Source organism: Gopherus evgoodei, chromosome 4, assembly GCF_007399415.2.
Source record: "Gopherus evgoodei ecotype Sinaloan lineage chromosome 4, rGopEvg1_v1.p, whole genome shotgun sequence".
Classification (NCBI taxonomy): Eukaryota; Metazoa; Chordata; order Testudines; family Testudinidae; genus Gopherus; species Gopherus evgoodei.
Window position 1 is genome coordinate 136362117 of NC_044325.1, and position 124764 is coordinate 136486880.

General features: G+C 42.8%; 4 protein-coding genes across 6 annotated transcripts; 3 read left to right on the forward strand and 1 right to left on the reverse strand.

Annotated features, from left to right (window-relative positions):
- Positions 1-15520: 15520 nt before the first annotated feature.
- Positions 15521-37674, forward strand: KCTD20 (potassium channel tetramerization domain containing 20). The gene is given in 10 exon segments (XM_030561224.1): positions 15521-15585; positions 26681-26883; positions 28272-28297; positions 28299-28503; positions 28506-28539; positions 29324-29426; positions 29885-30005; positions 32336-32533; positions 34361-34471; positions 34788-37674. Coding segments are annotated over 9 exon segments (1248 nt in total). The 5' UTR covers positions 15521-15585; positions 26681-26726; the 3' UTR covers positions 35081-37674.
- A 4778-nt stretch (positions 37675-42452) lies between these two features.
- Positions 42453-66426, reverse strand: STK38 (serine/threonine kinase 38). 2 transcript variants are annotated; one of them, XM_030561223.1, is made up of 14 exons: positions 66174-66426; positions 63180-63312; positions 61242-61293; positions 60963-61085; positions 60113-60196; positions 57643-57766; positions 53456-53610; positions 52076-52178; positions 50161-50222; positions 49094-49211; positions 48660-48783; positions 47264-47359; positions 46824-46918; positions 42453-45958 (listed from the first exon to the last, which is right to left on the reverse strand). In XM_030561223.1, the coding sequence occupies exons 2-14, from the start codon at positions 63308-63310 to the stop codon at positions 45828-45830; spliced, it is 1398 nt and encodes a 465-aa protein (XP_030417083.1). In that variant the 5' UTR covers positions 63311-63312; positions 66174-66426; the 3' UTR covers positions 42453-45827. The 2 variants fall into 2 exon arrangements, with proteins under 2 accessions (XP_030417083.1, XP_030417080.1); XM_030561220.1 differs by having other exon boundaries at positions 63180-63315.
- A 16370-nt stretch (positions 66427-82796) lies between these two features.
- On the forward strand, positions 82797-91486 carry SRSF3 (serine and arginine rich splicing factor 3). The gene is made up of 6 exons (XM_030561225.1): positions 82797-82915; positions 83983-84190; positions 85836-85970; positions 88114-88152; positions 89535-89621; positions 89933-91486. The coding sequence occupies exons 2-6, from the start codon at positions 83985-83987 to the stop codon at positions 89958-89960; spliced, it is 495 nt and encodes a 164-aa protein (XP_030417085.1). The 5' UTR covers positions 82797-82915; positions 83983-83984; the 3' UTR covers positions 89961-91486.
- Positions 91487-111155: 19669 nt separating this feature from the next.
- Positions 111156-119580, forward strand: CDKN1A (cyclin dependent kinase inhibitor 1A). Of its 2 annotated transcripts, XM_030561228.1 has the most exons (3): positions 111156-111260; positions 116554-116979; positions 117640-119580. In XM_030561228.1, the coding sequence occupies exons 2-3, from the start codon at positions 116562-116564 to the stop codon at positions 117687-117689; spliced, it is 468 nt and encodes a 155-aa protein (XP_030417088.1). In that variant the 5' UTR covers positions 111156-111260; positions 116554-116561; the 3' UTR covers positions 117690-119580. The 2 variants fall into 2 exon arrangements, with proteins under 2 accessions (XP_030417088.1, XP_030417087.1); XM_030561227.1 differs by lacking the exon at positions 111156-111260 and having other exon boundaries at positions 116517-116979.
- Positions 119581-124764: the final 5184 nt, after the last annotated feature.

Genomic DNA, 124764 nt, shown 5'->3' on the forward strand with positions numbered 1-124764 from the left:
AAAGAGGCCTGACTAAAACTTGATCCAACGAGACAAGTCTCTCTCTGAAATGCAGTCTCGGAGATAGGTAGTTAAGCATTTTTAAGACCACTATTAATCACTGTTAACATGTTTTTGTACCTGGGTGTGCAACACAAGGAGAGAAGCTGTAGGACCAACCAGGAGACAAGACTTGGACAAGAAACAAGGGGTCCAGGTCCACACCTCCCATAATGAAAAATGTTGCAAGGGAACTTTGTAGATATGTGAAATAGAATAAAGAGTCAACTTTGGACTGATTTAGACTCATTGAAATTAATGGTTTTACAGGGGTGTAAATCAGCACAGAGGGAATAAGTGGATTGAATGGGACCAAATTAATCTCTGGTACAAAGTGCCTGGGGCATCTCTGCAGTTTACCCCATGTGAATATCACTTTTCAGTGTACATCTTTAAGTACCAGAGTGTTGTTTAGTTCTTGGCTGTGGGAATTAAGAGAGCTAAATTTGTCCAAGATAAATCCAACTAACACTTTATACTACCCAGATTAATTTGACAGTGGAATAACCTGCCAAGGGACTATGTGGAAGTAATAGAAACAAGTTGTAGACATGTTTCAATGGAATCCTTGTTAGTTCTCTGTGAATACTTTTCTACAGTGGCACATAAGGGGTTGGAATAAATGATCCAACAGCAGCTTTTTACTCTAGCTGGGAGTGCCAGCGTCATTCTCTTCATATCTTGATGGGGAGTAGCATTATAAGGTCCCATTTTAACAGAACTTTCTCAAAATAGACTTCTGTGATTTTTTTTTAAAGTAAATAGCTTACACATTGGACATGTTCTGGAACTTCCTCTTTCTGCATAATGCTTTATTTCGCAATTGCAAAACAGTTTATTACAAAGCCAAACCTAATAAATAAAGCTGAACTGTTCCTTTAATGAACACAAGGTGGCAGATAAAACCAACTCCTGAACAGGCTGACTTGGATCTTGGTATTCCTCTGCTGCCAATTATTTATTTCATTTGGAAATCTGTTCCCAATTTGTTGCTCTCTTCCAAATAAAACCTGTAAAAATATGCTCGTAAAATCGGCTGCCATCTGTCTAATCTGATCAAATTTGTAATGTGTTGCTTACTGTGGTCTCTAAGCTATTTTTTGCCCGATTGGAGTGACATGCTTCAGTTTAAATGGGCTATGCCATTTTGACATTTAATGTCCAATTATACCTTCATGCCTCTCTCTGTTTGTTTTGTTTTAGGATGGTTTGTGACTGGGATGATTTAGTCGGGGTTGGTCCTGTTGTGAGCATGGGGTTGGACTAAATGACCTTCTAAGATCTCTTTCAACCCTGATCTTCTATGACTTGGGAATGAATTGGGGCAAAACCAAGATCTGTAACTTGGGTCAAAGTGAGCTACCTTTTGTGTTGGTTTGAAAGAGATTGGGCAAAGGAGAGGTAAAAAGGGAAAGATTGGTAGAAGAAGAGGCAAGATTAAAAAAAAAGAGAAGAGTATACAACAGGAGATTAATTATTATTTATAAGTAGGCTTGGCAGAATTCCATTTTTTTATCATTTTGACATTTTAAAGCTTTCTAACTGTTAAAACACAAAGTGTTAACAACACATGTCAAAATGTTGTCCTTGCATCAAAATCTAATATGTTCTCAAGTAACAGGGTTTTTTTTACTTTGCTTATCAGTAAATTTAGATTACTATTGGTGAAAATATTTTTTCATTGGTTTGTGGGTACAGTGAAATTGTTGTTTATCAACATTTACAATAAATCAAATACTTCCAAGCCTATTTATGTGTGTTAATTTTTCAGGAAAGCAAAGATATAGTGAAACATCAGAAGAGAAGGAAACAAAATAGTGGAAAACAAATAAAGGTGTGACAGACACAGCAATTAGGTTAATGAAATTTTGTTTTATTTATACATCTTGCTTTTAACATTATTGTTGTGTTTTTCTGGAAAGTGTCCCACAGTTCTCTTCTTTAGGGGAGGGAAGTGAAGGCTAAATGTTTTTGGATGAGTCTGCAGTCGTAGGTCTAAGTAACATTTCCACACTTAATACTACACAGACTTAATAATTTGATATGTACATATCCCACTCTAACAGAGGGTGCTTTGTAAAGGTTTTTTTGGCTGTTGCAAGAGTGTAACGTTGAATTGAACAAGGTACAAAGTCAAATACACTGATAAAGGAGACTATCACAGAGCTAGTTGAGCGCCCCCTGCTGAATGCTCACCAAGCTGCTGCATTTGAGTCCCACCATACAGGATCCATGTGCCTGTGAGCTTTCCTCGGACTGGGTAGGCTCCAGCATTGTCTCTTTCTTTGGCTTCTCTGGCATGCTCGCTCTGCGCACACTGTTATCCCTTCACAGCACTGGGACCTCATGGACCAGCTGCTCTGGTCCCCAGAACCAGTGTGATAACCACCACTCCCAGACACCCGTGTTGCTTAAATACATCCTTTTCTGAGCTTCTAACCTTGTGGACATTCTGGATTACAGTGTACCACTTGAGGAACACACAATAGTTGAAACACACAACACAGAAACTTTGCAGAAGGTTCCAAAATGAATCACTCTTTAGTTTAGATGGCACAAGCAATATAGCTATCTAGATGAAATGATAAAACACCTCTGTTTCTCCCCTTGAGTTTTCTCACCGCTCTTGGGTGTTCTTTGGCATTTGGTCAGAGTTCTTGTGAATCTCTGTCCTGTACATGGTTTCTCTGAATCATGCAGCCAGCTTCCTTCTTGCTTGGCTGGTTTAGCCGTTAAAAAAGGTTGCCTCTGCTATGAAAGCATGCCCCTTTGTTCCTCTCTTGCCCCAAGTTTCCTTATAGTCTTTTAAAATCAATGCTCTTTCACCTCTGTCTCTTTGTTCTGTTGTTTGGGGATTTTTCCACTCTCCATTTCCCTGTTCCTGCCAATAAAGTTAATCAGAATTGTTTTCCAGCTCAGGCATGCTCCCTACAATTTCTTTTGTTTGTTCAGTAGCTCCTTCCAGACAGAGTACATAATACTGTGTCAGGGACCTCATCAACCTATGGCTGAGTCATTAGACATTAAGGCATTCAATGACACAGCAATTACATAAAATTAACTAAAATTCCTAAGTCATATGTAGATTCCCCAAATCGTCACAAAGACAAACAAAGACTGGGAAGAGAAGCACCGTTTAAGGACAGGGAGAAGTGGGAAAACAATTATGTATCTTGCACCTGGATTGTAACTGTTCTGTTACTAAACAATGGTATGGAGTCAGATTTATTCATCATAACATATGAATTTGCCATTAATAGTTTAACGGAACAATAATGCTGTTTCTAATTGTCTTTCAGAAAATGAGAGACTACAATTTCAAGGCCAGATTCTGCCATTTTAATGTTGAGTGTGGTATCTTACTCCATGAATAGCCTCACTGAAATCAATGGGGCTACTTGCAGTGTCAAGTACTGCTCTGCATGTGTAAAAGTAGCAGAATGGGCCCTTATGCTTAATTCCCATGATCGATTTAGGAAAGGGCATGAAATGGTACAGGTGGAAATCTGTTCTTGTGGCCACTGTCATGGGAAAATGGTATATGGAGCAGTACATTCTCACTGCAAGTTCTTGTCATCTTCTTGTATGCAGTGATCTGCAACATTATTGCGACTGACCAGATTGGATGGATGATTTGCATTTCTCATTCATGGAACTCAAAGCCCTTTAGAAAAATAGGTAAGCAATATTAACCCCATTTTACAAACAAGATAACTGAGGCGTAAGAGTTAAATGATTTGCCCCAGCGCACGCAGCAAATAAAACAGTGACGTTAGAAGGAGAATCCAGATCTCTCAACTCCTGGCCCAGTCCATCAGCTGCCATCATCAATTGCCCATCACGTTTCCTAAACTTCAGCTACAGAAGAGCTGTGAGACCAGGACGAATTTCAAAATGGCCTATCAGCACTGCCCATATTTGAAAACCTTGGTCTTCCTTGTGTTTGGTGAAAGGCTCCCCTTTAACTACTGCAAAATTTTTTATAGTAAAAATCATTGGCTGTAGTCATCTGGGATGGTTTAGACACAACGAACTCCTGCATCTTGGCAAAGGTTAGACTAGATGACCCTTGTGATTACTTCTTACCCTGTGATTTCTATGAATGTATTCTTAAAAGTGGTATTGTACAAAAATGTTTATTCCGTATACAACATGTTTGACTGTGACTGCTATTCTTGTGCTGTATATTTAGATACCATTGTGCAACTGGAGTAAGAGATCAAATAAAAGGGGAGGAGATAGTGACAGGAAGAGAGAGAACCTTGTTTCAGCTGTGAATATAAAGGCTGCAGCTTTTTGGTAGAAGTGACTAGTAGAAGAGGAAGATACAGTTTATCTGAGCAAATTTTACAACCGTCTCCCAGGTTACGCAAAGTAATTCCATCCACGGGAACAGCTCAGCTTATGTAGGATAAATGGGGGAAGGAAAATAGAGAATGAAGAACCTTAAACCTTTATAAAAGCAGGAGGATTTGTTCTTCCCCGCTGTTCTGCCTGAGAGTGGATTAAAAGCATGTTGTTATATAACACCCTGTCACAGGAAAGGTTACTACAGTCTAGTGTTATCGACAGTAGTCGTTAATAATTATGAATGAGTGCCCCTAATCCACTGATATTAACAGTTTGGCACACATTTGAAAACTTTCTGTAGTCTAACGCTCACTGGGATGATTGGTCTTCATCAGGCGAGTGACTGTGATTGCAATACAGACTCAGGAGACAGAAGCTCACAGTATCAAAGGCATTTTAGACAGACAAGGTAAAAACGCGTCATATTTTGTTACATATGTTTTGAACCACACTTTACTTTTGAAAGGGCTTGTGTCATTGATTTAATTCAGTGTATGCCTAGATCTTGTAATCCCCTGTGGTAGCTTTGTTTGTTTTATAGTGGAAACTGGATAAACTGATCATGAGTTAAATTATAGTACATGTTCGTCTAATATGCTGTTGTAGATACAGAATGTTAATGTCTCAGTTCATCTGTAGTTTCAATGTTATCAGTATATGTTTACAGTATTTGTCCCCCGAAGGGCATTTTCTAATTGCTATTCATTGCATTTTTTTTTTTTTGTCACTGCACTCGTCCCCTTCCCTTCAGCAGGATCCGTGCAAGAAAGTTTTGCGCCCTAGGCTTCCACCTTGCACCCCCCACCCAGCTATCCCCGTCTCCCCCCATGGCAGCTAACTCAACCCCCCACCCGGGGAGCCCCTCCACAGCAGATACCCCCCACCACAACAGCTAACCCCTCTCCCTCCGTCCCCCCATTGCAACTAACCCCGCCCAGGGAAACTCCCCCTGTCCCCCCACGGCAGCTAACCCTGCCTGGGGAGATCTCCCCCCCGTGGAAGCTAATCCTGCCTGGGGAGCCTGCCCCAGCTCACCTCAGCTCTGCCTCCTCCACTGAGCACCCCGACACTGCTCTAATTCTCCTCCCTGCCCAGGCTTGCTGCACTGATTGGAGGAGACTTAGAGCGGGGGCTGTGTGTTCAGCGGAGGAGGCAGAGTGGAGGTAAGCTGAGGCGGGGAGCTGTTCCCCTATGCGCCCCTCCCCCATTACTGCGGGCAGCCCTCCCCACACACCCCCCCCCAGCTCACCTCCACTCCACCTCCTCACCTGAGGGGACTTTTAGGAGCCCCCAACCACTAGGCGCCCTAGGCGGCTGCCTAGTTTGCTTAAATGGTTGCACCGGCCCTGCCCTTCAGACAGACCTACTGACCAGTGTTGAGAATCATTAGCTGATTCAATGGTCTTCAGATCACAAATGGTTCAATATAAATTTGTTGAAAGTTTTTAGTTTTATAGTAGACGAACTGTTCAAAATTTCTCTGACAGTCAAGTGGAACAGTTTCCTTACACAAGGTCAGTTTCACTAATCCTCCAAATTTCTAATAGATCCATTCGTACGGTCTGTTAATTAGTGCAATGTTTTGGTGGATTTGAGCTAGACAGGTTTTAGGTTTTTTCCTCCTGGTACTGCATATCTGTGGTATAAGCAGATAGTACAAAAGTGCCAAAAATCTTCGTATATTGTCAGTGTGATTCAAGACCATTCATTCTCACACTTTACCAGTGGAGCAAAATATTGACCATCTATGTATTTATGTAGGCTACCAGACACTATATTGGGCAGATAGGGAACATATTTAAATGGTATCCCAAACTGTCTATTGCTGCTATTATGAAATGTTGTTTGGAGAGATCAGACATGTTAAAAACCATTTTAAAAAGCTGTGTTTTGAGCCTATCGCTACCCAATCTTGACCATGGTTTCTAAAACTGATTTTAATATGGTTTAGCATTTGTATAGTCTTTTAAACCATTTTATCCCAGAATTGTTTTAAACCACTTCAGGAAGCACTGTATTAATTTATATACATAAAGGGTCATCAAGTCCAGTCCCCTGCCTTCACTAGCAGTGACCAAGTACTGATTTTTGTCCCAAATCCCTAAGTGGCCCCCTCAAGGATTGAACTCATCACCCTTGGTTTAGCAGGCCAGTGCTCAAACCACTGAGTTAACCCTCCCTCAAGGCATAGGGTGTGTTGTTTTTTTATTCTACTGAGGTTAAACAATTGTTAATGCAGGATATATATTATTCCCCAGTCTTACAATGAGCTCCCATGCCACTTGATGTTACTTTTCATTAGGATGTCTGCCACCTCTAGTAGGATGAGAAATAACTTAAAAAAAATGTTCTTGTGAATTTACTGCTGCTGCAAAACACCAGATTGACAGCGCTTGGATTGAAATCCTCCATTTATCCACAGAACAAGTGGAGCTTTGACAATTACCATGCCAACTCCATCATGCTTCTCTACCAATGCACCTCAACTCCAAATGGGAGGGACCATCCACCACTAACAGTGAGAGGGTGTTTAGGCATCTTGCCCATTTAGGCCTCAGTCTCTCTGTCGAGGCTGCCAACAAAAAGGCCAGTTAGTGATGGTGACAAATGTGGACGTTTGTCTAGTTAATAACTGGCCTGAGAACATCAAACTGATTTCACACAAGCCACAAAACAGCCATTAGATGGCAACAATTTTTGGCATTACTAGCCTGGCCTGGATTAAAATCTGTAATTAAGGAGTAAAGAGAGATTATATACATTACTAATCTCCTGAGCTATCCAGGCCCCTCAATAAAACCTATTTTAAATTAAATCTTTTACATAGGTGTCCCGGCTTATATACCAGATGTGCTTCTCAACATGTGAGCCCATCAGACTGCTGAGCAGAATGGTGCAGCTTTCCTTATAAAACAAGAGGTTTTAAAGATCAGATTTTCCTTTCATCCTTCCTCAGTGAGGTAAGAACTCACAAAACAGGCCTTAATTTGGACCCAAAAATTGGCATAAAATGAACGTTGTTAGATCAGATATTTAAACTTAGCTTAAATGGATTGTGGTGTGTTCCGGAGTACACTAGAGTTTAGCAACTTTTAGTTTCAAGAGCAACAGTATTGAGAAACCACTGTGGGCATCCACTTTGTTGTCACTTTATATAGGCACCTATTTATACGTATTGGAGTAGGTCTCATCTTGGATTTCTCAGGTTTGGTTTTTGCACAATTCTCAGTCTTTGTGCATTTCCAGCAACAGATTTCTCAACAGATTTTGCTAAAAACAGTTATGCTAACTAAATATTTTTACGTGAGAGGATATTTATTAGTCCTATAAATAAGGATGTTATGGAAATATTCCTGGAAAGTATATATTATTTATAAGTGCGCTATGTCAAATGTTCATTCAGTCACGTAAACAAAGCAAGAGGTCTGTTGCCAGTGCACTGTAGTAAAGCTTAGCTATTATGAAACAGGGAGCAAAAGACTTCCAGCTATTAAAAACAAAGGGTCAAATCCTCGGCTGTTGCAAATTGGCTTAACACCATTGGTTGGAGCTCTGCAGATTTATCCCAGCTGAGGCTGTGGCCCCAGAAAAATAAATCAGCAAAACATGTGATGTTTCCCTGTGACAGCTGAAATTGTGCTAAATAAAACGGTTGTGGTCATCTCGTAACTCAGAATAAACACATATACTTACCACTGTTTGTCACATTACCCATACTTTTTAAGTAGACTCTACTCTTCTTTTTGCTTTTTATAACTGTGTCACTTTGCCATTCACTTGATTCAGCTGGTTATTCCTAGAGTGCCCACTCTAGTGAGGCTTTATCTTTTTACACTCAGAACTTTTCCTCTACTCATTCAGAAGCCCTTGTTTTTCAAGTTATGAAGCTTGATTTCAGAGACATTTCAGTTACAACAGTGTGGTATTTCCCTGGCTTGCTTTCAAGAAATCTAACTATGCTCCAGAGTCACAAGGGGTTTCTGCAATTAATGGCCACATTAACTTTGACATAGCTTTCTAGAATCTGCCTTTTTATTTTTGTTTTTCTCACATAGTTGGTTAAAAAACAGTGGCAGTTAGAGAGTAGCTGATGAGACAAGAATGAGTTAGCAGTTACTTATTGGGATTCCTTCCAAGGAGAGAAGGTGGAGTTTTAAACCAATCACAATCGTTTTAAAATAAGAGTCTAGGCAAGTAACTGTTGTATGCTGAATCTGTGGGGGAACCATCGAAAGACATTTCATAGGAAACCAAAAATCTCAGTGAGTGATGAGAAGAAATTAGGATTTTTTTAAGGTTGTCTTTAGAGATTTTCCTCATATGACAGATACATAAACATAATGTGGATATTAAAAATATGTTAATACATTGGTTCTGATCTGCCTTTATTTACACTGTTTCATACAGGGGTAACTCATTGACTTCAATGGAATTACTTCTGCTTATCCCTGGTGTGAGAGGAAGAGTCCTGTTTTAGTTGTACTGTGCAAATATGTGTGCATGTTACAGTTTGCACTAAATATAGATATGTAAAAACTCTGAGAGCAGCTGTACATTAATAGTACTGTAATAGCAATGACCTGATATCAAATAGTCATAATTATAGTCCTTGCTTCTTCAAGGTGAATGTGATAATAGACATCATAAAACTTGAATTACCTAAAATAAAGTTGTACCTTTCACATTTTAAAAACTTCTCCCAATTGATTAGTCCTTTATAGGGACTGCGCAATTTGTCCCCAGAACAAAAATACTACTTAATATTTACAATGCAATTCAAAGCACATTACAAAAATGCGGTTAGTAAGTTAATGACAAGCAGCTAGATTTTACATGGCAGATGTTTTGATTCTTTAGATAAGATTTTTTTAATTAAATTGAATAATATATCTAGTGTGTGTTTAATAGTGCATCAGATTTAAAATTTACCTGACGAATAGCCATGTGCTTTACCACTGATATGAGTCAGAGCAAAAATTTTAACTTCTTCAAATTTTATAATATTGTATTGAAATGCAAATATTTTACCATTAGTTTTAGCAGTAAAAGACCAGTCCTGTAGTTCTTGTCAATGATGCTTGCATTTGATTCTTTCTGAGAAATCCCGTAATGTGTCTTATATGAAAGTATCTAGGAACAACAGATGTTTTTTATTTAGGGCCTGATCTTCTAAAGGGTAGAATTTCAGAACCACGTGCAGGAATGCCTATGCAATTCTGTGTGCAGGTACCACTGGGGTGTGTGTGTGTGTGTGTGAGAGAGAGAGAGAGAGAGAGAATCGGATATTTGTAGCTCTCTTGCTGGGTGTCTAAATTGTCATTTGCACATACAACTGTCTGATTTATCCACAGTAATTGTGCATGCATATTGGAACCAGATCCAATCCAGTGGAGTCAATGAAAAGGCCCAGGGTGCATCATTGCATATGTATTTATGTGTGCAACTGCATAATTCTGCCCTCTTCAAATGTGACCCTTAATTCCTTAATATCTGGATTTAGCATTTGTAGTGGGAGTGGACTGGGGTATGCTGTAAAGTGAAATTGAAAACCTAACCCTAGGGGATCAGGAGCTGTATCTTTCCTACCCAGCTATTAGTGGAAAACCAGCACAAAACAGGTGTCCAAAAGAATGTTTTAAAACATCAGGTTTGGAAGAATGTTATTTCTTAGCTATTGGCCCATATTTAAACTAATGTACATATTCTTGAATATGCAAACGTTTTTCTCTCTCTCTTCTGGGGAGTGAGTGTGTGTGTGTGTCTCTCCCTCTCATATATATGCTGGGCAAGGACTTTTAATTTGAAATAGTAGCATGAATCAGACATCTGGCCTTTTATGGGAGGAGCATTTGTCGCTGCAGCATAAACAGTTCAAACTCTGGAGCTTTTTTATGACTTAGCTTTCATTTTTATTAAGGTGGATTTCAGACTGCATAGCGCTACAGGAACATATGAACTGACAGTAAGTAATTGGGTATATTTCATTTGTCTGTCATAATGAGTGTTTGATGAGAGCTTTACTTCAAGGTTAGAATTAGATCATGCATATTTCTTTCTGTGTTTTACAATTTTAAATGTTGCAGTTAGAGGCTAGAGTACACGACTTTCAAAATAGGCTGCTGCTGTTCTGGAGTTTTTCATAGAGATCATATAAAGAAGGGGTTCCTGGAATGTTAATTAAAAATCTCAGTCTGAATACTTAAGATCTTTTATGAACCTGAAACAAAGTAGGTGCCAGAGGTTACTAACGAAGAGGATGTAAAAGAGGAAATACCATTTTAAAATATAAAGGGATTTTAAAAAATCCTGCTTTATGCTATGTTGAAGTATAACTTGAGTTTTTCTGTAGCCTTGTAACATAGTTCTGTTATAAAATAGGTGGATCACGGAACTCAGGATAAAACACCATGTTATTGATCCTCTCAAGATCCTTTAGTAAAAAGCTTTTTATGTTAGGGTTTTTAGGTTTATCCAGTAATATAGAGGTATAGGATGTTAATTAAAGTCTCTGGTTGTAATTCTGACCTCACTTAGGTCTATGACTATATCTGAAAGCAAAAATTGTTTCTTGTAGCAAAATGTGGACAAAACTCTTATATTTGGAGCAGCTCCATTTCGCTGGTCCTTTCTCTAATGTAGTAATAACCCAGGTACCTTTTCTGTCTGGTGGGAAAGAGGCATCACTTTCTGAAGTGATGAGGCTAACTTAAGTGCTAATTTATTTCAAAGATAATTTTCACCTAGTGATGTTACAAGGATTTATGAAACTCCCATTCCTGTGGTATGTAGATGCTCTTTACAAGGATTAGGTTTAAGAGCAAATATTTCTCAAAGGATTAATCCCCAAGTAATTTGAACAATGGAAACAGCGTTCATATGGTGGTGCCCCTGCACCTGTCCATGCATCATTGGTAACACTGTCAGTTCTTGGGCAGAGATAAATGTTGTGTAGCAGTATATTGACAAGGTATGTTACCGAGGCATTTTGGCTTTTTGTGGGGCATCCGGTATAGATCACTATCAATGTCTAGGTGGATATTAGTCTGTTCTAGTTTGGCAATATCTGTGATCCTGTGATCTGCTTGTTTTGGAGAAGTTTAGTAATCACAGAAATGCAGGGCTGGAAGGGACCTTGAGAGGTCATCTAGTCCATCCCCAGCACTGAGGCAGGACCAAAAAAACCTAGACCAGCCCTGACTAGTTTGTCCGTCCAACCTGTTCTTAAAAACCTCCAGAGATGGAGATTCTACAACCTCTGGTGGAAGCCTGTTCCCGGGCTTTAACTATGCTCATAGTTAGAAAGTTTTTCCTAATATCTAAACTAACTCTCCCTTGCTGTCGATTAAGACACTACTCCTTGTCCCGCCTTCAGTGAACATGGAGAACAATTGATCAGTGACCTCTTCCTAACAGCCCTTAACGTATTTGAAGACTGTGATCACCCCCACCTTCAGTCTTCTTTTCTCAAGACTAAACATGCCAATTTCTTTCATCCTTTCCTCATAGGTCATGTTTGAGGCTAATGAGGTAGCTTTGTGGTGTTTACTGCTTCAGCAGCATTCTGAATAGATAGCGAGCAGGGCACTGCCATTTGCAAGGCCAGAGGAAAACAAGGTTGCAGTAATTGAGACAGGAGAGTTTAGCTGCATGGATGGCTAGGAAAGGCTGTTCTTTAGCCACATTATACAGAAAGAAAATGCAAGATGTAATCATAGCCTGGATGTGAGGACCTAGAGAGAAGTTGATGTTCAGGATGATGCTCAGCTTATGGGCCTGAGAAACAGGCAGGATTATGGTGCTGTCCACAATGATGGAAAAAGGAGGTAGAGTGGAAGGCTTGGGGGAAATATCTACGAGGAAATGGCAGAGACACAGGCTGACATTTTAGTCTGGACATTAGGAAACAAGTCTGGAGAGGCGTGGTAGAGCTGTGACTCATCAGCATAGGGAGGTAGTCAAATTGGTTTGTGGATGACATTGTCCAGAGATAAGGGCCAAGGAAACAGTCCAATGGAATCCCCATAGAAAGTTGGAGTGAAGTTTGAGGAGGATCCTCCCAGGGACATGCTGAAGGAGTGATTAGAGAGCTAGGAGGAGAACCAAGAGAGGACAATGGAAGACGAGATTTCAAGAACAACACAGTCAGTGGTGTCAAGGAGGAAGAGGATGGAGTACTGGTTCTGAACTTTGGCTAGGGAGAGATCACTGGAGACTTTTTGGCAAAAGCAATCTCAGTGGTGTGTCCCAAATCTCTGCCTTCCTGAAACCTTCCTTTCCCATTATTATTGGATCCTTCCTGCACTCTCCAGCCTTTACCCTCCCAATATCCCCACTCCCAGGTAACCTGGATCGCCTCCCCAACCTACAGCACCGATGCTGGGCCCTCCTGCCCACTTTTTCCCCATTCCCAGTCTCCCACTCCCCCAGCCCACCCCACTACCAGTTCCCAGGCTCCCTCCCTCCTCTTCCTTCCACTGTTACCGACCTTCCCAGATTCCCTCTGAGTACTAATCTTCCATGCACCCTCCCCTTCCTCCCACTGCTTTCAGCCCTCTCTGCTTTGTGACATGCCAAGAGTACCAGCTCCCCATCATTTTCTCCCTTCACACTGCTCTCTGCTCATTCTTTTCCCAAGCACTTCTGAAAGCATAATTAGTTATATACAATTAGATATGTCCCAGTTAATTTTCATTGTGTGTTAAGTCCTCCTGCTGATCATGTGTTGCCAAGAAAATGCTGAAGAATCTGTTCCCTCTGTTTCTGTAGAGAATTGATGTAACTGCCATTAATAATAATAATAATAGTTTTGTGTTTAAATTATCCAACCATCCGTGGGAGAACAGGGTGTTTCAGTATTAAAGGTAAAACTCGCAAAGCATGGCCCTTAAATCATGGTGTGGCTGTCCTGTGTTGAACCACTAAAGCCATATTCCAGACCATAGTTTCAGATTACATTTGTAGAAACAGCGAATTTCTATTAAGACTCAAATAAATGAGAAATGCAATAAACCTTGCTAACAGTAAAGTACTATATGCAGAATAGAGGGAAACAATCGGGCATTTCATCAGACTTTAAAATGTAAAGTCTGTTGCCGGAATTTTGGGGATTTACTGAATTGCATCAATCCTGGTGGACATTCTTTCCTTCTATAATTCTAACACTGTTGGCAAAATGAATCCACTGTGTATTAATAGAGCTCTTTCATAAATAAGGAAAGTCAATTTTTATTATGTGTGCGTGCTGCTTCATACTGTAGAAGTGCCCTTTTATTACCTGGTTGTGATTGTGACTGTAGTAAAAGAGAAATTTCAATGTGCCATCTAGTGTGTATCCAAAAAAATCTGTAAAAAGAGCCATTGTAATATCAAGATATATTTGAGATGTATCTTTTTTGGTTGCTTTGGATCTGATTGCATGAATTATGAGAGAAGAGGAGGATGTGCAATGTTTTGTATGTAAAAATGTGCTCCAGATAATTTTTGGCTGTCATGATCAGGGTCATAACTAATAATTTGCAGTTTGTACATATGTTGGATCTACTGTATATATGTCTTTAGTTCAAAAGAGAAGGAATTAAGAAGCAAGGGCTATGTCACTGCTATTCTGCTTGTGTGTAGAGATCTGCACATGATGGAGAGATTCACTTAATGTGAAGTACTGTACCATTACAGTGTTCCACAAAAATGTGAAAAATCCTCTATTTAAAGAAAAAAATCCACCAACCCCAACAATCCTGGCAGTATGCCTGAATCTGAATCCTTCTCATGCTGTCAGATATTGCTTATGGCACAAACAGGGCTCTGCCATCACTGTCTATCCTGGCTGCTCATTGCATGTTCTCTATTAAGTCACATAAGTTTTCCCTCTCTGTGTAGCATTTGACAGAGGGATTCTTTTCATAGAATCATAGAATATCAGAATTGGAAGGGACATCAGGAGGTCATCTAGCCCAGCCCCCTGCTCAAAGCAGGACTAATCCCCAGACAGATTTTTACCCCAGATCCCTAAATGGCCTCCTCAAGGATTGAACTCACAAGCCTGGGTTTAGAAGGCCAATGCTCAGACTTTTGACTGGCCCCTTTTGGGTGTTCCTCCAACTGCCCAATGGCACACCTGCAGATGCTTTGGCCTTATTCTTAACACATGTCCCAAATATTTCCATCATCTTTTTTGGTTAATTTTAATTTTGAATCCCCATACTGTTAAAGTATGTAGTATTAACAAAGCTTTTTGTCTGAGAATTTCCTAAACGTGTATGAACATTTTAACAATTGTTTAGTGACAGGAGACCCTGTGGATCTGAGAAACTGTTCAGACTGTGGAACTTAGCTGAAAATAAGGAATATGGTTTGAAAGCAGAAGTCAAAGGTGTTATAGGTCACAAAGCAAAATAAAATTCCTTCACATAGCTCATGTGTAAGAATTTGTTGTCCAGTATTACGAAGCATCCTAGAGAGGGTATTGTGCAATTTATGATTGTGTAATGTCATAACAAGGCCTAAAAATGGAAAAGCGCAGCATTACAGGGCGGACATATTGAAGGCAAAAGTTATGTAGTGGCTGTGCAATTTTTTGTAATTTATTGAAAGAAGTTACTTTTAAATAATGAATATTTGAAGTAATTACATATTAATATTGGGAATAACAGTTGGCAATAAAATATGGGATTGAAAATATAAAAAATCAAATATCAATGTTATTGTGTGCATGAATTATGTAGAAATTTCAGTAACAGTAGCTTCAGATTTGTAACAAGTCACTTTTTTGCTGTATGTATTTGAGAGGCAATTAGTTTTTTCTGTTTAATGATAGCTCCACTTACTGACTGTAGGCAGAGAATCAGTGTGATTTACACACTGCATAATATGGTATTACTGCAAGACAAAAACCTCCCTCCTCTATTTAAAAACCATATATTATTGGCACTGAACATGAAACCATGGACTCACTTTTACACTTGAGTGGATAAAGAATGCTAGGTTCATGTTTATTCTGATTAGCCTTTATGTATAACAAATAGAAAGCAGCCATTTCTCCTCTTTATTAGTTTGATACAATTTACTGTGAAGATTTGTTTTGCTGATGTAGTTTTAATATGTATGACGTATTATTATTATTATTTATTATTAGAAAGGCCCTCCATCATGGAACACAGAAAGGAGCAAAGCAGACCAAAAGAGGGAAGTTCAGAAAAGGCAAGGAGCAGAAACAATATAGCAGGTTTCGATTTCTCCCAAGCCCACTGAAACCCCTCTGCACCAGCTCTGTTTTGTTGTTATGACCCCAGGGGCACCCAAAGTGCAGCCAGAGAACCAGTGCAGTCTGGTGGTACCTCCAGTTTCCTATATTTTAGCTACTAGATATGATATGAGAGATTATATGATTTGGGGAGCCTAATAACTTTAACCGGCCAAAATGCCAGAAGTTTGATTCTGATCTAATTTATATCAGTTGAACTCCATTGGTTTCAGTGGAGTTCTGGGTTTGGAGTTCCATCTTATCCTCTCCTTCTGAGCCAGGTCTTTCTCGGGCCTGCAGGCTCAGAAGACAAAGTTAATGAACTCAGTTGACAAGCAATTTTTATCTCCCTCTTAAGGAAGATATGAGCATATATTATGGTTGTGATGTGCTCATTTTTTGACTAACAATTTTGTGAAAATGAGTGCAGAGATTGGGCTGCTGACAGGTTGCCAAGATGGCCTTTTTAAATAGCAAATTTTAGGTCCCCCTGTTTTAGTTCCACGTTCCTGGTTTTTCATCACACTTTTCTGAATCCCATCATTCTCCAAGAAAAATCTGTTTCTGCAGTACAGCCAAATAATCCGTATCAAAAAGGCGTTGTCGGGCTAGCAGTTTATTGAAACACAGATCAGCACAACTGGGGGCAGGGCTGATGTGGGTGATGACCTATTCACCACTGTCAAATGGGGGAGGAACGTGTAACCTCAGGCCACACCGCACCACACTTCTCTGTAACCCACTGAAATCAGAGATAGGGCACTTACAATCAGCCAGCAGGGCTTGTTACCCCATTCTTGGCCCTCTCTGGAGTGGTCCATAAATTTCACCATTCCTCACTGAGACTCCTCGCCATTCATGAGGTTCTGCTATACACAGTGGAATTGTCTACTTTGTCCTGCTGTCAGACCCTGGGTTTGGAGTTCCATCTTATCCTCTCCTTCCGAGTCAGGTCTTTCTCAGGCCTGTTGTTTTGTCACTTGAGGATATATTCCTTCTTGTTCTCTTGCCTTTCTCTCCTATGAGTTACAGAAATAATTTATCTGCCACATCCCCTCACTCTTAAGTGATGCTAAGTGTTATCACCCTCTTCCCTTTGGTCCCAATTGTGCTATATATAGGCATAGCCTTGTGCTGAAGCCACACTGACCTCTGGAGACCTCAGGGAAGAATTTCTTGCCATAGTTCTCCAACACACAGAGGGAGCATTGCTACACCCCTTCAGAGGGTGCACTATACACCAAATCTCCACCCACCTCTCACTGTGTAGTCAGCCAGCTGTGCTCACCACTGCTTCAGGGACTGCAGTTGTGCCTGGCTGCTGAGCAGAGGCCCAAGGTGCACGGGCTTCCCCCCAGTGTCACATCAGAAACCAATTCCGTCGTGTTTACTGCTTCCTCCCTAGGTATAGATACAAAATACACAAAAGTGGCCCCAGTACCAATTATTGCAACATGCTATTCCTTCTATATTTTTTTTCCTCATTCATCTAAACCTCTTGTGCAATCTCCCTTTTACTCTCCAAACTAGGAATTGTAAAGGCATAGCCAAATGTGCAGCTTCCTTTCATTTTGGCATGTTCTCAGGATGTGTCTTAGGAAATTACAGCAAGGATAAACCTTTAGAAAGACGTGCAATTAGAGTACACATATATTCCTGTTCTAAATTGTTATGTAGCATAGAATTAGGTCAGGCACACCCATTCTAAGTGTGTATTTCCTGCTTAACTCATGTTTCTCAGCCTACTTCCATATGGAAATTTCTTTGCGAATTTAAAGGGACATTGTCACCTTAAAACTAAGATTTTGTTTTATTCTTCTTGGTTACACTTTAAATTATTAAGGTTGGAAGAATTTTAAATATGAGATTGTTTGTTTATTTTTTGCCTTTAGCATCTTGAATGGCAAATTAAACTAGTCACTTTTGCTGTTTTTATTCAGTTTTACTTTTCCTGCTGTCATGCAAAAAGCACAGTGCTGGGGCGGGATTGCCAACATCCACAAACATGATGCAAATATCCATGGATATAAGCAGATATCTTCAGATTTGCCGGGCTCTAAATACAGAGAACTTTTGTTGCTGGATATTTATTTTTGTGAACATACTTTAACTATTTTCCATTGCCACATTCTCTGTTTACAATTATTTTTTATTTTGCTCTGTAATAGGTGGCCCAGTCAACCCCTCTAATATCTGTGTAAGGGGACTGTGTGCTGTGGGGAGTGATCCCTAATATCACAGAGAGTAGAGAAGAATAGTGTAGAGGCAGCATAGCCACCCTTCCCCCCACTTCAATGCACAAAGGGAAGATCCAAATGGAGGGTATGACAGGTTTGGTCACAGAGACCCCCTTGGGACTGTCAGCTGACGTGCTGGAATTACCTCTGAGCCCATTTTCCCTGCCAGCTTGGGACTCCAGAATCCTGTCTTGTTGAGCCAGACACGCTAGCCTGCTGCAACACAGACCCAGATCTGGTCCACGCCCCCAAAGCTGCAGACTTTAACCAAAAAATGCTCCGCAGGTCACCTATCTCCAGCGCCCAGACACCCAGCTTCCAATGGGATCCAAACCCCAAATAAATCCGTTTTACTCTGTATAAAGCTTATACAGGGTAAACTCATAAATTGTTTGTTCTCTATATCAGTGATAGAGAGATTTGCACAGCTGTTTGCTCCCCCAGGTATTAATCACTTACTCTGGGTTCAAAAATGATTTTAAATAAAAATAAAAAGTAGGATTTAAGTGGTTTCAAGTAATAACAGACAGAACAAAGTAAGTCATCAAGCAAAATAAAGCAAAAAAATGACTAATACATTAAGGAACTATTTACAGATAAAATCTCACCCTCAGAGATGTTCCAATAAGCTTCTTTCACAGACTAGACTTCTTCATAGTCTGGGCCCAATCCTTTCCCCTGGCACAGTCCTTGTTAGTTCCAGCAGACATCTTAAGTGGAAATTAGGGCTGTTCTCATGACTGGCAGCCCCCTTTGTTCTGTTCCACCCCCTTTTATAGCTTTGGCACAAGGTGGGAATCTTTTGTCCCCACCCCTCCTTCTGAATGGAAAAGTACCAAATTTAAGATGGATTCCAGTATCATGTGACATGGTCACATGTCACTGTAAGACCTTATTCTTTATTACTCAAGGGCTGGCCCACACCTCCACAGGAAGGCTTGCAGGTAAATAAATTATCTACAACCAATTGTCCTAGTCAATGGGAGCCATCAAGATTCTAAACCACCATTAATGGCCCACACTTTACGTAGTTACACTAGGAGCTCAGAGTTGTACCTCATATTTCTAGCTTCAGATACAAGAATGATACATGCATACAAATAGGATGAACACACTCAGTAGATTATAAGCTTTATAATGATACGAGAGACCTTTTACATAAAGTATATTCCAGTTACATCATATTCACACTCATAAGCATATTTCCATAAAACATTATGGAGTGCACCATCACAGAGGGTTCTATCTTATTGAGAATCATGTGGAACAAGCATCAGTCTGATTGTTATTTAATTCTGCAGAGTGTTTTGCAGGCTGTCTGAAAGATGCTGTACCAAATGAAGCTGCGTCAGTTTTCACTTTAAAATGTAAAAACTGTACTTCCTTATTCCCTGCCAGACTGCCTTTGTAGCTTCTTACAACCACTTTCCTCAATGAATCACTACAGATAACCCTGCACCTTCCAGTTTTGTAACCAACACAATTTTTCTCTCAATCTCTTGACTATTGAGAAATGTTTTAATTTTCTAAGTTATTTTAAAATGGAGATTTCCTTTTCCAGGAAATGGGCAAATGTCCCAAGCCAAGTATACCAGCCCTGTAAATCTCCCCTTGCAGGATACTCAGTAGGCTGCTGTGGGGGGGCCTCACTACACAGGACCCATGTGCTCTTAAACTTCCCTTGAAGTGAGTAGGCTCCAGCACTTTCTTTGACCGCTGACACACTTCCTGGGCACTGACTCTGTTACCCCTTCCTGGAAGTAGAACCTCATGGTTCAGCAGCCCGAGGCCCCCAGGAGCAGTGGCTGACCTGTTTTCAGCCTTTCCATGAGAAACCCCAGTCGTTTAAGCACACTCTTTCCAGAGCTCCAGCCTGCGGGCCCCTCTGGTTTACAGTTTATCTCTTCAGTAACGCATGATAGTTGAGCACATAACGCACAGGCTTTGTAAAGGTTTCTAACAGAATTACTGTTTACTTTGGATGGCATGAGATACACAAATCTAGACAAAATCACAAACCACTTATATGCCCTTCCCTGCCTCAGTTTCCTCACCACTCTTGAGCATTCTTTGGGATTTGGACAGAGTCCAGGACCCCACTCCTGTATATAGCTTCTAGAAATAATAGAGTGAGTTGTCTCCTGCAGCCAACTCTTTATTTCTCAGCAGATATCTCAATCAAAAACGGTCCCCTCTGCTCTGAAAACATGCCCCTCTGTACCTCTCTCTTGCCCCACATTTTCTTTAGTCTTTTTTAGCCCCTGCTCTATCACCTCTGTCCCTTTGTTCTCCTGTTTGGGGATTTTCCATTCTGCACTCCCTGCAGATAAACCTGATCAAAGTGGTTTTCCAGCTCTGACACCCTTCTTTGCATATTGTTTGGCCAGAGCCTAATGGTTAAGTTTAACAAGTTTTCTTTTTTCTGAAGCTTCTTCCAAACAGGATGGCTGACACCAGGGACCTCACCAGCCCATGACTAACTCTCTGTGCATTGAGACATGCACTGATACAACAAGTCCATATAACTAAACAGATTTCATAACATGCTCATAGGCAGGTTCCCCAAATTGTCACACCAAATAAAAACAAATGCTAGGTACCAGACCTGAGTTTTAATTTTGGCTCTGGCACTAACTCCCTTGCAAGGTCAAAGCCTTGATGCCCAAAAACTTGTTTTGGGTGCTGAACTTGAGACATGATGGGCCTGATTTTTAGAGGTGCTCAGTACCCAAAAGTCCAGTTAAAGGCTGAGGGCCCTCAACACCTCTGAAAATCAGGCCCAAGCTGTTTCAGGTTGGGCACTCAGAATCCATGGCCACTTTTGGAAAAGTCCTTGTCTTCCCTGTGCCCCTGTTTTCTATAATTAAAACACATTCTGACAGTGCCTTACATGCGTGTTCAAAGGATTAATTAGTTAATGTTTGTAAAGAGCTTTGAAGATGAAAAGTGCTAATTATTATGTACAGTATATATGCTTGTTCCTGTCATGGCAAGGATTAAGGTAATGTACCTTTACCCCAGTCAGGACATTTAATGAACTGAGAGGACTTCCATATAGGCTTGTTATATGGCCTTAAGAGCCATCCATGTGTGGTCATGGTTTAAAATGCTGGCTCAATAACACCCATTTTGTTAATCCACCAAAACTGGAGTTCAGTCACGTCTATAAGACACAGACTCTTGTTGGGGGAAGAGTGGAGCCATGCTGCCGCAGTGGAAACACAACTGGCATTATTCGCATTTTCAGAAGGGCCAAGTACTCACAATTTCAGTTGAAATCAATGGGGAACACCAGCCACATTTCCTCTAAGAACTCACGGGATTGATAGTGGTGTGCACCTGCTGCTACATCTTGAGGGCCATTGGTCTGGTACCTTTCACCAGCACTAAATTCACTTACTTGTGTGGGAGGAAGAGGATGAGAAATAAGGTGTCTGAAAACCAACTTCTTATAAAAAGCACATTCATCATGATAACTAGAAAGTAAAAAGCTATCTAGTCATCTTAAATTCATTGCAACTTATAAGTGTCGGGTACATCTAGCTTTCTCTTTCATAACACTGGTTTATAAGAAATTATCAGAAAGGATTGAGTCATTTCAATGCAGGCTCCTACAGAGTGATGGAGATCATGGAATCTCTGACGTATATGTGTATTTAATCTGGAGCAAAACTGACGGCAAGATTTATTGGTTGACTGATGACAAAAATTCAGTTGAGATTTGATCACAGCAGCTATTTGATAGTTAAATGATTATGATCAATAGGTACCAGTATTTCCTTGTCTCCTGTCATTGCTTAAATGTAGCGTATTTGGAAGGTTTGATGTAGATTTATAGAGTGTGAGGTCTTGTCTACGCTAGAAACGTTTTGCTGTGGTATAGCTATACCGGCAAAACCTCCTAGTGTAGACACATCTTATATCAGCAAAAATGTGGTTCTGCTGTCACAGCTCACACCAGTTCCCCAAGAGACATTACGCAATGCTGGCAAAGTCATTTTTATGCCAGTCTAAGTTTGTCTACAGTCGAGCTTATACTGCCATAGGAAGGAACAATCAGTTTCACACATACAGAATGGGAAGAGACTGTCTAGGAAGGAGTATGGCAGAAAGAGATCGAGGGGTCATAGTAGACCACAAGCTTAATATGAGTCAACAGTGTGATACTGTTGCAAAAAAAGCAAACATGATTCTTTGATGCATTAACAGGTATGTTGTAAACAAGACATGAGAAGTCATTCTTCCGCTTTACTCTGTGCTGGTTAGGCCTCAGCTGGAGTATTGTGTCCAGTTCTGGGCACCGCATTTCAAGAAAGATGTGGAGAAATTGGAGAGGGTCCAGAGAAGAGCAACAAGAATGATTAAAGGTCTTGAGAACATGACCTATGAAAGAAGGCTGAAGGAATTGGGTTTGTTTAGTTTGGAGAAGAGAAGACTGAGAGGGGACATGATAGCAGTTTTCAGGTATCTAAAAGGGTGTCATCAGGAGGAGGGAGAAAACTTGTTCACCTAGCCTCCAATGATAGAACAAGAAGCAATGGGCTTAAACTGCAGCAAGGGAGATTTAGGTTGGACATTAGGAAAAAGTTCCTAACTGTCAGGGTAGTTAAACACTGGAATAGATTGCCTAGGGAAGTTCTGGAATCTCCATCTCTGGAGATATTTAAGAGTAGGTTAGATAAATGTCTATTAGGGATGGTCTAGACAATATTTGGTCCTGCCATGAGGGCAGGGGACTGGACTCGATGACCTCTTGAGGTCCCTTCCAGTCCTTGAGTCTGAGTCTATGCTGGTGTAAAAAACCAAACTGCACTCCTAACCAGCTGCTATGCCAGTACAGGTTTTACATGTGGAACAGGCCTAAAAAATATCTGATAAAGCTTTTGTAATCTTCATTGATTTATTTTTAAACATATGCTATAGATTTGTATCAAAACAAGTTACAAGACTTGCTGTGAATTTTTATGTAGTTTGAAATTAAATGAAAGTCAGTTTTGCAATGGCTTTGGCAGGTTTATAGTGTGCTTTGCTGCACTTTGTGGAGATACATATTCCGTTTTACTCCAGACAGTAAGTTGCTAGAAACAGAATTGTGTTCATTTTAAATGTGCTCATTACTTGGAGATTAATTTTGTCATGCAGCAGTATGAGTGTAGACAAATTCTAATAATTGGTGATAGGAGTTCTGTACTGTAATCTGTTAAATTTCCTCAAACTAAAATGTCCTTGTGATGGGTTGGATCACAGAAACCCCTCTGGGAGCTGCCAACTGATGTGCCAAGACTACCTCTGCTTCTGTTTTCCCTGCCAGCTCAGGACTCCAGCACCCTGTCTTTCTGAGCCAGACACTCCCGTCTGCTCCAACAAAGACCCAGGGTCTGAATTACTTGCCCCTAAGCTGCAGGCTTACCTGAAAACAGCTCACAGAAGTGTGCTTGCCTTTAGCATTCAGATGCCCAATTCCCAATGGAGTCTAAACCCAAATAAATCCGTTTTACCCTTTATAAAGCTTATGCTGGGTAAACTCAAATTGTTTGCCCTCTATAATACTGATAGAGAGAGATGCACTGTTGTTTGCTCCCCCAGGTATTAATACATACTCTGGGTTAATTAATAAGTAAAAGGTGATTTTATTAAATACAGAAAGTAGGATTTAAGTGGTTCCAAGTAGTAGCAGACAGAACAAAGTAAATCACCAAGCAAAATAAAATAAATAAAATGCGCAGATCTGTCTAATCAAACTTAATACAGATAAGATCCTCACCAGTTCCAGAATGCTCCCTTTTACAGACTAATCTCCTTTTAGCCTGAGTCCAGAAATCACTCACACCCCTTTGTTCCAGTTTCTTTCTAGTATCCTGGGGGGGTGGAAGCTGAAGACCACATGAAGGGGTCTTCCAAGGGTTTAAATAGATTTTATCTTCTGCCTAGACACCCTTCCCTCCCCCTGTGTAGAATCCAGTCACAAAATGGAGATTCGGAATCACGTGGGCAAGTCACATGCCCATGCATGACTCAGGACTTGCAGATAGCAGCCGTTACCCACATGCTACCTTCAACATCCTCAGGTAGACTTCTTAAGTGGATTGGAGTCTTCCGAGCTCTTTTGTCTGTAAGTGCTTCCTGACTGAGCACTTAACTTGCACATTCCTTTCCCAAGAAGTGACCAAATGTTCTAACTAAGGCTACTTAGAAATCAAGCAAGTATATAGCCAATGTTCATAACATTCATAACTGAATTCAAAATGATACATGCATCCAAATAGGATAATACGTTCAGTAGATCATAACCTTTACGGTGATATGTATGGTATGTAGCATAAATGCATTCTAAGCATATTTCCATAAAGTCTTATGGGAGATACCGTCACAGTCCTTACTAGGTCTCTCATGTTGCTGTGTATCCATTGTAGCCAGTTGTACCTATCTAAATAGAATTGCTATTCAGAAGAAGGTGCTTGTGGTTGCCAAAGAGTTATTTTTTCCTCATGAATACTACATGAAGCACAAGCAGAGTCTTTTCTAAAAATATGCAGAAATAAATATGTTGCTAAATTAGTGTTTACATTTAGAAAAAATAATTAGTTCCTGCTTTTGTTAATTCCTAATTAGGAATAAAACACTTCCATTGAGCTGCGCTAATGACAGCCCTGAAACCCTTATTTCAGTTCCGCTGTACTGCTCATTAAGACCATCCCTCTTGGTGCATTAAGACTGAAAATCTCCCTTGCTATTATTTATTAGTAGCTCGTTGTTTCATTATCTAATATATTTTATTCACTAATTCTGTAGCGTGGTACACATTATATCCTGTTTTACAGAACAGTCTTGAAAACATTAGACTCTAACTGAGACAAAGGCAATACAACTAAATCATAGTTGAAGCTAGGAAGTGGTACAGGTCATTAGTGAAATCAGCGTAGGAAACTAAGAGGGATTTGAAGGATCAAAGGGAGGGGAAGTTGTCTTGTATCAGGCATAGCATGAAAGAAAGTGTCAAATTGAGAATGGGAGAAAGAGGCAAAGGGGAGCAGTTGGGAGAGAATACAGTGGGATTGGGTGAAATGCTCTCAGATATATGGGTAGAGCTTTAAAGTTCATGACAAACAAAGTGAACCTAATATGGAATAAGAAGAAACCAATGACTAGATACAAGGAGTAGGGGTGATGGGCTCAGAATGGTAAAAGTGGGAGAGTGTACACGGGAGGGGGGTTGCATTAATTAAACCAAGAGCTGATGAAGGCCCGGATGAGGGTTTGGCAAACACTGTATGCGATACGATTATTGGGATAGTTACTGTCCAATTGCATTGGGTTAAATATTGGGAGGTTTAATATGTGGCAGCATTGGGTTAAATGAACAGGGTTGGGAAACCAATAGGAAGGCAACACAGTGGTTTGAGATAAGACATCTCCTGGCAAACATTTCCAAGGGGTTAGGAGACAATGCCTGAGCTATTAACTGTGAAGATTGTACCTTCTGGGCTCCAGCCAGGTTACAAAGCTTGTTTTGCCATTGCTGGGAACCAACAGATGAAAAAGACTATAAACAGTTAAAAGGACTCTGTCCAGTAGTCAGTCAGTTGTTTGATGGCTCTTTGGGAGACAGACTGATACACTGGGGGGGCTATCTGAGGAAGTTAGGCCTTTTAGGTTCCCTTCAGGGGGGATGATAACCCTATAGATAAGATAGACATGTATAGACCATTTATTGTTTTAAAAACCTATTTTTCCTCCTGTGTTATGCTTTGTTTGTATAATTAAGATTAAACAATATGTTGGTTTAAGAAGACACTCTGATTACTATTTATAACTGGTCACAGACTCCCAAAGGGAAGAACTGCAGGTGTCAAACCCAGCTGGACCTGCTGGCTTAGCATGGTTGATAGCCTGGGCCACAGTACCCTGTGTAAGAGTGAGAATTGCATGACTCCACCCGAGGAGAGGAATGGCATGAGGCTCGTACCCGACGGGTGCACTCAGACCAGAGAGAGCACCAAGACACACTTAGCCCTGTGACTATGAGACAGGGTTTTAGTAGGAAGGATGGAGAGGAAAGGCTGGATTATTAAGATGTTTTAGATGAAGAAGCGACAGGTTTAGGTATTGCATATGAGGGTTGGGAAGACCTCGTGTGCAAGAAGGTTCAAGGGGAAAGCAGGGATAAGATGGCGCTACACAAATATTGAGAGGAAATTGTGTGACAAGGGGGAGAACTTATTCAACACTGAACAAAAATGTAATGGCACTAACTCTTCAGAGAGTCAAGCTACTGAAGGAACCTCTAGGGGACACTGTGCTCAGAGGAGGGAGGGTTTGTTTGAGAGTTGCCATTAGTGAATCCCCAATGGTCCTCCCTTTTCTCTCCTTGGAACCCCATTGTTGTCCCTGGTGGCTGCAGTCAGGTGTGCAGGAAGCAGAAAGGTCTCCACCTTTCGGTGCTTGGCATGGATGGGATATGAAAAGACTGCGGAGGAGAGAGGGAGCAGGCGTGAGGTGGAAGCTGGGACCCTTGCTGAGGGTCAAAAAGGTTCATCTAAAAATGGCAAGTTTAGTTTAAATGTAGGACAAGCTTCCTGATGGTAAGTGTAGTTCTGCAACAGAACATCTGCCAAGGAAAGTCACTGAGACGTTGGTGAGCCGTTCAAAATGAGATTAGAGAAAACTCTCCACGGACTAGAGTAGGTCTGAAGTCAGTGGAAAGACACCCATTGACTTGAATGGTCTTTGGATCCAGCTTTAGGTAGAGGGAGTTGAACTCAATGACCTATGAGGTCTTCTTCCAACCCTACTAGCCTGTGATCCTCTTTTATAGGACCTCTCTAAGGACCGGCAGTCAGTTTGCATTACAGAGGCCCAGCATGAATATTAACTGTGCCAGTGGGACTGACCAGTCAAGAAATCAAGAGTCTAATCACCCTGCAGAAAATATAACTCCTCCAATCCATGATCCAGAAGAAGATAGCCTGGCCCTAGACAGCCAAACCCCTAGCATTTCTGCAGTGCCCAGGGATGATGGTAAGGATGGTGGACACATTTATTTTGTAAGAACATGTAACTAAGGGAGACATGGTTTCAAAGGTCCTTTGATTCCTGGGGAAGTGTTTCCCAGGATCCAGAAGGCAATTCAGGATACTGAAGGACACATTTTCATCTGGGCCTTGAAATGGCCTGTACTTGTGAGTGTACAGAATTGAACGTGCACATACATGTGCCCTTACTTAGTTATTTGCACTTGCAAAATCTGTGTTAATCATGTCAGTATGAAGGTTCGCAATGGGGTCTGGGATAGTGTTGTCTTGGAAAGATGATCACTACATATATAATTCATATTAAAAGCTGTTTCTCAGTTAATATTTATCAAGTAATGGACATGATCCAGTGAGATGTTCTGTCCTCATCACCAAACTTGACTTGAGTGGGAATGGAGGGCACTTGGCATCTCACAAAATCAGGCCCATTCTTTACGTTCGTACCCCAAATATTTGTTACTAATGGTACATGACAGTTAGGCCCTATATATTTATACCCAAATGTCCGAGCTCTAATGATTTATTGCTTCAGTAAAACCCTTATTAAATGACGCCTGTGTCTCAGAAAGGAAATAACATATGTGTATTTAATATCTCAGCTTAGAAGCAACTCTCAGTTAAAACCAGACCTATTCTATACCGTTCTTAAAAGAAGCCACCCTTGTTTCAAACCTGCCCTTGCAGAGCTGGGTCATGGAGGATTACTTGGAAGCAGTGGTACGACGGCCTTTTTACACACCACAAAATTATAACATTATATCCAGTTTAAACCGCACATCCATGAGAGGGCCCCTGGAATTGCAGAGTTCACTAGTGCCAACAGCTGGCCTTGTTAGTTCACTGGACCTTACCACACATACCACAGGGGAAGGTAATTAAATGGAACCAGCACAAGAGGCTGCCTTTATTATTGTGCATCCTATCTCAAGTGACATCTCCAAAGTATCCTCAAACATCCAGAAATAAGAGTGTGATTTTGCTCCATCTTCAGTCCTTTGAGCGGTTGCTTAAGACAGGTATCAGTGTATTTTCTCTGTCTCATTTTAATCTTCATGCTCCCATTTTATCCACTTAAACATCAACGTTAAGCAGAGCTCCCTAGAACTGTAGGGAAGTTTGCATCCGAAGCTAGATCAGATGTCAGGCCCATCTGTAGCATGAAGATGTAGTATGGTGTTACATAATATAATGTCCTGTAAAATGCTATTCCATATATTGACATCCCTTTTCAGCTCTGAGTGTTGATGTCGGTCAGCAGCTCTTCCTTCTTGCATGACCCAAAGCTTTTCTATTTAATTGTTGCGTTTTAATATTAATTGTGCTTATCCAGCAATAGCGTTTCAGTCTCACAATATTTGTTTGTGTTGGGTTTAGATACCGAATTCAGATACGCTTCTCGCCCCAGCAACCCCCCAGTTCAGTAACATGCCTGAAGATACAACTGGCACTAATCCCAAAGCTGGGAGTAAAAGACATCTAGACCATTTTACTGCTCAAGAACGAAATGGAAGCAGCGCCATGGGCTCCACCAGTAGTTCACAATCCTCCCAGGCCCCAGAGAAAGTGACTCTTGTTGTAGATGGCACTCGATTTGTGGTAAATCCACAGATTTCACTGCTCATCCTGACACCATGCTGGGAAGGTAGGTGATTTCAATAACTTTAAAGATGTTTAAAATGGGACAAACGCTTTCCAAAAGCGACTAGAACGTGAGATCTCAGCCTTCATAAGCTAAGCGGAATCAGACTAGTTCAGCACTTGGCTGGGAGACCTTGTAGATTAGAGCCAGCAAGAGGGAAATTGATGATTTGGTAGGTAGTGCTTCCCCCTCTGAGTCAGTACTGAATCAGCAGCAAGTATGGCAGTAGGAGACACTCTGCTGGCTCACTTCAACTCCTGCCTTTCTGCTATTTATCATGTCTTTCACTCCTCCCCAGTCCTGCTGGGAGTAATTCAGAGGCTTAGTCCCCCAACTGTCCCAGGAGCCCCCTTCCAAACCCGTATAATGTATTTTATTATGCAGATAAGTGACCTGATCGTAAACTCACTAGCTTGATTACTGCTAGCCAAAGTATATATACTCTTTGCTACTTCACCATCCTTTTCCCCCCTCAAGCTGGACCTCAGCGGGAGGGCGTTGGTAGCCAAGAAGCATTTATCTGACCCAAGGTTGAATGCCAGCCTTCACAGAACAGTGACTGCTACTTTTTCCATACAGTGGAATGGTTCAGTTATGGACACGCAACTCTGCTACAACAGGGCCTGTTTGAGATCAAATCTCTTAAAGTCACAATAAATAAGCATTGAATTTGGGCCTCCAACTGTAAAGAACTGTTTTTTTTTAAATTGTTTTTAATGTCAGTGCACCATCTGGTCTACATTATGAATGTATTAAATATATTTGTATATGTGTTTTTATCTTTCAGAATGTTTGGAGCAGGTAGAGAATATAATTTCACTCGGCCAAATGAAAAGGGAGAATATGAAATTGCAGAAGGAATTAGCTCCACTGTATTTCACACAGTGCTGGTGAGGTCACATTTTTAGCTATGAAAACCGTTGTTCATCATGTCTGCAAAGCTGCGCTTCCTTCAAAGCAGCTGCATGCCCTTTCGAATTTTACGTTCCAGAACTATTTTACATTCGGATTATAAATCTTAATCTCTTCTTTCTTATGTGGATCAATCTGCCATCTTGTAACTCGTGTTGCCACTTCTTTTCCCTCCCTTTGTACCATTTCAGTTTCTGAGCGCTGCCCTCAGTCAACCTATTTCTGCATACATTAATTGCATGAATAATTCTTCTGTTGCACGGCAAAGCTGCTTTGTCTTTTTTTTTTTTTTTTTTTTTTTTTTTTTTGCAAGCTAACAAAGTTGTTTGTGACTGTCTGCCAACAGAACGATAAACTAATTAACAATATTTCCAGGTTAGCCTGAAATTTTTTTTAAAAAGAAACATCATCTTCCTCCTTAACAATTTATTTACAGGATTATTACAAAACTGGAATCATTAACTGCCCCAATGGAATTTCTATCCCTGATCTCAGAGATACGTGCGATTACCTCTGTATCAACTTTGATTTCAACACAATCAAATGTCAAGACCTAAGTAAGTACGGGGGAGAGGACATTAGCTAGAAGTTAGGGCTTGATCCTACAAGGTGCCGAGCACTTTGGCCCCAATCCAGCAAAGCATTTAATCATGCGATTTACTTTAAGCAGTTTTGTTCCATTTTCTCCAGTGGCATTACTCATGTGCTTAAAACTAAGCATGTGCTTAAGTGCTTTGCTGGAACAGGGCCAGAGTGCTCCGCATCTTGCAAGATCCAAAGTCTTGCTCTTCTCTTTTTGTGTGTGATTGCAAATAATTGCAAGAATTTAAATACTGGAGGGCTATTGCTGGAAGTGATGCTGTGATGAGATAATATGTTTGTGACCCCGGTGTGGGCCTCAGTTTCCCTTATGCATTGCATCGTTAGTGGGAGGAAGACTATTTGCTCTCAGAGCAGGCCGAGATATCGGTATAAGTGACGCCTAGCTGTCTGAGCCTGAATGAGTCATTCAAAAGGACTGGCTGACACTGACCCCATATCTATGGTGAATTTGAGAAGACAATAGCAAATCCAGGACATTGACCCCTACGCCACCTCTACACGAGCGAGTTTACAGCGGCACAGCTGTGCTGCTGTAAGGTCGCTCGCGTAGCTGCTCTAAACTGACAGGAGAGAGCTCTATAAACCTTGAGCAACGTAAGTTTTGCTGGCATACGTAGTCATGACTCTAGCAACCAAAGGCTCAGAGGCAGATGGGTTTCCCTACCTCCCAGCAGGGAAGCTGGGCAAACTTTCTCAGCTTGGGAACAAAGGACTGGGAAGATGTGAGGTGGCGGGTAAGAGTGGGCTGCTGGAAGGAGTCTGGGTTCTCGCCTGAGATGTCACAAAGGAGGTCAAACTAAGCGCTTGTCTACAGCAGCGCTTTAGTGTAGACGCTACCTACGCCGAGGGGTGGGGTTTTCCTGTGGGCATTGGTAAGCCACCTTCCCAGGAGGTGGTAGTTAGGTCAATGGAAGAATCCTTCTGTCGACCTAGCATTGTCTACACTGGGCGTTAGGTCCGCTTGTGCTGCTTTGGGAGGCATGGATTTTTCACACCTCTCACTGATGTAGCTGGGTCAATCTAATGTTTAGTGGAGACCAGGCCTCAGAGCTAGAATAATGGGGTTCACTACAGCTTGGCTGAGCTCTGGGCTAACCAGAATGGGCGATGCTTTAACCTTCAGCTCTCTGAGGTAACCTGAAGACTTCCTGTGCTGTGTTCCAATTAACTAACTAAGTTGAGTGTCACTGCAAATGCTTGGTGAGGTGCATTAATCCCTGAAGAGTGTACAAGTCTCTGCCAGGCATCTGTCTCTGCTGGACTTGCTGTGAAACAGGAGTGCTGGTGCCCCATAGGTTCGGGCTAAGGAGGCAGTTGAGATAGCATGATCTACCCTGTGCACAAAGAGTGAGACCCCATGGGGTCTGGCAGGCACACCAAAGGGCTTCCTCCTACAGACTGTTCGAAACCTGGGGTGCCTACCACTGATCCTGTGGATCTGCGACAGATGCATACATTTAAATTCACTGTAAGAATTCATGATAATCTATTATTAATTCTCTGTTATGATTTTATTATATTGATTGGGTCTGGGCTTTTTTTTTTTTTAATCATTCCTTGTAATGGCCCTAAAATTTAAATCAACTTTGTATTTTATTTTTGCTGTTGCCAGCATTGTGATCTGGGAGTGGACTAGAGATACTGTTCGTATGAATGTATGTTTTTAAGGTGGTTGTCAAAGGTGTCCAGGGCCTTGGGATGGGTACTCGTTTATTGTAGATATAACTATCAATAAAGCATAGGGTTGGGATGTATGTTACATAAAATGGTGAGATGGTGCCATGGTTAAAGGAATTGGGATTTATGGGCTCTGCCAGTGACTGTGTGTGAACAAGCCATTGACTCCACGCTTGGGTGCCTAAATCTATCTACAGGTACATAAATACATGGCCTGAGTAAACACAGCTGCCATTGACCCAAGAGATCTGTGCATGCTCAGCACCTCTGAAGATCAGGCCACCTTCATTTAAGGGGCTAATTATAAATTTACAGTAGGAGCCTTGTTCTTGAAACATTTGGCCTTGATTTTTTTTTCTACCCTCAGTTTCCCATCTGTAAAATGGGAACACCACTTTCCTTACTTGGAGGTTGAGGCTTTATTCACTGTTTATAAAGTGCTTTGAGATCATCAGATTGAGTGCTACAGAGAGGCAAGTGGTGTTGGTTTTAAAACCATCTTACGGAGTCATACCCTGCAGAAATGTGTGTCCTAGTTCAGTTTGGTATAAAACACAGTGGCAAATCAGTAATGCTTACTTATTTGTATTTGATTTGTCTCCTTTAGGTGCTTTGTTGCATGAACTCTCTAACGATGGAGCTCACAAGCAGTTTGATAACTACCTGGAAGAGCTTATTCTGCCCATAATGGTGGGCAGTGCCAGGAAAGGAGAACGCGAATGCCACATTGTAGTATTAACAGATGAAGACACAGTGGACTGGGATGAAGACCATCCACCTCCAATGGGAGAGGAATACTCACAAAGTAAGAACTGGGAATTTTTTTTTAAATTTTTTTTTAAACCATTTGTTGAATGAGGTGATAGCCAATCACTGGAAGCTTTCTCAGGAGCTCTATTTGATCCTAGGCAAGGACATTTCCTTCTATTGAAAAGATAATGGCTTGATTTTCAGAGGTCCTGAGCTCCTGTATCTTCCACTGGAGTTGTGTGTCTGATCAACATTTGGGAAGATCAGACCCTGTTTACTTCAGAATGCTTGATTCACATCAAATATCAGATTTAACACAAAATAACTGATTAAATTGTTTAATTTGTTAAATCTGATGTTATTTTCTGTTGAATTATTAGTGGGGGAACAGTTTACCATGGAGTGAGAGATTTCATCAAAAACTTGTAAAATATTTATTTTAAAGGACAATTGTCTCATTAATATTGACCTGGCTAAGTGTTTAGGCACGAGCCGTATGGCAGATCTTGATTCCAACCTTTGCTGTCAGCGTCTGTAGGAGTTCTATGAACATATAGAAAGCAGAATACTCCAATGAAGATTGGTTGTTTGGCTTTGCCATTAGATTTCTGGCTTCCAACAGAGACTTTCATAATTGGAGCAAACCTTAAAAAAAAAAAGAGAGAACATTTATAGAAAATAATATGGGTCCACTGACAAAGCAGAGGGAAATATCCCTCCTTCACTTAAGATTCGTATTGATATTAATGAGCTTTGATGGCAGGATTGCTCTCAAATATTGGTGTTGGATTAAGTGTCCCCTTTCTTACTAGCTTGTCTTCTCCTTGTAGGTGTTAAGGGCCCTCCCACCTCCTAGGATCAGGCCTCTTCTGCTTAATCCTACAGAAAACAATCTTGTTTCTGTGACATTATAGCCTGATAGAAGAGAGCAGGCTGTGTGGTCTCAGGTTTAGAAGCAGATGAACTGTAATGTAGAAAAGGGAAATCTGCTTGATAACAGCAATACTAAGGAAGGGTAATTATAAGGTAAATGGATCTAAGTTTAAAGGAAGCTATTGTGTATCCGACCATTTCACCTTGTGTGGGGACAAAATCCCTTTTTAGTAATGGAAGTTGCATCACCCTTGCTTGAGATAACATTTTAATCAAACAAAGGCACAAAACATTCATATTTCCCATTTGCAGTTTCTTGGATAGAGCAGACAGACAAGATTACCAATACTAAAAACTGGCAAACGATCAGTGATATCCAACAGCCTGTAGTTACAGGAAGAGAGCAGCCGCCAACCACCCATATTTGAAGATGTGATGGGTGTTGTTATTGCTTGAGATGCACTCTGCACCCTGATGCAATTAGATGCTACTTACATAAGTCTTGGGGACAGATTTATTAGAGAAGATGCAATATTCACTGGGTTTTCAAAATGAATGTAACTAACAAACAATAAGAGGGTAGAACTAGTGAAAAGATAACACAACCCCCCACACACTCTAACTTGCATCCTTTTCTTAATTTGCATTTCCTGTAAAAACTCCTGTACCTTCCCCCAACCCCCAAAGAGTTGTATTCGTTTCACCTAGCCACTGAATGGTAACTTGCACCAATCTACCTGAATTTACCACCTAACTGTTTCCAGACCCATTTTTACCCACCCTGTATCTTGTATCACCAACATCACCAAGGAATTTGGGCCCTTCTGTTGCCTGATGATAGGTATTAAAAGTAGTTCTGAAACCCCAAGGCTGACTTTTCCAGCAGGCAGACTGCAAAGAGCTGCCCACAGGCATCACAAGAGAAATATCCCAGCCCCTACCATTTACACCAAAAGCTAGATGGAGATGCATGTCTTGTAGTGACTAATGAATCACTATGTTTCTCAAGTTCTTTACAGTTCCAAGCTGTACAGATTCTTCAAGTACATCGAGAACCGTGATGTTGCAAAAACTGTCTTAAAGGAGCGTGGGCTGAAAAATATTCGAATTGGCATTGAAGGTACATTTTATTTCCTAAACAACAGAAGCCTTAAATAAAGAGAACAATTGGTCTGGACACCAGCACCACTACTGCCAGTTTCAATACACGGTCTCTGGGGGAGCTGGTAGAATCAGAAGCTCTGTACTATAGTCCTAGTTCATTTTTACAGAGTCTAAATGAGAGCACTTTTCCACCTAGTGCTAGGAGGTGTTGTCCCAGCTCTACCCAGTATTCGTGCCGGGCCATAACTTGTTGTTTAGGGTTCCTTTTGTTTCAGCAGTGCTGTGATGCATGCAAGGGGTGGATTGGGACTGACAGGCTGATTGTGCTTCAGGTTATCCGACATGTAAAGAGAAGGTCAAGAGGAGACCCGGAGGCCGATCAGAAGTTATATACAACTATGTGCAGCGGCCGTTCATCCAGATGTCTTGGGAAAAGGAAGAAGGAAAGAGCCGTCACGTCGACTTCCAGTGTGTTAGAAGCAAATCTCTAACAAACCTGGTGGCAGTAGGTGAGGATGTTTCAGAAGACCAGGAACTTCTGATGCATCATCCACCCCAGGTAGATGAACTTGATAGGTTAAATGCACCATTCTCACAAATGGCTCCTAACGATCTGCCGGATTAGTACAGACTAAGGGGTCTGCAGCTTCCCAGTAGCTCTGTGTTGGGAAATTTCTCAGCATCGTTTCATCCCAGGACATGGGACACGCTCTCTTGCAAGGTGTTTTATCCTTGTAGTCGCTCTTTTTATAGTGGAATATTTCAAGCATGTTAATAATGAGCTCTGGTCCCTACATCTAACAGTGCAATTGCAAGGACAATTGAGAAGGAAGGGATGGAAGGAAGCTCCTTGCAGCCGGAGGCTTTGAGATTTCCCCAGGTGCCTGTGCCCACGTGGATTGGTGGTGGTTGAGCTTTACCTAAACCTGTGAAAGAACAGAAGTGTTTAAAAAAAATAAATTCATTGTGAGAAGGGAAATGCTATGAATATTAGCATCAATTATATTGTAGATGCTTGCCTTTGTTTTAACGATAATCACTCAGTTACAAAGGGACCAACCAGCACCGCAAGACAGATTCCACTTTTCCATCCAAGCGCAGATGGGACACCATTGTGTCAGTAAAACGCCAGGGGTGAAGGAATCTGTTTGCACCACCAGTAGGCTTGGCATCCAGCATGTATACTACTGTAGTCTAGAAAGGTGGAGATGGTTTAACAAGTAGCATTCGGCTGTTCACAGGCCAATGCCCATTTACAGTTCTGTGCAAGTCAGAATCACCTCTCTTTATTAAGGACACAGTTGTGCTGTTGAGCTTAACCAGAGTAGAAGGTGGTATGGAATGACAACAAATCTAGATAATTTTTTGCCAAATAAAGCAGTCTGACTTAGTCTGTGAAATGTGTGAAGCTCCTTTAGGGATGGCTCTGTAGCCACGCAAACTGAATTTACCTTGGCAGAACCTGTAGGTAGTTTTGTCTTCCTCTTTTACAATTGCTGCAGCTATTTGTTGAAAATTCCCATTGGCTTCAATGGGGGCACCCCACACACATCCAGCTGCAGAATTTGGGCTGCTGTGCAGATTTCAAGGCAAACTCCTTCCTTCCAACTGATTTGCCTGTTTGACAGAATAGAATTACCCAAAAGACTGGGGGGGGATTTTAGCAGCATTTTGTATATACACAGTAAGAACAGCTTTGTAAGGAAGTAAATCTACAGCTGAGAGAAAATGTTTCCTGCTTTTCCTGACTTGTTTTGGGAGGTGGCATGTCTGCTAAGGGCCCAGTTCAGACTGGATACAAGAACATACGAGCCATGACTGTGTTCAAACATGGTTGCAGCCAGTCCAGTCTGAAGTCCTAATTTTTTTTAAAGGGGTGCAAATGTTCAGTTCTCCCCCTCCAAATAACTACACCTGCAGATACTTGTGGTTGAAACTCATACCTCTTACACATCTGCCTGCCTACAAAAACAGAGCCCAGTTTCTTGAAAGCAGCCCCTAAAATAATAAACTAAGCAGCCACTTTCAGCATTGCTTCTTTCCTCTTCTCCCCCCATCCCCAACCCACTGTTTGGTGAAAGCAAAGCATTTTTCCAAGCATATTTTCCCTCCATCTGTTTGCAGATTGTAAACTAGACTCTCTTGCTGCTAAAGCTATAGTTGAGTATTTTTTTCTCACCATACTTAACTTGATAATAAGCACAAATTGTCTTACGCATTTACAAATGCTGCTTTAGTTTAAAAAGAGAAATACTTGCTGATGTATATCTAGTTCCCATTTGTATCTGTGCTTGACTATCTCTGAGGCCAGGTTCCCATATTTGCAGTGGCGCTTTCTTGGCCTTGAACAGCAAACAGATTTCCTCTCCTTACAAGTGCTTAAGGAAGGAGATTTTCAGAACTGCCTACTGAAAGTCACTAGGCTGGGTGTTCCGAAATCCCTTTAGGTGCTTTTGAAAAGCTCCTCCTAACTCTTTAGGGCAGGACAGAAAAAAGTGTCTTTAACCATTTGCTGGCAGGACAATAGACATTTCATGCAATCGCTTTCTACTGTTACTTTTAATTTCTTTCTGTTAAATGCTGGAAGACTTTTACATGGCATGTGAAAACAATCTGCCTGCTGGACAGCCTGATTGAGCCCTTTCCTCAGTTTGGAGGGAGGTGCTCACATGAGACGACCCGTTGACTTCATTTGGAGTATCACCACTTTGGCCTTACGGGTTGTCTATTTCTGCACCACCTGCAGTTTTAAGTAAATTAGATATACTGGATAGTTGGTCTGGAATTTGAGTTCACATATTTCTGTACACACACAGTGCCCTCAACTCCCTTTGTCCACATTGGAGTATCGGGCTGAGCACTGGGCACCTGAACACCTTACACAGGGTCAGACCCTTTTAGATTCAGTGGGTGTTGAGGGCACTCAGCACTTCGTGTGTTAGGGGTATGGAATACAGCTATTTAAGAAAGGGTTTACATAAACTCTTCTGTTCACCCACAATTGTGTCGTTTCCCAGATACAGTTTTGGAACATTCTAAAGCAAATTCCACTGGAACATAGTTTTAAACTAAGTAAATGGTGACACTGAATGTCACCGAGCGTTCAGGTACAAGATCAACTTGTTTTTTATGTTTTATATTTGGTTCATTGTTACTCATGGTGTTTACAGGATCCTGCAGTTGTAAAGTTTCTTTTCTGTAATAAAGTGTTATAATTTACATGCAGTCTCTATTTTCTCTAGTAAGCAGAAAGGGAATTTTGAATGACCGAGCTGTCCATCAAGCCTGCAGCTTTCCTGAGTCCCTTGAGCTGCTTTCTACTGACAGTTTATTCCTTTCACTACTCAAGATCCCACTCACCCTTTATACAGCCCTGAAGAGACCCCCCATTTTCCTCTGCTTTACCCTCAGAGCCCACTGTTGTCCTAGCCAAGAAAGATTGAATGCACTTCTGGAGCCTGTCAGAGGAAGGCCTTAGCCCAGGGATAGGCAACCTATGGCACATGTGCCAAAGGTGGCATGTGAGCTGATTTTCAGTGGCACTCACCCTGCCTAGGTCCTGGCCATAGGTCCAGGGGGCTCTGCATTTTAATTTAATTTTAAATGAAGCTTTTTAAACATTAACATTTTTAGAAGGTCTCTTTACATACAGTAGTTGTAAATAGAAAGTAAATAAGGTTTTTAATGTATTACTGGCACATGAAACCTTAAATTAGAGTGAAGGCTCGGCACAGCACTTCTGAAAGGTTACTGACTCATACTTTAGCCTGAGTGGGTAACAAGAGGGGACCTTCCTTTGCTCCAGGGGCTAAGCTGCCCTTGCCCTTCTCAAGAGCTGGGACCCAGGTTCTGAACTTTGTCTGCCATGCAGCACTTACCCTTAGCAGCCAACCATTACTGTTAGGTCACATCTGTTTAAAGAGAGTTTCCCAGGCTAAGCTCTCAAGGGGCAGGGTTTGAGAGTCTTTTCAAAGAAAGGCCAGGCCTGTCACTGACCAGTGATGAAATTTCATCCTTCCCTGGCAAATTGAAGGGCTTGGACTGCTATTGAAATTCAAACTTCCGATTTTGGGATTAATGCCGTTGGTTCATCTAGCACAAACGGTCATAGGCTCAGGTTGGCTATAACAAGTTACACAGTAAGATTTAACGTGCCAGCTTTAAACATCAGCTCATTTAATGCTGGTGTAAGTGATGGCTAAGATTTTCAGACAGGGCTAGTGATACTGGGGCTCTCAGTTCTTGGGGACCCAAGATGACAATTTCCAGAGTGTAGGTCTTTAGGTCAGAATACCCCAAGCCTTGTCTAAATTTGAATGCCCACTCAAATTTCACAGCAGGCATGCTCATTCCATAAAGAACTGTACCTAACACTCCACAATCCAAGTAGGCCCCCGCACTGCAGCTCAGTTCCCACTCTATATACAACAGGGAGTGAAATAAAGAGGTGGCGCTCAGATAATCTGACCCACTAAAGGAAAAAACTAAACTCTTGCATGTTTTCCCTCTTCCATTTGAGCGCTGTACACCCTTTTTTCTAGCCCTAGGTGCCCTCCTGGGATGTGGCAAAGTCTAACAAACAAGAGCTGCAGTCCTGATTGCCCTTGACCCTCCAGCTCTGTAGGAATAGAACCGAAGACCCAGCCCTCACATCCTATAACAGGGGCAACTCCTTCCCTATGCATACAGCAAAGGTTAAATTCACATGCAAAAGGTCATCCCTGCACACATTTCAGGGGTTACCACTGAGCCCTGGGATAATTTACTTAGGACAGACCCTATAGGCTCCATACTGGGATCAACACACCATTGTGCTGGACACTGTACACAAAGCACTTGGAGAGTACGAGAGCAGGGAGTTGTTTAACCATTGTCAAGTGTTTTGGAGGTGCCGTGCCAGCCTGTGGTTACCACTAAAAAGTTTTAAAATACTACTAGATCTAGACAGGAAGCAACACTCGATATGGCTACAGCTGTTCTTTTGCTGTAAATGTAGCCTGGGGGGGAAAACTAAGGTTACTGCAGAATCTAGAAAGGGAGTTATTACAATGGATTGACAGATTTTACTCACCCTTCAGCAGTGTCATTCCTGGTTTTGGTCAGTGCTGTTGGCTGTCTCTTGTGTACAAGACTATAACCATTTGGCATAATCATCAGCCATTGCCCAAGATCCCTCTGGCTGGGTAAGGTGGAGGCTAGCGCTAAAGGCTGTTGGCTGTGTGGGGAAGCTTAAACAATGCTTGAGGTTCTTCATCTTCGTGAGCAGTAATTTCTGTCAGTGTAAAACAAAAGCCCCATGAGTTTCATAAATACAGCCTGCCTGAATCAGATTCATTGAATTTTCTTTTTAATTCGGGATGGGCAGGGGGAGGGAATGTATGTTCATTCATTCCTAAGAGTGCCTTAGAACTTAAGATGAAACCAGGACCACCTTCTGACTCAAACCTTGAGCTACAAAAGGCTTTCTGAACAGTCCTTGTTTCTATAGCATCTTCTAGCTGAGGATCTCAAAGTACATTGAGTCAGCTCTCAGCCCTGGATAGGGGCACGTATCAGCCCATTGGAAGAGACACTGGATTGGGAGGCAGATGACCTGAATTCCGTCCATGCTCTGACATGGTGGGTGATCTTACAGAGTCAAAGACAGGCCCATTTATAGCTTCCTAGGCTAAAGAACTAGCAGCTGCTTATCAAGTTGATAGCAATTATAGAAGCTTCCACAACGAAGCAAGAGTCACAGCAAGTCTGCCTCAAGGGAACTTTTTGTTTTGTTTTGTTTTTTTAAAGTGTTAGAGTTTAATTTTACCACTCAGTAATTTTAGTAAGTGGCAAAGTGGCCTGGATAAGAGACCAACATTACTGCTACCCCTTGATAAATGCGATCAGGTTTCTGGGACTAGGAGTGATTTGTACAATTAAACAGGCAAATGAAGCCATCTTTAATTAGATCCAGTAAGAGCAGAGAATATTTGTCATCATTTAGTAACCACTCTGCATGGCCCTCATGGTCTAAGAAGGTATTTTAAGTCCTAGATAATTTGTAAAAAAATTAAAAACGTAAAGCACAATTCTAAGTTAAATCCAGTAACCATTCACCCATCTACTGCATTCTAGCTTATTGCAACTTGAGCTGGGGTTACAGCATTTGTAAACAAACAGAGCTTTAGGAATCCCAAACCCTATTAAGTGGAATTATAGATGTAAGTGATGATCAGATATTGGCCCAGGGCTGTGTGCTTTGGCAAGTCTGAGCCTGTGCTCAAAAGCAGACTGGGCAAACATTGTGTGTTGGGGTCTGAATTACCAGCTGGCTGTGGCATGCCACAGTGTCATAGGAAATGAGTGTAATCTTCACTCACACTCCTAAAGCCTCCATCATGTCATCCCTCACCCCTTGTAAAATAGTAAGCCGTTTATTTGCCTGTTCCTGTCTCCACTCTGCATTTCCGCCTCCCCAAACATAACCCTTTTTTTTACACCTAACCACTTCTCTCCTTCTTCAGCCCCAGCCTCACCCTACAGCAACTATAAACCCTATACTTTCCCCTTACAGAAATAACGGGCCACATCCTCAGCTGGTGTGAACTGACCTAGCTCCATTGAAATCAGCAGAAGTATTCTGATTTACACCAGCTGGAGATCTGGCCCAGAACCTTAACAAATCAAGAACATCATGTTCTTCACCAAAGCAGCTTGTAACAATTCTCACTCAGGGTCTGGTTGGGAAGCATGGCCTAGTGCTCACAGTCAAAACTCTTGACTGCCAAGGGGCTTGTGGGGAGAGCCCAAGCCTTCCCACTCCTGGGCTTCAACCCAGGGCCCTTCGGGCTAGCAGTGGTCTGGCAACCAAGGCTGCTTAAGGGGGTCCTCCCTGGGCTTCTTCCTCTCTTTCCCTCCTCACCCCTGCATCATCTTAGTCCAAGACTTTCCCCTCGGGGAGAACCCCAAATCACAGTAAGAGAGGGTTACCAATGTCCAAGGTCCACAGGATACTTCCCTCGCTGGTTATCTCTGGGGTGTGTCCTCTCTTCCCTCAGGGAGGGCTCCTTGGGCAGTTGTGTCAGAGCCTTAGGCTTCCTCTGCTCTGCACTGTTGGAGCTGTGGGGTGCAGCTCTTCTCACCTCCGGCTCTACCATCAAACAAGCTAATTCCCTGTCTCAATTCCTCCAGCAGATGGAGCATTTGCTGCAGGGGTGAGGGAGTGGCTAAAACCCAAATAATCTCTTAATCTCGTGTTGGGTTTGCACCCCCCCATCATACAGCTACATAGAATATCAGGGTTGGAAGGGACCTCAGGAGGTCATCTAATCCAACCCCCTGCTCAGAGCAGGACCCATCCCCAGACAGATTTTTGTCCCAGTTGCCTAAATGGCCCCCTCAAGGATTGAATTTACAACCCTGGGTTTAGAAGGCCAATGCTTAAACCACTGAGCTATCCCTCCCCATGATCGCATAGTCATGACCTTTGTCTTCCCATCAGCCTAGTACCGGGGTTTTATTATAATCCCTTGCGCTGTTATGCCTCATACATACAGCCAGCTGTTGCAAACAGCCAAGATGAAGTTAGTAAGCTGAGTTCAGTGATGTATCACACGATTGCAGCCTTTAGCGACAGAGCAGATGCTGCTGTCTGTCCATCCAGGGCAATTCACATTTATGGCACTCTAAAGACACAGGTATGTTCTTTTTCAGAACATTTGACTATGAGAAGAGACCATATTTCTTTCACCTGCAACATCTTATTCATTTGGGCAAAAGTAGAATGCACATAAGGAACAATCCTCAGTCTATTTTTAAAAAAAAACCACGACACTTCCATCATCAAATCCATAACTGTTGTAGTCCAAGGGGCTAAAATTGCCAAAGTCAATATCTAAGCCAATGTGCCTAGCTGAAGGACCCTACTCTCAAAAGTAATTGCTATTTTACATATAAAAAAGTGTAAATATCAGCAAGAGACATTCCCCTTTGTAAAAAACAAAACACAGAAGCAAAACTACATTGATGGAAGAGGATTTATTTACACAGCTCAGCAGAACAAAGATCATTCCATAAAAATAAGTTGGGTTTCCCTGTGCTGAGACCCCAACATCAGACAGAACAAGCCTGCCAAATGTGACAATGTGATTTAGTAATAGCATCATGTATTTACAGAACGCTTTTTCAACTGACAGTTTAAGGCAGAGTCAGGGCACAGTGATAGTAAGTGACACCCAAGTGCAGCTTTGTGCTAGGCATAATAATATGAAGAGAGGAACTGGCAGCATAACTTACAGTCACATCCATTCGGAAGTTTAAGATTGGAATTAGTTTCTCCTGCAGGTCTAGCTAGAAAGAACCAGCTCCACTCCTTGCTACCTTCATCTGTTTGCAGCTTTAAACAGCAAACCACAAGCCATTCCTAATTACCTCCATTTATCAGCTAATGAGAACACACACACACAAGGCTGGTAACTTGTTAACTTACTAAAAATGTTTGGCTAGCATATCTAGAAAAAAAGTATAAAAATCTTATTCTGACAGTGTGGATCCTGGAAATATTACACAGTACTGTTTTTCTAGTGTTGATAAAAAATACCTGTAGGAAAAGGCAGACTTATGACGCATCTGTTGTAAAGGAAAAATTGTCACTTAGAAGGAAGGACTGCTAGGTTTCACATTCAGGGGGAGATTTTCAAAGGCACTTAATTCCCATTCAAAGTTGACAGAAGTTAGGTTCTTAAGAGCCACTTGTGCCTTTGAAGATCTTCACTTTTTAACTCAAGGACGATAATATACAACACCCAACTGGACAATCTGAGTGTGGGGTCAGAAGGCATTCAGAAATCACATGTGCACTAGAAATTTCCATTAACAAGGTATTGCTCATAGACTTTCACAGCCAACCCCTACAAGCTATAATTGTATAGTTCTCTCCCTTGTTCTTTGGTATTTGTAAAAACACCAGTCCCTTTTATTAAAGGGTTAACAATGCAGCTGCTGTCTCAAAACCTTTTACTCCGAAACTATAACAGCTTCAAAAGGGTTTTGATCTTCACATTTTAATAAAGCAAGAATTGTAAAACAATTTAATAGTTAAAAATGACCAAGAGCTTTTAACTTTCCAATGACTTATAATGCAACATTTTCAGATGTGGTAAAATTGCTGTCACCCACATCTAAAATGTAATAATCAGTCCTTGATTTAAAAAAAACTATAAGTAGTATAAAAGGATGCTTTGCTGGCTAGCAAATAAAGACCCTGATCTTTATTTTACTTTGCGTAAGTAGTCCTATGAATAATCCCATGGGCCAAAAGATCATTGTCGTCAGAGTAAAAACTGCTCTTGAATTTAGGATTGGCAGAATTTGGCATTTAAACTGTTACCACAATGCACTGAACCAATTCCTACTCCACAGAAATACAACAGCACAGATTCAGGGTTTCTGGACAGTCTCATAGCTATGGCATTTAGGGAGAGGACGTTAACAAGTTGTCACCCACAATCTTAATCAGCCTGTTATGTACAGTATTTGCATGCAAATTAATCCTTCATTCAACATTTCCTCTGTGACACTTTAATCCAAAAGACATTTAATGGAATATTCCCTAATGCAGCCGTTAAAAAAAATTACTACATTACAATCTCAGATTCTTCCCCTTCTTAGTCTAGAAAGCTAGGGCTAAATCCAAACCATTGCCACGAGGTCATCTTGACACACTGATCTAGCTTTTAAAAAACAAACAGTCGTTTTTAGATGTTAGGTATTTTTAGTGTTCAGCACCAAAAATATAATGTAGCAGGAATTTAAACTGCTCAAACTGATATGCACTTGTTAAAAATCTTGTTAATTTAAAATCTAGTGACACACTAAAGACTAGCACCACAAGGGGGAGTGTATCTGTTTGTTTCACGTGCCACTAGGAATGCACAGATTGTGCCTATTTTGTAGCTAAGTGGTGTTCTTGCACATGGAAAGGAATTATCAAGAGCTCAGCTGAGAAACAATCCTCCAAATTAGTTTGATCCAGCTCCTAGAGGTGCTCAGGCAAGGGAAGGCACTTTGGGGCTCTCATGGAGAGCATCCTGATTTATAAAGGAATACACTTTCATAATCTACATTAGGCAATAATTAGTCAAAGAGAGACATGGCAGGACCCATGTACCAGAATTTTCAGACCCCCTTGGAAGACTCTGGGTACAGATGTCTTAGCCATGGGACTGAGAGGAACTTTGAAATACTAAGTAGAGGATGAGAAGGCCACTGTGAATAAGGATTTGTAGAGGAGCCCTAGGCAGAATTTCACATCTTTTTGCCATATCTTCCAGCTTGACACTACCCCGTGCCACTAGCAAGTTAGCACTATCATCTCTGAAACGGATCAAGGCTGGCAGATTTTATAAGCGGCCAAGAGATGGCAGCAACAAGAACAGAAAACCCCATGTCCTGTCCTATTATACATAGGAGGTCCATCAGCAATCAGGATAAATGGATTTCCCTCCCTCCCCTTCCTATTCCCCCACCCCCACCCACTCCTTTTCTCGGTCAACTCCTGTTCTTGGCTAGTTTACTAATAATCTACAATAGCCATTTGTTTACGTGGAGATTCTTCGATACAACAGTTGGAAACTGTTAGCTTCCATGGAGTAAGTTCTACCAGGATGCGTGGCCTGTTTTCTCCTGTCACTGCTCAGAAAAAGCAAAGTGTTACACAATTTTTTAATTTAGAAAAATATTTAAATGGCTTGAGGGTCATTGTCTTAGTACCAAAAGTAAAGTGCACCACAACTTGACGTTACTGATTGAGCTGAAAAACGCTATTAAAGAGGCTTCTCAGTTATAAAAAAATAGCACTACAAACTACGGTTAAGGCAATACAAGTTTTGTTCATCTACTAGATAATTTACTGGACAGTTTTGTCTATCTCAAGCTTTAATTATTGCTTTATTTCCTGTGCGCTACAGTTCTTAGCCATTAGGAAAACAGTGCTGGCAGAACTGGCAGACTGAGCAGATCACTCATTGCAGGACTGGTGAAATATTTTGTAAATACCATATGCTTTGTGATGTTAGAAAGTAAAGATGCTCTTCTCTCTCTCCTCCTCTACTGGACTGAACAGTCTAGCAAGGAATTTAATGTGGAAATAGAGACAGGCTTGCTCCCGAAGCAGCAAAAAAATATCTGCCTGCATCAGAGGTGATAGAGTTTCGTGGAAGTTTTCAATGGAGCGGAAGAAACAAATCCAAGTAAATAACAATGGTGTGTAATATATTGTGTCCTGAAAAACTTTTCCAAGAGTTCATAGCCCTCAGGTAAGTTGTTTTAAGGGCATAAACCCAGTATAGAGAAACAAGATCCAAGGTTCAGAAATAGTCTTAGGTCACAGTTCACTACTTTCCTGCTTTCATATAGGATGGGATTGCCCCTCGGGCTGTCAGCCCCTCAAATCGTTTGTAGGTGTAATTGATGAAGACCCAGTCTTTGTTCTTGTAGTCAGTCTCTGGATGGTTACTTGTGGCTACTGGAAAATAAAGTGACACAAGTGTTAGCTTCTTCAGATATTAAACTGTACTCATTATACAGGACACTGGACACAGTCTTTTAGTTTTAAAGACATTATATAACTTCTGGTTGGGAAAATTGTTTCCCAGTTTTATTCTTCAGTTCTAGAAAAAAGGGAGTCGTTACAGTCTATGGTGTGTTAAAAAATCCACATGCTATCGAATGCTCGAACAGCCTTTGACATAAAAGCTGTCACTATAAAACACATGGTGGAATAGCCATTCATTGATTAAAGCAGAGCCATTTTTGCCATGACACTGGAGAATGTTATAAAATTACACATATTAGGTCTCACAAATGTGCCTTGAGAAGCACTGTCACATCCAACTATACATTTCCATGGCGGTCATGCGTAACACCGGAGGAACCATCATGGTCTTATTTTCTTTATAAACACATTTATATGAAACACTCAGGTAAGGCTATCAATGGCACTTCCATGAGGGATTTTTGGCTTTAATGCTACCACCGAACGTATTACACTAGTCGAGTGAGGAAGACAAGGAGGGAGAAAGTTTGAGTTTCATTTTAGTTTGTGGGTTTACATCTGAAACTGCCCTCAAATCTCCTTACATCTAGATATTGCATCAAAATACAGAGTCCCTTGCTGCCCTGCAATGTCAACAGAAGTTCCGTGCGTGAAGGACTTGCAGAATTGGAACCACAGTTTGTAAAAGTTACCATTCAGAATTCCCCCTAAGTATTAGATGATTAAGGATTCTTATCCCGAACTTGCTATCAAGACAGACTTGTAGGATTCCTGTTAAAGTAAACTCTGCATTATCATTATATGTAAAATAGTGACAAGAAGGGGAGATATTTACCTGTTGGTTTAAGGATATCCGATTCTGGAAATTCATCGAAGTTTGAGGTGTCATCAATGCTTTTAATTTCTATTGATATTGCAGCAGGTCTCTCTCTGCCAAGAGGAACACTCTCAATATTAGGTTTTAAGGCAAGCAACGAATACATTCCATTTCTATATGGACTCCAAACAAAAGCCTTGACCTGGATATGCTTGAACCTCAGAGAAGTTTGAATCAGGATCTGCACTTCATCACAGCCATGCAGGCCCGGTTATAGCATAGGCCTGGTTCCCTGCATATTCAAGTCAGAGCTGCTCATTTTACCATCACAGGCAAGTTTTTAGTGTAGCAGCACTTCTGACAAACCTAACCGTCTAATGTAATTAGACCACTGAACTGGAAAATTAAGCAAGGACTAGCTTTCTGGAAGGATGCTGAAGTGTCTGGCAATGTCCTACCTGATATGCTCCCAGTCAACCCCTTCAAAGAAGGGGTTACCCTTGATTTCTTCGACACCAGGTGCACCAATTCTGTGCTCCCATTCACAGCAAAATCTGTGAAAGGAAGCATGAAAATAGTGAAGCATTACATTTAGAGACAGTCATTTTAAACTGAAGCTAGTATGTACATGTAAAAAACTGTAACTGAAGGATAATGATAAGAACTCTTACTTTAAAAGTAAGACACACACACACACACACACACACACACACACACACACACAATGCTAAGGAATGCTAAGGCTGTGATAGAATATAGGGAATTTACATTCAAGAATAATATGCCCTTTCATCCAGGACCAGCAGAGGGCAACAGTACACACAAAGCATGTATATTTCACTAGGAAATACGTACTGTATTGAGACCAGATTAAAAACCTATCAGAAACATTATGTACATAGTTAAGGCTGAAGAGCAAAATGATTGCATATTCTCTTTCCCAAGCCCAGCTCAGTGTGCACGGAATGTTTATAAATCAAACTCTACACACAAACGGTGTCAGACACACTTACTTGCCTGTGTGTTACAATAGTGGGTCTGGAAAACATTTTGAGCCACTTCCAAGGTGGTTTGTAGGGAATTTATTCCCTGAACTGAGTCTGAGTTTTAACGTGTATGTTTGCCTTGGTTTAGACAGATGAAATGTTTCTGGGTTGGTGATTCCTTCTTGTGGAAAACATAAAGGCTGATGGGGAGTTAATACATATCTGCCTTAAGGCTGTTATGCGGAAGCAAAGTGGGTAAACTTATTTCAGATAGGAGTTTGTTTGGATAAACTATTCAATTCCAAAAGGAATTTAGAGCACTCCTGAGAAGCGTTTCAAATCCATTGGATGGAAAGACAGCAGTTCTAACCTGCTCTCCTAACAAGTGTAAGCCTATTTCAAGGACATCCTTTGCCAATATAAACAAAAAGAGTCCATACAGCCAGTTAACACAACTCAACATTCTCATTCTGTGTTTCCTTCAAGTGGAGATTCAATTTCTGAAGAATTCAGAGGCACAGGAAATGGGGGACAAAGACATGTAGGAGGCAAAAAAGCTATGAGATGAGGTGTTCCCAAACATAAGATTTTACAAGAACCCCCATTAATGCAGCTCTTTAAGGGCTCCCAATTTAAATGACAGTGAACCACCATGAATTTGATGAGAAGACATTTGATTAGTGATCTTCCTAGTCAATACGTAAGTGTGACAAATGTATTCCCTTAAACTTTGAAGCACCAGCTATCTCATTAGGCAAGTTGTAAGAGAGGTGTTTCATACAGTTTGTAGGATGAGAAAATTCATGACATGTAACAAGTGGCACCACATGACAAGCTTGATCAGCTGCAGTAATTGACTGACTGGTACCTCAGAATAAGATCCTTTGCTTTCTCAGAGATTGGAACTTCTGGGGGGAAGGTCAGAGTCTCTTTCCAGTTCATTACTTTCTTATAGGTTTCTTGAGGGGTCTCAGAACAGAAAGGGGGATAACCTGAAAGAGAAAATACACTCTGGTAGTCACAAATTACTCTCTACTTCATTGCAGAAGCTTAAATTGAACTAATTTGAAGCCACTGGGGAACAAAACAGCAATAACTCCATTTGGGTTACAAGACAGAAGTTTTAAAAAAAATGCAGGTGAACAGCAAACTGGAGAAAATTCCTTAACATGAAAATGGGCACTAAGTGTGAAGGTGTGCCAACAAAGGTAAACAAAGCCATGAAAAAGTGAACTTTAACTCTGCTATTATGTAAATACGAATTTAACATATATTTTAGTTTGTGCAATGTTTGTTTCTTACCAATTAACATCTCATACATGATGACCCCAAGTGACCACCAATCACAAAGCTTGTTGTAACCTGTCTGCATGAAGACTTCAGGAGCGATGTAATCTGGAGTTCCCACCGTGGAAAAGGCCTGAAATTGAATGGCTTCAGTTACACATTTTGAGAGAGATCCCGTCTGACTGACAAGTGACTGAGAAATCTTCGCAGGACCACAGGGCTTGAACAGAACCCTCACAGACAGCTTATTCAAACTAAAAGATAGCATGTGGGATCTTATTTTAAAGAAAACAAAGTTATCAAGATACCATTAAAGTGACAGCAATGAAAATATGCCATTGTAGGGGAAGGGAATAAAACCTATTTAAATGCTGCAGCTCTATTTTTAGAGAAGATAGACTTTTAGAAACATTTTAAGTGAGATTAAGAAAGATAAATAATACCGTTTAAAAGTCTTTGTAGGAAGCTGTTCCTCCATCCCCTAAGGATACAACAAGGCTAGAAAGTGATCAATAACTGCAATACAATTTGTAGCATGGCCCTAGTTCACACTAGAGACTTGGCTCATGTTCATCTCTAGCATTAACACTGCCAGGTAACATGCGATAGATGCAAATCTAATCACAGTTTCTCTGCCAGATCCAGCTAGACTTTGGCAGATGTTATTGTTTATGAAATCTGCACGGTAAAGTCACCACTATGCACCTCCATCTGCTTTGTCCATTTCTCTTGAGGCATCACAGTCTGGGTATGGGCTACAAGTCTCCCCAGAGGCAATATTACATTGGAAGTAGCTAAGAACTTGGCTAGTTTTAGCCATTATTACACCAGAAAAAGGATCACACCATGCTGGTTCTCTATCTTAAGCGTAAAAGTCACCAGAATTTTATAGATGGACAAATGGGTTATTTCTTTTTTAAAGCTCAACTGCACAGATCTTTCACAGCACTTCAGAGAAGTGTTCTGAGAGTTTTGAAAGGTGCCTCAGTGTAAATGCTGGTAATTTTAAATATCAAACAGCCAACCCACTTGCATCTCAGAGCTCACCCATGAGCATCTGTAGACAGAGGGACTGCACTCACCAACTGACGTCTGTTTCTCTTCCACGTTTCTGCTTTCCTTTTGGAATTCATGTTCTGGAAAGCTAAAGAGGACCAGAACACACAGGCATCAGGACTGCTCATTTCTCTTTTCTTTTCCACTTTCTAGCCAAGATAAATTACCCCTCTATGTATAACTTCAAGTAGGGCTAAGTTACTCCTAGCTCATCAGCATCTTCCAGACCCTGCCACCTGACAGTCTGCCAGGACTAGACACCGCAGCATTCTGAGCACTACTTCCATTAGACATCCATGTTTTCAGAAGTTTATAACTCAAGGAACAAAATACTCACTTCAAGATGGCTACATTTAAAGGATTAGATTCTGATCTCAGTTACATCCATCTAAATCTGGAATAAATCCAATGAAGTTAGCTCAGCTTTAAAATGATGTAAAAGAGATCATAGTCCAACCTCTACGCTCTGTAAAGTTCCAAACAAATCTATTCACATATGGTATATGCTTTTTTTTTTTTTTTTTTTGCTGAAGGTAAAATAAAAACATTGATGTTTGAGGGTCTTTTAGTCAGTCACATAGCATAAGCACAACTAGTAAAAAGCCTAGATTGGGCCTTAAATGCTTAGTAAAACCTTATCTCCGATGACAGACATGTCAGGTATGGTCACGTTTATGGTATTTTACAGTGCAAGCACTCAAGCTACAGTGCAATACAGGAACAGGAGGGATAATATAAATCAGCATTTCCTTTGTATCCATCTCTTCTCTGCAAATTCAGTTCAGTGGAGAAGTTCTCAGATTCAGAGCCCTGGAAACTGATGTCCTCTCTATCCACAGAGCAGGTAAAGCAGAAGCAGCAGCAGTGCCAGCTTCCCAACACTGCCCTCTTATCATGCCTCAAACTTGATTTGAAGGGACCATCTGTAAAGGCTAGAGGGGTGTTCCCTCTGAGCTGTAGACTGACTGCCAGTACTAACTGACCCTTTACTAACTGTGTTGGTGGTTTTTGTAATGTGTACTCCTGTTCACCAGGAACTGGACTCACGGTGGTATCAATCATTTGAATAAAACTATTTTGAGATAGCCAAGACACTGACTACTAATCATAAATGTTAGTTAATTGGGATCTCAAAGCCTCTGATCAGGAGGAACTGTTTCTTTTAAAAGCACTGGGGTGAATATATCAAAAGCTTCTTTACCAATCACACATCCTCACCACAGAGAAACAGCCAAGAGAAAGTGACTGGCCTCCTCTTTTTCAAGTAATATATGAATGAAGAGCACAGAGTCATACCAAGATCTAGCACAGAAGCATTTACACTGGTGTTGCTGCAGAGGGAAACTGACTAGAAACTGAAGAGTACAAAGTTTTCTGTTTCCTGTTAAGAACCTAGCTTCAGGAGAGTCTGCAATCTCCTATCGTTCTGGTGCCATGCTCCCGCTCGTCCTGTGAAAATTTTAAACATTTAGATTCTGGGGAAGTGCATTCCCAAGAGTTAAACTATCTCCATGCCTCCACATGTGCTATAGCAGGGTTTGCCATGTTAGTCTTGTGCGCTGCTAGCATGCGATCTGCAAGCAGTCCTTTAGTACATGCAATGAGCCTATAATGTAGTACAGCAAGGAAAGGATAATATGAGACTCGAAGGAAGGAGCAAGCTTATTGGATTTATTTACATAAAGATCTTGGTAAGCAGCAAAAATAAGAAAGGAAGTACACAGTGCAGAAAGTGCAAGAGGGAACCTGCGGTTTAATAGGGACTAGTGTGCCACATATACCATCCACCGTTTCATCCCCAAACCCTCCACATATGCAGGGTTCATTAGATCCCTAACAGCAGCTTTCCACCATTGTGTTGAAATCAGTCACCTTTGGAATTTTTAACACAGTTCCCATAAGAGAGAATATACGTGCTGATACTGACGACAGAGAACTTACTGAAATCACTCGGAAGACTGTGGTTCAAGTTTCTGTAGAACTCCGTTCGGTGAGCCTTCTTCAGCCCAGTGCAGAGACCAAAATCAGAGAGTTTCACATGGCCCTAGAGATGCAGAGACCCAAAACGCAGAAGAAATTCAAGACATCCACCCAAACAGTTATTTACTCTTATTTAATATGACAAAACACTAAGCATATTATTATCTTGCTCTAGCCTACAACTGGAATGAGATATTGAAAAAACCTAGGGATAATTTTCTGCACTGCCACACAGTGGATGTGATTCAATTTCCAGTAATGTTCCCAATACCTGTTTACTTCAACGGGGACTGAAGACACTTCTCCTTGCAGGATCTACCCCATAGTCCCTTGATGGAGAATACTGAATGGGATGAGGCAATGACCACCCCAGGTAAGAACAAATAGCTTCCAGAAGGAGTGCTGTCTAATCCTCTGTCAGAAAGTGGATGAGTTGTGGGTGGACACGATAAGATACAGGATATTCCACAAATTAAAAAAAGTGTTACTCTGCCCAGTGCTTGAAATTTGTCTTATCCACAGTGCAAGGCAGCAACGACTTTCAATGTGAAGTTCTTTTTTGAGCCTAAAAATGGAATATTATATCTTAAACTTGCATGACTCTGTAAAGGCCTGCTCCAGTCAGAGCACTTAATTATATTTTGGAATTAACAGAAGTAGGTAAATACTTCTTGTCAGCAAATTTCTCCCAGACAAGGCAAGTAGAAAAAACACATACAATTTTGCTTAGCAATAGTAAGGTATTGAAACACACCAACTTTCTGGATACTACCTACTATAAATACATACAAGTAAACCTGACCAGTCTGGAGAAAGATTTTGAGAAGAGATAAGAGCTAATGAGACTGGAAGCCTAATGACTCAGCTACATCCCCACATTTGGTGTAAACACACTACTCAGTATTTGGTGAGCACACGCAAAGCAGATGTCAGGCCCAAAGGAAACGTCTTAGACTAAGGAGGAAGAAATGAAACCAAAAGATGGTTTTAAACAGCACTGAAAACCACCAAAAACAGCTCAAACAACTGCCACAAGACAGCACTCTGTAAATAAGGTACCGTCAGCTGAAGGTTAGATTGATGTAGCTTTACTTCTATCAGGCCCACGGAAAATAACCTTAAATTTCTTACCCTTACAGAGGATAACTAAATGATAGATGGCACTACTATAGCATTCTGAATTCTAAGTTACCCAATGAATTTGCTGCTAACCCAAATGTCACCCAGTTCTTATGGGAATATATTTTGTTGGACCAATTTCTGTTGGTGAGATGTCTCTCTCATATCCTGGGACCGCCATGGCTACAACAACACTGCATACAGTGGTTAATATATTTGTACCTTACTATCCAAGAGGAGGTTATCTGGCTTGATATCCCGATGGATAAAACCAAGCTGATGAATGGAGTCAATGGCTAACACAGTCTCCGCAATATAAAACTGAGTCTCTTCTTCTGTTAGGGTGTCTTTTTTCATCAACAGTGTCATCATATCACCTAGAAAAAAAGTCAGCCACCACAAACAGCAGAAGTAAATATAAACTGATAATTAAGCCCTAGCCTCTTAGTAACATGTCACCAAAGTTATTAAATAAGACATCCATTTTACATATCAGTGAATTTAGACACCGTTTTTATGAAACAATTACATTATACATTGTGGATTCACAAACACCGAAGAAAATGCATACAGAAGTGTAATTAGTTCTTCACTCAGCTACAGTCAAGCCTGCTGGTGCTCATTAGTTTGTTCAGTTGAAAGAATTTAGCAATTAGATTATGAAAATAAAGCTTCAATAGAATGCCAGTTCTTGGGGCAGGGACCATAGCTACCGGTTTGTTTGAGGCCTCAGGTTACTTGCACAATACAGATATGTAAATTCAAGATATATGCTATCTTAGATTTTTAAATTAACCTAGATTCCAGACAATGTCTTCTCTCTGTGAGATCACAAATAGAATGATCACAGGCTGTCAGCTTGACGTTGTTTAGTGATGTAAAGCCACATACAGGAATTTGCTGGTGGCAGGTACTGAGACATCCAATTGTATAGAAATCCAGTAGACCCAAACTAGTTTGTACTAATCACCAAGAGACCCACTGAAATACCATAGTTTGTGAATTAGTGAGTAGATGAAATTTAAAAGGATATGCCAAATGCGCTTTGGTTCATTATAATTTTAGTTTAATTTTCATTAAAGACTTGATAACATACCAAATAATGTTATAAAGTAATAGATATAAAAAAGCCTCACTACAACAGTCAGTTATATAGTTGTCACTGAGAAGTGAAGAGAGATTGTCTTGTGAGCATGCAAACTATTGTGTGCTATTTAGCAAACCTCTACTGCATTTGATTTTATGCCAGTCTATCTGAGCGTTTCTGTCTCAGTTATAAAACATCTAATTAGCAAAAAAAAGGTGAATTGTCTGCTAGAAGTGTCTCTCAAACCAAAGGTAGTTGTGGACAACCACACAAGATCTGGACCTTAGATAACAATTCTGCAGCCAGAAACACATTTAACAAAAACAGACTGCATTATTGCACGTCAGGTCTGAAGTCAATCACTTGGTTTCAATAGTCACATCATGTTTTCAGTATAACTCAGCAAGATTTCAGTATAATATTTTTCTTGTTAGTATACTATAGTAGTTTCAGCACTGAAGAGTTAATCTTTAAAGCTCTTCTTTTCAGACAATAAAGAGGTTATTTCTGATGCAAACCAACTACAAGAAAAGAGTTAGAAAACTGAAAGCTGGTTATGGTTCTAAGAGGATAGGTGTCAGACTGTGAAGATAAGGCTTGACAGAATATCTAGGGCCTGGTCTACACTACGCGTTTGAACCGAATTTAGCAGCGTTAAACCGATTTAACCCTGCACCCGTCCACACAACGAGGCCCTTTATATCGCTATAAAGGGCTCTTTAAACCGGTTTCTGTACTCCTCCCCAACGAGAGGAGTAGCGCTGAAATTGTTATTGCCATGTCTGATTAGGGGCCTGGTCCACACTACGCAGTTAAATTGATTTAAACAGCATTAAATCGATTTAACGCTGTACCCATCCACACTACAACACACTTTAAATCGATTTTAAGGGCTCTTAAAATCGATTTCTGTACTCCTCCCCAACGAGAGGAGTAACGCTAAAATCGATATTACTATATCGATTTAGGGTTAGTGTGGACGGAAATCAAAGTTATTGGCCTCATCATTTTACAGTAGCTACCCACAGTGCATCGCTCCAGAAATCGACACTAGCCTCGGACCATGGACGCACACCACCGAATTAATGTGCCCTAGTGTGGACGCATAAAATCGATTTTATAATATCAGTTTTATAAAACCGGTTTTAGTTATTTCGATTTTCTGCTGTAGTGTAGACGTAGCCAGGGTTAGTGTGACAGCAAATCGACGGTATTGGCCTCTGGGCGGTATCCCACAGTGCACCATTGTGACCGCTCTGAAAAGCAATCTGAACTTGGATGCACTGGCCAGGTAGACAGGAAAAGCCCTGCGAACTTTTGAATTTCATTTCCTGTTTGCCCAGTCTGGAGCTCTGATCAGCACGGGTAGCGATGCAGTCCCAAATCCAAAAAGAGCTCCAACATGGACCGTACGGGAAATACTGGATCTGATCGCTGTATGGAGAGACAAATCTGTTCTATCACAGCTCCGTTACAGAAGACAAAATGCCAAAGCATTTGAAAAAATTCTCCAGGCTATGATACAGAGTCCACAGCATAGTGCTGTGTGACAAGCGTAACGGAAAGCCAAAGAATCAAATGGACGCTCATGGAGGTAGGGAGGGGGTACTGAGGACTCCAGCTATCCCACAGTCCCCGCAGTCTCCGAAAAGCATTTGCATTCTTGGCTGAGCTCCCAATGCTTGTAGGGTCAAACACATTGTCCAGGGTGGTTCAGGGTATATCTGGTCAATATACTGCCCCTTCCCCGCCCCTCCACCCTGTGGAAGAAAAGGGGAAAAAATCATTTGACTTTTTTCAATGTCACCATATGTTTACTGCATGCTGCTGGTAGACGCGGTGCTGCGGCACTGAACAGCAGCATCCTCTCCCCTCCCCTCCCCGGTGGCAGACGGTACAGTGCAGAACGACTGATAGCCGTCCTCATCATCCTGTGAATGCTTCTGGCTGGCCTCAGTGAGGTCGGCCGGGGGCACCTGGGTAAAAATAGGAATGAATCTCTGTCATTCCCGGCAGATAGTACATCAGAGCTCCATCACCCTCCTGCCTTTCATGTCTAAAGAAAAGATTCTGTACTGCCTGGACTATCAAAGCAGCAGGAGGCTGCCTCCCCCTCATTTTATCTCACTAAAAAGTCAGTGTTTCTTATTCCTGCATTCTTTATTACTTCATCACACAAATGGGGGGACACTGCAACGGTAGCCCAGGACAGTTGGGGGAGGAGGGAAGCAACGGGTGGGGTTGTTGCAGGGGCACCCCCAAGAATGGCATGCAGCTAATCATTTCTGTGGAATCTGACACAGAGCGGCTGTGCTCTCTGGTTCTCTAGTACACTTGCCCCATATTCTAGGCAGGACTGACTATTTTTAGATAAAACATAAAGGAGGGAATGACCCGGGGAGTCATTCCCATTTTTGTCTTTGTGTCCCCGGCCGACCTCAGCGAAGGCCAGCCAGGAGCACCCATGACAGCAGCAGACGGTACAGAACGACTGATAACCATCATCTCATCGCCAATTTACAATGGCACGGCAGACAGTACAATAGGGATGGTAACATCTCTGCTACCTTGCAAAGGCAAATGAATGCTGCTGTGTAGCACTGCAGTACCGCCTCTGTCAGTAGCATCCAGTACACATACGGTGACAGTGACAAAAGGCAAAACGGGCTCCATGGTTGCCATGCTATGGCATCTGCCAGGGCAATCCAGGGAAAAAGGGCGTAAAATGATCGTCTGCCGTTGCTTTCAAGGAGGAAGGAATGAGTGACGACATTTACCCAGAATCACCCACAACACTGTTTGTGCACCATCATGCATTGGGATCTCAACTCAGAATTCCAATGGGCGGGGGAGACTGCGGGAACTATGGGATAGCTACGGGACAGCTACCCACAGCGCAACGCTCCAGAAATCGACACTAGCCTCAGTACATGGACGCACGCCGCCGAATTATTGTGCTTTGTGCGGCCGTGTGCACTCGACTTTATATAATCTGTTTTACAAAACCGGTTTATGTAAAATCGGAATAATCCTTAGTGTAGACATACCCTAGGTCAAGTTTGCAAACATTTGTACCTAAGCATGATGGCACAGACAGGTAACTATGGGCCTGACCCTGCAAGGTGCCAAGCACCCTCATTCCCCAATGAAGTCACTAGGCTTTGGGGATTGCTCAGTTCCCTGCAGGATCAGACCCAACACGACACTGTAAAGCAATTACACATGTACAAATACCGGTAACAAAGACAGACAAGATTTGTTATAAAGCCAGAAGAAGGCCACAGAACAAAATGAAAGTGACCTTTTTCTCTCAGGTAATTACCTCCAGGCAGAAACTCCATGATAAGGTACAGATTTAACTTATCTTGAAAGCTATAGAACATTTTCACAACCCACAAACTGTCTGCTTCCACTAGAATGTCCCGCTCCGCACGAATATGGCCAACCTAGAGTGTGTATATATATATGCATAGGATTAATTATTAAGCTTATGATGTTTTATTAGATGCATTTATCTTCACACACAACTCAAACACTGTTTTGAGGGGATTCAAAGACTGAATATGCAACTGTCAAGTCTCTACATTAAGAATGGAAATGCCATCACGTTTCAATACTTTCATCACTGGATATTTTCACATATTAAAATAGTGTGACAGGTTTTTAGGCAATTATAACCTTTGAAGACTGCAACAGCTTTATAAAATATGCTTCTGAGAATGATCAGGCAGAAAACTTTACTAAAGATCACTGCCATTCTTGCATATGCTTTGTTTGGAATGTACCCATTGAATAAATTCCTTGGGATTCTGACTCCATCTGACCCTTCAGTGCATAGCTCTGAAGATCCTTCACGTTCAAAGGTTTCAACTGTAAACCGTATAACACGTTTTTGTTTTGAGGATCTTCGAAAAAATTACAGTTATATCAGCAGACCTAACTGCAAAGGGAATGTTTGCATAAGTAACTGTTCACCAATGTAAGCAAAGGGTTCACAATATGACCCTAGTTTTAATGGCAATTGAAGGGCTTGGACCTAGAAACACCACCATAAGTAGTGTCTGCTACAACAATTAGTCCAATTAAATGCACTCAGCAGGACTATTGACAGTAGTGAGCACTATGTCTGGTAGTGAATGGTTACAAGATCAGGTCCTAGAGATGTCTCTGTCCTCATCCATTTGAGCAAAAGACCAGTCAAACACCATAGCATGTAACTCAACCCACTGCATACAACTATTCTGCAAGTTTTCATGGAGAAAAATAATCCCATTTTAGCCTAGATGACCGTTTATATATACACCTACTATACCTATAAAAAATGGATCCCCTCCAAGTCATAAGTGCAGCTGTGGCTAGGGTAGTATGGAGAAGCTTGTCTTACAGCTACCTGCTTTATATCTGGACTGTAGACAGAGCACTTGAACATCTAATATTGTTACTTCCTTAACCTTCACATGGAAAAGAGAATATTGATTTAATTATAGATATGATGAAAATACACATTTGATCTGAGGCACTTATAATGCAAACAGTAAGTAGTTTATCTTGTATAATAATATCTGCTATATTATGAGCACTAGCTAAAACATGCAAAGGGTACTAACTACAGTTCAGAACAGTTAACATCTAGCAGATGAGACATGGATATTTCATGAACGAGATTGGGACTCAAACCCAGGTCTCAAAACACATCAATGCAGGCCCACACACCAAGCACTGACTTTCAAAATTGCTATGTAAAGATAGAGAGGTCAAGAGTGCAATGCTATTTTTTAAACTAACACCTTTAAAAGACAAAAGTTAATTCAGGAATTACTGCCTACAAAAACATTGCTTCCCAGATGAACTCCTGTGCCAAAGAAGGATTGGTTGGTTCAGACTGTAATATTCCCAGGAGGGCTATCAAAGATATAATACAGTGATTCAGAGATTGGCATTAATATGAAAAGTGCCACTACTTTGGAGGTCCTGCAAATGTGTCTGAAGGATTCATGCAGGTCAAGCAACTGATATTTACAATTAAATCCATTAGACTAGCTAAATCAGGATGAAATCAGACTTGCAAGAAGCCAGCACTCTGAAGATTGTATTGAGAGTTTACATACATATCTTTGGTATCAAGTGGTAACATAATATCACAAAATGCAGAAAGAGGAACATAATCAGTTGCAATACAAGTGTTCCTCTATTGCTGTTTAGAGGAAAACTGTCATTTTCCTACACCTTGCTTCTTCATGTTTTCAGATGGAAACAGAATGTTCAGTCACACGCTATATCTGACCACATTGCAAAAAGCCAGGACAACTGAAACCTTCATCAAGAAATTAACGAAAGTTGCAGAGACAATTACATTTTTTAAAATGTGGTTTTGAACATGTGACTTAATACATTATTACATATTTACAACTAGTCACTAATAAAAATAGATAAAGAAATATAGCAAGTGAAAGCTATATTTTTCCTCATGACCACAAAAGTTAGACTCAAGAGAAACCACATTTCTTCCAGAAAGAGTTACAATAAGGCGGAAATGTTCAAAGTGGTTTAGGGGAAACTGAGTATCTAAATCCAAGGCAGGTTGGAAAGTCTCAATAAATAAATCCCTCTATCCACCCACCTCTAGCAATTTTTAGCTAGCAAAATCTAAACCATATGTTGCAGTGTTCTGTTTTTTTAAATATAGGCCCACTTTTGTCCCCCAGGAATCTGAGTTTGCAATGGAGCAGAAAAAAAGATTTTAAAAAGAGGCAGAGCTACTAGAATTGCTATTTGAAATTACTATTAATCACCTGCTCTTTTTCAAGCATGTCAGCTTTGCGTAGTATTTTCATCGCATATACATGCCCTGTGTCCTTCTTCTGGACAAGCCGCACCTTCAAGTTTTGCAAAAATATGGAGTCAGAAATACATCCTTATCACCCCAACTTTTCCAGGTTTCTTTTACAGTATTCTGGGTATCATACCCTAAAAGCAAATATTTCACTTCTGGTCTGCAAAGCAGAATCAGATTATAAGGACAAACAGCACTAGCTGGCTTATGATATGGTAACAGGATACAGAGCCTGCCTCCTCTAGGACACCAGATCACTCTACCAGAGCCTACTACCTCTAGGACACCAAACACCAGAACAAAGATGATACCATTTGACAGCATTTGGCAATCCGTGACATGAAACGAGTTGGATGGTCAAAACCTAATTTAGTGGACAAGTTTCTATGTCATGAAAACCCATTATAAGAGGCCCTTTGGTGTGCAGTTTCTGCTATCACTGCATCCCAAAAAACATTATTACAGGGTCAGGATGGAGGCCCACTAGCATAGCACCATCACACCTACACTGCTGCTGTTTTATCTGTTCTACAGATAGAGGGGCTTTCCAAGGTTGCCAACCAAGCCCATTTCACCAGCATTTTGGTCCTTTCAAAGATGTGGGGTTTTGTTTGTTTAATACAAACTAGCACTGACTACACAAAGTCAGATGCATTTGAATGTCAAACTTTAAACAAACATTCAGCAGTGATTATTGTGTCATTTGGCTTCAAATTGTACTGTTCTGATCTTATAAAGTCTTTTCAAAGCATTCCAGTCCATATAATGCTACTACAGTTTTATTCAGTAATCAGTTATTCTGTTCTTACCTCTCCAAATGCTCCTCTGCCTATTACTTTTAAGGACTCAAAATCTTCCAAACCAAGTCTTGTTCTCTTTAACCGAAGAAACTCTGTTTCCTTTCGGGCATGTGCGGACCTCCTGAGTCTCTTCTAGTGTTTGTTTTAAAAAGAAAGCCATATAGTTTATGAGATTCCATAATGAAGTTCCCATATGGATCATACTGAACCAATTAGAGAGATCACTAAAGGTATGACTATGGGGTTACTTATATTATCTAACCAAAAGACTTGTTCTGTGTTCATTACCTCTTCATCTTTTAAACCTTCCTCTTCCATCACTTTTTCTAGCTTCTTCTGTCTGGGGGGCAGAAAAAAGCAATGAAAAAACATTCATGTTTAGTTCCTCAGAAAATCCTATAAAAAGCATACATACTTTCAACACCTGGGGAGTGTCGTCTAGAACTAGGAGTCAGAGGACTAGGAATTTGGATTCAATATGGAAGTGCGAAGAATTAGAGTTACGGAAAGATGCTGGTCTCTCTAGCCTACCTTTCCAATAGAAGTCCAACTTCACTACTTTGCCTCTATAACTTTGCTCATCTAAACCAGTCTGCCTGAAATTTCACATGCCTTATTTTATGCAAGGATAGTCTGGTGGCTACACCTGGACTGGGATTCAGGAAATCTGAGTTCAATTAGTGGCTCTGCCACTAGCTTCCTGTGTGACACCAGACAAGTCACTTAGTTTCACTGTACCTCAGTTCCCCTTCTGTAAAATGGGTAATACAATTCTCCACCTACCTAGAGGTGTTGAAAGGATAAATTAATTAATGTCCGAGATGCTCAGCTACCTAGGAGATTGGGGGGGGGGGGCATATTTGTACCTACACTGATATTAATGGTTTTCTCCCTTAAAATATTGATACATTTACAACCTTAATTCCACTTTTTCCCTTTTTGGTCAAGGAATGTAATCTATTTGTTGTTGTTGTTGTTGTTGTTAAGATTTAGCTTTGGCCACTGCAGGAAAAATTCCTACATTAATGATGTTCTGAGCTTCCCGATGACCTTTTCAGCATCATATTATATAAATGCACTGAAGAATTGCTGTTCAATATGCAAGTCATTCTTTGCAAGATCCTTTTCCAGCCTCCAGTTGTCACTAACTGCTGGGGTATGATAACATTTTAGCCCAACATCTCTGTTTCATTTATACTGAAATTGCTCTCCCCTTGTTTAGGCACCTAGGAAGTACAATTTGCTCACCATCTCTCCCTAACACCCCACTCAAATACCAAATGTGAATTGCCACAGCAGTAGCGCAGCAGGACCAAGCAATGTTGAACTTTTTTCCAACATTAAGTGTTTACAGATAAGGGAAGGAAGCCTTTCTGAAAATTCTAGTTATAAGGCCTATTCTTGTGACATGCTCACCACACTGAATTCAATGGGAGTTTAGGGTGCTCAGCACCTCAGAGAATCTGGTCCAAAAAGAGAAAATAAAGGTTTCCAAGGATATTTAAGGAATTTATTATATCATCCCTCTAAGCCTATTAGACCTCCTCCTACGAGTTAGTCAAGTAAATTATAAATTACAGTCTTTAGAGCAGTTGCTTGGCACCTTTGAACAAGTGAATTTCCCCTTATCAGATGGCTGCATCATAAACTGTAACACAAAATGAAGCTGAAACCACATGACTTCATAAAACTACAAGAAATGTTAAAAGGGAATAAAAATCAAAAGAAGCAACAGCTGAAAGAGTAAATATTTGTACAGACTGGCCTCTTGCTTTACTCCTTAAATGAATCTAAGCTAACTATACAATTGGTTTCCACTTAGATATACCAAATCTTGCCAATGTGTCTATTGGGCTCTATTTTTAAGTTTGAAAAGAAAATGTTTCAACTGACTTCATCAAAGCAGGCTCAACAACACGTTTTTTTTTTTCTGCTCAGCAAGGAATAATGGATTTAAGAACAGTTATTCTGAATCAGAAAAAAATTTTTTTTTAATTTATAATAATGTCCTCTAGCTAAACATTTTTACTCATCAGCATATTTGAGCAGCTCAGATAAGTAAGGTTGTTACTAGCAAGGCCTAAGGTAACGTTAAGGTAAGTTAAATTTGGGTTATAATTTGCTAGATAGCACCTGCTCAAATGGGACTGCGACTTAAACAATCATGCCACTAGTTTCCTTTCACTTCTACACAGATACTTTCCATCTCCCAACTGGGATTTTTACCTCATTTCCCGTTCTTCATGTTGTGCTATGAGATTGCTATAGAAGTTTTCTAGTGTCACTTTTGTCATTGTAACTCGCTCCTTGGTGTGGTTACTCATGGATGAACAGGGTGTTGGACCCGTCATTGCCATGGCTACTAGAAAAGGGGGGGGAAATAGGGGGAAAAAAATACATTTGACATTACCAATGACAATACAACATGGAAGCAATAATTCTGACCAGTTAACTGATGCTCAGCTACATCAGATGCTGGAATTAAGAATCAAGACTGAAGTTTATTTTTATATTTTATTTTGTAATATTTATAATATATTTTATATAGTTTTAATAGCTAAGTTATCAGACAGAAAAAATGATAGACTAGTTGTCTAAACTGGGCACCATCAGTTAACGAGAGTCTGTAGGGAAGATGGTTACAAAATAAAAGGTACAAGTCAGGCTTCCTGTTTTTGAACAGCATTCAAAAAGAGGGAAGGAAACTTGACAAATATTATGCCTCAAAAACCACATTTTAGGCAGTATTGAAAATATTTTGCACTTCAACCAATCTATCCTCGTCATCTTCTAAAAATGTTAGGAATTAAAAAACCCATTCTGAGACACCCCATCAGGGGTTCCTTTTTCTTTTACACTTTGAGAAAGAGGGTACCTCTACATTTGTCAGTCACATGCAGAGCCCCTTATTATGAAACTTACCAGGAGCCAAAATATTAAATGGATGTGTGGAGTAGTTGAGGACAGACACACACACTTGCTATTTTTAACTACTTTTGCAATTAGGGTCTCTCACTGTAGCAGAAGTTTCCACAAAAGCAGCCTGACAAAATCCAGATAGATAATTACCTCTCTTAAATTACATTAAAAGTAAAGTTTAAGACAGACACAAAAGCTCCATGTTATGGCTCAAATTCAGGGCAAGATCCATGCACCCTGACTTGTTTATTGTAAGAAACAATAAGTAAAATATAATGTATATAAAATGTACAAGCTCTTTGAACAATTTAAGACAGTGTTTCCATTGAGGTTTTCTAGTGGCAATATAACCCAAAAAAGCAAAATTCCTGTGGCTGGAACATAACCCTAGAAGTCAGAGATAAAGACAGAGGTATCATTTAGAGACACTCTCTCATTTATAGGGCTGCAGGTTTGGCAGGATGCAGAAAGTCATGCAAACTGTGACTTCTCTGTTTAATAGAGAGAGAGAGAGAGAGAGAGAGAGAGAGAGAGAGAGAGAGAGAGAGAGAGATACACCAATCTCATAAAACTGGAAAGGCCCCCAAAAGGTCATTGAGTCCAGCCCCCGCCCTTCACTAGCAGGACCAAGTACTGATTTTGCCCCAGATCCCTAAGTGGCCACCTCAAGGACTGAGCTTACAACCCTGAGTTTAGCAGGCCAATGCTCAAACCACTGAGCTATCCCTCCCCAATCTGCACATGAGGCTCGATGGGGGTGGGTCCTGGGGGGTGGTGCAGAGGGAAGGCCCAGGGGGAGGAGTTGGATATGGAGCCCACCTCACACTCACCCCCACAGCAGTAGCTCCTGCGGAGCTGAGCCCAGCTCCCCCCAACTCTGGGCATGCTGCAGCACTACTTACTCAAATCTGGCCCTGCTGCCTCTCCCCTGATCACAACGAAGGGGAGGCAGGACCAAACCAGAGCAAGTGGCGCAGTGACCCCATGCACCAAGTCACAAGGCCTGGAACAGGGAGCTTGGCCCAACCCCTGGGGGCACAGGAGCCACCGCCATGTCCCTGGTAAGTGCAGGGCAGGCTCTCTCTCTGTCTCTCTCCAGCCTCATCCTACCTCCATTCCCCTCAGGCCTTCTCTCCTCACTGGGCTAGGATTAGGGCTTCCATGCCAGGGCCAAGGGTGCTGCAATAGGTGGTTGGTGTTCCCTCATTTATCAGGGCATTTTTAATTTAAAAAACAAAAATGAAGTGACAAATCTGAAACCCTGGGCACCAGAGGTGTGTATGGCCCTTTAGATAACTAAAAATGGCAGGCCCTAAAGAACTTAGAATAGAAGCTATTTTTATTGACCTGTTGGATATCTTCTCTTTCTTCAAAGAACACAGGCAATCTAAGGACTGTTGAGGAACTTTTGCTGTATTTTTTATGAAGCTGTTTCTTTAAAAAAAGAAAAACAGCTCAAAGTGACTATCTGAATTAGAAAGGGCAGATTATCTCTTTACACAGCACTCACTTCAAGAGCCTGCAGATCAGGTATCTGTGTACTGTAAGCATATTTGCATCATTCACATTGATTATGCTACTAGTTCCTATTTCCCAGAGAGCAGAAAACCATCAAGTGACAAGCTGGTGTTGGATGGCAGATAAAAGGAGGGGGAAGAAGAAAGACAACTGTACCTCACTCCAATGCAATTATGCTCGTGTGAAGTTTGATAAAAGGGAGAGAGATCACGCCTGCCTCTGTTTATCTATATAACATGGACAGAGACAGTGCAGGCTCCCGCCACCACCACGGCTCTATCTGGACTTGGAAAGGCCACCTCGGGGAGCCAGAGGAGAATGAGGTCTTTGGAGCCCATTTGGTCCTCTGCTGGCAGTGCCAACCAAAGCGTGAATCGGTGGCAGCAGGAGCCAAGAGGAACTCGATGGAGTGGCAGTAAAAGGAGCCAGCCCAACTTTTAGCAAATAAAGCAGCAGAGCAACCACCCCTGGCCGCGATGTGCTTTACCCCTGCCCTGGGAGCTCAGCCCGGGCCAGTTTAGGCAGCTGCCCCTCGCGATGCCCTGTTCGCATGGGGCAGCTGCAGGCTTGTCTGCCACGGGAACGAGGGGCTGAGCCCGCACGGGTGCGTGGGCCAGGTGCAGCCAACGCTGCCTCCAGCTGCCCGGGCGCGGGGGGGGGGGGCACAGGCCGGGAGGGAGGATGCAGCAGCAGCCTGAGGAGAAGGGGGCAGCTCCCGCCGAGGGGAGGGGGCAAAACCAGGGGGTGCGGTTCCCTGGGGGGGGGTCCGGGGGAGTCACTTACCAGAGCCCCCTGCGGGGCGGGTGGGAGGAGATGGGGGCGCGGTCCCAGCCCCTCCTCAGAGTCGGAGACTCGCTCCTCACTGGGGGAGGGGGGAAGGGCTTTCACGGCGCCCCCAGCGCTCTTCGCACCACCACTCACGGAACGAACGGCGCCTCAGACGGGACAAGACAAGACAAGCAAGCTCCCCTCTGAGACCTCGACGACGTTGCGCACGCGCTGCCGCCCCTCAGCCCCTAGTCCTCACCCCGAGAGAGGCGGGTCTGCTGCGGAGAAGGGCGCATGCGCGAATTCCTTTTTCCTCCAGAGGCGCGTTTGCAGCCGGGGAAGGGTGTTCACGCTCTGCGCATGCGCATGCCTCTCCTTTTGCGCTCATTACCCGGCCGTCTGACTCCGGCCCGCACAGCTGCAGAGATAACAGGTGGTTGCAGCTGGCAGAAGTCGGTCGGTGTATGGATAAAAAGCCTGTAACAGTGGTAGTGCCATCTACTTGATGACGTTGGACAGGGCAAGATGACAGTAGTGATCATGCCAAGCAGGCAGAGATTACAGGTGGTTGCAGCTGGCAGAAGTCGGTCGGTGTATGGATAAAAAGCCTGTAACGGTGGTAGTGCCATCTACTTGATGACGTTGGACAGGGCAAGATGACAGTAGTGATCATGCCAAGCAGGCAAAAAGTCCTGAGTCAGACCCTCCCCCAAAATCATGAGACTGGCCTAAAATTCATGAGATTTTGTTATAAAATAAAGAGTCAAGACTTGGTGTGTTCCTTGCTCAGACATTGACGTACTGCATGGGCAACGTAACCAGTGCAAGCCTCATTTTCCCTGTAAAATGGATCTAAAAACCTCTGCTTCATAGGTGTCTTGGGAAGTTTACTGTCTTTCATTAATGTTTCTAGAGTGTTTTAAGATCCTCTGACAGAAGGTGCCATAAATGGCAAAAAAATATTATTGTCAGAATGGAGCTGGACTGAGACAACCAATTCATTTCACATAGGTTGTTGAACGTGAGGTGACTTTTGATTGTTGCCAACCGGGGCTGATCCTGAAACGGGCTTTAGATGCTCGTATTCCAATCTCAACTGAGCCATCCAGTCCTCCCTCTGTCTCAGTACATATAAGAAAAAGAGCAATTGTGATTCCATGTTAATTGCAAATATACAGAGATATTAGCGAAAGATAATCTTGCTTTATTTTATTTATATTTCTACAATAAATCAAGTACAATATTATATATATATATATATAATAAGTTAAAGCCTTTTAATTTTAATGACACTGAGGACTTTCGTCTACATTCTGTCACTGTGTAAAATGAGAAACACGCTCCTGATCTCTGCGCATACACCAACAGTGGATTTTCAACTAATTCAGGCAGCACACATAATTCCCAGTCAATGGACATGTTGATACATTTGTTACAAGCATGACAAAAATATAGTGTCTGAAATATTTGTTTTGCAACTGAACTGGGTGTTGCTTTGCTTAGACACAACTGGAAAATTTGTCATTAAAGGTGACTGGCAAAATAAAAACGTGTTTGTGTCCTTTATTGCTCCTTTTGGATATGTGGAGATGCCCTCATAACATTTATTTTTCCCCAAGAAAATATTTATGTTGCTCAGACATTCCTCTACTTTTTCCTTGGGGGACTTTGGAAATCTTTACGAGGACCTGAACCATGATACCAAATATGGAGCTTGGAAGCTAAGCTGCATCTCTTCCATTTCTTCAAAGGTGCAGAGTGGTGATGCTGAGTCTTAGCACTTGTCTATCTGGGGGAAATGACCAGCATAGCGATAGCAGAATAACTATATCACTGTAATTATGCTGATATAATTTCCCCTGTTGACACTCTATTCCTGAATAAAGTGACTTTATTCTGGTATAATTACTCTGGTATAATTATTCTGCTTTAGTTATGTTGGTCAATTTCCCCATGTACACAAACTCTTACTCTGGGAGATATGATGAACAACTCCCAACCTCCAGCTAGCATGCCCTCCAAAGATTTTCCAATATCCTCCAGGAAAAAGTGAGAGGTTGGGAGCTTCTATTTCTGATGTAAAAACAACCAGAAAAATAAATCCTATGGTCTGGCTAATGGTTGCAGAAGCCCATGAACACAGTGGAGCAGGTGCAGGGCATCTGCACAAAGAGGGATTAGGATGTGGCAAATTGATGCTCCAAAATGCCCCAACCTAGCTGCACTCACACTTGCAAATGGGGCATTCAGAATCATGGGGCCATGGGGATCTACCATGCAGATCTACAGATAACTGACTTGGAAAACAGGGCAGTGGGGAGTGGGGCGGGAGCGGTGTGTGTGCCAGAGCTGCAGGGACTACTGCAACCAGGAGGCAGCAGTAGCATTTCGGCAAAGGAAAATTCAGACCCCTGCATACCTCCCTGACAAACAAGCTTGTGGGCTGAGGAGAGGCTCTGGACCTTTAAGAGGCTGTCCATGCAATATCAAGGAGTAGTAAATGGTACAAACATTTTTCTTTTGTTGTTCACCTTTACATTAGAGCTACCCTTGAGATAACATCATATATCTCAAGCAATGGTCAAACCGAGATGGAGTCAGTCTAGAGGGAAGAACTCTGTGTCTCAGTGGCAGGATTTCTCTTGCTGCCATGGTCTTTGACTTGAAATAGATCAAAAAGATCTTGCAAGCTCCAGCTACCCTTTGGATTTTTTAGATATTGCCTCAGATCAGTTTTCTTTAGCACAGGGAAAGCTTGCCCCATTTCTGTCAGTTCCAGCAGCAGCTGTTTAACCAGGTTTGGCATCTCATCCTTGCTGGTACTGTCATAGAGGTCAGGGAGGTCTTGGCTCTTCTGTGAGTCCCACAAGGAATTTGAGTGTGAGGCATCTCTGGCCCTGGCTGTGTGCACACTACCCATTGCATTGTGGAGCCACATCAGCCGCTTCAGCCCTTGAAGTGCTCTTCCTTTATCCTGCATGAACTGGTGCTCCGCTACTGCTCTTTTACTGCAATGTGAAAGGAGAATAGTTAGGAAGCCGAATAATGTTCAGGGCTGAGCTCACATTTCCAGTGGGGCTGGTTTTCGTACATAGATTCCAGAGTGTTTTATCAAGAAAGGTATGTACTGACATTTTCTGCCTTTTAAAAATGGAGAAACTGAGGCACAAGGAGGGGATGCGACTCTCTCAAGGTCACAGAGTGAGTCAGGAGCAGAACTGCAAACAGACCCAGCTCTCCAACTCCCCAATCCTGTGCTCTCTCCAGTGGTCCAAATATAGGCCCTCAAATTCCCAGATCCAGATCTAGATCTCAAGTCTATGAGCCTAAATTTTCTTTTGCTTATTCAGGTGTAAATCAGAAAAAATTCACTTGAAGCCAATGGTGTAAGTGAAAGGAGAATCACCCCCTACAACCCTATAATGAGCCTGACCAAAACTATTGATCCAAAACACTCCTGAATGCAGGGATTGAAAATCTGGATACACACCCAAATGCTCTCAGATTTCAGTGAGTTTAGATTTGGTCAAGTATACCAACAGGCTCAAGCTATGAATTTGGCTCTGAAACAGGATTCAGATCTGGAATGTTGCTTAGGACCATTTTTTAATATAGATATATCTGGTAGTTGCAGTTTTCTTCTCTGTGACACAATTTGTTGTTTGAGTTGATCCATCTTTGCCTGGATTACAAGGTGTCTCCTAAACTGTCTTTAGTATAGTATAAAAGTAACAACTAAACACAAATCACAACATTAATGTATCTAAAAAATACAGAGGACCTGATTCTCTACTGTGCAAAGCGGATGTAAAATGCTACCAAATCAGATTGGTAGCATTTCTGTACAGGAGTAAAAGGCTACACAGGATGCGAGGAAGTGGAGAATGCAGCCCAATAGATTAAGTGCAAGCAGTTGATGAACAGCATTAGTTACAAAAGTGATTTTTCTTACTTTTCAGTTTCTTGAGATGCTGCAAAACAAGCAAGAAAAAAGATGAACAGGAATATAACTATCTGCAGAGATCTTTGGGACAGGACCATCTTCTGACTTCTTTGTATCTGCTGAACAAAACAATAAAAGATTGACATTATTACCAAGCTGCTCTTTCTTTCAGTTGCCTCTTTTATTCAGTCAGGTGCATTTTCTACTTGTACACCTATTAGTAGCTGCTCTTGCACATCTGCAAGCATGGTAGATCACGCTAATTTAAACCAACAAGAGGTATTGCCTAGTAAGGACTGACTGGAGCAAAGAACTCAGGACTAATTCCTAATATTTGCCATTGACTTCAGTGGGAGCAGGATTGGACCCTAAGGACTGAGTGGAAGACTGAGTAAGAACTCTGGGACTTGGTCCTATTATAATGCATCATCTCAGAGCAATAAATATATGGTGGGCCAGAATCTGCTCTCACATGCACGGCTTTAAATCCAGCCTTGACTGGAATTAACTGAGATCCACATCTGACACACAGCATGTGCCAATGATATAAGACCAAACAACTCTGCTATTAAATCTTGGCTGAGAAGCAGAATGAAACTGTTGTGGATTTTTCTGAGATTTACTGGGTTTGTGGATCAGAGAAGTAAGAATGTATGTGCAATAATTATTTTTAATTAAAATTTTCACTACAATCAAGTTAACACCGATACCTGTCTTTGAGATCTATCTATCTATTGTATCACCACAGTATCTGGGTTGTCTACTTTAACTATAGTGCATGGTTTAAACATTGGATTAATCCTATCACTTTACTAACAGATCTCCAGATTGACTGTTATAAGGAAAACCTGGCATATATTAATTAAGGCAAACAAAACAAATGAAAAAGGGAGTATAAAAATATATGCATAAGAAAGATCACATTTTTTTCTATATACATCAGATTTATATAGATTTTTTTTCGATGCAAAAGATTTTGTTTGGAAACAAAAGCAAGTAGAGAAGCATTTTGGGATATTGCATTTCAAGCCCAGCTTCAAGAGCATCCAAAAATGGATTTGCTTTGTACTGATTTTGGGTAATAAACTGGCAGTACCTAGATAGAAAGGTGTTCCATTTTTCTTACACCCGCAGAAACTATATCAAATACGTGGATAGTAGAACTTAAACCTTACTCTTGACAAATATAGTCCACGTTTTTAGACTGATCTCCATGGAAGATGAGGTAAAGGGCACTGGAGGACAAATGGTAACCAATTCTGATTTTTTTCAAGTATATCATATATTACCTATCATATGCTATTGTGGACTGTGCAAGATATAACTAGGCTGATTGTATGTAATAGACGTGCTGTTTCTTTATACTGTGATCTACAATAACCTGTGAATCAATGAGAAGCATCTCTAAGACACAGAAGTACAATATTAACATATGGCATACTTACTGTTGATCCTAAAGAGTACAGTACACCGTCAAATCCAGATCAGCACAGCTCCGTCTCACGGCAAGTCCTGAAGTGAAGTTCCAGTTGCAATGACACTGTGTGTCTTCCAGCTTCTTTTATACCTCCTCAAAAACCACACAAACAATAGACATGAGCTGTACAGTACCTCCCGTGACTAAGACTTTCCCTCTCATATTGGTGAAATCACTGGGCTCCGTATTTCCAAGGACAATTCATCTTGGATGATAAAGTCTGCTGTCCCTTTGGTGATTAAAGAAAAGACTACAATATGTCAATGACATTTAATTGCTTTGCTATCCTCCCAGACCTATCAGTAGTGCTTTAAATTTGTGAAGTAGGTGTCTGGATTAATAATAAGGTAGAAGTATATACTGATGAGAATGACAAAGTTGGTAAAAGAGGACTGGTATTCATGGAAAATTTAGCTGAGACATTTGTAAATAGGGATGCCACTGGACTTTAATGTTCAACAAGAAGAATTTTGCCTAAGCCCATTGGTTGTTCAGTGAAACACATCTGTTTATTTTGGATCCTGTAAAATAGGTACATATGGAAAATACCTAGCAGATCACTGAATTCATACTACCACAAGAAATGTTATAACTCCCCAGATAAAGCCTGTATTAGATATTAAACTGTTGCTGTACTACATCTTACACAAGAGGCCACATTCTGACGTTTCTTCAGCCAGTGGTCAAAGCTAAACAAGGGAATGTGGTATGAATTTTGGCATGCATCACAGGAACCGTGCCCATGTGAAGTTTTGTCTGAAGCTGGACACCTATGAAAAAATTGAAGGGTGGTAGATCTGCATGTATTGAGTCTGTCTGTGCATGGGAAAAGGTCAGAGTGATTTTCAGGGATACTGAGTACCCACCACCACATCTAAATTCCTTTGGAATTTATGTGGCCCCAAGTACCATGGAGTCCACGCACTTTACAATCTTTACCATATTTATATTCACAACACCCCTCAAATCAGGGTAGTACTATATCCCTGTTTTTACACACACAGAACTGAGGCACAGAGAGTAACCTACTCAAGGTCCCACAAGAAGTTTGTGGGACTGAACCAAGTTGCCCCAAATCCTAGAGTAGTGCCCTAACGCCTGGATCATTCTTCTTTAATAGCAGTTACAGCTGCTCAACCCCTCTGAAAATCAGGCTCAAGATGTCTCACATGGGCAAGTCAGTAACAGAGGCACCCAAAATCAGTAGCCACCCTGAAAATGTGACTGTATATGTTTAGCTACCAGGAAAATGTACGTTTTCACCAAACACTGAGAATCACATTCAGGCCATTGCTCCTTCCCTTTAGCACCACTCTGGTGAGGCAAAGATACAGAAAAGATGGCTTGAACAGCCAGCTGGGGATTCCCATGGCATGGAGGAATCTTAGGTGGTTGGTTCTATGCACATACACTCCTCTGCCCCAGTTTACCAGGTGTGCACAAGGTGTGTTGGCGAAAAGGCAGTCTGTGGACTCAGGGGAGCTAGCAGTTGGCTTAAAGCAGAGCTCTGGGGCAGCTGAAGATCTTGGAGGTATTAGGCCATGATCCTTGACCTGCATGGAGTTTCTTTGACATTAATGGACCTTGGATAGGCTTAAACCTAGGTGTACCTCACTGCAAGATCAGGGCCAGAAATGTTAAATGAATTGAATAAAGAGAATCCAAATGCTCACCCAGCACTAGTTTAGGACTGGATAGGATAGGATTCTTCTAGGAATACATGAATCATGTCTGAAGTTCTGCTCTGCTTTGATTTCATTGTTTCCCAGCCTACATGCACCAGCTAGAAAGCATTTTAAACTTTTGTTTTTCCCCACATAAAATTCAGGGTTTGGTTATTTATTGATTTGTTTACTTATGTTAATATCTTTAATGCTGGTGAATGGTGCTGAATTGATTGGACTGGACACTAAAAGCCTCTATTTCCCCCAGGAAGGGGGTATAATACCCTACAGTGCCTATTGCCAGTGTGTCCCATTCCTGACCTGACATCAATCTCCAGTTGATGACAGTGTGTTTTGGATAAGATCTCTGTATCAACTACAGTGAGAGGAAAGAGGGGATTTGGGGCCTTGATTTCTCTGCACAGACTGGCAACAAGATGGAGTAATAAGTCCCAGTTATGGTGGTGTCTTCTGCCATGTGGACTGTCCATGAGGTGATCAGAGGAACCAATGGTCTATTCTAGAGGGACAAATCTTATTTTCTGAATTTAAAAGTATTTGTCCTCTTGGAGGACTAATTCCCTAGAAATCTTGAAGAAAAAGATACCAGCTCAGTGGAAACAGAGACCAGAAATTAATTTTGCATAGGACCCCCACGAGCCATAAATTTCCAATACAATCAACCGTGGCTGGACTCAAACCAGTGACTTAAAGACAAAAGCAGATGTATCCCATTACCAGCCCCCACAGCTGTCCAGTCTCTACCGATAGCTCCTATTGAAATCAAATTGCATTTATTATTGTCCTCTGGTCAATTTATTTCGAGCCATGATATTTCATGGCAATCAAATTAGGATTCCTGGTCTTCGTTACATGAGTTCCAACTGATGGTCCGAGGGTCATTAATTTAAGAGGACAAAGCCTGTCACCAATTAAAAACTAGTTTTAAAAATGCTGCTAAAATAGAAGCCTGCTTCTCTCTTTTGTTTCCAAGGTAGCCTAAAGTTACACCGAATTATCTGTCCATGAAGGCAGAGCTTCCTAGTTACATCTTCAAAGACTAATAAGCATTAGCAAAAGTCAAGTCCAAAACATCTAGCCTCATTCATCCTTGAACTTTTATCATCTCCTTTATTTAATGGGCATTCACTAAGTGCAATTACTGGCATCCTCATCGTAAGAACTCCAATTGCATTTGTCTGAGCAATTGCAGGCAGGTCAGGGAAATTGAAATATGGCCACTGAATGATCACTTGAAGCATTCTGTCATGGCCAAAGTGCATTACCTTGACTACAATGCCTCACTGGATACTTCTTTCCACTTAAGAACCAGGAGGAAGGAGGCACAAAATGTCCTTTGAGGTTGTGGCTTCAAAAGTCTTGTATTAAACAAGATTTGGGGCCTGGACCAGTTTAAATCACAAGTGTTCAGCAGAATGTATATTATTGCAACACTTTCGACAAAACCTTCAATTTTAAGCTGTCAGATCCAACTTTCTCCTTCTCCTTGGTGACAGGCAATTTTCCAGTCCCACTTAGATAGGTGTAAATCAGAAGTAACTCCACTGATACCAGTAGTGCGGCACTGAATACTGAATACTGTCTACAGTTCTGGTCACGCCAGCTCTAAAAATATATATTAGCATTGGAAAAGGTACAGAGAAGGGCAACAAAAATGATGAGGGGTATGGAACAGGTTCCGTATGAGAAGAGATTAAAAAGACTGGGACGTCTCAGCTTGGAAAAGAGATGACTAAAAGGGGGGATATTGCAGAGGTGTGACACAAGTGAATAAGGAAATGTTATTTATTCCTTCACATAACACATGAACCAGGGGTCACCCAAAGAAATTAATAGCCAACAGGTTTAAAACAAACATAAGGAAGTAGTTCTTCACACTACGCACAGTCAACCCATGGAACTTGTCACCAGGGGATGCTATGAAGGCTAAAACTATGACAGGGTTCAGAGAAGAACTAGATAGGTTCACAGAGGATAGGTCCATCAATGGCTATTAGTCAAGATGGTCAGGGATGCAACATCATGGTCTGAATGTTCCTAGTCTCTTTTTGCCAGAAGTTGGGGGTGGACGACAGGGGATGGATCACTCAATGATTGCTTGTTCTGTTCATTCTCTCTAAAGAACCTGGCATTGGCCCCTGTCGGAAGTGGGTATTCACCCACAAAAGCTCATGCTCCAAAACGTCTGACCCAGTATGGCTGTTCTTATGTTCTTATGATATAAAACTGCTATGAGCGGATCATCAGGTCCAATGACTCACTGTTAGAACTACCAACATTAGACCTAAGAAGTGTTAGCAGATTTTGATTGTAGTACTTCTAAAAATAATAACACAAAGCACTTTATATAGCACATTTATATCAGTGCTGCAGAAGCATTAATTATTTAATCCCTGTAATGCCTGCTACCTACCATCATACAAGACTACGCAATACTACCATCACCGTCCACCACCGGTAGGCCATATCCTTATCGCCATGTTAAAGATGGGAAACTGAGATGCGACTTGCTCATGGACACACAGCTAGTAAGCAGACATGCCAAATCCGCAAAAAAAAAAAAAAAAAAAAAAAAAAAAAAAAGAGCAGAAATTGGGCTTGTTTTTGGCTTAATTGGCTTGTGAGTTGCTTGTTGGCTAGTTTTTGGCTTGCAGCTTGTTGCTTGTTTGGCTTGTACCTTGTTGCTTCTTTTTTTTGATTGGCTCCCAGCAAGCGGGGGCAAGCAGGGGCAATGGGGGCAGAGAGTCAGGGGTGCACAGCGGGCCCACCACAGTCCTATTCTGCACACCGGTGGGATCTAGTCACAAAAAGTGTTGGGGTTCTTAGGGATTGGCTTGTTTTGGTCTTGTTTTGAAATGGCATGAGCTTGATTTTTGGCGTATTATGAAAGTCGGGGTGCCTATTTACTGCATGAAAGTTGGCAACTGTGCATAAGTGGCACAGCGTGGGAGTCTGGATGTAAGTTAATTTTACAGGTACTGCTCTGTGGACTCATTTGGAGTTAGGATTCGGGCCTAGTCTACACTTAAACGTTTCACAGGCATAGCTATGTCAGTGAGAAGTGTGAAAAAAAATCACCCCCTAACCAGTCTAGGTATGCCAGCAAAAGCTGTAGTGTAGACACAGTTATACCAGCAAAAAACAGTCCTTTTGCCAATAGAGCTTATTTTGTTTTGGAAACTGGTCTAAACGGTACCAGAAAAAGAGTTCTTTTGCTGATATAAGCAGCATCTTCACTAGGAGAGTTTGCCAATATAACTGCATCCATATAACTGTACCAGCAAATCCTTTCTAGTATAGATCAGAAGATCTATTTCCAAGTGGTATAATCATTTGCTTAGGAAGCAACTGGCTGGGATTCTGCTATGTTAGGGCCTTTTTTAAAGTACACTGAAACCAAGAAGTTTCAGAGTGGTAGCTGTGTTAATCGGTATCAGAAAAAGAACAGGAGTACTTGTGGCACCTTAGAGACTAACAAATTTATTTGGGCATAAGCTTCCACTGCATGCATCTGATGAAGTGGGTTTTAGCTCACAAAAGCTTATGCCCAAATAAATGTCTTAGTCTCTAAGGTGCCACAAGTACTCCTCATTCTTTTTGCTGAAACTAAAGGAGGTTTTCCATTGATTTCAAGCGGCTTTGGACCAAGCCCTAAATTTGCCTGTGGTTTAGAGTCTGTTCTTGCTCCCACTGAAGGTAATTTCAAAACTTCAAATGACTTCACATAGTATGAGGCCCTTAAAGCACAATAATCTGTTTTCAGTGTAATGCATTTGAATGAGGCGGCCTGTGTGCATAGAAAACAGAATCAAGGTTTCCCATGCCAGGGACTCTTTTGTTTTGCTTTACAATCAACTCCCCAGGGAGCCAGGTGGTGTGAGGAAATGAATGGGGATCCACAGAGCATAATAGAAAAGGCAAAGAAAAGGGATGGAGGCCCAGCAAAAGGGTGAGGTTGGTGGGGGAAGGGGCTGAAATGCAAAGGAGAGAAGAGGCAAATAGTCTACTTAGGGCAGTGGTGAAAGTCCTATTGTTTGGAACTATTAAAACTAGACTGGACAAAACACTTGAATATGCTCTATAAGGGACAATCCTTCATCTGCAGAGAGACAGACTGGCTAATCTAATGGGCCTTTTCCATTTATTATCATTAATTGTTAAAGCAGCAAAGAGTCCTGTGGCACCTTATAGACTAAAAGACGTTTTGGAGCATGAGCTTTTGTGGGTGAATACCCACTTTGTCGGATGCATGTAGTGGACACTACATGCATCCAGTGAAGTAGGTATTCACCCACGAAAGCTCATGCTCCAAAATGTACGTTAGTCTATAAGATGCCACAGGACTCTTTGCTGCTTTTACAGATCCAGACTAACATGGCTACCCCTCTGATACTTGACATTAATTGTTAATTATCATTATGATTGGTAGCAGTAGCAGCAGCAGTTGTCATTTATTTATATTAAGATAGCACTAGGGACCCCTGCTGAGATTGGGCCGCCACTGTGCCAGGCACTCTGCTATAATACACTGATCATCATTATAATTAATAATCATAGTCATGGGGCTACCCATGGTAGCAAAGTGAAGCAGATACAAAAATGCTTGCTGGATCAGGGCCATAGAATAAGAAACAGTCCTTCCCCAGTGAGGCTTATAATCTGAATAGAAAAGACAGATGAGGAGTTGTGAGCAAGGGAAAGCACCCACAAGCAGAGTGAACAATTTGATGGTTTGCAAATGTCTTATTAGTTCCATGATTTTTGTTGAATTTTGTTTTGTTTTGATTTTTTCCTTTTCGGATTTACATGCTTCTATTATATCAGACTCTACTACACCAAGGATTGAAGCAGGCAAGTGATCAAACTGAAGAGGTCCTGGAACAATCTTTATAGTGGGGGTGCCGAGAGCTCTTGAACCAAAGCGTAAACCTTGTTATTGATGGAAACCGCTTCAAGCCAAGGGGTACAGCAGCACCCCCCACACCTCTAGTTCCAGCCAGGGCCACCCAGAGGATTCAGGGGTAAATATAGTCCATCACCCTTTGTTGTTGGTGAAGCAGACACTAATGAATTGCTGCTTTCCTTACCCTATCCTAACTTAGAGATCAGATCATCAGAGGAATCTGCACCTCACAGTAAACACTAAGGTCACAAAGAATCCTCACCACACACACACACACACACACACACACACACACACACACACACACACACACACACACACACACACACACGGACACACACTATAGAAGCTATAGAAGTTTGGGTTGTGAGGCCTTTATCCTTTCACCCTCCTTCACCCCCAACACGCCCTCCCAGGGGAAGGAGGCAGAAGCAGCATTGTGTTGGCAACATTTAACTAACATCCAGATGCACTTCATAATTGCATAAATGAAGCTGCACTACATAATTGATCCTTGCCCAACTTATTCTAGTTACAAGTGTGAGAGCTCTGATGTAGTGTGCAAAAATCTGAGAATCAGGTTGTCTTAGTCCTTCTCATCTTGACTCTGCCACTTATGTGCTGTGTGATCCTGGACAAGTCGTTTCACCTGTCTGTATCTCAGTTTCCATATCCATGAAATGGGGATGATCCTATTTATCCACCATTGCAAAGTGCTTTGAGATCAAGGGATGAAAAGCTCTTTAGAAGTGCATTAATGTGATGTCTTTCTCTCCCACAGTAAGTGGCTTGTAGCCATAGCACTGTAGCTTGGGCTTTTATTGGCTCTTACAAACAAATCAGGCTCTGTACTTACTGTCTGCGAGATGTCCTATATGCTGTGAGTAGCTCTGTTGGTGATTCAGGAAATGGTGGAGCTGTGGTCCTTCTATTTATACTGCCAGCCCTAGAGCCAATGTTCTGTAGCACATTCTCTTGGGCTAAGGATCAGAAGTTGAAGAGGTTACTTTCTTTATCTCCCAGTCAGTCTCCAGGGGGATAAGCCTGGAAGGGAAAAAAGTGGAGGTACTCTTCCAAACTCTGCTTACTAATTAAACTCTGCTTATATGAGCAGACAAAATGTGACAGTGCTCACAGTATGTTGTGCAGATATTCAAAATATGATGCTCCCTAAGCTCCATGGGGCTCTTTGAGCTTGACTCCCACCTGGTGGGGCTTAAATATGCCCTTGGGTTCACAGTAAATTGGACAGATCTGTGATCCTCCCTCTCCTTGCTTACATGAATGAGGAATGAAATCGTTAACATGTAGACATTTAAATGATCAGCACTGGGCATCTGAACTGACACTTCACTAAGATGAATGGGGCAGTTCACACAGCTCAGAGCTATCGTAGGTTTTCGACAAACCCAATTAGGCTAGAAGCTTTTGCTGGTATAGTATTATTATTAATACTTAGCTCTTAGATAGCAGTTTTCACCAGTAGATCTCAATCATGTTGGTTAGGGGTGTGAATTTTTGCGACATTTCTATACTGACAAAAGCCCTAGTGTAGATACAGCTATACCATTATAAAAGTGCTTCTGACAGTACAACTAACTCCATTCAAGGAACTGGTATAAACTATACTGGCAAAAGCATTTTTTTTGCTGGTGTATGATATGTCTCCACTGGGGAGGGCTTGCTGATCTAGCTATATATTTGCCCTTAGACATCTCTGCATCCTCGGTTACACGTGATTCATATTTCTGACATTTTTTTTCACAACCATAACAGCTAGAGGGCGTAGATTCTGTAGAACAAGATAGCAGCTTGAAAGAGTTGCTGCTACTATGCCATAGAGCTGCATACTAGCCTAGTCCAAATCCGTGTCTTCCATACTCCTTGCAATGTTTTAAACAGGTGGATCCTTTACACATCAGTGATGCCTCCTCAGGAGCGGCAGAATAAGCTTTACCCTCTTTTTTCAGTATGATCTTTACCCATCACAGTAAAATGGCCCTGAGCTCATTTTTTGTGTCAGTTTTGCCTGCCACATTCAGAAATATGTGAATGGAAAAAGTAAATCACCCCAAGGCATCATCAATATAACAGCCATGAGTGATATATTTGTCACTGCGCTACATGATATTATGATAGCAGAAAAAGGAAGAAAAGCAGTATATTTCTTTCTCTTCACAACTCTAGTCAACAGGATTTTTAAAAGGCCATTTTAGTACTTTGAAAACTTTGGGGAAGGAAGAGACATTGACGGCACACTTACAATTCTCATATATTTATCCCAAATTTAATCTAATCTAATCTATCCATCTATCTCTCTCTCTATCTATCTATCTTTGGGATGATTAGATTGTTAGGAGTAAATGTTGGTAAACGATTTCACCTTGCACACACAAACTGACAACATTTCCAGACAAAATAACTGAAATTTACAAAGTGAGAAAAATTGCTTGACGACCAATTACAGTTTGATTTAAGGATATTTACTTGGCATATTTTGACACGTGAGGTTGACCGTTTGTTTTTTAACAGTAAGAAAGCTTGAAGTTTTTGAATTCCATGTCTACTGTCGTTATTGCCTGAACCCTCAAAATTTTCCACAAATGTGAAAATTTAAATTGATACAAATTGAAAGAAGTGCTTAAATATAAACATCAATATTATCTGTCAATGTTATTTAAAAAATGGAATTTTGCCAAGAGTCTTTATTGAGCTGATGTAGGAATATCCCCTTTGTGAGTTTGTCCAGACGTTGTGACCTTGATGCTGCCAGATTGTGACACTGGAATTACAGTGCAGCACAACACTGATCATCCTCAATATGCATCAAATTGATCATTAATTCCTATTGTTCTATGTCTCTTAGTCGGTTTCTGATCCTTGAAAGCATTCTACTACCTAATTTCCTTAATAGCCTCTTGTGAGGGACTTTGTCAAAGGCTTTTTGAAAGTTCAAATAAATTATGTCATCCAGTCATCCTCTATCCAAAATTCTGTGAATGCACTGAAAGAATTCTACTAGATTGGAGCGGTACTGTTTTCCTTTACAGAAGCCACACTAGGGCAGATAAATGATGGCTGGGAAGGGCTTGTCTACACTTAAAACACTACAGTGCTGCCACAGTGCTTCAGTGTAGACATTACCTATGAGGACAGGAAGGATTCTCCTGTCCACATAAGTACTCCACCTCCCTGAGAAGCATTAGCTAGGTCATGGAAGAATTATTTCATCAACCTAATGCTGCCTACACTGGTAGTTAGATTTTTCCCACTCCTGAGAGATGTAGTTGTACCAACGTAAAATTCTAATGTAGACCAGGCTGTAGATAGATGCATGGATGGACAGATAACGTTTGCACTTAACAACCTTGCACAGGAAAAAATGTCACTTTGAGTCATAACATTGGGAACGAATGTTCAAACTTGTAACAGCTGAATTTGCTATGCCTCAATAAACACAAAAAAGGCGTGGTGAGTGTTACAAGTTTGAACATTGCTTTCCAATGTTATGACTTGTGAAAATTTTTCTGATTGCCCACACTTGTGATTTTATTTCTGCATTTCTCGTTTTTCTTATAACCCCGGCTCCTAGACAATAACTGATTATGTGAGCATCTCAGCTTTTAATGAAGAAAATAAGTGGTTGGGCAGAAAAGGTGAAACATGTGACCTAAGAAAACCCTAAAAACTCAGAAAATAGAAGGCAAAGAAAAAGAACCTAGTATTTATTGGTTTTGTTTTTTTAAAGCTCATGTTTTTTAAGCCAGTCTCTTGAGTTGCTGTGGCCTGACCCATGAGATTTTTGAAGGTGTCACTAATGTTTGTAAAGTGCTATATAATTGTTAATAAGACAGTTGCCTTTTATTCCTTGAAGGCACAATCATGCTCCTCTAGTCCTGGAGCTGGGGTGAACCCAGAAGTACCTAGATGAGAGGCAAATACGATGGGGGACTGGGTGGGATGGAAGGCCCCACGCAGACGTAAGACAGATATTATAAGGAATGGGCCTACGCCGCATCCCTGTGTTCAGGGGGTTTGGACTGGGGGGCAAGGGGTAGGGTGACCAGATAGCAAGTGTGAAAAATCGGGATGGGGTGGGATGTAATAGGCATCTATAAAAGACAAAGACCCGAATATCTGGATTGTCCCTATAAAATCAGGCCACCTGGTCAACCCTATGGGGTTGGGGTTGGTTCAGCCCATTATAGACAGACCAATTGGGGTCTGGCACTGAACCCCCCTGGTGTTGGGGTGTCTGGGTGGGGGCAACATCTTACCCTCATGACTTTGCACATTAACCACAGCCTCCGCCCTGGGTCCCCAATCAACCAGACAGCAAGTGTTCAAAAACGGGACAGGAGGTGGGGGTAATAGGAGCCTATATAAGAAAAAGACCCCAAAATTAGGACTGACTCTATAACATCGGGACATCTGGTCACCCTAAATGGGCCCCAGGGCTGGGGTCTGGCGCTGGCAATGCAGGCTGATGAGAGGGGGAAGGGCTGGCCCGGACCCTATTCAGGAAGCAGGAGAGGGCGGGTTCCATGGAACTGTCACTCCTTTGAGAGGCGCTCTGTGATTTGACCGCCGGCTGGGCGCGTGGTGGCAGGGTGCGGCTATATAAGTCCGGGCAGGGACGGCGGCAGCCGCCATTTTGTCCAGTGAGGAGAAGCAGAGCGGGAGCCTGTTTGGGATCGAGTCGGCTAGAGCGTAGCGCGTGCTCCCTTCTCGCGCCCACCCCGGGATTCGGTGAGCGCCTCACCTGGGGGTCGGGGACGGGCTGACCCGGGGCTGGGCACCGCGCTGGGACGGATGGAGTCTTCAGGCCCCGGCGGCGGCGAACAAAGAGCCGCCGCCATTTTGTGTGGCCGGCCCGGGCGGCGGCCGCTGCGTTGAGGGGACCCGGGCGGGGGCGCAGCGGGGAGATAACCCTCGAAGAGCGAACGCGGACCCCCCCTTGCGACGGGGGCGCGGCGAGATGAGGCCTGGCTGGGCGAGAGGCGCCGCGGGGGGTCCGGGAGAGGGTCCTCGCGGGGGCGGGCCTGGGTGGCGCCCCCTTCCCAGCGCGGCTTCCTGAGGTGGGCGCTGGTTTAGGGAGCGCGGGGCCTGCCGCCGAGCTGCGCGGGAAGGGATGTCCCCGCTCTCCGTACAGCCCCGGGCGGGGAGCGACAGGCTGGTCGTACATGCCCGGCCTAGGCTGGATGGGTCCCCTCTGCGGCGGGCACCTGGGCCTGCCCCGGGTCCCCTCTGCGGCGGCCTGCCCCGATCCTGCCCCTGGATGCGCAGATCCGCTTCGCGCGCTGCTCCGAGAACAATGGAGCCCGCGGCACGCGAGGGCTGCGGCGCCCCCTGCAGGTTTTGCTGGTGCCAGCTTTCCAGACCCGACATTTAAACAGGGGGAGTCTCCTAATAACCTATAGCTAATAACGCCTCTAGAAGAAAAACTCGAGCCTCTAGAGTTGAGTCTAGCTTGATTCCACCTGTAGCTGGCATAGTCTCCTGGAGCCAGGGGTTAAAGAACCACAGGTCCTGCCTTCCTCTCAAAGAAGGGTGTTCTTTCTTGAAGTTAGCTAACTTGAATTAAAATCCTAGTGAAGATAAGTCTGTTTATAGTTTTAACACAAGTTAACCTGCTGGGAGCCTAATCTTTACACTTCATTATGTATCATTGCTGTGGTTTCTGGGTGCAGTGCTTTTTAGGTACTTATTTCCTATGGATTTCAGTGGAAAGTGGCAGCCTAATGACCCCTGAGGATCTAGGCCAAAATAGGTTGAATGGAAGTAAAAGAAATTTACTTTCAGTATTTCTCTTTTAGTGATGCATCGGGACTCTTGTCCACTGGACTGCAAGGTTTATGTAGGTAACCTTGGAAACAATGGCAACAAAACTGAATTGGAACGAGCTTTTGGCTACTATGGACCACTGCGCAGTGTGTGGGTTGCTAGAAATCCTCCTGGCTTTGCTTTTGTTGAATTTGAAGATCCCCGAGATGCAGCTGATGCAGTGAGAGAGCTAGATGGAAGGTAAAACTTGCTTTTTAGGCTATGCAGTTAATTTAACTAAAACTAATTGCTATAGACAGTATTAAACAACTTGTATTCACACTTAAAACTGACCAAGATCGAGTAACACTGAAACAGCGTGGTCTTGAGTTTCGTAATCAATCATGCAATTGTTGGTTAGTATTACCGACTAGTTTAATTTATAATGCAGAATAACCATTTTAATTGAGGTGGTTAACTGTAAAAATAAGCTTTTTCACAGATAATCTGTTCATATTTTTGGTCACTGAAGTCAGATCTAGAATCATTTGCTTGTGTAATAATGTTGGTTAAGGGTGTGATTCATTATGTTTAACTGGCAAAGCCCTAGTGTAGAGGCATTTATACCAGCAAAGAAGTCATTTTGCTGCTATAGTTTTTCATTTGGGGAATTGGTATAGGAAATGTTTTGTTGGTATAAGCTGATATATTTGCTGATATAATGACAAACCCTTTCTAGTATAGACTTGGCCTGAGATTGGAAATTTGAAATACCTAAACACATCTAGAAGAAATACTTGAGCCTCGAGAGTTCAGCCTAATTTGATTCCACCTGTACCTGGCCTATGGGGCACAGGAGATTGACACTAAGTCAATAACACTTCATTTTGAGTTGAAGGGAATTTTGTTTTTGTGAAATAACTTATGAATACTATGAAATACATGTAACACTTCAGAAGTGCCTGGTGTTTGATCATTGCTTTTTAAAGTGGAGCTAAGTTTAAAATTTGAAATGCATGAGAACAAAAATATATTTGTATTTTGAGCTAGTAAATATCTTTTAAAATACTGATATAAAAACATTTGCATTTTGATTGCCAACCAGATTTGAATGTATTATAAACAGCTGAGCAATCTATCTTGATTTTAAATTCACAGGTCTCTATAGCAACAACTGAGTACACACTTCACACTAAACCATAGTGCAGTGGTTCTCAAACGTTTGTGCTGGTTCCCCCTTCACATAGCAAGTCTCTGAGTGTGACCCCTCCTGTTCATTTTTTTTATATATTTAACCATAGGGAAAGCACCGAAAAAGCCCTGCCATAGTGCAATTGTGATTTCTGTAAATTGTACCTGAGTGTTAAATGCTGTCCCTTCATCTCAATCAAATTAAAAAATGAATTGGTTTAGTTTTCTTGTAAAATCCTCTTCTAGGGAGAGAAAAGGAGATGCAGGATTTTTTGTTCTCTCAGAAATATTAGAGAAGCCATTTTTGTTCTAGAGTATACAGTAAAATCTACTTCAATTAATTAAATCAGATTTTTATCTTGACAGAAGACAGTAATGCTGTGAAGATATAAAACTGTAGTGTTTCACTGAAATTGATCCTCTTTAGTTTCCATCTGTATCAGATGTATATAAACTACCATTTGAGTTAACGAAGTCAAATTTATAAAATCCATGTCTAGAAGTTTCTATCTCCCTGTTTAAGTAGCTTTGGACATGAGGCTCTGGTCACTTGTGAATTTTAAATCTTTTTATACTGGGCTCATTATGATAGCTGAGTGCCTTATATATTTGACTAAATGTACACAAGAAATGTTTCCCTTCTCCAGTGCTAGGTCAGTGTCTTCAGTGCAGACAGATTTGTTGCTTGGAGCATTAACAGTAACCTTTTTTCCAGAACACTCTGCGGGTGCCGTGTCAGGGTGGAGCTGTCCAATGGTGAAAAACGGAGTCGGAATCGTGGTCCGCCTCCCTCATGGGGTAGGCGTCCTCGAGATGATTATCGCAGAAGAAGTCCTCCTCCTCGCCGCAGGTACCCTAGGTCAAAGATCATGCATAGAGCTGTTGAAATTACCACTTAGCATCATAGAAGCAGGCTTTCTTTAAAGCATGTTGATGGGTAACATCTTAAACATCCTGATCACAATTCGGAGATGCCAGACACTTTATATAAAAAATCAAGGTGAACATAAATTGTATTGAACGTTGGCTTTTGTCCTTAGGTCACTGTGTAAGTTGATAGTCAGCGCCCTCTGCCCTGGACTTACCCTTTTCCTTCCTAAAATCTACACATCTTCTAGTCCCTTTCCCTTTCTTACCATACATCTACTTAGGCTGTTCCCTTTCCTTTTCTCCATAATGGCAAACATTACATACAGCAACTTAGCTTTTCCATGCAAGTGCATTTCTCCACTTCGTAACAATTCAAATATTTGTCATGCAGGCAGCTGTTTAATAATGGTAAAACAAGTAACAGTTGCATTTTAAATGTACAAATCTAAATTGACCCTAGTAAAGAATTTAAAACGTCTTGTGACAATATCTTGTCATTTGAGTTTTGCAAACTCAAATCTAAAATATAGCAGGGTTTTTAGTAACTACCTATATTCTTGGACCCAGACTAAATTGTCTGGATGTTCTGTAATGGTGCACGTCTCACACCTACAACATGGTTCATACAGGACTGAATTTACCTATTGCAGGTGAGTGAAGTCCTCACAGGATAAGCTTGAAACCATGTCCCTTTTGCTGTTTTTTTAAGAAAACCACAATAGGAGTATGTTAGCTGATAGATGGTTGTACTGATGGCTTGTTTTTCATTTTTTATGCTTTTTGGTCCATCTATTAATAAAAATGAACCCGTTACAGAGTCACCATCATGTCTCTTCTCACCACCCTCTGAGTCTGCATTAGCCAGTCAACTAGCCCTTTCAGCGTCATGTGACCAGCGCGCCCCATTCAGCTTGGCTGGTGTCGTTTCACATGACCCAGGCATGGCCAGTCGTCAGGTTGCACCGCCCTTTGGTTCCCGAGCATGCTGTTTTCTCTCAGCCTTCTCTCCAACCTTAACCAAATCGGCAGCAGCCACCTCGACCGCCCACACATTCCCGGCCAATCAGCTCAGCTGTTTATTTACCAAATGTCTTCACAACAACTACAGCAGCAGCCTTCGGCTAACAAAAAAGCAGGAAAAATCCACAACACCCCCTTCGCCAACCAACTAAATACAACGCAACATCTGGCAAAACCTTTTCAGCAAATTCTTCTTGGCAGTCAGTCCGGCAGCCTCACCTCACCATTTCTAGCTTGTTGAAACCAAAAACTAGTAAGTTTTTCCTGCTTATACAGTTTACTGCTGGTTAAAATAAGGAGTAAGCGGCTTATAAGTAATTATTTTTCTCAATCAAAGGCTGGCTGTGCATAATTGAGTGGTAACGTACATATGTTGCTTGAATAAAACTTTTAAGGGTGATAAGGAAACTTTTTAATGTAAATGGAACCAAAAGTAAATGAGGTATATTTGCATGTGAGATGCCAAACTAAATTTTTAATAAAGCTCTAACAAATGTAGCTTTTCCTTGCAAATCTGCCAAGTCCTATCACCTTTAAATGGTTTTACTAACCGTTTTCAAAACTTAAAACAATTACTTTTTTGGGATGAACTGGGCCAAGCTAAGGTTTTTAAGTCTAAACACACTATGGCATTTCAGAGAATGCCCATCACAAATATGCAGTTCTAATGTAGCACTTAATGGCATATCAGTATTTACACAGCGCATTTTCACTTTTTCTCCACTTGGTATCTCTTATCTTGTCATGGACCTTTTGGCTTGCATGGGTTCCAAAACATTGGTCTATGCTGTTTTTTGGAACCACTTGTGGGACTTTGGTGTGGTGTTCTGGGCAGTGGATTTAGTTGAAATGGAAGTGTTGCATTGGACAGGTCTGCTGTGAAGCATTAAGTTAAAGTGAATTCTTGGTTGCAAAAGTGCTTTTCACACTGAGCTTTGTTTTACTGTTAATCTTTTCATACATTTTTACTGGACGATGGGTGCCAGTTGTTTCTTGGCACGTTCACTGGGCCCAACAGTGAGTTTGACAAGTTGGGAAATACCTCATCCCATTAATGCTAAAGAAATTGATAAAAAGGCTCATTTTTCTATTTCTGGTTCTAGATCACCACGAAGGAGAAGCTTTTCTCGTAGCCGCAGCAGGTAAGCAACAGTTGGCTAAACGTGGACTCTACTGTTTTATCCAGAATGCTTTCTAAGGAATCTTTTTAGTAAAATCCTTGGTTGTAGTCACTCAAGTGTCATATTTAAAGTAGTTATGCTGATACAGAACATAAAAGTTTTAAGACTTGGTAAATGTTCCAGAAAACACTTACTAAAGACTGTTTTTAAAGGGTTCCAGGGTTGATGGGGCAGGGGGAGGGAATGCATTTTCATTACTTTAGATTTGCTCCATCATTGCTAGGTTTCTGGCATTACTGCGTGCATGGCAGTAATACACTGTTTCCTTGTTGCTACACTGCTTACCTCTGCAGTGTTGAGACACTCTCTCAAACTGTTGGGGGAAATTGATGGTCCCCCAAAGCTGTCCTACTCATGAAGTAGACTGCCTCTAGAGTTCTATTTTTCACTTCAGAGCACTCATAGGAAAAGTTGCATCCATCACTAAAATGCATTAGTTCAGCGGTAGGCAACCTATGGCATGCGTGCTGAAGGAGGCACCTGAGCTGACTTTCAGAGGTACTCACATTGCCCAGGTCCTCACCACCATCCGGGGCCTCTGCATTTTAATTTAGTTTTAAATGAAGCTTCTTAAACATTTTTAAAACTTTATTTACTTTACATACAACAATAGTTTAGTTATATATTATAGACTTACAGAAAGAGACCTTCTAAAAATATTTAAATGTGTTACCAGCACTTGAAACCTTAAATTAGAGTGAATAAATGAAGACTTGGCACATCACTTCTGAAAGGTTGCTGACCCCTGCATTAGTTTCTTGGAATATAAAGCTGCTTTGATAGCATGTAGCTACATGATACAGCAGTTGGTTGGGCACAGGAAACTATCAGATGGAAACCAGTGGCTCTAGTACTGTGCATATAATTTTTAAAACTTGATTAAATATAAAAATATAAGTATGCAGTAGGAGTTTTAAGCAGTATCAGAATTCAAGCTGATTCCTCTAACTACATGAGGAAGGAGAGGCAACTGTCTTTATTAATGGATAAGTTTCCTGATTAAATAGTTCCAGACTTTACAGAGAATGTTTCTTTTGAATGAGGTAATAGAATTGTACACTTAATGCAGTGCTGAACTAGACAGGCTAAACATAAGACAATGATATTTGAAAAAGGCAATTGATATAAAAAAACTAATGTGGTCAAATAGTACATTGCAAAGGTGGGAAGGCCTGCAATTTTCTTGTTGGCTTTAGCTGTAAGACACTTAAATACACTTGACCTTACTTTACATGTTTCTTTGCACAGTAGTGGTCCTTCATGCATATTCATTCTCTTGTAATATAATCCAGTTAAACTTCTCACTCATGGGTGGATATTCATCTTTCATTGTAATCTCATAGGTCCCTCTCTAGAGACAGAAGGAGAGAGAGATCACTTTCACGGGAGAGAAATCACAAGCCTTCCCGTTCCTTTTCCAGGTCTCGTAGGTAAGAATATGTTGCATCTTCAGATTTCACTTTCTATTTGATTTTGAAAGGCTTATGCCATATCATCAATTCAGTGACTGAAAGCTCTGCTACAGTGAACATTTTTCTTTAGTGCTTTAGGTAAGGTCTTTTCTCAAGGAACTTTTAACCTAAGATCAGTTGATATGTTTATAACTTCATCCACTCAAAGATTTTTAAAGTACTTTCCAAAAGTTTCAAGTATGTAATTTAGAGTTGTACTGGAAGTAACTTCCCCAAGTAAAATAGTTTGAGATGGAGCTATTTTTATTAATGTTCATTCTCTTATTTAGTCGTTCCAGGTCAAATGAGAGAAAATAGGACTTCAGGAGGAGCTGTGTACAGGAAATCATTAGATCTGAGCACAGGCGGGAGGAGTATGTACAGAACATTGTGTTTTGTTGGAGACTTCATAAAGCTTGGTGCATTTTTAAAATGTTTTAGCTGTTGAACTTGCTTTTCTTGTATCTTGTAACAGGTGACAAATGTAAAGATGTGAATCTGTATATGGTTATGAACAGATCATATGATTTGTAATAAAACTTCTTGTTTTACAATGTACCCGTATGCTTAACTTTCATTTGCCTTGAGTGGTGTTCAACTTGTCTTGCATAGACAAATATATTTCTAGTTTCCCTATTCTGTCCTGGAATCTTTTCTGGGTATCAGATGTAGATTACTTTTGAAAGGAAGGTTGCAGTGAATATTCATTGTAATAAACATCTATTATGACATCAGGCTATTAGCTTATCCAGAACAAGATGGTGATTCCTAGTACAGTTTTTGGAAAGAAGGCAGAAATTGCAAACCAGTAGCAAGTAGAAAGTCTGAATTGCAGATAGTTTTGTACAGAACTTTTGGGGGAGTTCTGTTGATTTCCTACATTGGAACTCTGAAGAGCTACATTATGTAAAATGTATATTTTTATCCCTTGGGCCTAGATAATTTTTGTACTTAATGTGATTAGAGCATTTTTTTTAAAATACTTGATAGCCTAAAATGCAAGCTGTTTAGTTAACCATATGTTACAGAATTTCTGAGCAGACCAAATTACACAACTGGAGTGGATGGCTTGAGTGCATATGGGTACATTGTAGAAGTGAAACATTACTGTGCAAGAATTTTCATGTCACTTGTAAAATGTTTTGTGAAATCCTTGGGATTAAAGTTTTTGGTTACAAATTTGTTGTAAGCATTTAACTTTTGAGTCTCTTAACATGTTTCTATGCATAACATTTAAATCAGGATGGTTTAGGCACATCTTAGTTCTAACCTAATACTGTTTCAAGGTAAAGGGAGTCAAATTGCAGTTATTTAAATTTAATATTTGGAATAATTAGCTAGTTAGCAGTGCTACGTTTCAGTTATAAAATGCAAGTCATTGAGAAGCCCCTTGCTGCTTGGAAATAGTTAACTGTGCTCAATGACTTAACAAGGCTGGGTCTATGATCCTATGATGATGGCTGGGCAGTCTGTCAGGATTACTCTTAAATTCAGTACTTAGTGTTGTGCTTCTCCGTGATGAGACACTTGTTAAAAAACACTTCAGTATATCTAGGGTATTGACTTCCCATAATTGTGTTGGCAACCTGTTTCATAACCAGAGATTCAGAATTTCTCAGCCTAGCTTTATCATGTATGTCCATGAGACTTAAAATTGCTTGTCTGTAAACTGAAGTCTTGCATGGAGGTTTCACCCCGGGGTGTAAAAATTCATGGCATGATTCAAGTGTAATTAGAGCACCAAACTGCATAATGCTCCTTTTCTTCCTGTGTCTGGAGGGGAAAAATGGTACATCATTCTTTGATTTTTTTGTGCATTTAGATTAAATCCATCATACTTCGAACAATCTTGTGGTTTAATTTCCTGAAATGTCTCTAAAAAGAAAGGGTGCTGCATCATTTACTTCAATCTTGAAGTTTTAATGCAAGGAATTGTTTATATTAGTAACATTCTACTCCGACCTTTTTATTCACAAGGAAAATACAGCTGTTAGGTGTTAATAAAATGGAATGAGTTATCACAATATACAATTAATCACTCATTAGTAGCAGCTTCAGTTTTCAGAGGTTGGCATCCATGTCTTACCCATCTGATTTAGCCGGGCTTATTCCTGACATCAAGTAAAAAATTAGTCCCTGGTAATTTAGCAAAAAACACTGCTCATGGTTGCTTTTTTTAATCTTTCTGCATAAACTGATAGCACCCTCAAAAAAGTAGGCAAACCAGTCAGTAGGCAAGTATTTTCAGTTTTAAGATTGCTGCAGTCTGGCTAGAACAAAATCTTAACACTCCCTTTTAAAAATCCTAAACTGTATATACAAATGGGATAGTCATGTGTACCTCTGTGGAATTTCAGTGGTTACTATTAAACTACAGTGTTTTTCTGGATATGATTGATTACTCTTTAAAGGTATTTTTAATTATAGGAAATGAATTGAAGCTTTTATTACAATGCAACATCTGTGCATGAACTTACTGTCTAATCTTGACATTTTAGATAACATTCTGAAGTGACCAAATTTTCAAAAAAAGGTCAGTGAGCTTGGGTATTGGTTTTTGTATGCCCAGCATGATACCTCAGTCTCTTCCAGAAGAGCAGAGAACAAAGTCTTGTGGACTTGAGTTGGAGTTTGATTCTGGGGTTTCTCAAATTAGGCAGTCTCACATGATGATCATGTTGAAACATTGGGCAGCTAGTGGGTCTAGATTTAGCTATCTGGGAGGTTACCCTACTGTGTATTGTTACTATTACTGACTTTGATTCTTGGTATATCCTTTGTGTCAAACTCCTTACTACTCATTTGGTCTCTGTGCATGGGGAGACTTTTTTAATACTACTAGAAAAGCACCCAGACACCAGTGTGGAAATGACCTGGATCTGTGGTTCTCAACCTTTTCCACCCTACTATACTCTTTCAGGAGTATAACTTATATACTGCAAGTTTTACTTCACTTAAACTACTTGCATACAAAAATGTCATGCACTAGTACTGACATTGCTTGCTTTAGTCTGTATAAAATTTTAGTTTGTACTGACTTTGCTAGTGCTGTTTATGTAGCTTTGTTGTAAAACTAGGCAACTATCTAGATAATTGAGGCAGCCCCTGGAACCAGTGACCTGGATGATTTAATGTACCAAATCAGAACTGTTCCTTTCCTCCCTCCTCTGCTCTCAGCAATTTATACAGGGGTTGCCACTGGGATGTTTACATTCTTCACAGCTTCCTAGGAGTGAGCTTTCATTAAAACTGTTAAATTCAGCATTTCATCTAGCTTTTACCTGTCCACACTTGTGGAGTCAAAGCACCTGCACTGTGATTTATAGAAAGTAGTGTCTGTTAAGGCAACTCCTTCCCTTCCAAACTTGGAGAGTTCCTAGGATATAACATGAAGTGTTCAACCAACCTTCAGTTCCACTGTCAAAGGTGCAGCAAGCTTGGATTGCACACACTGTCCTCAATGTTTTCCTTTCCCCCACCTGCTTTTTTCCAGCTCTGGGTGCAAATTTTGTTTACAGTCAAGTGCTTAAGGTTTTTAAAGGAAAAGAGCTGGCCAGCTGGCATGGGCTTTGGGAGTGCCTCTCAAACATCTGCTGATGGGAGGCTGGTCTGCTAAGTCTGGCAATCTCTAAGTTCCACATCTACTTGAAGATCTGGTCTCCAGGTCTCAGATTGATCTAGAAGACCTAGTTATGTGCCTAAACTGATTGGCTGTCAGATCCAGTTTCCAAAGGGTCTGATCCTTCAGCAAAGCATGGAGCCAGGGCTGTAAAACCAGGATCCTGATTTGGCAACCAAGCCTGGATCTGGAGCTGAAAAACTCAATCTCCATTTAACCACCACCTGGTGCTGGAGCTGCAAAAGCCAGACCTAGATTCACAACAATACAAATATCCTCAGCTGTATTTTTTTTAAAAAAAGGAAAAGGATCCAGATTTTGACAGCTGAGTACAAGTCTATAGCAGACAGCTATGGATCCAGAGCCAGAAACCAAGCCTGTATCTAGATCTGATAACAGAGATCCAGGGCATGAGTCTGGATTCAGATTTGACAGCCAAACTTGAAGGACCAATGAAATGAATAGGTTTAAAACTAACAAAAGGAAGTAGTTCTTCACACTACACACAGTCAACCCATGGAACTTGTCACCAGGGGATACTGTGAAGGCTAAAACTATGACAGGGTTCAGAAAAGAACTAGATACATTCATAGAGGATAGGTCCATCAATGGCTATTAGTCAAGATGGTCAGGGATGCAACACTATGGTCTGAATGTTCCTAGTCTCTGCCAGAAGTTGGGGATGGATCACTTGATGATTGCTTGTTCTGTTCATTCTCTCTAAAGAACCTGGCACTGGCCCGTCAGAAGACAGGATACTGGGCTATATGGACCTTTGGTCTGACCCAGTATGGCTGTTCTTATGACTGCCAAGCACAATTGGCAAGAAGAGGTCCAGTTGCTTCAGATCCAGCCAGTACAAGAATGACACCTTTGAGTACTGAGAGTCAGTTGACTAGTGGTTATGTACCACTAGGCCCCACATCTGCTCACATCACTGGGGTCTAGTACTGCAATTCCAACACGATCATTGCAGAACTGCTTACCTTATTGATTCCATGCCCAACCTGGTGGTCAGAACAAACCAATCCAGCATGGAAGGCCCGGATCCTCAAAGGTATTCAAATGCTTAAGTCCTCAAAACACTGGACAGGGGAATTGCATTACAAACTTCTGATCTAATCTAAGATTTCTCTAGAGAGGAGAGTTTTAACATTTGCTTTATTTGGCCATTTTCAGATGCACACAATGTCCTGCTTGTCTGGGAAACTGTTTTTCCCCTTCTGATGCTCCATCTATCAGACCCTTCTGCTTTGAAGGTGAGATGAGGGAGCCATCCTTAGACTATGTCTACAATACAGGATAAATTCAAATTAGCTTAAACCAATTTTATAAAACAGTCAATTGGGCGTGTCCACACTAGGCACATTAATTCGGTGTTGTGCATCCATGGTCCGAGGCTAGCGTCGATTTCTGGAGCGGTGCACTGTGGGTAGCTACTGTAAAAAAATGAGGCCAATAACATCAATTTTTAGCATTACTCTCATTTTGTAGGAGTACAGAAATCTATTTAAAGAGCCCTTTAAATCGATATAAAGAGCAGCGTAGTGTGGACGGGTGCAGCGTTAAGTCGATTTAATGCTGTTAAAATCAGTTTAACAGCGTAGTGTAGACCAGGCCTTAGACTTTTACTGTCAGAAGTTTTAGAAGCAAATTTAGTCAGTTCTGGAACTGTCCAGTCCCTTGGCTCTGGGTAGGATCTGTTGACTTTCTCTTAGGCTGCTGGCCCATTCCTAACAGCTCAGTTGTGTAGCAGAAATGTAGCCACCCTTGGCCAGAATACCTTTTTAGCCAGTCACATCCTCAGCAGGTGTATGCTCAGAAACCTGGTTTTGGGTGGCTGAATTTCTGCTAGACAACATAGCTATTAAGGTTTGGTGAGGCTCCTGGCCAGTCCCTAGGACATGAAGATGCTGTACTCCAATCCTCAGTTCTCAGAATTGATAGATCACACAGATCCCAAGATTTCCATATTATGGAATCTCTGTAGACTCAAACAAATTCTGGTGTTGGGTCCAATTGTCCAAAAAGGACTGCTTATTGACTTCAGCATTTCTTTGTAGCCAAGGAATGCAAAGGCAGAGAGAGAGAGAGACAGACCTGGAATGCTCTCTCTTCTTCAGGGAATTAAAAGACACGTTGCCAAGGTTTCTGCAGGGAAGATAGAGTGCCGTAGGCCCAAGTTAGATTTAGAGCAGTATACGAGATATCAGAGTAGGTCTCTTGGTACATCCTGGAACTGAAATAATCGATACACTGACAGATCTGTGTGTCTGATCTATTAAAGGAGGAAATTTTGTTAGGACACTAGTTGCTGGAAGCCTGTGCTGTCTCTTGGGTGTAATTTGTAAAATCGTGTGTAAAAAGGCCAAAAATGGCTGAGAACTTAACAAAAGGATGGTAAGAGACCACAAATCCCAATCAGGAGTCTATTTGCTGGTTGTATTGATTTGTGGGAGGTGGGGGCTGTATTGTGCCGGGAGAGTTGTGTGGATGGCAAAGGAGGGGGGAGTACAGTGAGGGGCTATGTGGTTTGGGGGTTACGTGTGCTGGTTGTGTTGTTTTGCTGTTTGTGTTGATTTGTGTCGGGGGGGTATTGTGCTCGGAGATTTGCATTGATCTATGTGGGTGGCAGTGGGTGCATAGGTGTGACAGTTGGGCTAGGTAAACCACCATCTGGGCAATCTCCCTCTACAACCACTGAAATTGGTGCATGCAAATTAGCTGTAGAGTCAGGGTGGTGACTGGCTATCACAGTGGTGTCTAGGCATGGCTTGGATACATGGCTTACATAGCACAGATGTAAATCAAAGTCAAAATGGCCGAGAACTTAAAAAAACTGGACCTGGGAAACCCAGCAATGACTGAATCCCTGGTGATATTCTGAACAAAAAATGCTCTCAGCCATGCTGGTAGCTGCTGCCATTGCTTCTCCCTGGCAAACATTTTAGGCTTCAGATTGACACACAGTGATATTCCTGGAATATTATACAGATTACTGGGATCTGAGCTACCGACCTCCCAGCTCCCAGTTCTAACCCAGGAAGGAGACTGTTCAAGTCTGGTTCTGGAGTGGTTTCACCCTGGAGGACAAAGTGTCTAGGATTCAGTAGTGCCATTGGTAGCTTCCACCCCTCAGCATGGGTAATAGAAATATCTAAGGGTTCCCATCCTTAGCCGTACCAAGCCTCCCTTGGATCCAGCGGAGTACATGACTCCAATGGCTGGCCCAGCATTTCAGAAGCTCCCAGTAAACCTAACTGATTGGAATCACCTCAGGGTTGAGACATCCACCACCTACACTTCATGGAGAATCTACTCCATCCCTTGGAAAGCTGTTCAATGGTCAGTTACCCTCAGTGTAATTAACGGAAGGAACTGATGGAAGGTTGGGGCCAGCTCCCCCTTTCATACCCTCTGAACCCTCCTGAAGGGGAAAGGGGCCCCAACAGACACTACTTTCCAAAAGGTTCTGGAAGCTCATGGCACAGATGCTTTGATCCCACAACTGTGGATATGCAGCAGCTCATCGCGAAGGACTCCAGTAACAGGTAAGTAACCTCCCTTTCCTAATTCTGCTGCTTGAATATAGGAATTTTTTTCATTCCTATTGCTTGTTGGCCTATTGCTTTCCATCCTGAAAGCATACTGGAAATGCAGGAGACATAGCTAACGGAGTAAGACGAAGATGCCATATATATTATGATAACAGTTTGATTTATGACCAATACCTGTACACGTCCGCGCGCACACACACACATCCACAGCCATTAGATGTTCTGCAGCTGCTGTATAGTTACCAGTCCTGAACATAGCTTTAGTCTATGGCTTGATTTTGCAGCTTGGGTTCGTAGCTTGTGGCAGCTCACTGGCCAGGAAAGCCAGGCACAAGGCAGGGCTGGGTCTGCCCTCCCATTTTGGCAGCAGAACATTACCCTTTCATGCTGTGCCCACTGAGGCAGCACAAATGTCCAAGTGTGCTTGTCTATTGCTCTGAAGCTGTCTTGCCATTAAATCATGCCCCTTTCAATCCAGAAATCATGAAATTCCTAATAGTGACCTTGATCTCTATGCTCTCCTGGAAAAGATGGGGAAAAAAACCCCTCTCTTCCCCTCCTCCCCGCTCTAGAAATTGCAGTCCACTGTCTTCCTCTCTGGCCTTGTCAGTACCAGCCTTTTTTCTTAAAATTTCCTGGCTCTCCCCATTTCTATGTTGAAAGGTATGCACCCTGGTCATCCTCCATCCTGAGAGAAATGGCAGTGGAAAGCACTCACTGCCCCACCCACTTGTTTTCCTTGCTATGGGCCTTTTCAGGGACAGAAAATCCTTTTAAATACATTTCTTATCATTCCCCCCTCTCTTCCCTTTGCTGTGTCCTGTCACCATTAATGATGCAAAGCCTCCTCACCAGGTGACATTGAAAACTGTGATAAGAACTGGTGACCACTCCACCTTCTATTTTGATTTCCTTTTACTCAAATCATAATGACTCAGGGGAAATGGACCATTGTGACGTCTCCTTTCCCAAGTACTGACTTCCTACAACATTGCTTAGCGTATAACAGTTGATAAAATGACAGCCCTAGGCGGCTGCAATGGAAATAAAGGAAGTGACTATTGCAGGAAAAAAATATACACTCAAACATGGTTTGCAGGAGTACAGCTACTGCACCTATGTAAGATAAGATGATTTAGGAACTTGGAAAGCAGGTAATGCATCAAGTCAAAACAGATTCCATTGTCCTGTGTTTAATGCTAACAGCCAAAGAGTTAGCATTAAAAGAGCACAGGATAGATAACAAAATACTGTTACAATCATCCAGGCTCCTAAAAGAGTCCACCTGCAAACCTAGGGTGACCAGATGTCCCTTTTTAAAGGGACAGCCTCATTTTTGGGGGACTTTTTCTTATATAGGTGCCTATTACCCCCCACCCCCTGTCCCATTTTTTCACAGTTGCTATCTGGTAACTCTATGCAAACCCCCAAATTAAGGCTTGTACATTTAGCCCCTCCCCCTTCACGTGCAATTCTGAGTTTAGATGGCTCAGCACAATTGAACATATTTCCTGAAACCCCAATGGATTTTGATTTTCAAGGGCTCAACATGCACAGTTGGCAACACATTTTCCAAAGAGTTTGGTAACCCCCAGCTCCCAATGTGACACTTCAATCTCAGGACACGTCAAATGAAAATGTGGCTTTAGAAAAAAAAATTATTTTGGTGTCTAAATGGGAGCGAAGTGGAGTCCTTTGGAAAAATCTAACCCCATTTATGAACACTGAACTCTTTGGAAAATTCTGGCCCTCCCCTGTATCTCTGTAGTATAGGATCCCATTCCAAACTCCATGCACCTCAGCTGCTGGCCCAAGTGGTACCCAAAGCAGCTCAACAGCAGACATATTTTAAAGGCCAACGCCAGCTCAAATCTGTTTTGACATCCTCCAAACGGGTGGTGAGGTGGAGCTTCGACACTTCATGAAAACAAAGAAAAGTAAAAAAAAATCCTACTGACACCAGCCTGACCCTACCATCCCTACATAGACATCAGAGCAGGGCTGGACCTGCCCTAAAGATTTTCAGTGTGCTCATGCTAAATTAGATACAGGGATTGACTTCACCCATAAATGCAGCTAGCTCTGAGGTGAAACATACCCCGTTTAACATGGCACCGCACTGATACCTTTAACAGACAAGTAGCCACTGCTTCAGTTTGCTGTCTCCTCTGAAAGACTGCACTTCAGGGGCAGCACAGAGCCCCCTCTTGCCATGCTAGGATATTGATGCAGTGCTTATTAATGCCATCCAAACAAGTATGCCTTTTAGAATCAGTCTGATCTTGTGCCAGATCCAGGCAAATACAAACTAGAGAGACACTGGAACAGAACATACCTAAGTTACTCATATGCTACTTTATCATTTATATTATTTAGGAGTTGACAAGGCTACTGCTATAGTATCTGATCTAAAGCCTATTGAAATTAATAGGAGTCTTTCTATCAGCATAAGTGGGCTTTGGATCAGGCGTGTTTTAGCTGCCACCGTTTTTTGCATGAGATGATGTTATATCTGATTCAAAGACGGATGCCATACAGAAAACCCAACCATAAGTGGCAAATGTATACTCTTGTAACTCTAGAATTCAGTGGAGTTACTTCTCATTTACAACAATGTAATTTGGATCAGAATCAGGTCTCTGAAATTCTATTCTTACTTAAACCCAAGTACCCCAGTAAAGACTATGAAGTTGCACATGTGTAAATAAGAACAGTTTGGCCCTGGTCAGTTGCAGTGTATTTATACATGACATGGGGCACTGTGCTGACTGTCAATGCCATCCAAAAAGCATGTGCTCAACACAATACATCCTGGTTCATTACGTAGTCAGAGAGAAATGCCTGGGGAGCACTTGGAGATATTTCGTCAGCAGCGGCGGTATCAGGGCGTGGCACCAGTATCAGGGTGGGGAGGCATGTCACCCGTGGGTGTCACTTTTCAGCTAGATGGAAATCATGATTGCCAGCTGTAATTAAAAACGTTGCTTTCACCTGCATTCTCAGGCTGAACATGCCGCTTAGCGCAGGAACAATTGGAAAACTACCTTGAGCATACTGGCTGCACTGTACCCACAAGGAAGCAGTATCATTCTCAGCCTGAGCACCTTTATGGGAACCAAAATACTGCCAGTGCCACACAGGGGTGCAGTATTTGGCTCTAGCGTTTACTCAGATTTTCTCAGCACTACCAGTGGTTAAAAATACCATCCAGACACTATTTGGTGTCACATTAAGAATGCTGCCAGGAGGTTGTGATCGCGGAAGAAATGTTTATCTGGCGGATACAAGGTAGTTTTCATTTTCCAGTGAAATCAAATTTTAAGGCAGATTAAATGGATCAGCTCTTTCCGTGAGATTATTATAAACCCGTTTGGGGCCTGATCCAAAAAACGCCTCACTGCACTTTGGATCAGTCCCTGGGTGCTTTACACTTACAAAACGTCAAGGGCGTGGTTCTGATCCCATGTATTTTACAAAGGCAGGACTGCAGACTTTAATGAGAATACGCCTGACTTACATTGTAGTAAGAAAGCAGAATCAAGCCCCTTGAGATAAATCTTCCCATAACAAACCCTGTGAGAGCCCCTAATCTATATAGCTAGGGCAAGGGCCTGCTTCCTTAAATTCCTGTTGATTTTCTGATGCAGGATTGGACTCAGAGTTAGCGTGCATATGACAAACTATGGGCCAATGAGAGTTGCAGAGCTGTAACTGATACCCTAATTTACCTCATTATGTAAAACTAGGCTCTCTCTAGTCTCAGAGTCAGTTTCCTGTATGTCTTTTAATGTGGGTAAAGATTTGTACAAACAAGCAGATCGTTACCCTATATTACAGACAGAGGCATGGACCAGTGGCCTCAGTGCAGAACTGGGAGCCAGGCACTCCTGAGTGCTAATATCTATGCCCTCTGCAGTCACGGGAATGTCCCATGCTGAGAAATTTTCAGGAGTGACTTCTGATGTTGATGGTCGTACCCAAAAACTCAGCCACCCCAAATCCGTGGCCACTCTTGTATAGGGTTGCCAACTCTGACTGAAGCTATTCTGGGAGATTCTCCCCCCCCCCCCATTACATGACATAATGTCATTTTCTTAAAAAAATCTTATCTCCTGGGTTGCTTTCAATAATCACTGGGAGACTGATATCAATTCCAGGAGACTCCAGGCCAATCCTGGAGGGTTGACAACCCTACTCTTGTACACTTTTAGCCTTATCCTCTCTGCCTCACTTTCTAGATCTGTAAAATGGGAGAAAGGACTTGACTGCCTTGAAGGGATATTGTGAGAGTCAATGAATTAGCTGCTTAATATTTGTACAGTGCCTTAAAACCGGCAGAGCACCAGCGAAGTCCATGGGTCTATGTAATTTGCATCCACTTAGGGTCTGGCCCAGTGTTGTTGGAGGTTTGCACTCATGCACGCTTACGTACAGAGGCTACTTTGTTTATTGGCAGGTGAAAGCTTCGCCATTCTCAAAGACCAAATATTCAAGCTTTCTGTGGGTGGAGCGTGGAAGGGAAAGTGAAATTGATTCCCCAGCCCAGGGCCGGTCACAGTCTAGCCCTCTTCTACAGGTGCCTTTTCTGGCTATGAGCAACCCCTGATGCAAGTCATACCAAGTAAACACAGATTCCCTCCCCAGGCCTACCACTAAGTTGTCCCCAGTGGGGCCTTCTGGGCACTTATGGCTACACACAGATGCCTGTGCACTCCCTTCAGCCAGCAGAGCCCCTTGTACAGACCCTGTATAGCCCTTAAAAGAGGCAGAGGGCCCCTCCCACCCAAGTTAATTTTATCCCTGTAAGGTTTAGCATATGGACTTTGATTGCCTTCTACTGCCTTCATGCAGTGCCTCTATCTCCTGTTGACTCACAGGAGGCACTCAGTTTCTGGTAGGATCAGGCCCTTTCTTACTGGGTGAAGGCAGCAGAAGACAATGAAATTTCCACTCACCATTATGGGCATTTATTTATTCAGGCACTGGCCACATCTTGGTTTTGCAGGGAGGTCTATAATGTGAAGGAGTCAGGCTTTGCAAACAGCACTGGAGTGGTTTGCACTGGAGAGGCTCGGGCTTTTGTTAACAGGGGCGGAGGGCAGGACATCAGTGATTATTTTTAAACCACAAAGATCATGAGCAAGCTTGAGTCAATAGCTTACCATAGAAACATCCTTCTAGAGTGTAAACAAGGAAGGACACATCTTGCCACCCTAGTACATACACCTCCAGCAGCACTATTAGGCTAGACTGCAGTGTTGGGTATGCAGCCTGAGTGAGGGAGAGGGCCTAAGATGCACCAGCCAAGAGTGACCCCAGGAAGTACAATTCCCTCCTCCCTGATCTAGGAAGATACTAATCTACTGACCTATCCTGGAAGTGAATTATGACATTCCCTACACCAGCTCAGCTGTGCTAGCCGCTACATTGGGGACAGAACCAGGGCTCCACCATTTCTCTGCCCACCTGTGCCAGAGGGAATAGACAGACACACTTGGTCCAGCATGCCCACGGTTGGGTGTGGTGAGGTTTAGAACCCCAACACCGCCTCCTCTCCCTGGCCTCATTTCCCTTTGTGGGCATGTACTCCCAAGATCTAGTCTCATCCATTGAGATCAATGGGACTATTGACATAGTCAGATGCTACTTGTAGCAAGTAAGGGTGGAAGCCTTGGGCCCAGAAGTTTCAAGCACATGCAGTTCCTTACCCCACAGGGATATGGGGCGGGAGGGCTTTATTTTTTAAAAGTACACTATTTTATGGATGAGGAGATCACATGAAGTTAAAAAAAGGTGTGCCAGTGTCTGGGTAGTCAGTTCAAATTCAGTGAGTTCAGGCCAAATTTACAAAGGCATTTAGGTGCCTAAAGATGCAGAAAAGTGTCTAGGGGGATTTACCAAGGGGTCTAGACAGATCAGGAACTTAACTCCCATTGGCCTTCAATTTGAGGCACCTAACTCATTTTCTAAAGACCTTTGTAAATCCAGACCCGTGACCAAAAAGTTCTCGCCCTCTAATGGCTGTTCGGTGATGCTGCGTGAAATCAGCTTAGTGGGTCTAAACTCATTCTTAACAGTCAGATCAACAAAGCCAAAACAAAAACCATTGGACACAGGCCCAGCCCAGAGGCCCAGCACTGACAGGGACATGGAAACGAAAGTACCTCACACACCCCCAATGTGGTTAGGACACAGAAAAGTGGATGAGTAGAGCAGATTGGCATTTTTTTTGACTGAAAACTTTTCCTGCCCCCCCTCCCCCAAAAAAAAGGGTTTTGATAAAAACAATTTTCATTTTAGACAAATTATTTTTATCGGAAATTTTCATTTCGTTTCAGTTCTTGAACAGCAGAATTTTTTCGCCCGCTGTGCTCCAAAGGCTGCCTCCTGTCAGTTACACTGGAGTAAATCCAAGGTAAATCCATCTAAATTGATGGATCAACACTGGTGTCAGAGCCAGGCCCCAGAGCTGTGTTTTGGGGCCCAAACCTATGAAGTGCTGAGCACTTTCAACTCCTCTTGATTCAGGTGCGTCTGAGGGTGCTTAGCACCAGGCCAGAGTGACCCCTGTAACTGGGTGCATGAGTGCCTCCTCCGAGCCTGGGTTGTCTCTTCATTGGCCTGCTTTCATTTCCGTTCGTGGGCTCCTTAAAAAAGCCACACAGAACACGGGTTTATCATCATAAACTGTTCCAATCAAAATAAAGTCCAAATTTCATCCTTCCCCACCCTACCTTGCAGGAAACATCTACTGCACTGGAGTCCTGCTGTAGCCCAGTCTCTCCCACAACCTGCCAGTCTTCTCCCGCTTCATCTCTAGGCTGAGAGGTCAGTGCTCTCCTTCCCCTGCTGGTGTCTCTCTCTTTATAAGGCCCAGATACCTTCTCCCTTAAGCCCAATTGGGCAGCGGGTAATCAGTCACAGGTGCACTGGATCCCACTCCCTCTTGAAGGGGCCAGTCACCCTGTAGCAGGCCCATAAAGCTTTGGCAGTGATCTGGAGGCAAAGAGATTGAGCCTTTGAACAGTTGCAAAATGTCTTCAGACATCTGATCCCAGCTGCCACTCCCACAGCAGGTGCCTCAGGCAGGTGCAGTGCATTTTGCATAGGCATGGTTTTCTCTCCAACTGTGGCAAACGGTATGAAGTAGTAAAATCAAAATAAAACATTAAAACCCTGCAGGTACTTCCTGCAGCCTGATTTCAGAACCTCGTAACGAGGTTCTTTTCTACCAGCCAAAGAGTCTCTGTAGCTCCCACTGGACAGTTCCTGAAGCAATTACGTTAATGACTATGAATGAGCCTCAAAACCAATCCCGGGTGGAAATGAGTTAGGCAGCAAATGAAAACAATTCATACTCCAGACTCTCTGGATCCAGCAATATTTCCAGTAACCCAAAGGCCTTGCTTTAGAGAATGCCTCACATAACCATCTGTGCTTGGCAGGATTCTGTTTACACTCTACTGGGTTTGGTGTCTCATCAACATGCCTTCATAAATAGAGCAAACAATGGCTGAATATGGCAGGGAAAGAGTCAATTACCATGATCCAAGTTCTTTTAGGGGCAGAGTTAATCAAGCATTCAGCGTTTTGTCATTTGTGTCTTTCTTTCCTGGGAAAATCCTATTAGTATAAAATCACTTAATAGGGTACTTCAAAGAGCTGATGGGAAAACATTCTTTGCTCAGCTATAAACGCCATTCAGCCGAACACTGGATTCATTTAAGACTTTTGCTGGAGCATGAGAGTTTCATTAAGAGTGTTCGCATTTCCTACGTTAAAAAAAAAAAAACCAAAAGCTCATTAGCCACAAGAATGGAAAATGTTGGAGATTTTCAATCTTGCTGAATAGATTTTAAGAGTCTGAATATTCATGGTTTGGCCCCTTGTGCGGCCATTTATACCTGAGCAAAATAGATGTTTCACACTGCCCATCTGATCTAGTCGTATTTTAGACCTATTTTGTACAGGCACGAGGGATGAAAAGATGCAGGGGAATGGGCAAACTGGACCATAACTGTATTCTGCCAAGTACAGTTTGTTTCAGGGAAAAAAAACAGCCAGCCTCCTGCTGTTACTAGAGAGAGGTATGAATCCTATAAGCTGCTGAGCATGGAAACAGAGCTTTTTACAGGATCAAGTCCTTAAGTAATCGAATGCAAAAAAAAAAAAAGTGCCTTTTCTGCACTTTGCTTTGGAGATGAGGGCCCGATCCTGCAATCCTCACTCAAGAGAAACTCCCATTGAGAAAAGCAGAAGAGGACTTGAGGATCAGTTAGTGTTCATATTCAGTGCAGGCAGGATTTAGCCTGGGGACACTCCAAGTTATACAGTTGTTACATATTAATGACATATTCAGGCAAAAATCAGCCTTAAAGTCCTTAAATGTACAGGCACGTATGTACATGCAAGCTTAAAAATAGTCATTGCTACAGTTCAGATGGGACCTAAGACAAAGAGTGTGATTCTTCTCTCTGCCTTCCATCCAATATCATCACCCCTAAAACACTAGGGACCAGATTATCTCTCCGCTTATGCTGGTGTCGGTCCATTGGCTTAAATGGAGTTACACTGATTTACACCAGCTGAGGATATGGCCTTCAATTCTGGCCCAGGGGAGTGTTACCCCTACTTTGCACAGAGGCAAATAACTCCACAAGGTGCAAAGCAGTAGAGACTCAAGCCTGCATGGCCAGGTCTAAAATACAGACTTCTGCCAGCATAGCTAGGTCAGTCAGCGGTGTGATTAGTGACTGGCAGAGCTGTGCCAGCCAAAGCCCCCAATGCAGATGCAGTTATACCTATCAGGTTTCTCTCAGGGGGGCTGGAATAAGCTAGGCTGGCAAAAGCACTAGTTTTGCTGGTATAGTTGCATCCACAGTGGGCTCATTTTGCCAGTATATTATAATGGTATCGTGAGATCTGCAAAGCAATTCTAGCATAGACCTGGCTTCTCTCTTTACCAGAAAAGGGCTGAGCCAAAAGCCCAGCCCCAAACCAAGTGAATCTCAGGGTGTCTGGAACCTTCACGTGAATTTTACAGCCCTAAGCCTCTCTCCCTCTTTTAAAGCCCCTCTGCCTTATGTTTCAAATCTGGATCTAAGTCAATTTCGAATGGAAGTCCAGCATTCCTGGGACTCCTGTCCACGCTGCCCAGTGAGATGTTTGGGAGCCTGTCACACATGTTTCTGGAAGGGAATGAAACTGGACTTGGAGGAAATAAGTTCAGGCATGTTTTACAGCTAGACTCTGCTGTGAGTCCAACACTGTCTCACTGATGAGCAGCAGGTGACTCATGGACACTGTGGTGCAAGACACACTGCCTTCAATGATCAAGAGACACTGCCTTCCATAACCTGATCAGCTTGAGACTAAATACTTGTTAGAGTAACGAACACAGAGCATAAAGAAAAACATCTGTCAAAGAAGTAATGATTGTTCTTTATATAACATTGGTGCCAACACCAAGCATCAAAAAATCATAGCTCAGTCCCCCCAGAATCATGAGTTAAGTTTCAAAATCATGAGATCTTAAACAAAAAAATTACAGGTTTGGGGCCTTCTGAGCTTTCAGGGGTCATATTTTCAAATGTTTCTCCCAAGACAGGAAGGCTGGAAACTTTCTTTTTTAAAATGAAAAAAAGAAATTCTCATACAACCATTGGACTCCCCGGACACAAGTTAGTAAGAGGCTCATGATAAAAAATCGTAAGAGATGGCTACATGCAGACAGCTACATCCCTGCCCCTCTGAGTAGACAGTCTCTATGTAACTCAGCAAAGTAACCACCAGCGACAGTGGGAAAGGGGGCTATAAAGATATGTAGACTCTCAGGGAGAGCTCATGGGATAAGCAGCTCAGAGTTGTGTCTGTCACTTCTGAGAGTCATTCAAATCCCATAGATGTGGGGGTATGGCTAGGACCCCTTAATTACAAGGGACATGGTGGATTCTCCATCTCTTGGAGTCTTCGAAACAGGAAGATATGCTTAGATCAAGATATGGTAGTGGGATCAACAGAAAGGAATGTAGGTGAAATTTAATAGGGTCTGTGATACACAGGAAGTCAGATGAGATAATCTAATGGTCCCTTCTGGCCTTGAACTATGAAGCTCTTAAAAGATTAGTGCAGGAATCACTGGGGGGAATTTCTGGCCTGTGTCATGCAGATCAGACTAGATGATCAGAAATTTTTCTGCTCTTAAAATTCATCTCTCTCTAGAGACAGCATCCACAGAGAAAGCTGGGAGAGAGTTGACAGTAAGATCCTAGAAGACACCAAAACATTTTTACAAGCAGCAACTAATAACTACAGCTATAAACCCCTTCACCTCTCGGCCACCTCTGGTGGGGAGCACAGCAGTTGTTTAGCAGTACACAGAAATTTAATGGGCCAGAAAGAAGAGGACACTTCAGCCCATGGTTAAACGCAGCATTGAACTCAAGTTTGGGGAGCACTTTGTTCCCAGGCACTTTGGAAAATCTGCCCTCAGTTGTGGGGGCTGAGGCCCAGGGCCTCAAAAGGTATTTAGGCAACAAATTCCCACTGATTTCAAGGGGAGCCTAAAATACCTTTGAGGATCTGGGCCCCAGTTCCATTAAAAAATCTGACCCCGAGCCCTATGTAAGCAACAAAGATCTGAAAAGCATTGTCAAAATCAGCACATTCTTCTCTTCGCCTCTCCTGTGTGCTAACAGTTCTGCCGGGTTACTGGGCCTTTTAAGGAAAAGTCCTTCCTGGGTTATTCTTCTATGATGGCAAGGTGGCTTTGGGACCTATGGTTGGGGATCCTTGCAGCCTGTTCTGTGATTAGCCAGACAGCAGGTCTTCTCTCCTTATGAGCTGATCTGCAGAGATGCTGGGCAGCTCCACTGTGGTCAGCAGGAGCTGAGGGTGCTCCACACCTCTGACAATGAGGCCTGGCTAGATTTTCATTATATCAATAGGAAAATAAAAACCACAGCTGCTACTGTAATAGTCAATTCCCTAAGGGTTTCTGATTCTCAATGTTCCCCATGCATATGCCACTGCTGCTGAATCTTCTGCACCTGGAAGTATCCAGTGGTAGTATGTAGCATCCAGGGGTACCAAGGAGAGAATTAGCATCCCACAGAATGCATGCCCCTGCCTCTCCCCACCGGCACAATCTCCCTGCTCTGTTTGGCAGAGTGAGAGCTGGGCATAACAAGGGAACCGTTTTCCTTGGGGCCCCAGGCCAGGGGTAAATTCCGCAGCTGCAGGATCAGAACGAGTGGTTCCCAGAATACGATTTGTGAGGTCATTAACCACAATGTAGCTGTGTCATAGAGAGTCTTGCACAGATGAAAGGGAATCATTGCTCCAATACCTTCTAATGAAATAGCTGCCATTTGGTTTAATACAGAACCATAAGAAGTGCCAGACTGCATCAGACCCATGGTCCGTCCAGTATCCTGTCTCTGACAGCAGCCAGCATCTCATTCTTCAGAACCAGGTATAATCTCCACAGCTGACACTTATGGAATAGCTTTCCCACAGGGAAAGCCTCTTCCTAGCTACGTTAGTAACTGACAGGTTTATGTATGCCCTTAAGCAGGAAATCTCATGCTTGTTTGAATCCTGCATTCTGGGCCTCAATGCAATTTTTGTCACAATGAGTTCCACAGATTAACTGTGCATTTTGTACAGAAGTCTTGTCTTTCATCTGCTACACTGATATACCCACTTTAAATTTCACCAGGGATGATTATTCCATTCTCTTTATTTTTGTACCTTTCAAAAAAGAAAGAGAGCTATTTAGTTAAATACTTTTTGGTAGCTGTTCTTTATCTACAGTGATATAGCAGCATCAGCCACCTTCCAAGCACCCCTTTATGGACAGCAATAACTCTGTAGTGCCTTACCTGTGTCCCTTCTTTTAGATCTCCTCAGCCTTCACGCTGTGCAAACACCCCTCCCTAGAGTTGGTGTTATTAATATAAACAGAACTCAATGTCCAAAATAAAGTCCACAGACTAACTCAGTTTTCTGCTTTTAGCAGGCCACTTCCTGCCCTACCTGGCTAGAATCTTGTTTCTCCTGGTGTCCCAATCCCTTTTATAACCTTCTTACTCTCTGTTGCAGTCTCCTCCTTTATAGGGCCCAGTTGAGCAGCAGGAAAACAATCACAGGTGCATCTTCTTAAAGGAGCTAGCCACTGTGCTAAGTGTTAATAATTGCAAATGGCATACAGATGATAAACTGTGTCACTCTTAGCTATGAAATGGTTATGCTTTTGCTCTCTGAGTAACAGACCTTGCAGTTTCTAAATCCACTCCTTGCATACAGGGTTGGCAGCCATTTTGTTTTCACAGCTCAATATAGTCAGAGGAGACACACTGTGTTCTCTAAGTTATGGTGGAGACTTTAGTGTTGTTCTTTCTCTTGGTGGCTGCTGTTCTCCATCTAAAGTAAAGGCCATTCTGGCTGAAAAGCCTCTCTGAATTATGTGGCTGGCAAAACGCAAGGTACATTTATAGCTGTTGCTTTCAAAATTAATTAAAATACATGAACTGAAAAATCAGAGTCAGGCAGGTTAGTAAGAGCTAATGATGAGACAGCAAATGTGAAAAATCGGGACAGGGAGTGTGTGTGGGTGTAATAGGAGCCTATATAAGAAAAAAAATTGGGATTGTCCCTATAAAACCGGGACATTTGGTCACCCTAATAAGAGCATGCCAGACAGCTGGGTTTGTTCACTAAATTGCCACGAGTAAGCTTTAGTCACTGCAACATTAAAGCTAGAATCAATCTAAAACCCTTCATTTAAATAGCCCCTGAACTTCGGAAAGTTCACCACGTGATCACAGCTTTTCAGGGCCTATCTCTGTGCCATAGATGATAACATCTTTCAGCTTATTTCATGCTCCCTGGATGTATTTGCATCCTGTGTAAGGGGACTTGTAGGAGAGAGACCTGCCCTGTGTCATGAGACAGTCTCCAGCAGAACGTGCCCAAACATATTCTCTATTAAACCAGGCCAGCCTGAAATCTGCAGATCTAGGAACTTTGCATTGTGGCAGGGGTTAAATCCATCAACCAGCTGCACACCGCAGGCCTGATTTTCAGAAGTGTGGAACACCAACAGCTCCCCCTGATTTCAGATGGCACAATGGGGGCCGAGCACCCTGAAAACAGAAGATTAGGTGGATGCTTTAGCACGTACCTACACTTCTGATTCAAAAGAGACCACAAAATAGAAGTTGAATGCTGCTGGCCTCAGCTGCAGCTGCACTGCTGCAAGCCATCAATGCAGACAGTGCACGGGTGTGAAAACTGAGTTGCACCAGTGAGTTTACTCTGCATTTACACAAGGGGTTTGCAGTGATGCAGCTACACCGTGGCTAATGACCCAGTGTGGACAACCCCTGAGATTAGGGGAAGCCAAAACATGCTTCAGGATATAAACTGATCACGGCAAAGATCAGGAAGGAATCTTTCTCCTGCTGTCTTCCTTCCTCCCCAGTATGCAACGTTAGGCAACTGGTTAGGAGCATGGCCCCAGATGTTCCAAAGGTATTTAAGAGCCTAATTTCCATTTATTGTAATGGGAGTTAGGTGCCAACATACCCTTGAGAATCTGGGTAGCTGCTTTCTGGCTTTGCTCTGAAGCAGCAGATATGGTAGCCACTGCTAAAAGTAGGGGACTGAACTAAATGGACCAATGGTCTGCTCTTGTATGGAAATCCTATTACAGGAATCAATTTTCAAACCTGGCCGCCCCTGCGCCAAACCAGCGAAGCCCCAGGGAGGTCAGTGGGCAGCACTACTGTTGTTAAGAGCAAAGTCTGGCCTGAAGTTCTTACCAGTGAACTATAAAGACGGTAGATCTGAAATCACAAATGATAGGTAACCAGCCATCGGAGACAGGGTTAACAAACCCAATGGCCGGATTTGCCAAAAAGGTGACATCAGCGGAGCCAGGGCTTGTCGGGCAGCTCACCTGTAATCCTGTGGATTGGAACAGCCTGTGGTAGGGATACACTGGCTGGCCTAGGGAACTGGCAATGGGATCGGGACCCTCCCTTCTAGGGTAGCGACTACTCCGCCGCCCGATGGCACCTGACCCTAGCGGTCCAGGTGCTTCTCCCGCGCCCATGGGCGCAGAGCTCTGGGCGGGGCGGGGCGGACCGGACCGCGGGGGTTAATTCCGCCCCCAGCGGAGCAGGTCGCCGCATCGCCAGCGCGAGTGGTAGCCAGGCTCCCTCCAGCCCAGGGCTAAGGAGCTGGGCAGCAGAGCCCAGCCCGGGGCAGCGCAGGGGGTGTGCTCAGCTGTGCGGGGCAGGTGGGGAGGGCCGGGGGCGGAGCTCCGCCAGGCTATATCAGGCGGGCAGAAGAGCGCCGCGCTCAGAGCTGGTGCTGGAGGTTTGGAGAGACGCAGCAGCAGCAGCAGCAGGAGGAGAAAAGGCGGTGACTGGACGCTAGGTGAGAGGGACTGCCTGCGGCTGGGGCATTGAGGGTGGCTTTGTCCCTGTGCCCTTTTGGGGCGGGTCAGTGCATCACTTCCCCTCCCTCGCCAGGTATCTGTCCTCGAGTCTCTTCGCCCCCTCTCGAGGGTGGATTCGCGCACGATCAGTGCCGCCCCCCCCTCGATGGGGAGCCCAATTCCGGGCCGATGAGAGAGGAGGCAACTTAACTGCTCCGTAGCCTCCAGGTACTGGGGGTCCCACCCCGCTTCTCGACACCTGCGCGGGCTCAGCCCCTTAGCTAAAGGGGAGTTGGAGGGGCCCCACTCTGGGGTGCCCTAGGCTAAGCCCAGCCAGAGAGAGCCGCCTGCTGCTGCTGCCGCCCCGCACCGACCGGAGTCACCGGGGGGCTTCCCGAGAAGCGAGGCTGAACAGAGATCCCGCTTCCCCCGTGGGCAGAGGCTCCCGGGCTGCCGGTCTCTCCCTCCCGGCTACCGGTGGGGATTTCTTCCTCCTCCATCCCAAGCTGCTCTGGCTCTATCAGTTTCGCTTGCTGGGGAGGCGCCCCCTCTCGCGCCCCACCGATCGGTGGGCTGGTCCCTCTGCTATAGTCGCTTACGGAGGATGCGAAGATCCCCGGAGCGGTGCCCTTAACGCGCCGTTGGGCTGGGAACCGGGGCAGTGTCTGTACTGGAAGGGCTGGGATTCCCAATACCCCTATAGGGTTAGAACTGGGGGCACCCCTTGCTGGGGACCTCCGGCCAGGCCGATCTGGGAGCGCGCACACGCGAGCTGTCATTTGGGTTTACACGTCTCCTTCCGTAGAGCAGCGAGGCGAAGCCTCGGGGAAGGGGCGAGTGTGGCGCATGTTGGATTAGACCCTCGGGCCATATAGCCACTGATGACGGCAGCAGAGACAACCGAGCTCTCCAGCTCCCAGATCTCCCCCAGCCCATCCTGGAGCCCGCCGGGGCTGCCCGGTGGGGAGCCGTTTCGCTTTCGGGGCGCGGGGCGCATCGCAGCCAGAGGGGGCTGTGGAAGCCGCGGGCCCGGCGGCAGGGCTGGCTGCTGGGGGTGTCAGGAGCGGGCGGGCGGGCGATTGGACGCGGTGCCGTGGCGTGTGACACTCAAATACATGACGTCAGCGGGTAGGAACGCCCGGCCCGGCCGGGGGAGTGAGCGTTCGCCGGGCCCGACGGCGGGGGGCGCTGCGGAGTCGGCAGCCCGGGCTGGCCAATGGAGCGGGGCGCTGCCTGGGCATGTCTGGGCGGCCGGCGGTTAGTAATAGTCACACGTTCGCTGTGATGTAAGAGACCTGCCCTATTGCAGGGGCTCGCGAGTCATTTCCAAGCGCACGTCGGGCTGGGACTTCCCTGAAGCTTTGGTCTAAACACGTCCAGGAAGAGCCATGTACCAACCCACCGGGCAGGGAGCGCGCTGGGCAAAGCCACTCCCAGCCCGGCTGGGTGGCTGCGTCAGCACCGCCCTGATCGGGGACTGTCGCGCTCCGCTGGAACTCCATGTCCCCGGGCACTTCCTAGGAACAGAAGGATCAGGCTGATAAGAGCTGCCTGAGTCTCTGCTGGCCACTGGCTGCTGCAAACTGCAGAGCCCGACGGGACAGCAGCGGAAGCGGCCCAGCTAGCTGTAGGGATGGCCAAGTTGTCCTCTGCTCAGCCATCCAGTTTGCATCAGCTTGAGTTCGTTTTCAACAGTTGGACAGCACTTTCATAGATGAAGTGCTTGCTTCTCTGTGCAGCTTGTTCCATCACTAGCAAAGATCCCCGGGGGTCTGACAGCAACTTAAAAGAAACACCTTGCAGCAGGGTCCAGGCCGTGTAACAGGATGAAAGGTGCAAATGCTGTTTGTGGATTGAGGGCCTGTCTCTAACGGGATATTTCACAATATTATTCATCACCTGCTGTACTCATCGGCCGCTCGGCTGGTCCAAGATGATGTAATCCCAGCCGCCCCTAGACATGTCACTCTGCCTGTCCCAGGATGTGTCATTCTGGCGGGGTGGCTCCGGCTGCTCTTTAGGTTTCACTCTGATTGCAAATAATCCCTCACTCTACAAGAAATGGGAACTCCAGGAGGCTACTGTAGTGAGGGGTGGGAAGACGTTTATTCCTGGGTGACGAACACCCCCTGGCGGACAAAGTGGTACACTGTTAATTAACTGAACACTTGCGTGTCTGGTGTAAAAATCTGCCTCTGGCATCCCAGTTATTGCTTAACGTGGCTATTCAGGTAAAGCTACTTTCATTTATTGTAATCTAGGTTAAAATGGTTGACAGGAGCCATAGAGCTCACAAGAAAGGAAAGTGAAGCCTGCAGATAACCCAGAAGAGTTCCACTTCCTCCCTCTCCAGACATGCTTTGCCTAGAAAGTGCAATGTTAATGAGACCAAGCCCCAGATTGTTTCAGAGATTGGCAATAAATGGGCTGCAGACAGATGGACTTTAAGGCTTGTCCCCTTGCTGCTGTTCTTTTTGCCCCTTAGAATTTCCTTTCCCAGCTTGGGAGTATGGGAAGAAAGGGGCTGCATTGAGCCCAAAAATCCTGCTGTCAAGTTCACTTGCTTCCAGGATCCCCTCTCTGCTGTCTGTCTTGAAGCAAAAATCCTGACATGGCTGAAGATGTGGATGTTTAGCTTGAACATAGTGTGCTCGTCAAAGGATCCCCCAAACCTTACTGTAATTAAACCTCCCTCTGTGCTCCTTGTGCTAGGCCAGTCTCTCATGTCACTTTGGGACACATAAGGCAGAGCAGGTGACTTGCTCAGGTCAGGCAGCAGGCTCCCTGTACTCTGAGTGCAACTGACTTGAGCACTGCACTCAACTTAGTTTCCTATTGAGATCCTGTCACCTGCAAGAAACTGGCTTAGGGAAACAATGACCCCTGTTTCTTAGAGGGTTCAGGATGAGCAGAGCAGTGATAAGTTGTCTTTTGCTTACCTGAAGCATTTGCCAAGAGTTGCATAGTTGGATCAGCACTGCCCTGGCACCCACTGGTGACCACAAACATTGCCCTGTATCAGCTGCTTGTTCAAGTCTGCAGGGTTCTGTAGCAGAATTTAATGTGACTTACAAGAAAGCTTTATTGTATGAAAGGAAATGAAACTGACTTCAATGGTTCTTCAGGTCATCAAACAGACTATTCAGGAAATTAAAAGTAAAGACCAGCCATGTGTCGTCCGCACTCATTGGCTTCCAACACACACAATCAGGAGCGGAGGATGAAGCATTAGTCTTAATGCGAGGTTGTGCAGTTTTGTGGCACGTTGATCCTGTGAGGTGCTGAGTAGTTGCAGGCTTGTCTGCTGTAGCACTTCAGTATAGACACTACCTATGCTGATGGGAGAGGCTCTTCCTGAGAGGCCGTAGGTAGGCTGACAAAAGAATTCTCGTGTTGACCTAACACTGTCTGTATGAGGACTTAGGTCTGTTTAATTATGCTGCTCAGGGGTGTGGATTTTTCACATCCATGACTGATGCAGTTAAACCATCCTCCCTTTCTACTGTAGACCAGGACACGGGTTTAAGTCAGTGGTAGGTGTTTAGAATGCCTACTCCTGAGAGATAGGGAGCATTTTCGTGGGTGTTTGCTTTTATATGCAGCAGCAAGTTGAAACTTGTTACCTGCCAGGGCTTGTTTGGACGTGCTGGAACTTGACTGACTCATGATGATGTCATTCCATTGAACTGTTTACAAGGGTGTGAACTGTCAGGCGATATGAAGGTTGAGTTCTATTTTTAATCTCTCAGCCTCTTCCTCTCTGGGTGAAAAGGGAAGAACAGGACAAGCTGGATCAATAGAATATTATAGGCACTGAGGCTACTAAAGGGTAAGGTTCAAGACATACGAGCCAAATGTGGCCTTTAGCTGCCATGGTGCCTAAATGTCTCCCAGACTAATAGCATAAAGGCTAAATCGTTACTGCCAAAGGATTGTGTGCGGGAAGAGTTGAGCAAACAGTTCACTGCTAATTAAAGTGGTGAAAATAACTTTTTTTTTCTCTCTTGCATTACTGGACTCAAATTCATTTTGGGTTGAATGAAACACTTTGTTCAACCCACAACATGATTACTGTTATAAACCAACAAAAATGCAAAGTAAACCTCAAACTCAATGTTTAGATTTTCATAATCCTCTTTTCAAACTATTTAGCAAAACTGTCAAATTCCTGAATTGTTTTGGTTGATGCAAATCTGCATTATTTTTTTTTATTTTCTGGCACAAAGCTTTGGCTAAAATTTTTGCCCATTTCAACTGCTAATAACTGATTTGGCTCTAGCTTTCTGCTCATGGGCCTATTGTGACTGCCCTCTGTCCATTGTGGGCTGGATGTTTTGTGCTGAGCTGCCTCTGTTGCCACTGCAGTCAGTAGAAGCTGCAGGTGCTCTGCATATCTGACCATCAGGCTCTATGGGAGTAAATTCATGGTCTCAAATTTAGATGAAATGCTTTTAAAATATCACCTGCCCTTCTAAACAAGCCTCCTTACATAATTACAAGCTGTGAAGAGATTCCTTATAACCTTGCATGCCCACATCAGGGGGAGGGCGGGAGGTTAGAACCCTTTTGGGGTTTTTGTTGGCAGTTGGCAACTTTTTTTACCACTTAGGTGCATCTCCTGTTTACAGACCAAGTGTGGCTCCTCTTTGCCCCCATCTATAAAGCAGGGTCTTATCAATGGCTATCCAACAGTTTTACCAATAAGGGATTATCAAAATGGACAAGCTTGGAATTTGTTCTATGCAGCTTGTTCAAAGCATAGTTCCTTGCACCTTGCCACTATGTTCTGGTACTTGGGGGATTTAAGAAATTCACCTAACATTTCCTGTTGGCTCTGCCAGCTGCTCTCACATGATCTGTCGGGTGCAAACTTGAATTCAGATCCTATTCTGATTTTAAATATCCTCCAAGTTGAGATCCAGTACTGTTGTAGCAGTGTTAGTCCCAGGGTATTAGAGATAGAAGGTGAGTGAGGTACTCTCTTATTGGACCACAGGGCTGACTGCAGGGTTTGAATCTAGGACTTTGAGTACTAGATGGAACAGCCCTTACCCCTTGAGCTCAAGGATTAAGTCCTATAGCTGGGAAGCCATAGCAGGTTCAACCCTCATGTAAACCAGACACAAGAGGGAGACAAGTGCATGCTCCTTTCATGGATTACACTGGTATGCACGTCCTAGGAGATGCCTGAACCCCAGGGACCTCTGGTCACTTACTAATTCACTCAGTAGCCTAACTATTGATCACTTGCACTGCAGCTCAGTAACCATATGTGGCTCATTTTCCTTCCAGCTGGAAACATGCCTCTTTCACAGAGTAACATGCGGCAGACCCCCTGCGACAGGAAGCTCTGCCGAAACCTCTTTGGCCCGGTGGATCATGAGCAGCTCCAGAATGACTTGCAGGATTTGATGAGGAAACATCTGGAAGAAGCTCAGTGCAGGTGGAATTTTGACTTTGAGACGGAAACACCGCTGGAGGGCAAGTTCAAGTGGGAGAGAGTCCTCTCTCCTGACGTGTCTCCTGCTTGCCTGCCTTCCCCGGACCCGAGCCACTCCAGAGGTAATGGTGGGGAGAAGAACCAGAGCTCTCCAGTACTTAATATTTCTACAAAGGATCTTAACGTGGCCCTCTCAAGTGAAACAGTACAGCCGGGCTCGGAGTCCTGCAAGGCCAGCTCCCCACGGCACCTGAAACGAAGGCAGACCAGCATAAAAGGTAAGAACAAATGCTCGTCCTGCCCCTAGTTCACAAGTACCCCAATGGCTATCAGAGCAAGAGACAATGTCAGTGGCAGCTTGACCAGTCCAGTCATATCTCTGGGGTGGCATAGGGCACCTGTCACTGCAGGCATTGGTGCTTATTGTCAGCTCACCTGTTCACACGGCAGCATTGCCCTGAGGCTCCAGCTGAGCTCAGGATCTCACCGCAGAGGTGTAAAGAAAGCAGCTTGTGTCATAAGAGGCAATCTCTACCCTGGAGAGCTTACAGGGGTTGGGAGGCCAGTATTCTCTGCTTGCTGTACAGCTGGGGAAAGGAATCTCAAATGACATCACCCAGGGTGGCTGGCAGAGTGGGAATCCAAATCCGATTTCCCAGATCTCAGGTCAATAAATCACAAGACTGGAGCAGATAACAAAAATGAAGCCAGCATCCCACTGCCATTCAACCAGATAGCCAAAGGGAACTTGATAAAACCCTGCACAGATGAGCCTTTTCTCACTATCAGCCAGACAATCTGAAGCATGACTCCGGATTACTCTTGCCAAAACAGATGTTTATTGCTCATAAAGCTCCTCCAGCCAGTTTATTGGAAGGGGTCATTCACACTCTCACTTGAGAACAAGCTCAGTAGTCTCCTTTTCTTTCTCCCTCCAGATTTCTACAGTTCGAAGCGGAGGATTGTCCCTTGCAAGCCAAATCCGTGATGCTACAGCACAAGTTGTTCTGCTTCTGTGTGCTTCTTGGCTGGGGCACGGTCATCAGGCTGTGTCTTCAACTACTAACCCTACTGGCCCTCTGCAGCCCTCTAGGAAGACCGTTTCTATTGAAGTCTGTGGAAGGGTTGTCTAAGGGGCTGGATAAAGTCTGTGTTGGGACTTAAAGGCAGGAAGACTTAGTTACAAGCCTCCGTCTGCAGTGCACTGTATAATCTGCCTACTGGATCTGTCTATTATGAAGTGATGTAGAGTTAAGTGTCATATTTATGAATAGGGCTAGGTGTCTAAGGACCCACTTGTGTGCAATGTGTCTTGTAAAGGCTTTATTTAACATAGATGTGGAACATTTGATTACCTCCTTTTGTAGGCCTTGAAGAGGGAATGATAAATGCTGAAAATTGAGCCTTCACCATAGGCCAGTGAGACACTCAACAAGAAGGGGTAGGAATAAGAGGGTTAAGTCTCAACCCCCTGACCAGCTCTACACCCTTGCCCTTAGGACCACAGGGTAAAAGGGGTGGGTGGAGGAGAGATGGGCCTAGACCCTAAGCTGCTGTAAAGTGTTGTACTTCCACTGAAGTCAAGTGTAAAAGAGCATAGCTCCCCAGCTGAGGCTCCGGCCCATGGCAACTGATCCTCATGGCCATGGGATGCTTATGTACATGGTCTTCTATAGCCTTGCTCCTGGGCAGCATCAACACTCTCCAGCTGCCTGGGCAGGAGTAAGCTGTGAGTGCAGCAGGCCTGCATTGATAGAAGGGTATCTGTCTCAAGTTGGGCTCTGCTTCCTGAAAAGGAATGCTTAGGATAGAGGTGGGAAAGGAGATGCATATTGCCCATAAAACAAGCATTCCTGACTGCAGGGCCTACCTGAATGAGCAGGGAGTGGATGCTTAGCTGGGTAACCAGATGACACAGCCAGCTTTCTCCATGGCTAGCTCAGATCAAGTTCTGCTTGACATTTAAACTTTGCCCTCTGCTTGCTGACTTGAGGAAAGGAATAATTTGTAGCTCCATCTCTTGGGTGGTTCTTCTGCAGTATAAGGAGGCTGGTAGTAGGAGTTGGGGATGGGGGATTCTGACAGGTTAGACATCTCCTCTGCTAATACGAGCCAGTCCAATTCACTACTTGTAAAGCTGCTTGATGCACCCTTGAGTGGAAACAGACTACTGATGCCACCTGGTTATGCCCAGGCCCAATTGCTGTATTGGCTACCTTCAGCACTAGCCTAAGGGCAGAATTTGTCTTATAAGACTCACCTTTAGTTCCCCCTGCTCTTGTCATAATACACCACTAGCTCCTGCCACTAGGCTATTCCAGGGCATGCTCTGTGGGGGATCCATCTACACAGCAATTGGTGGACTCTGTGATTTTTCTACAGTAGAGTTGTAGCACCACTCTGTACAGCGGGGCTAATTCCATTCCCACTTCCCCCTCCAGCAGGAGGGTTAGCTGCTTGTCTCCCTCATTATGTGGTGGTTCGTGTCATGGCTTCTGCAGTTAAACTTGCTACATGTGGTCCTCATGTGTTAGAGGCCAAGTCCTCCTGGCTCCTGCTGCTGGTTTTCATGGCTACATTGTCTGTCCACAAAGGCTGCAGTCTCACTGTTCAAGATGGTCTCAAGAAACATCAGAAATTCTCAGGCACTTTTTCTGTGATGGGTTCAGCCCCTCTGCTCATGGAGTTGGACTTCTAAACCTGGACAGAACAGATCCCTTCACACCCCCATCCTTGCTGCACTTTGCGTTCAGGGTAACGCCGGCAAACCTTCAGCACTAATACTTGTATCTATAAATAAGATGCTGCTGCAATTATTGGAAAAAATCTAGTTTAAAAATGTAACTTTATTATAAACAAACACATTGTGTATAAATGAGGCTGGCTTGTCACCTGTCTTCTCTTTGCCTGCTCTGAAGAGGGGGAGTAACTTCAGGACCAAGTATGCTATTAATGCACTGTGTCACTATCTGCATGAAGGATGGTTCAGGTGTGAGCCTGGACACAAGATCTGGGTTCAGTTCCTAGCTTTGCTATGTATGTGTGACTTGGGCAGGCCACTTGGTCTCTGTAGGTCCCCGGCCCCTGTCTAAACAATGGAGATATGGGCACTGTGATCTCTCAGCACAACCACATGTGGAGACCAACACTCAGCTGGATTGCATGAATGCTCCCAGAGTCGCTCATGAATCACATAGGGAAAGGCACCAGCCAAATCCCCCTTACACAGTATCTCAGGAATATACCATCTTGTACTGCTCAAGATGACCAGTGCAAATTTATTAATTGGTTCACCACTTCATCAGTGGAAAGTGGACATACAGTAGCTTTTGTAAAACCTGAGCATATTTACCATTCATGTCAGGCAAACTCAAAGATAACCAGTAAAACAAATTTATTGACTAAAAGAGATAATTACCAAAATAAAATGTAAGCACGCTGTCTGAACTCTCAATCCTATTGGATTAAGCAGTTTTTTCTCACCCCACTGGATATTGCAGTTTATAGTATACAGATTTCACCCTTGAAATCTGGGCCAGTCCCCTGAGTTGGACTCTTTAGAGTGTCCTTGTTGCTTGCAGCGTAGGTGGGTGAAGGAGAAAGGCCCAGCATGTGGCCACTATGTCTCTCTTATATGCTCAGTCCATGTGCTTGTAGAACACAAGTCCAGGCATGTCTGGGTGGGCATTGCTGAGTCTCCAGACAAGGTTGAGCAATTCCCCTGCTGTGGCCTCGTGCAGGGTTGTCACTGAATTGTAGCTCCCTTGCTGGACAGCAGCTGTTGATGGGTTGTTTGACAGTCTGCCTGGGCATTGGTTACTTTCCTTGCTGTTGCCTCTGGGGAGCTAATATCTGGCTGAATCTCCAATTTACAATCTGTTTTAGTGACAACCATACAAAATTCTCATAACTTCATATGCATTAATGATATACATATATGGATAGAGAAATGACTTTCAACAGATTATAACCTTTCCCCTGATACCTTACAAGGCATGCTTTATATGCAAGATCACAATCCTATATAAATTAGGAATATGGGGGTTACAGTGTTAGGTAAATAAAGCAAGTCCTCACTCACCTCTCCAGCACCCGAGTTCGTGCGGAGTTGGTATGGGGCACACAATTCTGTCAGAGACCAGACACCAATGCATTGATCAACGGGCTCACACTATCCTTAGCTCTAAAAGCTTTAGATTAAGTGTGGCCCCTTTATTAGGGGTGAGCATCAATATTTATACACAGAAGTAAACAAAGTGATTAACAAAAGATAATGGTCATGCATAATCAATCAAGATTTTACAGGAAAAGCAAGTTAACAAGTAAATGCATAGAGATAAAGGCTAATGGCTACTTGATAAAGGGGGTGTCATGAGTAGTTTGCAGGTCAGTGTTTTGTTCAAAAGGGTTCAGGAAGGATTATGCAGAGACAGCCAGTCTGGGTGTGTTTTGGCTCCCCAAAGTTTACCAAAAGTTTAGACCCAACATTCCTCCATTTGTAGCTTTGGGATAACTATTAATCAAAAAGCTACACCCTATTTTAAGATCTTAAGGGCCGCTTGGCAATTTCAGCCTGGGCCAATTCGAAGAGAGTAAGGCTTTTAGCTGAAGTGGGAAAAGAATAAACTGACTTACATGAGTTTATGAGGGAGGGGACACACTGAATACAGCAACACAGTATTATAAGGACTACTATGGCCCCAACAACACCCACCAAGAGTTTTTTAACCCACCCAAATCCGGGCAGCCAATTCCATAAGGCTCCCCACTAATCATAAGGTGGCTGGCCAGAGGAGTAGTTTTTAGCCATTTCCCTTAGGTGTTTGGTACGTTGAAAAGTGTCAGAGTAGGTGTCATTTACAAAAACACAGCATTCTTTATTTATGAGGGCGCAAGTTCCTCCCTGGGCTGCTAACATTATGTCTAAAGCCATTCTGTTTTGCAAAGCTAACTGGCGCAGCTGGGACATTTCCCCGGCCTGATTTTCAAATAGGGTTGCAGTTTCATTGGTCAAAGATTCTAATAGTCCCTGTAGACGGATGATAGCACCCTTCAAGCTAGTGTGACCAGCCCACCGCTGCCAGGACAAACCATCACGGAGATTAATATCTCTGTCAGTTTCACGGATGTTATGAACGTGGGGAAAATGAGGGGGAGTGAGGGAGATGCGAGAAGGCGGTGCTAGCCATGCCAAATAACATGACCCTGCCCAATCAGGGGAGAGAAAATAATAAGCTTTGGGCCCGCACACCCAGTATGTTCCATATAATGCGTTTTGGGTATTCCATTTCTCAGAGTAGGAGGTAACCCACCACCCGTTGTACCACTGTTCCCCTGGTAACGCAGAGGGGTCGTTGTGTGAACTGCAGAGGCACAATTTGGTAGTGTTGTTCTCAAAGGGCAGTGTAGTACTGCTTGAGCAGTTGTAGAAGGCAATTGTGTATCCTTTAACAATTAGTTGGACACCCTTGAGATCTGAGCAGGGCTTTTTAAAAACTGACTTTGAAAACCTGCCCCTCCATGAAAAAGTTGAAAAGGTTGGATCGGGGTGAGGGATCCACATATGGGATAAGTGGGATGCGCAAGGCTTGAAGCCAAGATTTTTACTAAAGGCGGTGCCATTAAAATATATGTTGCATTTACTTGTTCCCACAAAAGTTGACCCTTTTCCTTTAACAAAACACAGTGATCCTGTTTGATTGGTTACCCTGAGATATTTGTTAATTGGCACTCCTGTTTTGTCCCATGTAAGATTGGGTTGGACTGGATCTTTTATTTTAGTCGGTGGCATCCAAGTCATATTAGCAGTGGTTAGGGGAATGGGTGTGAAGGGGAGTCCCTGTGCTGCATTTACTGGAAATTGAGTACATACCCAGCAATTACTTCTATTTCCTAAAATACGAGTTTTAACCTCGTGGGAATATCTAATAAAAGCATTATCTTTATAAGCAGAAAATAAACTAAAAAAGCATAAAAAAAAACATACAGTTGTCAGAATAAAGGGTCCTCTCATTTTTTTCGAGTCAATTTAAGTCTAATGTCTGAGAGAGGTAAGCTGGTCCACTGGTCGAAGGCAGTGTCCTCAGTGGTGACAAGAGCTGCTGGTCCGTCACTGTGGTCCACTACGGCTGGCTTGACGTGGGAGTGGTGGATCCAAGATTTGCATCCTTCCAGGAACACTGCAGTCTGGGTTGTCAAAAGAACCTGGTGGGGTCCAGTAAACCTTGGCTGGAGGGTGTCGTCACGAACGAACTTTTTGGCCCAGACGAAGTCCCCTGGTTGGAACGGGTGGATCTGTTCCTCCAGAGGCACGGTCTGGGAAAACTGCGAGGCTTTCCAAAGGGTACGGAGGCGAGCCTGTAGGGAGAGAAACTGACACGCGGTCATATGATCCCCTCCCAATAGTGAAACATCAGCACGTGGTAGCGCCCCGCCTTTGAAAGGGGGGTGTCCATAGAGCAGTTCAAAGGGGGATAATCCCAATGCGCGGGTTGGGCGAGTACGAAGGTGAAACAGGACCAAAGGAAGTACCTGAGGCCACTTTAATCCTGTTTCCTGACAGTATTTAGCCAATGTAAGCTTAAGTTCCCTATTCATACGCTCAACTTTCCCGCTAGACTGGGGGTGGTAGGGTGTATGAAAGGAGTGTGAAATGCCCAGTCCTTGTTCTAAACGGCCAAGGACATGACCAGTAAAGTGAGGTCCGCGATCTGAGTCGAGCACAAGAGGGATGCCAAAACGGGGTACAATGTCTCTAAGGAGAATCTTCGCCACTGTGCAGCAGTACAATTAGCAGTAGGAAAAGCTTCGACCCAGGAAGTCAGAGGGCAAACCAAAACAAGGAGGTGCTTTTTCCCAAAAGCCTTTGGCATATCTGCAAAGTCAATTTGAAGATGTTGAAATGGAGCAGCAGGCGGAGGTCTTCCACCCTTAATTTTGTTAAGAGGCGGAGCAGGTCCATTACGCTGACATGTGCTGCATGCTTTCACTATTGATAGGCAATAGGGTTGAATGCCTGGAGCATACCAAAAGCGAGCGATGGTGTCCACGAGGCCGTGCCGTAGTGACCCCCTTTATCATGGTGCCAGCGAACTGCCACGGGGTAGAGCGAGGGAGGCAGGCTCGGCCATCTGGCATAAGTCAGGTCCCTTTGACCAGAGTGGCCCCGAGGCTCTCCCACGATTGTAGTTCAGCAGCGGGTACTGGTACGGGGTGCGGTGGAGTAAAGGAGGAGGCTGCAATAGCCAATGTGGGCATGGCTAAAGGTAAGGTGGCAGCCTTCTTGGCGGAGGCGTCAGCCAGGGCATTCCCACGGGTAACGGGGCTACTATCTTTAGTATGGGCCCGGCAGTGAACTACAGCCAGGACAGAGGGTTTTTGGAGGGCGTCCAAAAGCTTGTGGATGAGGGGGAGGTGCTGAATGGGTTTACCGGCAGCTGTCTGGAAACCTCGAAACTTCCAGAGGTGGATATGACAATGCACAACTCCAAAAGCATATTTGCTATCAGTAAAAATGGTAACGGTCTTACCAGCGGCCAACTGGCAAGCTCGGGCCAGGGCATAGAGTTCAGCGGCTTGGGCTCCCCAGTTGCCTGGCAGTGAGGCGGCCTCTTGAATGTCCCATTCAGAGGTGACAGCATAACCTGTGAAACGCTTGCCATTAACATAGAAGGAGCTTCCGTCCGAGAAGAGGATGCAATCGGGATTGTCCAGTGGCACGTCAAACAGGTTGTCTCTTATCTGTAGGATGCTGGAAACTACTTCCACACAGTCGTGCTGATCCTGGAGGACTGGCAGGTCAGGAAGCAAGGTAGCTGGATTAAGGGGTCCACACCTTTCAAAAATTAGGTTAGTGTCTTCTAAGAGTTCGGCCTCTAGCTGTTGCTGACGATGGGCCGAAAAGACTTGGGTTGTGCCCCTACGCAGAAGGGCTGACAAGGCATGAGAGGTCCAAACCGTGGTAAAATGACCCAGGGTTAGGCTCTTTGCCTTTGTGATCAGCAGGGCTGCTGCTGCCAGAGTCCGGGTGCAGGATGGGGTTCCCTGAGCGACAGGGTCGATTT

Bases quoted from the DNA above. Each gene is read 5' to 3' on its own strand.
- STK38 (XM_030561223.1), bottom strand. From the start codon at position 63,310: ATGGCAATGACGGGTCCAACACCCTGTTCATCCATGAGTAACCACACC. The intron at 48,784-49,093 runs GTAAGAAACAAA...TTTCTCTTTCAG, and splicing joins CATGTATGAGATGTTAATTG to GTTATCCCCCTTTCTGTTCT. The intron at 46,919-47,263 runs GTAGGACATTGC...TCCTCTTGGCAG, and splicing joins GTTGACTGGGAGCATATCAG to AGAGAGACCTGCTGCAATAT.
- SRSF3 (XM_030561225.1), top strand. From the start codon at position 83,985: ATGCATCGGGACTCTTGTCCACTGGACTGCAAGGTTTATGTAGGTAAC. The intron at 84,191-85,835 runs GTAAAACTTGCT...CCTTTTTTCCAG, and splicing joins GTGAGAGAGCTAGATGGAAG to AACACTCTGCGGGTGCCGTG. The intron at 88,153-89,534 runs GTAAGCAACAGT...GTAATCTCATAG, and splicing joins TTTTCTCGTAGCCGCAGCAG to GTCCCTCTCTAGAGACAGAA.
- CDKN1A (XM_030561227.1), top strand. From the start codon at position 116,532: ATGTGGCTCATTTTCCTTCCAGCTGGAAACATGCCTCTTTCACAGAGT. The intron at 116,980-117,639 runs GTAAGAACAAAT...TTCTCCCTCCAG, and splicing joins AAGGCAGACCAGCATAAAAG to ATTTCTACAGTTCGAAGCGG.